General features: G+C 43.5%; 6 protein-coding genes, 1 long non-coding RNA gene and 1 other non-coding gene across 21 annotated transcripts in view; 3 read left to right on the plus strand and 5 right to left on the minus strand.

Moving 5' to 3' along the window:
• Positions 1 to 2,229: 2,229 nt before the first annotated feature.
• Positions 2,230 to 76,274, minus strand: IKZF3 (IKAROS family zinc finger 3). 11 transcript variants are annotated; one of them, XM_006100789.3, is made up of 8 exons: positions 76,212 to 76,274; positions 54,608 to 54,661; positions 53,110 to 53,211; positions 27,075 to 27,335; positions 26,052 to 26,219; positions 23,892 to 24,008; positions 14,056 to 14,172; positions 2,230 to 3,274 (listed from the first exon to the last, which is right to left on the minus strand). In XM_006100789.3, the coding sequence occupies exons 1-8, from the start codon at positions 76,216 to 76,218 to the stop codon at positions 2,571 to 2,573; spliced, it is 1,530 nt and encodes a 509-aa protein (XP_006100851.1). In that variant the 5' UTR covers positions 76,219 to 76,274; the 3' UTR covers positions 2,230 to 2,570. The 11 variants fall into 11 exon arrangements, with proteins under 11 accessions (XP_006100851.1, XP_023620117.1, XP_023620123.1 ...); XM_023764349.1 differs by lacking the exon at positions 27,075 to 27,335; XM_023764355.1 differs by lacking the exons at positions 26,052 to 26,219; positions 27,075 to 27,335.
• Positions 63,318 to 63,424, minus strand: LOC111828311. Its single transcript, XR_002832153.1, has one exon. It is a non-coding gene; the product is annotated as a U6 spliceosomal RNA (small nuclear RNA).
• A 3,736-nt stretch (positions 76,275 to 80,010) lies between the features above and the next one.
• On the plus strand, positions 80,011 to 88,420 carry ZPBP2 (zona pellucida binding protein 2). Its single transcript, XM_014466197.2, has 8 exons — positions 80,011 to 80,059; positions 80,197 to 80,262; positions 81,668 to 81,793; positions 82,670 to 82,831; positions 85,040 to 85,258; positions 85,800 to 85,882; positions 87,111 to 87,291; positions 87,969 to 88,420. Exons 1-8 carry the CDS (start codon positions 80,011 to 80,013, stop codon positions 88,061 to 88,063), a joined length of 981 nt encoding a protein of 326 aa, XP_014321683.1. The 3' UTR covers positions 88,064 to 88,420.
• A 2,822-nt stretch (positions 88,421 to 91,242) lies between these two features.
• GSDMB (gasdermin B) lies at positions 91,243 to 102,749 on the minus strand. The gene is made up of 8 exons (XM_023764375.1): positions 102,394 to 102,749; positions 100,572 to 100,825; positions 98,075 to 98,245; positions 93,605 to 93,631; positions 92,502 to 92,659; positions 92,241 to 92,379; positions 91,810 to 91,880; positions 91,243 to 91,394 (listed from the first exon to the last, which is right to left on the minus strand). The coding sequence occupies exons 3-8, from the start codon at positions 98,121 to 98,123 to the stop codon at positions 91,293 to 91,295; spliced, it is 546 nt and encodes a 181-aa protein (XP_023620143.1). The 5' UTR covers positions 98,124 to 98,245; positions 100,572 to 100,825; positions 102,394 to 102,749; the 3' UTR covers positions 91,243 to 91,292.
• A 2,262-nt stretch (positions 102,750 to 105,011) lies between these two features.
• Positions 105,012 to 111,457, minus strand: ORMDL3 (ORMDL sphingolipid biosynthesis regulator 3). Of its 3 annotated transcripts, none has more exons than XM_006100797.3 (4): positions 111,307 to 111,457; positions 107,895 to 108,088; positions 107,048 to 107,199; positions 105,012 to 106,654 (listed from the first exon to the last, which is right to left on the minus strand). In XM_006100797.3, the coding sequence occupies exons 2-4, from the start codon at positions 108,066 to 108,068 to the stop codon at positions 106,519 to 106,521; spliced, it is 462 nt and encodes a 153-aa protein (XP_006100859.1). In that variant the 5' UTR covers positions 108,069 to 108,088; positions 111,307 to 111,457; the 3' UTR covers positions 105,012 to 106,518. The 3 variants fall into 3 exon arrangements, with proteins under 3 accessions (XP_006100859.1, XP_014321711.1, XP_006100858.1); XM_014466225.2 differs by having other exon boundaries at positions 107,895 to 108,093; positions 111,307 to 111,456; XM_006100796.3 differs by lacking the exon at positions 111,307 to 111,457 and adding an exon at positions 110,760 to 110,981 and having other exon boundaries at positions 107,895 to 108,093.
• LRRC3C (leucine rich repeat containing 3C) lies at positions 110,362 to 122,860 on the plus strand. Of its 2 annotated transcripts, XM_023764345.1 has the most exons (4): positions 110,362 to 110,584; positions 116,212 to 116,304; positions 121,413 to 121,461; positions 121,827 to 122,860. In XM_023764345.1, exons 2-4 carry the CDS (start codon positions 116,241 to 116,243, stop codon positions 122,623 to 122,625), a joined length of 912 nt encoding a protein of 303 aa, XP_023620113.1. In that variant the 5' UTR covers positions 110,362 to 110,584; positions 116,212 to 116,240; the 3' UTR covers positions 122,626 to 122,860. The 2 variants fall into 2 exon arrangements, with proteins under 2 accessions (XP_023620113.1, XP_006100872.3); XM_006100810.3 differs by lacking the exons at positions 110,362 to 110,584; positions 116,212 to 116,304 and adding an exon at positions 120,706 to 121,218.
• Positions 122,861 to 132,723: 9,863 nt separating this feature from the next.
• Positions 132,724 to 142,467, plus strand: part of GSDMA (gasdermin A) — a 12,092-nt gene continuing 2,348 nt past the window's right edge. Inside the window, 11 exon segments of the mRNA XM_023764339.1 lie at positions 132,724 to 132,837; positions 134,240 to 134,458; positions 134,641 to 134,821; positions 138,048 to 138,213; positions 139,019 to 139,115; positions 139,633 to 139,685; positions 140,337 to 140,358; positions 140,919 to 140,935; positions 141,020 to 141,022; positions 141,602 to 141,757; positions 142,206 to 142,320. Coding sequence (XP_023620107.1) covers positions 134,245 to 134,458; positions 134,641 to 134,821; positions 138,048 to 138,213; positions 139,019 to 139,115; positions 139,633 to 139,685; positions 140,337 to 140,358; positions 140,919 to 140,935; positions 141,020 to 141,022; positions 141,602 to 141,757; positions 142,206 to 142,320 — 1,024 coding nt within the window. The 5' untranslated portion in view covers positions 132,724 to 132,837; positions 134,240 to 134,244.
• LOC106699172 overlaps positions 142,191 to 142,467 on the minus strand; it is a 5,444-nt gene continuing 5,167 nt past the window's right edge. The window contains exon 3 of the long non-coding RNA XR_002832129.1: positions 142,191 to 142,313. This is a non-coding gene — a long non-coding RNA (uncharacterized LOC106699172). The remainder of the gene's footprint in view (positions 142,314 to 142,467) is intronic.

A 142,467-nucleotide genomic window follows, 5' to 3' on the forward strand; every position in this document is an offset into this window, starting at 1 on the left:
TTCTTTCCTACTAATCCTTGCTTCCAGATTCTTTCTTTTGTCCCCTGAAGAGTCAACAGGATGTGTGATATTTCAAGAATATAATAAGCAATGAGTATAAGGAACCTGGCACAGCTTGGAGTCTAGGATTATGGAAACACAGTGATATAGTGAAGACTACACACCAAAACACATCTAGTCTTTTAGCTGAAATCTCCAACATGTTGGGACTGTTGCCATGGAATTTCACAAAATCTTTTTTCCTGAGACAGACGCCATGCTACAAAGAGGGGATAAGCCATTTGTGCAGTCAGAGGTGGAGCATTTTAATTACATAAACGAGTCTGAGCCTAGTGCTTACACCCTTTAGAAATATCAAGGCAGATACATAAAACACAAATTTACCAGGAATTTGGGATTCTTGGCTCTGGTAGAAATGTTCATGAAGCTGACTCTTAATTTGTAAATAGGCTCGGTGAAATTGTCCCTGGAAGCAGAATTTATTTTCCCTAACACAAGCTCTTACAAAGGAAAAAATAAAAAAGGCTTTGGCAAGCAGCTGCAGGTGCCAGTTTGTGTGTACACTTTGGGGAAGATCAAAATACCTTCCTGTTTTTTGTTCCTCTCCACCATCCTCTTCACATTCACAACTTGGTGGTTAAAGGAAAAACTTAACAACACTACCATTTTCACATCAAAGATATGTGAAACAGATATTCATATACAGATTCTTCTGCTTAATACTTAATGCTGCATAAATGCTTACTTTTACAAACATTCATAGGTATTTAATACCCATACATTAAAAGCTTTGAAAAATAAGTGGTTAGGGCATAATCACATAAATTTAAAGTTGGAAGAGACCTTAGAGAATGTCTAAATCCAACTCTTATTCAAAAGTTGAGGCAACTTAGTTTTAAGAGTTTAAGTGATTTGCCCAAAGTCCTATAGCTAATTAGGGGCAAATGTGGAATTAGCAAACAGATTCTGTGACCCCTATTCCAGTGTTAATTTTACAATTATAACAGAGCTTTTTCTTGATAGCATGCTTCTCTTACGAGTAAAGATGACTAGAACCATCTGCAGAACTAAGATTAGACATTCAGGAATTTCTGCGGAATACAGTGGCTCCATGTAAAATGAGACAAAAAACAACCTGTCTGACGAAGAGCCTGCCAGTGGAGGTGCCCCCGCCTCACCCCACCATGAAGCTCAGCTCTGACCTAAAAACACTCATGGTGTCTATCCCTGAGTCCTCTCCTGTGGGGAGAGGGAGATGAAGTTATCCTTTTTGGATTCTTTGGTTTTTTTTTTGTTTTTAAATGGTTGGAAAGTTTGCTTTGGGTCTGTACACTAATACTCTATGAAGGAGACAAAGAACTTCAGGTAGGTGGTGGTGTTGCTTTTTCTCCCCTGATGCTGCTAAACCATTTTCCTCCTCAGAACCCAGCTCTATCCATCTTTTTTTTTTTTTTAATCCTCACCCGAGGATATTTTTTCCATTGATTTTTATAGAGAGTAGAAATGAGGGAGGGGACAGGAGAATGAGAGAGAGAGAGAGAGAGAGAGAGAGAGAGAGAGAGAGAGAGATATCAATGTGAAAGAGACACATTAATTGGTTGCCTCCTACACACGCCCCTGTTGGGGCTGGGAGTCGAACCTGTAACCCAGGTATGTGCCTTTGACCAGGAATTGAACCCAAGACCCTTTGATCCTTTGGTGTATGGGCTGCCCCTCTAACCACTGAGATACTGGCCAAGGCCCAGCTCTGCCCATCTTGATCACAGGAAATGGATGCCATAGCCCACAGTGGACAACTTCCTGGAGTTTCCATGACAGTCTATATTGAAAACCATCAGTTTTTCTGTGTAGGATTTCTCCTGTAGATGACTTCTTTAACCCAAAGCAGCTTTTAATTGGAGACGGAGGGTAAAGAGTAGAAGCAGATGTATTATCAGATGACTTCGGGTTGTTGTTTTTTGCTTATGTGATAAGAAAAGGATCTGATGTTCCAAGACTGAGTCTTCAGTTACTGATAACAGACAGTTATTTTGTGGATAGTCTTTTCCATACTATTAGACTCTAATTGGGATGGGGAGATTAGATGCTAACTCTCCGCCTTTTGTTCAATGCAGAAGGACAAGACTTCCCGTAAGGTCACTGGCCAGCTCTTCTTCTGTGTGGACCTGGGCTCATGGCCTTTTGGCACTCTTGGCTGACAAGAGCGTTTCATGCAGCACTATGGGGGGACTCTTCCAATTGGCAACAAACTCCATGGTATGCCTGTCCTATTGATGCAAAAGAAAGTGACCAAATACTTCTCTGGTTTTTAAATATCATAAAATTCAAGTCCCTGATGGGAAAACAAAGGTTTCACAAAAGTAGTAACATTGGCATTATCTGCAAACAACTTCTGAATGGAGACAGTGTTTCTCTGTTGCCCACGTGAGCATGACCCTCTGGATACTAAAAATGGTACGAAAAAGAGTTTGGAACTGAGTTTGTTTTGAGAGTGATTTGTTAGGTAGGGGTATCGGTTTTTAAAAACAATGTGGAATGCTCAGGCGTGAATCATCTCCGGGGCCAGATGTTCACTTCAGCATGGCTCTGTGTTCTCCTCGGGCTATATGAGACGAAAACTCATACCGATCATGGCTTCGATATCCACACATGTTACATTCAAAAGGATCACGGAAGCCGTGGCAACCCATGTGAATGGTGAACATCACATAATCCAGAAAGAGGACTCGACAGTGGTCACACCGATACACATCCATCATCTCCCCTTCTTTGTTGATCACTTTGATGGAGTCTCGTGGGCAGATGGGTGGGGGCTTGAGGAGTTCATAAGAGCGGGGTATCTCTTTCAGAAGTGGTATCCCATTGCGGGCCCGAGGAGGGACCAGGTGATTTTGCTGGTAGATGTGATTCTGGCGTTCTTCATGGTTGCTGTCAGTGTCTGTGGAGTCATGGCCACTATTGTTGGGGGAGAGGCCTCTTTCAGAAGGTAGGCTCTTCTCTGGCAGGTGGATCTGTTTCTTTTCCAGGTCCTGCACGGCACCATTCGGCATCTCTGCACGGGTAAGGGCTATGGGATATATGCTGCTGATAACTGGGACCATCTCCGAGGTGGGAGCAGGCGGCGTCTGGACTAAGGGGCGCAGTGCCTCGGCACCAAGATAGCTGATGGCATTATTGATGGCTTGGTCCATCATCCGGGTTTGTATTATCTCACTCTCTTTCTCATACATATAGCTGGGATTGTAGTTGACATCAAAGCAGTGGCGCTTCTCACCTAGAACAAGTAAAAAGAATGAATTACAAAAGGAAAAACACAAAGGCAGAGCAATTATAAAATGATTTTCCAGAGTCCTTGAAAAGAGAGAAAGGACATGTTGCCTGCAGGTACACCCAACCCATGCAGAGTGGTTCCATACGGTGCTGAAGTCTCAGGGGACAGGGGTTGACAGCACACGTTAGGGCAGTCCACATAAATTAGGTTAGCAGGCAAAAGGGGGAGTCAGAGATGTCATTACGTTGAAACTACAATGTGAGTTGTTTCCACTGCTCTTGTCAGAGGGAAACTCTGGAGGAAATGAAGCGAGAGAACACGAGGACAAGGTTTAGTGGGGGCTCCTTGTGCAGGGGCACCGGGGCGTCTGCACTTCTGTGCATGAACTACTAAGACACAGTCAATTCCCCAACTTTTATTTTGCTTGTTATTTTCTCCTGGTAACACTAAGGGAGCCAGGGGGATGGACGTATTGCCAAAAGCGGGGGTGATCTATGACTGGCCTGCAGCTTTTAAAATAGCTACAGAGGTAGAAATAATAGCTCCAGAAACTCCCCACTCCCTATACTTGCCACTCCCCAAACACATCAGTCACCAGACAGAGATTTAAGAGCTTCAAATGTAGAAAGTTTTAGAAAAGCTTTCTTGATGAAAGATCATGATCTTTGTCCCTTTCATAAAGTGTGTGATTCTTTTGCTTAAAAAAAGGTATCATTAATACATATGTGATCATTAGGACCTATCTCACACTTAACTGAAAAAATTATTTGTGGTCACCCTTTCCTACTTCTCATGTCAAACTGCTGAGAGATTTTGAAAACAGAGTTTAGCCACCTTTAGGGCGTGTGGGTGTTGTGTGTTAGAAAACCAAGGCTCTCTGGCCACAGGAAAGGCAGGAGCGGGGCCTACAGAGATGACAGATGTGCTCAGTGGTGAGTGGCAGGTCGAAGGGAGAAAAGCGGGAAAGATGTGTCAAGAGCTGGAAGTGGGCATAAATGTGATGCTTTTTCATTCTGTAGACATTGGGTTCTGGAGAGATTTGCTGAACCATATCCTCTCTTCTGTAACATTTCCTAGGCATGCTGTGGTTCCAAAATTTGTCACCACCAGACAGTAAAGGGTTCAACAATGAAAAGCCAATATAAGAAAACAAAAGGATTGGAAGAACAAGTTCCTTTTCTTGAGATCTTTCCAACCTAATAGGAGAGAAATAAGATCTGTATGTATGGAACTGGAGAAAAATGCTAAAAGTTGTGAAAGGGATGTGCCCTATGAAGGCCTTTGATTTTATTCTAAATGCCATGTTTGAAGCATTTAAGCAGGAGAGTAATGTGTCTTCTGTAAAAAGAATTATAAGGCAAGGTGGTTTGGTACAAATCATTTACTTAAGTGTTAAATTAATGCAAACATTTCAGGAATGCTTGAGGTAGGGAAATCATTCTTGGATAACCTAAATTTTGAGAAGAGTCTTGAAATGGTAGGATTTTAATTTTTTCATAGAGGTAGACGGGACATCCTAATTGAGGGAGAAGCATGAATGAAGGTAGAAAAGGGGGTCTACAGCAGGGAAGACTTAAAGTCTGGATATAGCTAATATCAGACGTATGAAATAAAGTATTTCTCAAGCTTCACTTAATCCTTCACATTCTGCAATATTCACACACTAGGGTGGTGTGGTGGTTGACAGCATGAACACTAGAGTCACATGGACTGGATTTGATGCTGGCTCATCAGTTACTAGTTGCATGACCTTGGGCAAGTTACTTAACCTCTATGGCTCCAAGTCCTCTTGTAAAACGGGGATAATAATCACATCTACCTCGAAGACTCCCTGGTAAGCATTTAGAACAGAACCTGGCACACAGAAAATACTTGGTAAACATCAGGGTTTTTTTTGTTTTGTTTGAATCAGTTTCCTTTCTTTCTTTTGTTAAAATAAATCAGTTTTTTAAGAAAACTATGTCACTAACATACATGGAAAACCAGAATCACTTGCCACAAAAAGAAGGTAACTATGAAAAATAAAGATGATGAAACAGAGTAATCAATTCAATTTTGATCAGACTCTACTGTGAGTACTTGAGACAAAGATCCACCCTGTCTTTGTTCAAAACAGAAATCACCAAGAGTGTTCAACGACTAGCATTAAAATAAGTTTCAATCTTTCTTCTTGATATAATCAGGGAGACTGAAAAAGAACTAAAAAGAAAATAAATTTCTTGCCACGTGGATCAAGGTTTTTAAAAGGCCTGTGGGCCTCCTGGCACTTTGTATCCCACATTTTGGGAGATACTGAAAAAAGACAACACATGGTGGGACCACATGATGGGCATTCTGAATGGTCAACCATAAGGTTTGGATTTGAATAAACAGCAAACCACGTCATGCCCTTGAGCAAGGGAGGCTTGTGGTTGAAATGTTGTTTTCAGGATATTAATGTAACAGCAATGTGTAAGATGAACCAGAACATAGAGAACTGGAGCCAGAAAGACCAGCTAAAAGATTTAATGTAATCAAATGGATTTGTCCCGCATCCCCACTACCTTAAGGCCAACCTGATAGACTTTAGACAAATACCTGAGAGAAAAAATATGCAAAGAAAAACATCCTGCCTTGGCAACTCAACAAAAAGCAACAGAAAAGCAGACATTTGCTTTCTTATTTTCAGCTTCCAGATCAGATGTATCTTTGATCAAGGCTGTTTGGAAGAATGAGACTGACAACAGGAAAGCCAGCTAAGGTCACAATTGTTCATTCCCCTAAGAGTGACACAGAAGTGATGAACTTTGGTTTCTTGGCTTTTTCAAGGTTATTGATGATTTTCCAGTGTGGCTAGCTCACTCAACTCCCCGTACCAGGGGTCCCTGAGAATCTTTTTATCTTTTCTCCAAACAAAGAGGCTCCATACATTTTCTAGGGTGGGGCAGGTACAACACAAACTCTGCTTCTATCCTTTCTCCCAAGAGTTGGTTATACTTCATCAGGCCTACAATTTCACAATCTATACCCCCTGCAGCACATGTCAGAGAACAGCTGAGTGCTAAAGTTGTAAGAGGCAAAACATTAAGAGGAAAATGAACCCCTGGATGAGTGGAAATAGGTGACTGTGTTCTGCGGTTAACGCAGACCATTGTTCATTGTGAAGAGGATGGGAGAGCCTCAGATCTTCACGTGCACGCACCCTGCAGTCATCAGATCCCCTCATCTCTGGGTTACGGTAACTTGAGTCGTGCAGATGATTATCAGTCACCTGTAGACTCGATGACTCAATGTGTATGAAACTCAGAAGGGGTAAGCTACAGTAATTGAAAAGCCAACAGCTCACGTTTCTTTAGTAACACACTCATAAAAAAGGTTAGTCAAACCACAACAGTGTAACTGCTCCCAAACCTGCACGGAGCCTCTAGTCCAGCTTCTAGTCAAAATCATACCACACCTTTGAATGACTAATGATAGCAGCTTTAGGCTGAATTAGAGGTTTTGCTTCCAATGAAAATACAAATGGCAACAACAAGTCCTAAGTTTAGAAACCAAGGCTGCTTGGTTGGGCCATTCCCTACCGTTGATTCTTTTTTAAAATATATTTTTATTGATTTCAGAGAGGAAGGGAGAAGGACAGAGAGATGGAAACATCAATGATGAGAATCATTGATTGGCTGCTCCTGCACACCCCCTAATGGGAATGGAGCCTGCCCTTGAATAGAATCGAACCCAGGACCCTTTAGTTTGCAGGCCAACGCTCTAGTCCAGGGCTGGGCAAACTTTTTGACTCGAGGGCCACAATGGGTTCTTAAACTGGACCGGAGGGCCGGAACAAAAGCATGGATGGAGTGTTTGTGTGAACTAATATAAATTCAAAGTAAACATCATTACATAAAAGGGTACGGTCTTTTTTTTTTTTTTTTTTTTAGTTTTATTCATTTCAAATGGGCCGGATCCGGCCCGCGGGCCGTAGTTTGCCCACGGCTGCTCTAGTCACTGAGCCAAACCAGCTAGGGCAGTGGTTCTCAACCTCCTGGCCCTTTAAATACAGTTCTTCATGTTGTGACCCAACCATAAAATTATTTTCGTTGCTACTTCATAACTGTAATGTTGCTATTGTTATAAATCGTAATGTAAATATTTGATATGCAGGATGGTCTTAGGCGACCCCTGTGAAAGGGTCGTTCGACCGCCAAATGGGTCGCGACCCACAGGTTGAGAACCGCTGAGCTGGGGCCTGTAATTATTTTTAAAGGTGTTGATCCCTAATATTTAGGCTTTGGTAACACTACTAAGCAACCACCTGTCCTGAATTGCTGCAATGTGGCCAGGGTATGATTGTTGGCTTCTAAGTGCCAACTTCAAAGTATAGAATCACAGCCTAAAGCTAAAAGGGACCTTCACTGAGCATGTGGATTCCATCCTCTGCCTTTAGGGTCAAGGTTACAAGACCTACCACCCTAATCTGTTTACTTCTGGTCTTTATAATGCACAGTACCCAGCATTGTGCCTTACATTGTAATACTAATAAGAATAGTTACTATTGCCGAAACCGGTTTGGCTCAGTGGATAGAGCGTCGGCCTGCGGACTGAAAGGTCCCAGGTTCGATTCCGGTCAAGGGCATGTACCTGGTTGCGGGCACATCCCCAGTAGGAGATGTGCAGGAGGCAGCTGATCGATGTTTCTCTCTCATCGATGTTTCTAACTCTCTATCTCTCTCCTTTCCTCTCTGTAAAAAATCAATAAAATATATTTAAAAAAAAAAAAGAATAGTTACTATTTATTGAGCCTCTACTATATATCCAGTGCTGTCCTAGGTACTTTACATATTGCCTCATTTTACCTAAGATGAATTATCATCTCTTAGACATATGAAGAACCTAAAGTGCAAACAGGTTGATTAACTTGTCGAGGTTGCTCAGTTGGTAAAATGGAGAACCAGGATGCAATCCCAGTATGTGTTTCAGCATTAACTGCTGTTTCCTGGTCGCTACCTTGCCCAAGGTGGCACAATCCCAGCACTGCTTTGTTCTGTAAGGACCAGCACCATGCATTCAAGAAATATCTATGATGCAGAATTGTGATGTCTGCAAGGTGTTCAATGGAGTGTCTGGCATATGTAAGAACTCAATAAATGATAGATCTATCATCATCATCACCATCACACCATTTTAGGAGCTTTGAGGAATACACACATAATTGCAATCCATAGGAGATGCAGCATTTACACAGTTTCTTACAAATCAATATCCTTAATACTATGTGGTGAAACCAAGTATAGAGTAGCCAAGAGAGTGAAGAGAGAAAAGTACAGACCACTTCTCAAATATGCCACACATAACACGGCACAAATATCAATCTATTCTTTAATATCAATCTATTCTTTTCTTTAAAGTTTTCTTGTAATGGGAGGTGGTGGTAGGGAGGTAGTGGAGACAGACATATATATAACATAAAGCAGACGGTTAACCTTGCCTTGAGTGCAGAGGGAGAGAGCTCAGGAGAGTAGGGGAATGTAGACCATGTGTATCTTTAAGGGCAGATGTGAGGGTGGGCACTTCAGACAGAGCATGGGAAGAACATTACATGGAAGTAGAACAGCATAGAAGTGCGAGTACATTGTGGCTGAATGAAGGGAGTAGTTGGCTGAAGTAATAATATTAGAAAAGGTAAATTGGAGACAAAGTGTGGAAGGCTCAGACTGCCTGCATTGTTTGGATTTTATTCCAATGGGGAGCCATTGGAAGTTTTTTTTTTGAAGAGGGGGAAATGATTTAAACATTATAAAAATAACACAATTGCCGAAACCGGTTTGGCTCAGTGGATAGAGCGTCGGCCTGCGGACTGAAAGGTCCCAGGTTCGATTCCGGTCAAGGGCATGTACCTGGGTTGCGGGCACATCCCCAGTAGGAGATGTGCAGGAGACAGCTGATCGATGTTCCTCTCTCATCGATGTTTCTAATTCTCTCTCTCTCTCTCCCTTCCTCTCTGTAAAAAATCAATAAAATATATTTTAAAAAAATAACACAATTCCAATATTACCATCATCATGATGGGTAATGTGAAATATTCAGATTTGCTTTGTTTTTAAGTTTCTTCAAGTCACTTGAATGTATTGCTGCTACCTTCATACAATTTTCCATGTGTATTATCACTTACTGCAAGCATATGTCCAAAAAGAAGAAAGGCAGGTTAAGTAGGGTAAATGGAATATCTGATGATGGTTATGGCTCTAATCTCAATCTAAATAAGACTAAAGTGACTAACACTTCTTCCAGGAGGAGGAAAGCAGAGGGGAGCCACAGAATAAGAAGCAGGAAGGAGAGAGAACAGAGAGCTGTGGGGGTGGCAGTGAGGAAAACTGAGCTGTAGACCACAATTTTTTTTTTAATGCTGCAGAAGTCTTGTCCTCTGTGAAGTGCTACTTGGATGTTGTCTGTCCTGATGGAGTCACCAGCGGGAGATAACTTCTTTTCTCAAGAAAACACACCATGGGGGGAGGATGAAGAGGGTAAAAGGGCCACATATACGGTGATGGAAGGAGAGGAGACTTTGGGTGGTGAGCACACAATGAAATATGAAATGATGTATCACAGTACTATAAACTGGGAACGCATATAATGTATTAACCAATGTCACCCCAATAAATTTAGTGATAAAAAATGAAAACACACCCTTGAAGGAGAACGACTGCCCTTTTTCAGAGCTTTTCTTCCACGAGCTTCAATGTCTAAACTCGTCCCTGTCCACAGCCCCCGTGTCCCACACATGACACACACGGCTCTGGGTGCCCCTTAGACTGCAGTACTTTTCAGCTCTAGGTCTGGCCCTGCTCTGTCACCTATCTCTCTGACCCCCTTTCCCTCCTTGGTAAAAGAACTTCACTGGGTGGTTCCTAATGTCCCTTCAAGATCTAAAATGCTATGACTTAATACACATAGGAGCATGGATTCCAGCCTTTTGGGACAGGGTGGAAGAAGTTACTTTGTGCTTTTAGAAACAGGTATTAAAACTGCTGCTGTCACTCTGTTAACCAAAGCGGACCATTTCTCTTCAGTTACTTCACAGGGAGAATTGATGGTGTTTGTTGAAGTGTCAAAACCTCACATATGTTTACCGCAGGTGAGTGAGATATTTTTTCATGTTCATTTAGACATGAAAACTTCCTTTAATAAAGTAATGTATAAAATAAAATAAGGAGATGCTATGGTCTGAATACCACATCTGTTTTTGGAAAAAGAATGAAAATCAGAAAAAGCAATATGCAGAAATGTCATCATTTCCCTCCTCCCCTCAGGAAAGAAATCTGGCCTCTATTTTGAGCCAAGTATTTGAAGATGGCCTAGTTAGAAGTATAGTCCAACAAGTTTATAATAGGAGAAAAAGATTCAGAGAAAGGACAACCCCTAAAAGGGTTGGGCACTAAAAGTAAAGTCTTCTTGTCCTTTGAAAAGAACAACTAAGAATAATTATTTTGATGATGGAAGATGCTGATTTCTAATGAATGTGTGTCAATTTATTTCCCATTTTAGAGAAAGTGATACAAATTTATTGGAGAATTAGGGGAAAATGATTTTATTTTTCTCCTATTGATGTAATTGCACTCTTACTCTTCAATAGAGTCATAGTTTTTGTGTTTCTAAATGCATTTAAACTTAATCCAATAGATCCCTCTTCCTCAGTTCGATTCTAATGGATGAGAAATGTTACCTACTGGTAATTAACTCTAACCTGCTGGAAAAGTATCAGGCTGACCTGATTATATAATTTCACCCTCACCCTCATAGTTCAAGAGGGCAGGGAAGCCAAGATATGTCTGAGTGCTGTGCAACTGTCAGCAAGGATTAAAGGGAGTGACTCATTCTTCCTTCACACTTTACCCACTGCCATTTCCCTGGCAGCTAATCTTTTCAGAAAACGGAGAGGAAATATAGGAGAGAGAAGAGAGGAGAGAAGAGGGGAGGAGGGAAACATTAGCCCCATATATTTTACATCACTTCATATCACATTGTCATAATGTTCCTTTTCCTGCCCCCCTTGATATTTTCTATCAAAAAGATTGATTCAGTTAAATGACTAAAAAGCTTATAAAAATATCTCTAAAAGGTTCAGGATATAAGCTAATGCTAGAAGATTAGAACAATGTTTAGACACAGGAATATCACGTGTGTGGCAGGAGCTTTATAACCATCTCATGATGAATGAATGGACAAAAAAGTGAATGAACAAGCAGTGATTTCTAAGTCAGATATATGACTGTTGAGCTAACACAGCTGTTTTATAGAATCTCAGATTCATCTTATTAAAAATACCCCTAAAATATATGATATGGTTACTAACATAAACACATTACCTATACAACCTTGAGAAAAGAGTTATCTAAAGTCATTCATAAGGGCTTGATAAACACAAAGGGTATTCATAATTGCTACCTTTTCTAACTCATCTCACAGACTTGTAGAATGATAGAGCTGGGAGGGACCTTTCTGATCACTTCATCACCTATTCGGTCTCCTCATTTCACAGATGAGTAAATAGAGGCCCAGAAAGGTTACATGATTTGTCTAAACACACAAACAGTTAAGAAATGACTGAGCTAGAATCAGAACCTGGGTCTTTTGGCTTCTAATCCAGGGTTCTTCCTACTGCACTATACCACAATTTACCAAAAAAACTTCCCCCAATTATTTGGGTGCCCTGAAGCTCTGCAGTTACTACACCTTACTGCAAATTAAGAGCTAACTCTACTGGGTTTCCTGATTCCACAAAGAGAGAATGTGATGGGTTCAGAAGATGAAAGAAATCAACCTACAAGATCAGCATCTCTCATGAGTCTGGAAATGGAGGCATGAAAATCCTCTAGTCACAATGGTAACAAACAAATGGAACATCAGTCCCTGATGCAACGAGTAAAATGGCATGGACCTGGACATATGAAGCATGTGGGTTTTTGTTGGTTTGTTTATGTTAATCCTCACCCAAAGGTATTTTTCCATTGATTTCAAGAGAGAGTGGAAATGAGGGGGACAGAGAAACATTGATGTGAGAGAGACACATCGATTGGTTGTCTCCCACATATGCCCCGACCAGGGCCAGGGATTGAAACTGCAACCGAGGTACATGCCCTTGACTGGAACTGAACCTGTGACTCTTCAGTCCAAGGGCTGACACTCTATCCACTGAGCAAAACTGACCAGGGTAAAATATGTGTTTTTAAATCCATGAAAATACCAAAGCAACTTTTATTATATTAGGTAGGGCTGTGGCTCAACAATAGGTGTGGGGTAGCTATAAGAACTAGGTACTTTCTCTCATATTTTAGTTCTCTTAGACAAAAATGCATTGACCATAACTGAATTTAAATTAAGGCACTTTACATTTTTTTCTTGCCCATTTCCCCCCATGAACCTCCCCACATCAGCTAGAGTTAAAACTTCCCCGAATTAAATTATGCTCATGGCATAGAATAACAACCAAAGCTTTCTTCTGTACTCCAGTCACAACTTCTTCATATAAGCAAAGCTCAAAAGAGATATGAGCAACATCTTAAAATAATATCTTGGCATCACAATTGGTCCACTGTGCCTAACTCCATATGGAAGTCACTACATACCCCCTGACATCTTTCACCAAGGAGAGGAAAGATGGTAAAGAGGAAGGGGGTCTCTCTGAACTAAAATGCAACAACTATAGTCTGACAAAATTTATTCTTAAAGTGACTGAAAGGGTACAAACACTTTTCAGCTAATCAAAATAAGTAAGCATAAATATCAAGTTAGGTAATTTTGAAATATATGGGTTCTTTCCTTATATCTCTATAATTCACATAAAATGTCAGCCTGTAAGAAATTATCTAGACCAGAATAAATTAACAAGATTTAAAAAGCAGATAGGCACTTAATATCTGTAAAAGCTATTGAAAAGAATAAACACAAAAGGTCTGGAATAAGACATCAACAGCAACAGCAGCTTTGGAAAAACAGACTGACAGATTTCTAAAATATCATTGGTGTCGAGCGAGGTCTATTTTCATGTGATAACTATTTTTGTTCAATAACACTTTCAATTTATAGCAAAACTGATACATTTAATTCAGCTGCCTACTTCACAAATACAAATCTATTTTAAATATCATGGTCATGTTTATGTAAGCATCTGGGACTGTTCAGCAAAATATCTCTGCCCTTCAGCAGTCCTAATACTTTAATGGACATAATTATTTCTTAGTCATCTCCTTATGTTGTATTTTTTGACAATGTGAAAACCAATGGCATAAAAATTAACTCCAGTAAGATAAATGACTAAATCAAATCTTATTATTTAAATCTATGTTTTCCCAAACACTTTCTCTTAAAGCCAATTATGAATCAAATTCAAGAAAATATGGCAATACGTTTTAGAGCATGAAAAAAGTTTTGAGCATGATAACGGAACCAACTTGTAAAATATAATTACAAAAGATTACAAAAATGTTATCTTGAACATCTTACTTGCACAAACTCATGCAACATATGTCACTCAGAATAAAGAGGAAGGAATAGCATTTTAAACACCAACTCCATTTAGGAAATTGGATACCAAATACTCCCATCTTCAGTTGTGAAGATTCTTTAGTTAAAATATTTTATTCTATTTGCTCTAGTTCTCAAAATGAATCACAAAAAATAAACGTGAGCAATGGAAAACCAATAAGCTTATTTTAACAGAAATTAAGTTAGGAAGGGCCTGTGTAATAAGCATCCTATGTTATCTCATTCAAACTATCTGCTAACAACAGCAGGAAAAAGGGTTTTATTCTTACCAATGAATTTCTGAGGCATTGAGCTTTTTCGTTTTGCCACATTGCTTGCTAATCTGTCCAGAACCAGAGCTCTTTCACTTCCCATCTCTGCTTTGATGTGTCTTGCCTCCGCACTTGCTGGTTTGGGAAAATGTAAAAAGAAGAGGGGGGAAAATTGGTAAATGGGGAGGAAGAACAAATAAACTGGAAGAAAAAATGTCAGATATCTGGTACATAATCTTTTGTTACCGGTTATTATTGCTCAGATTCTTGCCTGGGGGACCTGCTGTGGTCAGTGAAGACAGCAACAGGGCACATTCAAATCTTGCAGTCCTTATGCTGAGATGGAAAAGCCCAACCCATCCCCAAACAGTACCTTCATTAGCAAGAGGAAGTATTAAATAAACAGAATGGACGTGGTTGGTTGCAAAAAGATAGAGAGATCTTCTAACCTCCGATCAGCCTTCTTTCTGATTCTGAGTAACTGCGTGTGACACCTGCAGACTGATATAATTCTTCTTAACAACTTTGGAAAAAAAAAGTATGGTGCCCCAGATTTACTGCTCTGTTTATGTTAATAGCACTTTTGAAAATAGATACTCTTACCCAGACAGCAAGAAATCTACTCAGTGATTTGTGTATTGAAATTGTGAGTGGTTTTTTTCTTTCTTTCTTTTTTTCCCCCCAGCATGCTTCTTTCAGTTCCTATCTTTTAAAATTCTATTTCTCTGGGCTCTGCATTATCTGTTTCATATGCTCTTCACATTTAAAAATGGTCTCAGTTAAAATTTCCCTGAGCAACACGTCTGTCTTGAAATTAAAGAGCAATTTGTATAATGCATCTTTATTACATTTCTAATGAAAAAATGTGAATAAAAATTGCCTAAGAAAGTGATCTAATTGTTAATCCACGAACAGACCTTCCAGTGGTGTAGGCCTGTGGTTCCCAGATGCCACCGGTTATGAGCATGTAAGACACACCTATGTGCAGGCCCCACTTTCTGATCAATTAAATCAGGATCTCTGGTGTAGGGGCCTAGGCAACAGATTTGTAAAGGTGTCCAAATTATTTTAAAATGCAGCCAGAATTGAGAACCACTAGAAGAATATCTAATCAACTAAACAGTTAGTGGGAATAAATATAGTAAAATTTACTCTTGTACAGCAAGCAGTCCCATATAAGAGTTCATGCTTAAAATTCAGAGATACAAGCTGCTCTAAATATAGGGCTTCAAACTTTAACACATGATGCTAAACACAAGCTAGAGACCAGCAAACTTTTTTTGTAAAGGGCCAGATAGTAAATATTTTAAACTTTAATGGGACACATATTGTCTGTGTTCCATAGTCTCTTTGGTTTTTTAAACTCAACCCACCACCCTTTAAAAATGTAAAAACCTCTGTACACAATCAGGCTGCAGGCTACATTTGGTCTGAGGGTCACAGTTTGCTCACTCCTGCCCTAAGCAAATATATTGTGATACTACAAACAGTTCTCTCTGTTTCATTGTGAGCATTTCAGGAGGTCCTAATTAAAATGAAGGATCCATACATTTCTAATGTCTTTAAGGAAAAAGAAATTGGTTTTAGTTACATGATGAGAGTAAAAGGCAAGTGATAATTGCAGAATAGATCCACCCCACTCCCCCCCCCCCGCTCCCGCAACTATATACATAGACTTAGGAATTGTCAGTGCTTGTTCTGAAGTTGAAGAGTTTGTTGAGTGAAGAGTCTTTAATATATGGAAATAATGTCACCAATTCTATGATCTCTCAGTGAGAGAACACTGGTCACCTATGCAGTAAATGAGACAGAGAAAGACTTCCAGGGCAAGACTATTAAGTATGGTCAGGGCAAAAGAGCGAAGCCAAATTAGAAAAAGAGAAGTCAAAGTATTAAATATTTTTTCATTGGCATGTTTTTGATTTTTTTAAAAAACACTACACCAATCATTACACAATAAGTTATAAACTCAGGATTTTTAAAAATCAGAAATAAAATTAAATCTGGCTCCAGAAATGATTAAGAAGATGATAATAATGGTCATACTTACTATACTTTGTGAGTTTCTTATAAAAAATATAATTCTATGTTCTAAAGAAATAAATCCCACCCTCCGGTTTAAGCTATTAACAACACTATTTGTGTAATGAAAACAGTAAGGGCAGAGGAAGAGGCTGGCAGCTTTGGGGCTAGTGGGGAGGTACTGCAACTTTGACTGACAGCCATTGTAAACAACTGGCACTTCAGTGACAGGACACTGCTATTGAGTGAAGTGTATCAAATTCTGTCCAGCACAGGAATAAGTTTAAATGACCAAACAGGAAACTATTATATATATATTATTTCCTTTCACACAAACCACCACCAGATGTGGTAGTACCCAGAGCAGAGAGATGAAAGACAAAGGCCTGGGATTTGAAATAAGTTCCTGAGGCTGTTAGAAGGAGGCTTTTTCTCAGAAGCATCAGAGAGGCAAAACTTGTGCTTTGACTGGGAACATTCATTCTGGTTTGAGAGGATTAAATCCAGGTAAGGCTCCCCCCACACCCTGTATTTATTATATAAAAGATTTAAAGTGAAATTAGAATGAAGAACAGTACTTTGGGAATTTTTAACTTTATCCCCATTTTACCACTATTCTTATTAGTCTCTTCAGTCACTACTCTAATGGCCCTGTCCTTACCCAGAGGTAAGGACTTTAGTCCCAGGACTTTCCCCAAGCATTCTGCTGCCAGTCTAGTTTCCCCTCTTGTCTCTCAGTAGACACTGTCTACATTTTACCAAGGTCACTATCAATTACCACAGCAGTTGTCTGAGGACACATACTCAATATCCTCTATATTTGGGAGGATACCAAAGCGGGGATACATTGACCTAAATAACGTAATTAGGGCATGTCACTAAATGGCAACGCTCTGAGATAACATCACCTTTTTATCCCTGGTTACTCACCAAGCTTGTCTTGACAGTTATTTCTAGATAAATCATACCCTGTAAATCAGTGACCAAATGACTCACGTTTTTAAAACATGAAATTCTGGAGGTTATGGATAGACAGATAATTTGAGGCATAGGTGGAGACTTTCCCATTTCCATAATTCTGGTTAGATTGAAAGAAATCCTCTGGAACTAAACCAGAGGGCTTCTTCCACCCATACCCTCACTCAAAATATCAACTCCATGAGTCCAACTCTCATTGTATGTATGAATACACTCTAAAGCAGTGGTTCCCAACCTTCCTAATGCCACGATCCTTTAATTCAGTTCCTCATGCTGTGGTGACCCCCAACCATAAAATTATTTTCATTGCTACTTCATAACTGTAATTTTGCTACTGTTATGAATCGTAATGTAAATATCTGATATGCAGGATGGTCTTAGGTGATCCCTGTGAAAGGGTCGTTCGACCCCCAAAGGGGTCGAGACCCACAGGTTGAGAACCGCTGCAAAGATTAAGTTAATCTCTATTGAGTTAACTACTTTCTAATTGGCAAGTTAGGCAAAGGCTTAACTTTCAATTGAATATGCTGCACTCTCATTTTCTTTCCCAAACTGCTAGTCTTTGCCTTGCAATTCTTGGCCAGCTGCTGTGCAATACCACTAAATGAGTGACCTTTAAAACACAAATAAATGCTTTTGACTTAGACCATTTTTTGTGCATTACAAAGAGTTTAGATAATACACAAACAAGGAAGAAAAAGGAGACTATTGGCTTTTGGTCCTCTGTTTCAACTTTAGGACCCAACTGTCTATTTATACAAACAGTCTAGACTTGTTATCTTGCTGCATCATGTCTCAGAAATGTAAGTGGAGGGAAACCAGTTTGGCAAGATAGTAAGGGAACAAGATAATGGGTTTAAATGATGAAATAGGAAATCCGTTCCTGGGTGGTGTTTGGCAGTTTAATGTTGCAAAGGGGTGGGTGTGGGGATATGGGATTGTGGCAAGGAACTACTTGCACTCTTGGTTCATGCTGGGACCCTTCAGTCCGCAGGCCGACGCTCTATCCACTGAGCCAAACCGGTTTCGGCAGAAATACACAAATTTTCATTAGAAAAATGATTTTAAAGACATGCTAAAAAAATAAATAATGAAATGAATATGAAGTCTTAATTACAGAATAGATTACTACTTTTATTTCTGTGCAAGTCTGAAATAGTTTGTCTGGTTTTTGTTAACTGTTCCCATGATGCCATTTCTCTCTCAAAGTGACTGCAGATTTAAGTATGTAATTTGTTGTATTTTTGTTTTTGTTCAAAATCCTTCATTAGATCTTGAAGTGTTAAATAGAGCTCAATAAGAGGCATGCTTCCTGCCTCTTCTATGGTGTCAGTAGCTAATGGAGAGTGGAACAAAGGGGTGTTATTGTGCAATCAGAATTGTCTAACAAGAGATTGCTATCAAAGACCAAGGAAGATTCTAACAAAAAAGTTACATAAAATTACTGCCTTTTTTAGCAAGTAGAATGAATATTACCTGTAAGATAGTATCAATTTTTAAAAATATTTTTTTATTGATTTAGAGATAAAAGGACAGAGAGAGAGATACATCAATGATAAGAGAGAATCTTTGGCTGCCTCCTACACACTCCCCATTGGGGATCAGGCCCGCAACCCGGGCATGTGTCCTGACCAGAATCGAACCGTGATCTCCTAGTTCATAGGTGGATGCTCAACACTGAGCCACGCCAGCCAGGAGATAATATCAATTTTTAAGCAAAATAATCAGTTGGGAAAATAGACTTTTAAAACCTTTTAAACTTTTTCTTTGGTCTGCTACTTGATAAGTTTATTCAGAAACTCTCATGCTTCTATTTGCACAATTGAAACAATAAAAATGAAGATAAAAGGTTTTGACTCCTACATTCTAAAATAAATTATCCAATTACTTAAAAAAATATTCTAATTGCTAGAACTTGTCAAACAAAAATATGTCCTGGTCCAAGTATGCATAATTTGTGTGAAATGAGGCTAAATGAATCTCTATATAAACTGTTAGTCCCTCTCTGGAATAAGGATCAAACTAATGAGAAAATGAAATCTGTGGGCTTCTCTATTCATTCTTCTTTTCATATATACTGCATTAAGACAGCAGAATTGGAGTATCTTCATCATGTCACTTGTGACATCTCGTGAAGAAATGTGGCCTGAAGTAACAATATCACACATATCTCTATTAGACCTCTGTACTATGTCAAGAGATCAAGTGCCCATTCCCTTGTTGGATTATCTTGACAAACAGCTCTGACACAGAGCCTGACACATAGAGAATACAACAAATGCTACCTAAATAAGAGAAAAATGATTAGTAAGGTCAGAAGTTCTATTGCTCAATGTGACTTTTTTTTTGCAGTAATTTATTTTTATTTCATTTTTTATTGATTTTTTACAGAGAGGAAGGGAGAGGGATAGACAGAAATATCAGTCAGCTGCCTCCTGCACACCTCCCACTGGGGATGTGCCTGCAACCAAGGTACATGCCCTTGACCGGAATCGAACCCGGGACCCTTCAGTCTGTAGGCCGATGCTCTATTCACTAATCCAAACTGGTTAGGGCTCAATGTGGCTTTCTTTTGCAGACTAGACTCCAGCCCAAAGCCTTTTTATCTGCTCTGCTTCCCTAAGGGTCTACTTCCTGATGGGGGCAGGTTGGTGCCAAGGCTTGGCTCTCACACTAGGCACTTCAATTTACAACAAGTACTTGATGAATAAGTGCTGCATCCACAGTAGCTATGGAGCATCATCACTTTAAAAGCTAGAGATGAAGGGGTAAGGTATACCACTGGTGATACTCTAACCATCAGGCTCAGAATGGAACACTATATCTAGACTGGGATTCCCAAATTTTAAGAAGGAAACCATATAGAAAGCAGTGGCAATCATTAAAGTATTGGCTTGTGTTGGATTAAATATTCTTTACATTTTGGACTTCAGGAAAAATCATGGGAACTATTTGAAATAGAAGAGAGAATAATATATTAACTGACATGAAGTATTTATTATACTTTATTAAACTGTGACTTTATACACTCTGTAACCTGAAACCACCAGGCTTCTAGTTCATTACAACATATTTGTTTTATTTAAATCAAAACTTGCTGACTTAGTTAACCCTTTATTTTTTTTTTTTTGCTGAGACTTAAGGTATGCTGCACGCATCCATCAAACCACCCTATGAAATGCAAATTAACTTCTGTATTTCAGCATTTCCTGAATCACCTTCTACCACTGAAGATAACTAAAATACTTCTCTTGATAATTCCTAATTTGAAATTCCTAAAAAAGATTATGGGTGGGAAGTAAGGTGGTAACCTAATTTCAAACTCAATAATTTTGAGCTTACTGTTCATAGAGGGTAGGGTACTGATTTTTCCCCTACTTCCAGGAGAATCAAGATACACATATATACATATGTATGTGTGTTACTATATTTCTTTTGCTAATCAGTTAATATATAACCTTCTAAAAATATAGCCATATTTTCCAAAAGTAAAAAAAGTAGAAAAAAACTAAATGTCCATTAACTGATGAATGGATAAATAAAACATGGTAAATCCATAGAATGGAATACTATCCTATATAATAAAAGGGTAATATGCAAATGGACCCTAACAGCGGAATGACCGGTCGCTATGACACACACTGACCACTAGGAGGCAGACGCTCAATGCAGGAGCTGCCCCCTGGTAGTTAGTGCACTTCCATAGGGGGAACACTGCTCAGCCAGAAGCTGGCTCATGGCTGGCCAGCACAGCGGTGGTGGCAGGAGCCTCTCCTGCCTCTGTGGCAGTACTAAGGATGTCTAACTAATGGCTTAGGCCTGCTCCCACAGGGAGCCAGCAGGTAAACATCCCCCGAGGGCTCCCGGACTGCGAGAGGGATGTCTGACTGCCAGCTTAGGCCCGATCCCCCAGGGAGAGGGCCTAAGCCAGCAGGTGGACATACCCTGAGGGCTCCTGGACTGTGAGAGGGTGCAGGCTGGGCTGAGGGTCACCCCAAGTGCACTAACTTTTGTGCACCGGGCCTCTAGTTCAGCCATAAAAAGGAATGAAATGCTGACACATGCTAAACATGGATGAATCCTGAAAATGTGCTCAGGGAAAGAAGCCAGACATCAAAGGTCAAATATTATATGATTGCATTTATGTGAAATGTTCAGAATAAACAAGTCCATAGAAGGCAGATTAGTGGTTTCCAGTGGCTGGAGAGAGGGGAGAGGGAGAGTGATTGCTAATAGGGGCAGGGTTTTTAAAAATATATATATTTTTATTGATTTCAGCGAGGAAGGGAGAGGAAGAGAGAAATAGAAACATCAATGATGAGAGAGAATCATTGATTGGCTGCCTCCTGCACGCCCCCCACTGGGGATTAAGCCCACAACCCAGACATGTGCTCTTGACCAGAATCGAACCCGGAACCCTTTAGTCCACAGGCCAACTCTCTATCCACTGAGCCAAACCAGCCAAGGCTGAGACAGGGTTTCTTTTGAGGATGATGAAAATGTTATGGAATTAGTGGTGATGGTTGTATAATTTTGTGAATATATTAAAAACTACTAAATTGTGCACTTAAAATATGAATTTTATGGTATGTCAATTCTCTCTTCCATAAGTTTAAAAACTGTTTTATTTATTGTTTTTAGAGCAAGAGAGGTAGGGGAGAAAGAAATATTCATTTGTTGTTCCACTTATTTATGTAGTCATTGGTTGTTTCTTGTATGTGCCCTGACCAGGGATTGAACCCAAAACCTTGGCTTACCGGATGACACTCTAACCAACTGAGCTGCCCAGCTAGGGCTCTTCCATAAATTAAATATATATTTATGTAGCTAATCATGAAAACAATGACAGTTCTAGTGATTTTTAAGCCAGTCACTGAATTTTTGATAAATCTCTATTTCTTTACCTCTAAATGAAGACGTAGGATTAGATGCTCTTTTTAATTTTTCTAGCTTTAAATATTATGCTCTATTTGGAATATAATAGATTTTCATAATTTGGGGATTTCTCAAAGAGCTTTGTCTATAGTATGAAATATGGAACTACAAGTGAAGATGCCTAGGTATTGCCTGACTAACCTTAAGAATGTTGCTCAAGATATCAAAACCCACGTTTTGGATGGGTTTCTTTTAAAGAGAGTAAATATTTCTTTTTAGAAATAAAGAGGAAATCCAACTCCTTGATAAAGCCAAAGATGCCATCAGGATAAAAAGCAGAAGCAGTATAAACCAACAGAATTCAGTTGGCCAGCTCCTAACACCGTAAAATAGGCTTTATCTATACCAAAAGTTTCCTCTCACTCAAAACGGGTACAGTTAAACTCATGATTTCCATTCCATTTTCCCTGAGTTTCACATTATTTCTATCATCTTTTTGTAATCTTTCTGCTTTAGTATGTTTAAACTATTCAACTGCAACTACTACTGTCAAACACCAAATCTCATGAGGATTTGTATATAAGCAAGTACTTCAAGTGACCAAAAAAAGTGCCAGACAACCCAAGCTACAGAACCAGGATGATGGTCAGTGGGATAGGACAAAGGACAGCTGCAGAGATGCAACACAAAATAGTTTCAGGCTATTTCGACTGAAGAGTGAAAATAAAATAAAAGCACAATTTATACATGGAAAGAATTTAGTGTTTCAACCAATCACCACAGGGCATATAATTCAAAACACTGAATAAAATATGACTAGAGAAGTATTTGATTTTGGAGCCTTATGCAAAGAAAATCCTTGCAGTTTTAATCAACTCTGTCCTAGCCACCCTTCAGGCTGTTCTACCCTCAGTCTTTGCTATTTCAGTCCATGGCAACTGCATTCTTCATCACATCCCACATCAATCTGTTAGGAAATCCTGTTGGTGCTACCTTTAAATATATATAGAATTAGAACACTTCTCACTGCTCCTACCACAATCAAGACACAATTTTCTCTTTCTTGAATGATTGCAATGGCCTCCTAACCAGACTCTCCAAATTCCAATCTTGCTCCAAATACAATCTATTCTTAATAGCAAGGAGAGTGATTATTTTCAAAGGAGAAGCCCAATCATGTCACCTCTGTTCAAAACCCTCTAAAGATTTTCTATTTCACTTAGAGTAAAAGTTGAAGTTTTTACAATGGCCTACAAGGTCTGATAAGATCTGGTTTCCCATTTCCTCTCTGGCCTTCTGTCCTTTTATTCCAACTACACAGGACTATTTATACTTCTTCAAACTCAAGCCCCAGGGCCTTTGCACTTGCTATTCCCTAGTTATCAGCAAGGCAGGACTCTCTCCACATCTCTTTAAGTTTGTTAAATGTCATCTGGTTGAAGCCTTCACTAACTTCCCTCAGTCCCCATTTTTTCTTTTATTTCTTATTAAATCTGTTAACATTGGTTAATAACATTCTTTTTTTATTGGTTAATAACATTCTATAAATTTCAGGTGTACAACTTTATAATGTGAAGAGGAAATCCAACTCCTTGATAAAGCCGAAGATGCCATCAGGATAAAAAGCAGAAGCAGTATAAACCAACAGAATTCAGTTGGCCAGCTAACACCGTAAAATAGGCTTTATCTATAACATATACTCTATTGTGTGCTCACCACCCTAAGCCTAGTCTCCTTCCATCACCATATATTTGATCCTCTTTACCCTCTTTGTCTTCTCCCCACCCACCATTTTTCTTGATAGTATTTACCATCTCCTAATATACTGTATACATTACATATTTACTTTGGTCTGTCTTTCCCCATGAAAATATAAACTCCACAAGTGCATGATTTTTTTTTTCGTCTTTTTATTTACTATTGTATCCCACCACCCAGCACAGTAGATGCTGTGCAGAATGAGTGCTGCATGAACTCACCGGTTTCACCAAGGTCACTGCTCTGAAGAAACGTACGGCAGCGCTCCTTGTGCTCCTCGAGGGAACTTCTCTGCTTGTAACTCCTTCCGCAAAACTCACATTTATAGGGTTTCTCAACTATAAGGAGAGCACAGGGGGCACTCAGAGACCCTCAGGGTTACGGAACAAATGGTGCATTGGAGTCCCATGAAAACTGCTCACTAGGAATGAGACTTCTGAGGGCAGCCAGAGAATTTGGATACTTCTGCAATTGCATTACTTTTAAATTTAATAAACTGAAGTTTGGTTATGGTCTATGATGAATTATGATGTATTCTTTGAAAGGACAGTCTCCTTTCACAAATAACAGGATTTGGATTTAATGATTATCATTGAACATAGTGGTTTGGCTCCAGATCCAATCTTGGTTCTTCAGAGAATAATATGGGGCCTTTTTATTCTTCAAGGAGGTTAGTGTGGTTTAAGAGAGAAACAGGAAGGGATCACTTATTTTGTGATGTCCATCTGGTTGGAAGTAAAAAATGCTCTATGTTGTGGGAGTTAGCCATTCAGCTAGAAACTGATGGCCTTAGAATGTTGACATATTTGGAAAATTTAGCTCATTCTTGCTAGGTGGATATAAATATAAAGTCTGTGCTAAATTGATAAAAACTGAGCAATAAACTAAGGATAATTTTGAATAACAGAAATAAGGATGAATTGCAAAAATGACTTCATCTTGATTTCTAAGATGAAATAAAGGTTTCCTCAAAAGTTCATCCATACAATTCAGGCCATTTATCATCCCAACTCTTCCAAATGCTCTATTGCTTAAAATATCTAAAAAATAACTTCAACTCTGTGTGCAGGGCTGGCCTTTCTGATTTGTTGATAAAACGTACCCTATAAATTTGTCAGAGTTTTAGAAACTGAGATTTTTATTTTCTAATCCTCTTGCTCTGTTTAAAACAGAGCCTTTGGGATTTAAAGCACTAAAAGATCTTTATGGAATCCCAAATTAAAATAAATGTAGGTTTGCTAGGGCTAAAAATGTTAAGTTTCTGCATAAATTGGTGTCTTCTAAAATCTGTCTTAAAAACGACTACTACTGTTAGATCTTAGTTGAAAAAAAGCAACAGAAGAGAACTATTCTAATTTTTTGGACCAAACTCAGCCTTAATTCATTTCTTTGAACACTAAGTTGTAAATAAAACCCTTCTTTTGCTACTTATGATGTCTCACGGTGGATTTTGTTGGGGCTGATTTGATTATTCCTTAGTCTCTGAATTGTGATCATTTGAGGATTTGGGGTGAGTTTTAGTCAAAGCAGTGTGTGGATTGACATAAAAACAAACCTTTCTTTTTCTTCTTCAATTAAAATCTTGTCAGATAACATCAAGAACATGAGGTCCCAAATTTGAAAAATAAAGTCAGTTTTATTTTTCTAGGAGGGAAGTTCTAAATGTTGAAAACAAATTTATCATCTTGCTTGGTTAAAATAAGAAGTGAAAAACAAGACAGAATATTGTTTTTTATGAATTCTTATTGCTGCTCCTCTTTTAGAGATTAAAAATAATAAGGTTGATCAAGAAGAAAGCTGAGTTTAAGAAATTTAGCCCATGTATACCTAAAACTAATACAATGATATATTATGTCAATTATATTTCAATTAAAAAGAAATTTAGCCAAGAATGGCCAAAAAAAACTTCAAGTTTAGCCCAGAATAGCCAAAAGTAACCACCTACTAATGATTTATACCGTCTACAGTTTTACATAATTTACAAACTATACAACAATGGCTTGTTCAAACTTTGAATGAAAAGTGTGTGTGTGTTTTCAAGGAAAATAATATTTTAATAAAGTTTACCATAAGAAAATACTGATGGCTCTAATTATTTTGGCAAAAAAGAAAGTTAAAAAGGCATTTTTATAAGGCAGGCTCTTCCTGTCTGTGTTGTTCTCTAGGGGAGCAAGGATGGTAAGGAGATGATCATCCCCATTGAGCCAGACGGAGAGCAATTAATGCCTTAATGGAAGTGTAATTAGCCCTAAAGGTCTCTGCTGTTGTAACCCTTCAACAGTAGTGACAGATGAAAATCTCCATACTTAACTCTTTCTAGTTTCCACAATGGGCACTGAGAAACATTTACTAGATATGGAATGCTCCTCGCTCTCACTTACCAGAATGTGTTCTAAGATGACCTGTGAGTGCATCTCTTCTCTGGCATGCGTAGTTGCAGAGGTGACACTTAAAAGGTTTTTCCCCTGTGTGCAGTTTAATGTGGCGGAGGAGGTTACCTTTCTGAGTAAAAGATGCCCCACACTGATTACACTGGAATGGGCGTTCACCTTTAAAAAGGACAAAAAGGAGATTTCTGATCACTGGCAAATGGTGAAGCCTATGCACAGATTAGTTGCTTATGCAAAAACTCACTTTTTAGACAGTCTGTTTTTATTGGGGTCAGCTCAGAGCTGTATTTCCAGGCGAACATAAGACTTCCTTATGAAAACTTCCCTCCAGAAGAGAAAAAGCACTCACCTTGCAAGGCTATTTTAGGTATTACCTTGTCTTGAATCAGAGCAAAAAAACAAAAATAAGAGTAGCTCTAGAAGAGCTTACTAGATGTAAATTTTTACATTACTCAGCATTCCTTTAAAATATAATCTCAATTTGAAAAAAGAGCCACAGACTAGCTACTAAGGGAGAGAAATACTTCTTTTAAAAGTATTCATAACAGATGGAATCTATTGGGCTCAATGGGTGTTATATTTGTATGCATTTCCATAGACTATTGTCTGAAGATAAATTTTTTAAAACTGGTAATAAAAACTATATCCTTTCATCTACCAAATTTGAACCCAATATAATGAGATCTGCTTTCCATAGAAGTTATGCAAAAACATAAGAAAGATGCTTAAGAAGTATATTACACAATTCAATTCCTACTTATTAACTGAAGAAAAAATATTTGGCTAACCTAGAACACTGCTCTCTACGCTCCTGTTATTCATAGCATTTGCAATGTCTGCCAAATGCATTGTGAAGCAGAAATAAAAATTACTGGGTAAATGGAAATGCAGAGAGGGAGAGATACATCAGAATTATAGCAAAAATCAATGAAAGTAATCAAAAGTTGTCCCACATTCATTTCTCACATGGTTGCATGAGGACAGTTTTCAGAACGGATAAAGGAGACTATTTACCAGTATGGCTCCGCTTATGAACCATTAAGACATTGAAGCTAATGCAGGATAATCCACACACATCACAGTTCATCTTGCCACTGGTCGGCCTGCTACTATCATATGAGACAACATGTCTCTCCAACTTAATATTTTCATATTCATTATACTCTCTGGAATAGCTGTAAGGAATTTCAGGCTCTTCTGCATTTCCCATGGGCTCTGGCTTCAAAACATTCTCATCCCTTTCACTATATTCATCTTTCACTTTCGTTGAATCGTCTACAGGGAGGAAAATGCAAGAAATAAACAATGATTATATTTGGATCTATCAAAGCAGCTCAGAGAGCAGACTCACAACTGACAATTAAATACCAAATGAAGCTAACATCTTATTGTACATATACAAAACAAGGAAATACCATTAAGATGATCACTCATCATTGGAATTCAGAACCATAGTCAGGGAAAACACACACACACACACACACACACACACACACACGACAGTATTTTAGGCCATTCCGAAAATAAGATATAATAGATTTTAGCTATGACTTCTCAAGCAACTATAAAAAAATCATTTTGAGCAACTCTTCTCCAGCACTGGGGAGAAGAAAAGTTTTCAGATCTAGTACCTTTTTTGGTGGCTTCAGTTAAAAGCCAAGATGATAAGCTCTTTGGTTTCAAGAAGAAAGTACTGTTTTAATTCTTCTAATGCATCCATTTTAAACCACTAAGATTGAAAGTTGAAAAATAACTACAGCTTTTCTAATTTTAAGCCATGCTTTGCCTCTTCCCTTTCCATGCAGATGAACTGCTAAAATGAGTCTTATCTATCTTGGAACTGATAAAGAGACAACACTGAAAGTAGAGGAAGCTGGCAGGACTAGTGAAATACTGTTGAGAAAGATAAAAGGAGAAGTAATTCTTTAACATACCCTTCTGAGCAGTCACTTTCATTGACATAACTAAATGGAGCTCAACCTGAGCAAGGGGAAAGGGACCTATACCAGCTAAACTCAAGATCCAAGAATTGTAGGTCTAGATAGGAAAGAGGGTCTGGTCTAAGTTGGCTGACCAGGTACTATCTTTAAAAGAGTTGCAACATAAGAACATAAGAAATGAACAAGGCAAATCTATGTACTGACACTAACCAAACCTAATATTTGCCTGATGTGATAATAATAAACATTTGTAAGGGATTTTCATATCTAAAACATGCTGCAGAAATGCTTACTTTCTAAAATATTTGTACTTAGAAACTGGAAGTTATACTTCCTCGTGAGGAATCATAAATCAATGGAATTTTAAGGCTGGAAGGGAATTTGGAGATTATCTAAATTCCTTGTTTTTCAGATAAGAAAATCTGGGAACAGAGATGTTCTTGGTGATTTGTTTACGATTACAGGGCCAGTTAACAGATAGGATTAGAATGCTGAAGTTGGATTTGACCTCACACATTCGGCACATAAAGTCTAAGTAGCTCATTACTGACATATTCCACACTCCACACTCTCTCACCAATGGTGTAGATGTTAAAAACCAAAACACTCTGAAGAAAAGATATTTTAAAAAACTACATCCCTTCAAAAACACCAGTGAGTGCAGCTCCTGTTGCCACATAGGAGGAAGTACAACTGCAGCTGTGCCTGGCTTACTACCTTCAACCAAGTTTCAATTTTCACTTCTATCAAGCTTACCTTTCATCTATATTAACTGTGTTTGCTTAATAGAGCAAGACAGGGCCTAACCACCAACAGAGGAGCCATTGCTGCAACACTGTTCCACCACTTCTCACCACGGTTCATGGTTCACAACCTCTCACTCTTTGATTAAAAGAGATGTAGGACTGCAGGACAGTGCCAACATCTTTCAAATTTGCTCATCCTGTGCATCTGGGTTATATATGAATTGATATCCATTTCCTAGATGGAAAGAGGTTCATTCCTTTCTTTCTCTAGACAGGTCTTGCCTGCTTTCAGATGGAATTTGTTTGCTTAAGTGTTTGGGTTTTTTTTTTTTTTTAAGAGAAGGATGCACCTGAGGTGTGTACTCTCCTCCCTTCCTCCATCACTCCAGCTGTGGGTGATATCCCACCAAAGCTTGAGTGCTCTTCAGTTTGCATGTAGGCGTTAAAAAGAACCTCAACGGAAAACTTCAGCTACAGAAAACCAAAAACAGCAGATAGAAAAAAGCCAGCAGAAAATAATCCTTTTAATTTGGGTTATAAATGTTAATATGAACAGACTAGGCCATTCCATGGTCAGTGACAATTTAAAACGAGTAAGATCAACATGTTGGGTCTTTCTAAAAACACAGAACATAAGAGAATTAGTTGCTCCTTCCCTCAGGATTTTGGCTTCAATGAACTTGACTTAAAACTCAAGACTACACTGACAAGGCTCAAGATAAAATCTCAATGCTTGTCCTGTGGGACTTAGCTGTAGAACAAGGAAGACAGTATTTGAGAACAAGGCCCCTAAGGGAAAATGGATAGGCATTAGAGAAGTTCCTTGGACTTACTGGACCAAAAGAGTTCTCAGTATAGATGTTGGTTTGCCTTTAGGGCCTTACCAGTTACAATTAAGCCATACTGGCCAGGGCTAGGGTCTTACCAGTTTTAGATTAAAAATCTGGATGGCTTCTCTGTATGGTTATAGGAGATCAACAATTCATTATGGTTTACCATGTGAAGGTAAACAGAGTCAAATATTAGAATATATTAGTATCTAAGATACAGCTGGCATTCCTGAGAGATTATTGGGTTTAGCACCCAGCCTCCAAATATAGTTCATCAAAACCACCAGAAAGACACTAGCCTGCTCTAAGGATGAGATTCCATCCCCTAGGACAGCGGTTCTCAACCTGTGGGTCGCGACCATCGGAAAACACATATAGCATATCAGATATTTACATTACGATTCATAACAGTAGCAAAATTACAGTTATGAAGTAGCAACGAAAATAATTTTATGGTTGGGGGTCACCACAACATGAGGAACTGTATTAAAGGGTCACGGCATTAGGAAGGTTGAAAACCACTGCCCTAGGAGGTAGATTTATTGGAACAGAGAAAAAGAGGGCATTTTACTTATTAACTCTTAAAAATATTAATACACTAGTGGCCTGGGGCACGAATTTGTGCACATTGAAAGGAAATTAGAAGAAATATTTTAATATCGCTATTCGTTCTTTCTCTATAATTGAAGTGTCAACCAAATTTACGATCGACAATGACAGATGGAAACACGCGTACGAATGGTGTCAGCGAGAGCTTTATATGTATCGTGCATGTGTAAGTCAACTTAGCCTTTTATATATATAGAATAAACTTGCTTAATTAGACCTGCTTTCTGATTTAGCTAAACTTTTTCCAGCCCAGTGAAGCACCCCAACTTCTCTTTCAGGTAATCGTCAGCAACACAGCAGTAAATATTAACACAAAGCAGATTATTATTGTAGATCACGCAGGGAGAACAAAGGGTAAAATATTTAACTGTAGCAGTGTTTGACTATATTCTGCACAGTGAGAAAACCTGAAGTCATTTTCAAGGTCCACCATTTCTTACTTCTTTTCAGTTGGGTCAAGTTTCTAAGCTTTCTAAATCTCCGTTTTCTGGCTAATGAAAAGAAAACAGGATTCCACCGAGTCTCCTATCTACTTACTCTAGGACTTCCGTGAGGATCAAATGAGATGAGGCACAGGAAAACACTTCGGAGACACTTGGTTAGTGTAAAATGTTTGCACCTGTCTATAAAGCAAGTCGTGTTCCTGGGCTGAAGAAACTACAAGGAGGCTAGTCACTAGGGAGAGGAAGCTGGGCGTTGCTATGTGACATCATTACCCAGAGCCCACAGTGACCGTTTCAAGCTGGGCTGGGTGTGGGCCACATTTTGCGCCATGGTGTCTCGGCAGAGTTGGCTGCAATTTGGTGGGCTGTCACTCCAGGGTGGTGGTGGGGCCTGTGTCCCACTTGGGGGAAGCCAAGTGTTTTGTGGGCACCAGGTCTGCGGTGCCATTTCTCTGTAAATGGCCAGTGCACATCACGGCAGCTCCTGCATTGAGTGTCTGCCCTTTGGTGGTCAGTGCGCGTCATAGCGACCGGTCAGACAGTTGGACACTTAGCATATTAGCTATATATATATAAAATGAAACTTGCCATCTTTGAACCCAAACCTGCTTCTAATGTATGGCTTTTTTAAAAAAAATATATTTTTATTGATTTCAGAGAGGAAGGGAAAGGGAGAGATAGATACATCAATGATAAGAGAGAACCATTGATCGGCTGCCTTCCCACACTGGGGATCGAGCCCACAACCTGGGCATGTGCCCTTGATCGGAATCGAACCCGGGACCCTTCAGTCTGCAGGCTGGTGCTCTATTCACTCAGCCAAACCGATAGAGCTAATGTATGGCTTCTTTATATTTACAAATGGCATTCCTTCTTTTGGTCTCCAAGCCTTGAAACTGGAATTCTTTTCCTTTCAATCTTACATCAAGTCAGTCTCCAGGATCTATAGATTCTATGTTCTCAGGCTCTCTAAAATGCCAAGTCCTCTCTTCCATTCCATTTGCAATTCAGTTTAACCTCTCATTTCATCATATCTATACTATACTCATTCTCCCTCAAAATTATTTTCTAGATGATGTACTACAAAAGTAATCTATGCTTACTGTTCCTATAGCCTCAAAACTGGTGTAAAATTCCCTGTAATCTGGCTTCAGCCTGCATAATTCACTGATTCTGCGCCCCTGAAAATCAATAATTTCCTGATTCCTAAATCCAATGGCCTTCTGTGTACTATTCTCCCCAATTATTCTGGAGCCCAACACTATAGATCACTATTCCTGTTCTCCTCTACTTATACTTTTCCAATGAAACTATCTTCTTTCCTTGACTTTCAGATTGCTTCTTTATAGCTCCTTTTCCTCCCTCTGCCTCCTACTGTCCTTAACTCTCTCTCCCCTACCCCTTACACCCTCTCTCCTATGGCAATTTCATCTACTCTTAAGGCTTTAACTAGCATTTTATATGAATAATCCCCAAACATATATCCCCAGGTATAATCTCCCCTTCTTCAGACTTCTATTTCCAAAGGCCTCCTATTTATCTTCTCAGTTATTCAGGCTAGAATCTTTACAGTCATCTTTCCTTCCTCTTGTTTGTGCCCCACATTTAATCACTTATTGGTTCTGTTTTTGTACCCTCTGTCCAATCTGCATGCCCATTATCCTAAATCTCAGACCCTCTCCATGATCTATTGTGGTGGCCTCCACATTGTTCTCCCTGCCTCTCTCTCTCCTTTCCAGCTCATCCTATGCATTACCACCATATTGTGCTTCCTAAATGATAGCTCTGGCATATCACCGCCCTGTTAAAATTCTTCAATGTTCTACATTGTCAACAAGATAAAATACAAACTCAGAAACAAAGACTTTAAAGGGCCTTTCAATATCTGGCTCCAACCTATCTTTTGTAATATTTATTGATTTTTTAAAAATATATTTTTATTGATTTCAGAGAGGAAGGGAGAGGGAGAGAGATAGAAACATCAACGACGAGAATCATTGATTGGCTGCCTCCTGCAGCCCCCCCTACAGGGGATTGAGCCAGCAACCCGGGTATGTGCCCTTGACTGGAATTAAACCTGGGACCTTTCAGTCCTCAGGCCAAGATTCTATTCATTGAGCCAAACCAGCTAGGACTGTAACATTCATTTTGATTACTCAGATGTCATGAACCAAACTAAACAACTAAGTATTCTTGATGTCATTATTTCTACTGCCTAAAAGGTCTTTCCCCACATTGCCACAGGTCTAAATCCTACACATCTTTTAAGGCCAAACTAATATGTAATTTCCCCCCAATATGCCGTCCCTGGTTCCCTCAGCTACAAAACAATCTATCCTTTTTTTAGTTACTAATAAACTCGCCTCATCTCCTGTATGAACATGGAAACTATCTGAGGTCAGAAGATACACAGGTTTGGTTTGGTTTTTTAACTTAGTATCCCCTGTAACATTGCTTAACCTGTTTATGTAAGACCAGAGGTTGTGTAGTTTTAAAATAGAAAATTTGGGGGTCTCACCATAGATCTACTAATTGGGAAATTTGCGTTAAAAACATGCTCTCTGGGTAAATCTTAGGCACAGTGAAATTTGAGAACCACTGCTGTAGAGTTTAACACAGTATTCTGCATCAAGTATATACAGAATACTTAGTACGTGAATATACCACTGCATTAGCCTCCTAACTGGCCCACAGAGTATGTGACCTCTATTTATACTATATCCTATTGTCAGATTAACCATCCTGTTGCACTAAAACCGTTGTTCAGAAACTTGCAATAATTTCATTTTGCTTACAGAATAAGGTCCAAACTCCTTAGTGAGATATTCAAAAGGGCCTCTCCAGAACCTGCCCTGACGATACCTGATCATCCCATTTCTCACTACTCTCCTTGAATCATCCTTTTTCCTAGACTAGAACCTTGCTACTCAAAGTGAGGTCCAAGGAGGAGCTTGTTAGACATGCAGACTCTCAGGGCCCATCCCAGACCCACTGAATCAGTTAGCATTTTATCAAGATCCTCAATGATTGTTATGCACATTAACGTTTGAGAAGCACAGTAGCAATATGACTAATCACAGTTTTCCAAGCCTCTTCTCCAGTCTTTCCCCCACATCAACATTCTATCCAAACTTCCAGATGCTGTTTAAATGCTTTTGCTTCCAGTCTTCCTTGATATCCTAAATTAGAAAAAAATTTTCCAATTCCTGTGCTTTCTCATATACCTACTTTGTTCTACTTTATATTAAATGTTATTAACCTCTACAGATTCACCTTGTATAGTTGATGTGTTCATAAAAGGTTATATGTATAACCAATAATATTGTTCCACAGACTTACCTTATACATTCAGAGATATGTTTATCTGGCAACATCTAAACGCAAAAAAATCTTTAAAATCTAGCAAGAAATACTTGAGTATACTTGAGGAACTGCCCTACAGTATCCCGAAATCTTTTGTAAAGTGAATAAAGCTTTTGTAATGTGAATAATTTTGATTTTGTAAATTCCAGTCTCTTGTTATATATATCAGGTTTCTTAGACACACAGCTAAAATTGCCCCTTGAAAGATTGTCAAGAATCTTCATAGGCCCTAGCAATATTTTGCTTCTTATGGATGTTTATTTTGTTATTCTTTAAACTATACATATATTTATATTTGCCATTTTGTATGTATGCTACATACCACAATAAAGAATGTTAAAGGTTTCCTGAATAAATCTTTTATAATTGAACTTGTGGAGAAAGGGATATACCAAACCACAAATTGCTGATAAAGGTAATTGTTAAACATTCCCAGAGGGGAGCAAAATATGTCTAAATTGAATCTAACCTATAGAAAATTAACTTCTTTCTAAAGGAGCTACTCTAGGGTACAATTGCTTCCATCTTTGTCTATGTTCTGAAGGCCTCTTAGGAAGATCACTCACACACACACACACACACACACACACACCCCAGAGAATTTTGAGAATTTTGTAGCTGAAGAGAACAAAGGCTTGGCTCACTGGGGCTGATGCACATGGTTTCATTTCCTGGGGTGATGGTTATCACATGAAAGGCTTGCACTCCAGAGTAGACATTTTTGGTTTCACCTGAGACATTGCAAAAACAATGGGTCTTGGAAAGGATCCAACATCTAAATCCTTCAGGGGCAATAGCAGTCTCAGCCAACTGTGCCTCAGTTTGTTTTTACAGGCACATAAAATGCTCAGTTGGAGGGAAGAACCTCTCAAAGATGGCAAAGAGAACAGGCAAGTTGGGTGTTTTAGCATGTTGTAAGTAGGAATTTCCCAGTGTAAAAAGAGGGCTCTGAATTTCCACTCTGAACTATGAGATGTAACTGAAAGAAGGACAAAGTTTGGAGTCACAGCCTTATATTTGCCAGAGATATTGTGAGAAGGGACCCCCCCCCTCCCCCCGCCAAAATAAATAAATAAATAAAGGCTGTTAGACAGGGAAGACACAAAAGGGTGATGTTGTTTAGTGTTTTACAAGGATTGGGGGTCATAACCATGAAATCCTCAGCACATGCAAAAGTCAACTGGATAACAAAGAAGCTTAATCATCTTAATGTGGCATTTTAATGATGCCACTGATTTGCTATGCCAATTCAGAGATAATGAGGCCCTAATGCTACAGATGTTCAGCCAGGCTAAAAGAAAGGGGGGTGGGCTTTTCTAGCATGCCATTTTCTAACTATCCAATTAAACAAATTGTGGAAGCATCTAAATAGTTTACCAGGTTTTGACAGCTGTTAATAGGATTTAGAAGCTCGAAGCACTAAAGAGCAAAATGGGAGATATATGGATTGTAGACATTTAGTCTACAGAGTTTGTTGCTATGACCCAATATAGCACAAATACATGAACTAGAACAGTTTTCCTTATAAAATTTTGTTCTCTTTTCCCACAATGGCCTCTTTGTATTATGAACAAGAATAGTGAAATTATGGGTCATTTTCATTTTCTAATTTACATTTTTATGTGTGAAGTGAGGAGGGGGAAAAACAATGATATTGTGAGAACTAAAGAATAAGAAGTTTTAATATCTGCTAACCAGTAAAATTATAAAGCTTCAATTAAAATGAAAGTTTTGGTCATTGATTTATACAATCCACTGTTTTCTTTTTTCTCTTCTTTAAAATTTAAAGATATCTAGTAATTTTTAAAACACCTATTTTAAAGTTAGGGAAAAACTATCAAAGATGAATCAGACCAATAAGTGATAAAATATTAGTATCTTATATACTAAGAGATAGCAGTATAATATTTGGTTTGGTTTAAATTCTCATTAAAACACAAACTTTTAAATTTGCCCTTAAAGATCTAATTTGCCCTTAAAGAGTACTAGCATTAAAACATGAAGACAGTTTCAGTTGCTAAGGAATCAAGGAATCACCCTCAATTTTACTAATGACATTAGTCTTTGTCTTTTTTTTTTTTTTAAATCTTCACCAGACGACATGCTTACAGAGAGGAAAGGAGAGAGAGAGAGAGAGAGAGAGAGAGAGAGAGAGAGAGAGAGAGAGAGAGAGAGACATCAATCAGTTGCCTTATGTACACGCCCCGAGATCAGGGATCAAACCCACAACCCAGGTATGTGCCCTGACAAGGAATCAAACGGGCAACCTTTCAGTGCACGGGATGATGCTCCAACTAACTCACTCACTCCAGCCAGGCTAATCTTCGTCTTTTTATCCAACTATCGAATAGCTCATGCATTGCCATAAAAAAATAATTTTGCTTAATAATTTCAATGCAATTCCTTGCTTTCCCATTAGAACGAGAAGATTTGTTACTTTTTAAAAAAATATTTTTTTATTGATTTCAGAGAGGAAGAGAGAAGAAGAGATAGAAACTTGAATGACGAGAGAGAAACATTGATGGGCTGCCTCCTGCATGCACCCTACTGGGGATCGAGCCTGCAACCTGAGCATGTGCCCTTGACTGGAATTGAACCTGGGACCCTTCAGTCCACAGGCCGACACTCTAGCCATTGAGCCAAACCGGCTCGGTGACTTATTACTTTTAACAATAGGAATACACTACACATGAGCAGTAGGTAAGGTATGAGCTGCTCAGTTGGGCTAAGCTCTTCAGATATGGGACCAGGTGAATTTTTTATTTGAGTTGTATGGATTGAAAACCATGATGTGTGAAAGTTTTTTCTAAACTATAAAGAAATGCCCTAGCTGGTTTGGCTCAGTGGATAGAGTGTTGGTCTGCGGACTGAAGGGTACCGGGTTCAATTCTGGTCAAGATATATGCCTGGGTTGCGGGCTCAATCCCCAGTAGGAGGCGTGCAGGAGGCGGCCAATCGATGATTCTCTCTCATCATTGTTGTTTCTATCTCTCTCCTTCTCACTTCCTCTCTGAAATCAATTATATATATATATATATATATATTCTTTTTTTTAAGTACACGGATATAAAGTAGTTTTTCATTTCTGTCCATTATAACTATAAAGTTTTTCTATTGCTCATTTAACCTATGTATTATAATATTCTAAAAAATAACTGTTATCCAATGAAAGTTAATGAATGAAAATGCATTTAATGAGGTTAAGGCTTTAGTCGTTGCTTAACATAATAGAGGATAGACTAAAGTATGTACCTAGTACACATTTCAATTATAAATCTAGATGAAATTTTATTTTCATTCATAATACCCTTGTATAAAATATTCACTCTTTCTTTGAACAGAATAAAAAAATTTTAAAGCATATTAAAACATGATTCTTAGAAAAATCCAAAAATTGTCATCCAAATACAATTAAATTGACTGAAAATATTCTGATTGTCACAACACCAAACTCAGGATCATGAGTAAGGGAAGGAATGAATTGTCTTCTACATCCAGAGCATTAAGAAGTTCTTGGTATACATAATATGTGTCGTGTTATATGACAGCATATTTATTTCCCATAAAGATGAGAAAGACCTTCAAGGCAGGGGCCAGTTTTTAATAATATTTGTGACCCCAGAACCTTTCAGAGGGCCCAGCTATTATAGATATTGAAAGAATAAATGAATGAATGAACTATTTGGGCAACCTAAACCAATTTAATGATAATAAGACCTGGCAGGGAAGAAAAGTAAGTCAATCTGGCGTACCTCTCCCTAACTTGTCTATAACATTTTATTTTTATTACTTATTTATTTTAATCCTTACCCAAGGACATTTTTTTTCATTGATTTTTACAGAGAATGGAAGGGAGGGAGAGAGAGAAACATCAACGTGAGAGAGACACACTGAGCGGTTGCCTCCCACACATGCCGACAAGAGCCAGGGCTCGAACCTGCAACCCAGGTACATGCTCTTGACCAGGAATCGAACCCCAGACCCTTCAGTCTGCAAGATGACACTCTAACCACTGAGCAGTACCTCTCTATAACATTTTAAAGGTGAATTGTAGTATGCAGAGTTTCTCCTCATGATACATCAGAATCAACCAGTTCTCCAGTTGACTTCTTTGCCCACAGTGGTCTGGCTTCTGCCCCTCCTACTCCACCACTTTGGAATAGGATGCCCTGACCAGTCCCTGCTTCTTGAACCTCTTCTTTGAGCTCTATTCATGCCTGGTCCTATTCCTACCTCATCTATTTATTCCCTGTGTTTATTCCTCTTTCTCTGTCTCAGGTGTGAATGATTTCCAGGGTCCTGTTTCTTGAACCTTATGTTTTTTTTCACTCTACATATTCTCCTGATCCAACTTTTTGTTGCTGATGACTCTCAAATCTGTATTTCCAGCCAAGTCTTTCCTGCTGAGCCCAACAGATACTTCCAATCACTTCTTGGATTTCTTACACTTGTTTCACACTTAACAATCTGCAACCTATTTCATTATTTCTCTCCTTTTTACTTCCTTTTAAACCTGCTCCTCCTATAGTATTCCTCATTTCTCCCTCTACACCAGCGGTTCTCAACCTGTGAGTCGCGACCCCTTTGGCGGTCGAACGGCCCTTTCACAGGGGTCGCCTAAGACCATCCTGCATATCAGATATTTACATTACGATTCATAACAGTAGCAACATTACAGTTATGAAGTAGCAACGAAAATAATTGTATGGTTGGGTCACAACATGAGGAACTGTATTTAAAGGGCCAGAAGGTTGAGAACCACTGCTCTACACAATGGTTGCTTGATGCCATTATTATTCCATTTATATTCTTAAGCTTTAGCACTGTGGTTGGCATACATTTCAGTGACTGCTTACCAAATTAATGGAAGGAAGGAAAGCAAGCAAGAAGGCAGGAAGGAGCAGATAATTATTCTGTTCTTTACTTCAAGTACAACATTAAGGTAGAGATGTTAAAAAAAATTGCACAGGTTATGATTTTGCCTAAGGCTAGTATATTAGGCCAAAGCAGAGAAACACAATAAATAGCATTTCTTACTTAAGGTATGCCAACCAGACCCAAAGGCTATAGGATTTTTGGAAGAGAAGGAAATGATATAAGAATTAAGTATTAAAAAATTCTTGCTCTCCACGCCCCCCCCCCCCAAAAAAAAAAATTATTGCTCTTTTTTGCCCTGACCAGTGTGGCTCAGTTGGTTGGGCATCATCCCATGCAGCAAAAAATTGCCAGCTCCATCCCTGGTAGGGGGCATGCAGAAGGTTTGCTCTCACATCAGTATTTCTCTCTCCCTCTCCCTTCCCCTCTCTCTAAAAATCAATAAACTAAACACACACAAAAAAGATTAATTGATTAAAACAAAATATGTACAAGAGACTGTTGGTCAGGCAGCTGAGAAAGGAGCTAAAAAAAAAAAGGACTCTTATCAACAAAGTGAATAATGTTTTTTATGAAATTTGCAAGGAGCTAGTGCCTCCAGGAAGAAATGGATTACTCGTTCAAAACTATAAAAACGGACATTCATACTAAATATGAGAGCATGTCAGAAGACTACATTTTGTCAGAGAAACTGCCCTTTAAAAAGCAGCAGCAATACACCCACTGGTTGCTCTCTAGTGACAGATGACATTAACAATTAGTGTTCTCAGGCTGCAACCACTTGGACAAATCTAAGATTCTTCAGTGGTCACAATAGAGCCAGTGGATGCCCAAGGACTTTGACTACCATCTATAGCAAGTCTTTTTTACTTGGAGCATGGCTTAACCTCTTTTCTAATAAAGAGAGTGGTTTAGGTTCTGGGGGGAAAATATGTACAAAATATATTATTCGGACTTTTCTTCCTCTCTGCTTTCTCTCTCTCTCTCTCTCTCTCTCTCTCTCTCTCTCTCTCTCTCTCTCTCTCTCTCTCTCTCTCTCCCCCCCCTCTCTCTCTCTCATAATGGAATAGAGCACGAAGAAACATGAAAAGAAACTCAGCACTCACTTGTCCTAGGTGAATGTACAACGGTAAAAGCACATAAGGGAATAAGCTATCTTGTCACTGGAACATGTTCATCCCTGGGGGTAAAGTATAACAACTGTTTAACAGCTGCCCAGCAACACTTAAAGGCTTCAAGCAAAGATGCATCCTAGCTCCACCAGAAACTGTGGAAGAAATACTGTCTGGCAGTATAATACTAGAATGAAATCTAACCAACAAACTAGAATACACACCCCTTTTTATTTCAAAAGGCAACTTTTAAGATCCTGGATAGACCTGGGGTGTGTGTAGGGACTGGGAGGAGGGAAGTAAAGGGGGGGGGATGGGAGATATCTGTAATACTATCAACAATAAAAAATATATTTTGAGAGAAAAATCACGGATAGAGAGGTTTCTACTAACAGTATTCAAATAGCATCAGAATGAGTATTGGTAATGATAAGAAAGGAACAATATGTTATTTCCCTCTTATTTTGCCCACTGAAAATATATTTGAATGTTTTTTGTTTTTAAGTTCTGATGAAAGAGCATGGGCTTTGGAGTAAGAATGTCAGTCCAACTTGTATTAACTAGCAGTGTGATCTCAGCAAGTCTCTTGACTTCTGTGAATTTTTTCATTTCTTCAATGATGATAATATGTACACCTAACAGGGTTGTTACAGTAATTAAAGTAGGCAAAGTAATGTATATACAAGCCTAGGATAGTAGCTGACACATATCTTCGTGACCTTGGGCTACACAAAGATTTCTTAGATTTGATACCAAAGCATGATTCATAAATGAAAATATCTTACAACTCAATAAGACAAATAACCAAATTAAAACTGTGAAAATGATTTGAATTGACATTTCACCAAAGACATTATACAAATGAACAATAGGCAAATGAAAAGATGTTCAACATCAATAGTTATTAGAGAAATGCAAATTAAAACCACAATGAGACATCACTTCACACCCACTAGAATGGCTATCATCAAAAAGACAGGCAACAATTATTGTTGGTGAGGATGTGGAGAAAATGGAACTTTAATGTGTTGCTGGTGGGAATGTAAAGCGGTGCAGCCATTTAGAAAAAAGTTTGGTACTAGAGTAGGCAGCCTTCTAAAATGGTTCCCAATGATTCCTGACTCCTAGAATTCATATCCTTGTATAATTTCTCCCCTTGAATGTGGGCTGGACCTAGTGATTTGCTTCTAATTAATAGGACATGGCAAAAGTGATGGTAAATAACTTCTGTTATTAGTTTATAAAAGATGTGACTTCTGCTTGTTCTTATTTTCTCTCTCTGGTGCTTCTCTGATGAAGTAAACTAGAGAGCCCACATGGCAAAAACCCAAGGCAGTTACTAGTCAACGCCCAGGGAGGAAATGAGGCCCTAAGTCCAACACCCTCAAGGAACTGAATCTTGACAATCACAGGAGTGAGTCTGGAAATGGATCCTTTCCTCATCAAGCCTTCAGGTGAGACCAGACCACAGTCCAGGTCAATACCCTGTGAGAGACTGTGAAGCAGAGGACCCAGAGAAGCTGTGCCTGTATTTCTGAGATAATAAATTTCTATTGTTTTAGGCTCTAAGGTTTGGGGTAATTTGTTATATAGCAATTGATAACTAATATAGACAGTTTCTTTTTATTAAAAATTTTATTGATTTTTTTAGAGAGAAAAATACATCATTAATGCATTCATTGGTTGCTCCTCATACATGCCCTGACCAGGGATTGAACCTACAACCTTGGATTATCAGGATGATGCTCTAACCAACTGATCTACCCAGCCAGGGCACTAATATAGACAAGTTTCGTACAAAAGTAAACATAAATTGACCATACAACCCAGTAGTTCCACTGCTAGCTATCTACTCAAAAGAAATGAAAACATATGTCCACACAAAGACTTGTACACAAATGTTCACAGCAGGATTATTCATAAGAACCAAAAAATGGAAACAATCAGAATGCTGGTGAACTGATAAACAAAATCTATGCCAATATGATGAAATACTATTCAGAAGTAAAGAGAAAAAAATACTGATACATGCAACAACCTGATAAACGTAAAAAAACATGCTAAATGAAAAGAAGTCAGAAGCAAAAGACTACACATTGTTATTATTCCTTTTACAAGAGATAGCCAGAAATGGTAAATCTATAGAGACATAAATCAGAGTAGTGGGTGCCTGGGGCAGAGGGGCAAGAATAGGGATTGACTGCAAACAAGTGAAAGAAATGTTTTAAAACATAGCACTAGTTGCACAATTCTATAAATTTACTGAACATCACTGAATTGAACACTTAAAGGTATGCAAGTTATAACCACACTAGAGGCCCAGCGCACGACATTCGTGAACTGGGGGGAGGGGGTTTCCTCAGCCTGACCTGTGCCGCTCAGGGGATGTCCGCCTGCCAGCTTAGGCCCACTCCCTGTGGGTCCTTAGCACTGCTGCGGAGGCAAGAGAGTTCCTGCCACTGCCACTGTGCTCGCCAGCCATGAGCCCGGCTTCAGGCCGAGCGGCGCTCCCCTTGTGGGAGCGCACTGACCACCAGGGGGCAGTTCCTGCATTGAGCGTCCAGTCGTTCCACAGTTTGGTCGATTTGCATGTTAGCCTTTTATTATATAGGATTAAAGCTGTTTTTTTTAAAAAAGACCCCTAAAAGGATTTAGAAAACCTAACTGATAGCTAGTTATACTGATACTGACTCTGTCTTGAGAGTTCTGCTACTCATTCACCACTACTACAAGAAACATCATAATAAGTGTAGCCTTTTGAGCTACTTCCATATGATAAATCCTCATAAGACTATCTTTAACTCCTTTCGGTCCTATACAACTGATTTCATGCCCTTTTCAAAGAGTGTTATGTTAAAAAACACAAAGTGCAGCCCTGATCAGTGTTGTTCAGTGGTTAGAGCATTGGGAACCTGGTTAAGGTCATATAACTGGGTTGCAGGATCAATCCAAAAGCAACCAATCACCCATCAATGTGTCTCTCTCATATAAATACTAGAGGCCCGGTGCACGAAATTCTTGCACAGGTAGGGTCCCTAGGCCTGGCCAGTGATCAGGGTTGATCAGGTTCCCTGTCTCCTCCTTCCCTCGCTCCCTCAGTGCCCTGCCGCTGCTGCTGGTCATCCGTCATGTTCCGCACCACCCCTTGGTGGTCAGCGCACGTCATAGTGAGAGATCGAACTCGAACTCCTGGTTTCCCAGTTGAACTCCCACGGGGACAATTTGCATATTAGCCTTTTATTATATAGGATTTCTCTCCTCCCTTCCATTCTCTCTAAAAATCAATGGAAAAAATATCCTCATTCCTTGGATGAAGATTAAAAAACAACAACACAAGGTGCAGGCTGAAATAATCAACTGTAAAAGAGCTGGCCTCAGGACATCTCCCACATTTAATTACTTTATTATCAACTTCAGAGAACACCTAAGTAATTACTGATTTTTGCTCTTTCTAAATTGTTCTAAAATCTATAAATATCCATAGTTTTCTAATTATATTACTCCTTTGTAATATTTTGTGCTTTATATGTCTTTTTATGTGCTTTTAGGCCTCACTTTCTATTGTTAATAATTTAGTATGCTTTACTAGGCTTTACTATTTAATTAATGAGCACTATCCTGGACCTATGAGTCAACAGTAGTATAAAGTTCATGGGGAAGTTCTCTGAGGGTTCACTGAGACTCTGATAAGAAAATAAAAAATTATATTTTCTATACAGTATCAGAGAGAGAACCCTGTATAACCTGAAGGACTAGAATCATAAATTCAAGGTGATAATGAGCAAGGAACAGTTCATATAAAAATGCCAGAGCCCTGGCCAGTGTTGCTACATGGTTAGAGAGTCGGCCCATGCACCAAAAGGGTTGTGGATTTGATTCCCAGTCAAGGGCACATGCCTGGGTTGCAGATTTGATCCCCATTTTTGGTTGGGGTGCATGGAGGAGGCAATCAATTGATGTGTCTCTCTCATATCAATGTTTCTCTCTGTGTGTCTCTCCCCCCACCTTCCACTCTCTAAAAAAATCAATGGAGAAAATATTCTCCAGTGAGGATTAACAAAACAAAAAAATCAATGGGAAAAAAATGTCCTCAGGTGAGGATTAACAAAAAAGCCAGAAATAGTTCTGGGCTCCAAGCAATGAAGAGAGGTAACAAAGGTACATTAAGTTGTGTCCAAAGTTTGGTGACAGAATCATGGCCACAAGCCTAGACTGACTTAAGAGAAGCTAATTAAGAGCCTTTCCTATTGCTCTGGGGCTGCCATGAACTTCCTTGAGGTTAACAAAGGGTAACAAAGGCATGACTGGGATTTCTGCTTTTGTAGATGCATGTGCAGAAAAGGTTGGTTCTAACAAATCTTGTCAATGTCTTTAATGCCATCAAGACTGACTAATACAGTGAAATATCTACCATGAGCTTACAAATTATTTTTAATTATTAAATCATGGGTCTCCCTAGGTTACTGTTTAGACAGCATCACTCACTGCAGAATCTAGTTTTTAAGACCGTCATTCCTGAAATTTCAAATCTAGATCCAATTGCAATTGTTGGTTAAAAAGCAGATTTCAACCAGGCAGCTGAATGCGAAAACATCTGGACCTACCAGTCAGAATGAGAAAGGTCACATGTTAAATCCAGATAATCTTGTTTATTGGTATTTGAAGGTTATACACCAAGGGGTGGATTACCAGGGCCCTCCTTTAGGCCTGGCACTGACATCTTCATTAATCTGCTATGTGTGTGACACTTTAAAATCCAAAGCTTTAATACTACTGTGTTGTCATTTGAATTTTATTAAAGGAATTGTAATTTCCAAATGTAATTTTCCTATTTCTAAGCCTGAACACTATGCCAACCTATTACTAGACTATTGAGTATTAGATGCTGCTGGAAGGAACCACATAACAGAATTGTCAAGGGCAGATGATGTCTATTCTTTTCAAAACTTTTCCAAATTTCCATCCAGCATTTTACTATGGATGAAGCATTTGCAACTTTTTCCATCAAAATTAAGAAAAGAAAAGGCTTTGAATCAGCAAGGAACAAAATAAAAAGATTGCTCTAAGACAGGTTTCAGGTCGGTGTTGAAGAAAGGGGGATTGTACCCTACCACATGACTTTTTCATAATTAGTATATATTATTTTATATCCATACAAAACTGAACCATAATTGGTTATGTTGGCAGCAATTCTATAGTCCATTACATATGAAACTATTATAAAAATAGCAAAGTTAAGACGCCTTAAGACCTTACACACTTTGGTCAGGGCTTTTTCATCTTTTCTGAGTTTTAGACCTCATTTAAGAACTATACTCTTTGCCCAAAAAATGTACACATGCCCATAGACACAAAATTTCCCATAGTTTTAATAGGTTTCTCAAATCTTGAAATCTCAGGGTGAGAATCTTTGTATTATGCCTTTAAACAGGCTCAGGTTTAAATCAAAGGTGCCTCTGTGCTATACTTTATATGACAATGGTTAGCCTTTAAATTTTTTGTGGATTATAATAAAAATTTTAGATGTCAATTTAATATCTACTTTGTATAAGAAACAAAATTTTTCAAAAATCTTTCAAGGGTACCCAAATAAAACATTTAAAGGCCTAAAACAATTTTTGTTTATTGTAAATAATGATGGTTTAAATTGTTATTGCACCCTTTCAAATGTATCTAATGGAATATACATTTTAGTGATTTGATCTACTCCATCACAAATTAAAATACATAAGTTTTTTTAATCATAAATTTTCTCCTTAAATTTTTATTTCAATTTCACTTTCCTCATAGAATTTTATCCATATCTACTATTCTTTTAGGCTTGCATCTTCTATTGTTAATCCTGTCACATGTCTCTGCAACAACAATATATATAAATTAAAAATATTTTTGTTACCATGACATTCTGTTAGAAAATTTCTTCTGGATTGAGTTATTATTATAATTATTAGCATACAATTGATAAAATATAGGTATATTACAAATCTTGATCAATAATTATTAAATATAAAAAGTAAAAATTTGGGGAATGTATCTCTTGAATGAGATGGATGAAAGGAGATGCATTTATGAAAGTTTTTTATTAAAGGAATTATCCAATCGACCCTTTTTTTGGCATCCTGGAAGTATGTATACTAGTATTTCATGGCAAATAAGTAAGAGATACGCCTTTCTTTATAGAGTGGAGAAGGATCATTGTGAAACGGGAGGAGAGAAAGGAGAACCTTAACTACACCAGCCTTATTGGGCAGAGAGTTTTAGGAAAGAACACATAATGAAATTGAAGACCTGGCAATTAATTCTCTTAAAATTATCCACATTCATGTAATCCTTGGAAAGTCTTCCATTTATCCCAGGTTGAAGAACACTGCTAAAAAAAGACCACATTGTCAAGATGTATGCACTATGCTCTTCTTCACTTTATGTAACCGACAATGATTTAGTGAGCAATAGGAACTATGCAGGAGATGAATGGATAAATGGCTGGGTAGAAAGGCAGAGAGAAGAAGAAATAATGAGCTTTTACTGTGTACCCCAAACTATAGCATAAAGGAATAAGACTAAAAAAGACTCTATCCTTGCCACCTCGTCAACTCTTTGGTAAACAATAAAGTACAGTGAGACCCTGCCACAACGCCATATGTATGGATTTGGATCCAACAGGAATGGTGATTGCCTCCAGTTGTTCTCTGCTCCTCCCGTCTCTGACAGGAGCAAGCTAAAATTCTTATGCCATGGGATTCGGTAGGAAGTGACTGCCTCATGATCACTTGGGACTTTTTAAATTTAATGTATGGTCAATTGTGTCTAGTCTAAACTTCACTGCTGTTGCTTTATGCTTTTTCTAACAGTATCTAGCCCAAACTCCTATATTTAATTAAATTTACAATAATGTGACCTCCATATTTAAAGATGAAATTTTTGAATCCTATCTACCTTTTTGTGGAGAGAACTCATATACTCATCTGATCTCCAAAACTATTCTCCTTCGTGCAAATTACAAGAAAAAGAAAAGCCCCTCTGACAAATTATGAAAAACGATGACCTAGTGAACCAGAACAGGATTTCATTCCTCAGTCCAATGGTGTGCTGGTAAATGCTTACAAATCAAAGAGTGGAGGACGGGCTTTTTTTTCTGTAGCATTTGCTGATGTCAGTGGTATAAACACCATGGCCTATTTCAAGCTACCAACATGAAGTCAGCCAGCTCACAAAAAATTCCTGAAAATTTAACAATGGATTATGAGCTGACTGTGGCACATCACTGGGACTCCTCACTTATCTCTTAGCAGAGTGCCTTCATGTGGTTACCAAATTGCACCAGGGTCTACAATGGCCCAGGACATCATGACTGGTGTCAAACTTTGAGCAGATGAACTCACTTGGCAAGAACTGATGCTAGGCAAGTTAGCAGGCACATATAGGTATTTCATATACCACTAACCAACTGGACTGGAATCCATTTTATTTCATACTCATCTTGTTTCACTGCAAGGAGGCACCAGTACTACTGCTCCACAGTTAAAGAAAAGCAAAAGGAGGGGAAGAGTCTCAGAAGACCCACTAAGGACAGCGGATAGGCCCATTTTTCTGTCAACCTTGATAGCAATCCCTTTCTCTTTGGCAGATGCCAAATATCTTCCTATAAGTTCCTTGCAGTTCACTGTGCTATACAGCTTGGTTAAAAAAAATTCTAATATGATGTTTTTGTTTAAAAGATTCAAGGAGAAGTGTCTGGGTTTTATCACCAACAGAACTTACCCGTTGACACAGTAGAAGCCATAACGCCTCTCTGTCATTGTACTTACAGAAATCCCCTGTGAGTGAACTGCTGCAGCAAAGTACTGCTGATTTTGTAAGATAACCCCTGCATCCCATGAGCGACAGGTCTTGATCTGGGCTTGAGAGATGTAATATTTTGATAAAAAACGGCACTTCCTTTTGAAGCATATATTTGCGTGTATGAGCAGTACCGCTGGAACCTCAGTGAGCGCCTAGGCGAGGCTTACTTGGTCTCTCCCAGCTCGCTCCAGCCATAGGCCCCTCCTTCACACATCTGAATGTAGCAGTAATTAGCATCCATAAACCGCAAATGTGGCTTGTTTTTTTCTCTCCCCTTTCAGAAGCATCAAAGTAATTTGTATTTCTCATGAGTGCAAAAAAGTTGTACACCTAAAAAAAGATTGAGACTCTGACATGGAAAGCTACTGAAGATGGGAACTTTATCTCCTAAGAGGGAAAAATTTTTTGAGCACACTTTCTAATGAAAGTTCTTATCTTTGATTTAAGCTTCACATAAGGTATTGCAAGAGAGAAAATGCAAGGCCTTTCAAAAAATTATCAAGTTCAACTTTTCTCATGGAATTAGGTACTATCCTAACTCTTACACAGCAAAAGTACTTAAACAAATACACTAATTGATCACCACTGTACAATTAATTAAAAAGAAATCTATTTCATGAGGACCAGGTATATTTTATATTCAGTTGTAAAAATTTGGGAGATGAAGGATGTAGTACTAGCATTGAATATCCCCCCAAATTAATGTCTGTCAGGAACCTCTGAATGGGGCCTTATTTGGAAATAAGGTCAATGTTAACATGAAGTCACATTGGATTAGGACAGGCCCTTAATCCAATGACAGGTGTCCCTACAAGAAGAGAAGACAGGGAAGAAGACCATGTGCTGACAGAAGCAGGGACTGGAGTTATGCTGCCACAAGCCAAGGAACACCAAGGATAGCTAGAAGCTACCAGAAGCTAGGAAAAGACAAGGATTCTTCCCTAGAGCCTGTAAAGGGCGAGCCTTTAGAGCAGCAGTTGCCAACCTTTCGGACCTCACGGACCACCAGTGGGCCACGGACCACCGGTTGGCGACTGCTGCTTTAGAGGAAAATGACTGTGCTTACACCTTGCTTGGGACTCCTGGTTTCCAGAACTGTAAGAGAATAAAGTTTTGTTGTTTTCAGCCACTGCGGTCATTTGTAGTAGAAGCCCTATGAAACTAAACAAAGGGTAAATGTACAACTTAGGGTAAATAGCTGATGCTGATGGATAGTGAGGTACATTGTGTACTTTTTGCCCCGTAGCATCTTCAGAACAAACTGCTAGTGTAAGTAGAAAGGAATGGTGGTTGGCAGGGGGCTGCTGAAAATGGGGCCAGTAGAGTGTGTTCAATGCAGGGAGTTAGTAGCCAAATAAATATTCCCTAATTATTCAAAGACAGAAAAGTAATGCCACCAGCATATGCATGTAGAATCACAACTTCAAAACATACATGCCAGGACAGAATCTTTCCTTCCATATTCTAAGTGGGAAATGGCAAAGATGAGGATCCAATTTCAGAGGAAGAAGGACTAAAATAAAAAGCTGAGGTTCTACCTTAGTTATGCAGCCCTTAACTGCATTTCTCTCTCTCTTTTTCAAATGGTTTTTATTGATTTCAGAGAGAGGAAGGGAGAGGGAAAGAGAGAGAGAAACATTAATGATGAGAGAGAAACATCAATGATGAGAATCATTGATCAACTGCCTCCTGCACGCCCCCTACTGGGGATCAAGCCCGAAACCCGGGCATGTGCCCTGACAGGGAATTGAACTGTGACCTCCTGGTTGATAGGTTGACGCTAAGCCAGTGAGCCACACCACCTACTTTTCAATTCTATTTTATAATTTAGCATGTATAATTTAAATATACTGTTCATATTATAGTTTTTTTAAAAGGCAGGGGCCTGTTGATGGTTCTGTCTCTCTCCCCCTCTCCCTTCCTCTCTGAAATCAATCTATAATAATAAAAGTGTAATATGCTAATTAGACCAGATGTCCTTCCGGACTGCAAGGGAAGCCCGGGTCCCGGGTGCCAGAGGGAAGCTGGTGCCAGCAGCCAGGCAAAGGAAGGCCTACTCTTGCACGAATTTCGTGCATCGGGCCTCTAGTAAAAATATATTTAAAAAATAAATAAAATAAAAGGCAGAGGCCTGGTTATAACCTGTTGCAAATGTATGTGACCCAGATTAAATGCCAACATTAATAATACAGTAATCAATTTGGAGCTTAATCATGAAATAATGGATTACTTTTTCAACACTAAAGTTAACCTATTCATTTCTTTCTAAATCAGGCTTAGAAAGAAGAACCATTTCTTCTCTCCCAAATTATTTAGAATGGTTGATTATACCTTCTAGTTTATACCAAGTACTGTATGACACTCCCAGAGGCCTAATAACTGAGAAAAACTCACAGATATTCCATCAATCCATTGACATGTATTAAAGGTAAGGTGATAGAAATAGCAAAGGCAGCTACAGCAGTTGAAAGTGACCCAAAACAAGTAGATCACATGGGCTGAATCTCTCTCTTTTCTTCTTGGAAGCATTTCTGGAACAGGTCTAATTCAGAGGCCGCAAACTATTGTATGGATTCCTAGAACCACATGGGTTTTTACAATATTTGTTTTAAATTCCTATTGTTGAATAGAAATTATATGGTTTCTTTTTTATTTGGGGTATTTAATCTGTCCTCCTCGCCCCCGCCCCAACTACTTGAGAATATAAAACTCATAGCTATCTCTGAACCCATAGCAAATTCTAACATAAATTATAAATTTTCAGACCAAATGTTGTATAGGGACTATCATTTCAAACATATACTTAATGGCATTACCTACCAGAACTAAGAAACCCTAACAGAAAAATGCAAGCTGATGGTAGTTATTTGCCTCATTCTGAGTGTGGCTCCATGGATGTCACCTTCAAGAAATTGCATAAAGCTGGTACAACACCATATGCCTTTCCTCAGCACAAATGACCACATCCTGTGCCAGGCAGCATTTTTCAGTCTCTGTGGTTAAGAACTAGTACAAATTAAAGTATAGCTAGGCAGAGCTGGAATGTTAGTTGAAGCTGTGATTTGAATCTCAGAAGTTTTAGACGTAGAACTCTATTACTTGATTCCTTAAGTATCTAAGACAAAAGATCCCAAGAAACATTTTTTCCTTTTAGAAACACATATATAGCCCGACTGATGTGGCTCAGTGGTTGAGCATCAACCTATGAACCAGGAGAATTCATGGGTCAAGGCCAATAGCCTGGCCAATAGTCTGGCTATATGGCTATGCGGAAGGACAATGAAAACTTGGTCTATTAAAGGATGCCCATATGAGGCACTGCCTTATGGAAATCACTGTGGGAATATGATGGGTGCATTAAAGTAGGGCATGTCAATACCCATCAGAAGAACCCCCTTCCAGGTTTGAAAAGGTGAATAGAACCAATGAGTAAATATTGCAATGTACTTGCTTAAGGTGGCCACTTGGGTTCATGAAATAAGTAGACATTTGAGGACCACAGAAATGAAGAGAGGTGAATCTGGACATATTCCTTTTTTACCCTCTGAGGCTCAGAATGCCAACCAAACTGTTCTATTAACAAGTGATACAGAGGCTGCAGATGACTATGGGTAAGATTCCTCAGGAAGAAGGCCCGGCACATAGCTGACAAGTGGATTATACGGAACCAATGGAAGTAGCCCCAAAAGGACTACAAATGGTTTTTTGACAAAATAAGCATTGACTCTGGATTAGACTTCGCTTACCTGGTGGTAGATGCAAATGGTCAGAGTACTAAAAAAGAACTGAAACAGGAGCCATTGCACCAATTTGGACTGCCAAGTCATATTTCTTCAGACCAAGGCATACACTTTATAGCCCATAATGTCAACCAATGGGCAGAGAGGTAGCCTGCTCATAATAATATTTTCATAGAGAATTGGAACTAATAATTGAAACATTGATTGTTTAAGATCCCCTGAAGTCCTGAGGTATCTTACCTCAACCTTAGCTCAGAATGTCATATATACCTCATTTTCCCTTTTTGTCTCTGAACCTCTCAATGTGGGATCTTTGACTTTCTCATGTATGTAGGGTCCCCATACAGATGAACGTGATTAGATTTGGTTATTTTCTCTGGTTAACCTGCATCCTATAGGTTTAATTATTAGAACAGCTGAAAGAACCCTGAAGGCAAGAGGCAAGTTCTTCCTCCCCTATTCCAGGATCTCTTGACCTTTATGATCCTTTTGCTATAAGAGATTCATGGTCAAAGACCAGAGGGTGTCCTGTGGTGTAATACAAAAATATATTTGGTCTTAGTCTCAGATTCCTAGCACAGAGTTACTAAAACCCTTGCAATTTCCTGAGTGATAGTATGTTTTATTATTCATAACAAGCCCCTTTCACTCACACCTGAGTTTATGCTACTAAGGTGACTTAGGGTGGGGGCCCTAAATTGCCTCAGTATGGGGTGGTCACTAGAAAGACCAAATGACTAGGGGATTGGAACTTTCAGCCCCATCCACCAACCACCAGGAAGAGTAGAAGGGACTATAGATTGAGCACTATAAAAACTTTTGAACAATGAGATTCAGAGAGCTTCTGGGTTGGTGAACACATCAAAGTTGTGGGAGTGTTATGCCCAGAGGGCATGGAAACTCTCCCACACCATACCCTGCTCCATTTGCCTGTTCCTGAGTTGTATCCTTTATAATTAACTGGCTATAGTAAGAAAGGTGCTTTCTTAAATTCTGTGAATCATTCTAGCAACTTATCAAACCTGAGGGAGGTTTGTGGAAAACCCTGAATTGGTAGCCAAGCTAGAATTAGTGTGCAGGTAACCAGGGGATCTCGTACTTACAACTTGTGTCTGAAGTGAGAGCAGTCTGTGAAACTGATCCCTTAACCTGTGGGTTCAGCATTAACTCCAGGAGTTAGTATGATAATTGAATTTTTAGATTCCCAGCTGGTGTCTAAATTTGAAGAATTGGTTGTTGGTGTTGGAAAACACCCCAGACAAATCTTTCTATAATGAACATGTATTGTTTTTATAGTGAAAAGGAGTAAAAATAACACTTTAAAAAGTTACTATAACTTGAATACTGAATAAATACCTTAAATTCTCAAAATTTGCTGATAACCTATATAGCAAATTATTAAACGCAAATACTTGTAAACTGAATAAAACTGAATTACTCCCAAATCAATCCACAAATACAAGTTTTCCTTGGAGAATTCCTCATTTCTTCTTCATATTAAGTCTTAACCATATCTATAACCATTAGTTGTCTGTACACTATGGCTCACCTTCCATATCTTCATCTTCATTGGTTGGGCATTCTGCACTGTCCACATTTTCTGTCTCATGAGGTTTGGTTAAATTGTAGTCATTTAAAATCACTGGACCTTCTAGGAGATAAAAAGAATTTTAACTATGCAGTCAACTTAAACTATTTTTTATAAACATGTATAAAGTAGATTCCCATCTCAGCTTCACACAAATTCTTAGTGATAGTATTCCTTTCACATATACTCTAAGTGCAATATATGTGAAAACTCTTGAGGTTTAGAAATATATCCAGGGTTCATACACTTTTCCATTAAACATGATTTTCTTGAATATTTCTTTCACCTGAGTTAAAATGAGCTCAGGTTCTTTCTGTACAGAAATTCTCTCTCCTTTGGGATATCTCACAGTATCTGGTAGAATGTTATTGCTATTTATGACCAAGAAGTATTGATATGTAGTGATGAGAAATACTTAGCCTGAAAATACTAATATAACCCAATTTTGGAAAGATGCTTTCCTTAGAGTAAGCTTCCTATTTTCCTTTTCTGTTCACATTATAAATGTAATTATGTGGAGCCAGAACAGTGTGGCTCAGTGGTTGAGCATCAACCTATGAACTGGAGGTCAATTCCAGGTCAGGGCAAATGCCTGGGTTGCAGGCTTAATCCCCAGTAGGGGGCGTACAGGAGGCAGCCAATCAATGATTCACTCTCATCATTGATGTTTCTCTCTCTCCCCCTCTCTCTTCCTCTCTGAAATCAATAAAAATATATTAAAAAGAATCAGCCCAGCAAATAACAAAATTCCTACATGAAAACAAATGTAATAAACAGGATCAAAACTCACCCCAAAAAGAACACTCACAAGAAAAATGGTACCAACTCACAGTAACACAAAACAGCATTTAAGTGATAAATTTTTTAGTACAACATAAGTTTGATTTAAAAAGTGAGTTAATCAACAGAGAAAACATAGGAGTTATTTGGGGGAAATAAATTATTTTAAATGTTTATAGTTCATTGTGAAGCAGGGGTCAGCAAACTATAGCCCAAGGGCCAAATCTAACCATGGCCTGTCTTTGCATGGGCCCAGGAGGTAGAATGGCTTTTACATTTTTAAAGGCCTGTAAAAAATATAAAGAGGTTTCTGCAATAGAGGCCATATGTGGCCCAGAAAATCTAAAATATTTATTATCTGGCCCTTTACAAAAAAAGTTTGCTGATCAGTGTTCTAGAGTGAAAAGCTCAAGTTGTTCAAATAGAAGCTACTATATTACTCAACAAAAACTGTCTTTCTTCAAACGAATCAGTAGGTGGGGTATGGTTTGGTCCTAAAATACCAAAGAACTTATATGATCTAAATTGATGAGTTATTTTTGTAACAGGAAGAGACAACCATATTTTTCTTCCCCAACCCATTTCCATAGCATTTTTACTGCAATCAGAATGTTCCTCTTTCTTTGGTAATTTCAGTAAAGTTCTATTTCTAGACAGGAAAGAACTGATGCTACTTTACCTGTAGGCACAGACTGCTCCTGACTGCTTTTCAGTTCCACATTTGGTTTTATATCTGAAAAAGTATATATAATAAATATTAGCTGCTTAGAGAAAAATTTTTTCAGATTTGAGAATCCTAAAATTAATAAGGATACCATTTTGGAAGCTTTAGCAGCAGATTTCCTCTTCAGAGCAAGACTATTCTTTATATCCTCCTTAAAAAGTGCCTCAAGGAGTATAAAAGGTATTAGCTACACAAGCAATTGTATTTTAAAGAGATTAAGAAGAGCCCTGGCTGGTGTGGCTCAGTTGATTGGAGGCAGTGGGCGTGATTCCCCGTCAGGGCACACATCTAGCTTGCAGGTTGGGCACATGAGGGAGGCAATCCATTGATGTTTGTCTCTTTCTCTCTCCCTTCCTTCCCTAAAATAATTTTTTTTAAAAGAAGGAAAAAACTTGCTACATTGTCTTTTTAAAAAAAGAGAGAGATTAAGAAGAAAAATTAGTGCTTTGTATTTACCCACATACTTAATATGTCTGGTGCTTTTGATTTTTTTTTTTTTCATGAAAACCTGAGCTCCCATCTGTGGAACTCCGTCTAAAGAACTTCCTTTAGCCCTCGCCAGTTTGGCTCAGTAGATAGAGCACCAGCCTATGGACTAAAGCAGTGGTTCTCAACCTTCTGGCCCTTTAAATACAGTTCCTTATGTTGTGACCCAACCATAAAATTATTTTCGTTGCTACTTCATAACTGTAATGTTGCTACTGTTATGAATCGTAATGTAAATATCTGATATGCAGGATGGTCTTAGGTGACCCCTGTGAAAGGGTCATTTGACCGCCAAAGGGGTCGCGACCCACAGGTTGAGAACCGCTGGACTAAAGGGTTGGATTCCAGTCAAGGGCACATGCCCAGGTTGCAGGCTCGATCCCCAGTAGGGGGTGTGCAGGAGACAGCGGATCAATGATTCTCTCTCATTGATGTTTCTGTCTCTTTCCCCCTCTCCCTTCTCTGAGATCAATAAAAATATATTTTTAAAAATAATAAAAAAATAAAAAACTTCCTTTCACATTTTTAGTGGTGCCACTGTGTGAATGACAACTTAGTTTTAATTTATTTGGAAATATCTTTATTTTGCCTTCAATTCTAAAGAATATTTTTACTTGATATAGAATTCTGGGTTGACAGTTTTCATCTAGCACTTTAAAAATGGCATTCTACTGTCTTCTAGCCTCTACTGTTTCTGATAAGTTAGTGATAATATTTATATATTATTCTTTTTCTCAAATACTTTTAAGATTTTCTCTTTACCTTTGGTTTTCTCTTTACTTTTGGCTTGATATACCTAGGTAGATTTTATGTGAATTTATCCCACTTGGGTTCATTGAACTTATCTGTAAAATTATGTTTTTCACCAAAGTTGAGAAATTTTTGGACATTATTTTTTAAAATTTTCCTCCTCCATTCTCTTGCTCCTTTCCTTTTAGGATTTCAATTGCATATATACGTTACAGTTTTTCATATTTCCCCACAGTTCCCTCAGACTCCGTTCTTTTTCCCCCTCAACATTTTTTCTCTCTTTTGTTCAGACTGAATACTTTCATTGATATACTAGAGGCCAGGTGCACGAATTCGTGCATGGGTGGGGTCCCTCGGCCTGGCCAGCGATCGAGGCCATCTCGCCCAGTCCTGATCGGACTGATCAGGGCTGTCTGGCTAGCCAGGAGGAGGGACTGTGGGAGGTTGGCCAGCCAGGGGAGGTTGGCTGTGGGAGCGAACTGACCACCAGGGGGCAGCTCCTGCATTGAGAGCCTGCCCCCTGGTGGTCAGTGTGCATCATAGCGTCCGGTCGTTCAGTTTAGGCCAGTGGTTGGCAAACTCATTAGTCAACAGAGCCAAATATCAACAGTACAACGATTGAAATTTCTTTTGAGAGCCAAAATTTTTAAACTTAAATTATATAGGTAGGTACATTGTTATTAACTTAATTAGGGTACTCCTAAGGCTTAGGAAGAGCTGCACTCAAGGGTGCCAAAGAGCTGCATGTGGCTTGTGAGCTGCAGTTTGCCGACCACGGGTTTAGGCTTTTATATATACATATAGATCTTCAAATCCACTTACTTGTGTCTATCATCTTAATTTGCTGTTAAGCCTGTCCAATGAACTATTTCATATATTATAATTTTTAGTTCTAGAACTTTACATTTTGTTCTTTTTAAATAGTTTCTTTCCTGAGATTTGTTAATTCATTACAAGCATATATTCCTTTACATCTTTGAGTATAATTATTATAGCTGTTTAGGATCCTTGTCTTCCAATTCCAATATCTATGTCATCTTGAGTTCAGTAACCACTGATTTCCTTTTCTCTTAAGTACAGGTAACACTTTCCTTCTTCACATGACCTAAAAATTTTGGATAATACACTGGACATTGTAAATGGTGTTATAGATTTTACGGGTCCTGTTATGTTCCTTTCAACAGTATGGGAATTTTTCTTTATTTTACTTTTTAAAAATAAAGCATATAGTTAACTTGCCTGGATTTAAACTCAAATTCTGTCTCATTTGTGGTGGGAAGTAGCTAGGGTAACCAGATGTCACACTATGCCTGGGATTGAGTGTTTCCCAGACCACCCATTTATTTTTTTATTTTTATTTTTTTTAAATATACTTTATTGATTTTTTACAGAGAGGAAGGGAGAAGGATAGAGAGCCAGAAACATCGATGAGAGAGAAACACCGATCAGCTGCCTCCCACACACCCCCCACTGGGGATGTGCCCGCAACCAAGGTACATGCCCTTGACCAGAATCGAACCTGGGAACCCTCAGTCCGCAGGCCGGTGCTCTATCCACTGGGCCAAACTGGTTAGGGCCCAGACCATCCTTTTAGAAGCACAAATTTCTGTTCAGATGGGCTGCTCAGAGTGTGACTCATATAAGTGTAGTTCAAGGATCAGCTACAGATTTGAATCAGCCAAAGAATTTATACACAAAAAAAGCCCTCCCTGCCTTCTCCATTCTAGAACTTCTCCTCCTTGCTTCCCAGCTGCTGTGCTTGCTATGGTTTAAAAAATATACTGGTCCTCGGGTTACGTTGGAGCGTAATTCGATTTTCGCCGTAAGTCGGAACTCACCTACATAAGTATCTACCTCACTCACATGGAGCACATACACAGCAGTAATGAAGTGAAACAGCAAAAAAAAAAAATTAAAAGATAACAGTTCCTGACCTTTACTTGTGGTAAATAAATAAAAAACATAAAGCACATATGTACATACGTCAAAATGACGGAACTTTTTTTTTTATAAATAAATGGGAGATAGCGATGTAACCACGAAACGACGTACGTAGAGTCTGACGTAACCCGAGGACTGCCTGTATATCATTTTCTATTGATTTTAGAGAGAGTAGAAGGGAGAGGGGGAGAGAGAAACGCTGATGAGAAACATGGATGAGAAAGAAAACATCACTCAGCTGCCTCCTGCATGTCCCCTACTGGGGATCGAGTCCACAATCCGGGCATGTGCCCTGACCAGGAATCAAACCAGTGACCTCTCAGAGCATGGGATGATGCTCAACCAACTGAGCCACACTGGCCAGGGCCTTGACATGGGTCTTTTGTTTTGTTTTTTTTAGGACTCATCCTATCTCATTCTTTAAAATATTTATTGTTGAAAGTGTTACAGATATCCTTCCCGCCCCCACTGACTCCCTCTATCCCGCTCCCACTCACCCCACCCCAGGCCTTCACCACATGTGATATTCCTGCCAAATATGCATAACATGAATCTAACCATGGGAAAACAAACTAAACTCTAATTGGGGGACAGTTTACAAAATAACTGGCTTGTAATCCTCAAAAGTGTCAAGGTCATGAAAAACTGAGGAACTGTTTCAGACTGAAAGAGAGTGACGAGTTATGACAACTAAATACAATGTGTGATTCTTAGTTGAATACTCTTAGAGAAACAATTGGAGAAATCTGAATGGGGTCCAAGGATTAAATGGGAGTAATGTATCTATGTTAATTTCCTGATTTTGATAGTTGTTTTGTAGAAGGTGGAACATAAATACTAAAGTATTCAAGGGTATCATATCAGCAACTTAATCTCAAAATTTCCAGAAAAAACAGGGTTTTTTTGTACAGTATTGCAACTTTTCTGTAAGTTTGATAGTGTTGTGAGCTTTGGGGGGGTTTTTTTAGTTTAAAAAAAAACTACCTGTGAAACTTTTAATTGCATACTAAAGGGATTCTTAACAGAAAAAAAAAAAGGAAAAAAACCTAGCTCAAGGTTTCACATGAGCAACCTTCATGTGAAAACATCTTCTAGTTACTTCAGAGAAAGATGGCTTTTGATTTGGTGACCTAAAGGGAAAAGGTCCTGGTCCCCTGAACCTTTTAAATCCTCTGACAATGACATTTAAATAACTCTCAACATTTTTTCAAGAGGCCTTTGTGTGCTGTAAATAACACTAGAAATAACTGAGTAGTTTCTAAGAGAATTTCTGACTCTTAGTATTCAGAATTTTAAGAAGACATTAAACCATGTATAATCAGGCAAGATGGATGTTCTTCTTAGGTGCTAAAAAAATACTTAAAACACAAGGACAAAATAGATTGAAGTACACTTTCTCTCCCTGAAATTAAGGTCTTTATAAAAACATGAAGTCGTAGGTAGATGGTAAAGGAATTCCCAACTGTTAAATATTTCTAAAACTTTTCAGTTTTTAATGGACCATTTTGTAATTTCTTATACTTCAGTTAAAAAAAAAAAACCTCAAAAAATTTCCATTTAATGGGACATACTAGGTTAGCAGTCAACATAGCTTTACAATATTAAAAAGAACGCTCTAGAAAACTAAGAAAGAAGGGTCCGTATATTGCTTTTGACGGAAATACAGTTTTCTTTACTGATGTTTATACATATCCGGTACAGATGATGGAAGAATTTCAAAGTAGGTTAATTTCATTGAAAAACAAATATTGTCTATCTCTCTCCTGTTACCTGAATAGGCAAAGCATGCTCCTGCCTCAGGACCTTTGTATTTACCTTCCCCTCTCAACAGAATGCTCTTCCCCCACCTAGCTACCTGGCCACTTCCTAGCTTCATTCAGGTGTTGTATGCTCAAAAGTCACCTTACCAAATAAGCTTTACATAACTGCCCCATATAAACTGTCATCCTTCATGGTCACTTTGTTTTCTCTTACCTTGCTTTATTTTTCTTCATAAAATTTCTTTATTGTCACCACCTGACATATTTTTGGTCATTTTTGTTTTTATCTGCCTCCCCACACCAGAATGTAAGGTCCATGAGAACAGGGATGTTATGTACATTTGTCTTACTATTTTGCTGTGTCTTTAACTCCCAAAATAGTGCCCACTCATAATGGACATGAATTTTTACATCTCTACCATGAATTTTTACATCTCTTGATCCTTATGAACACTCTAGATTAAAGTTCCGCAAACTACGACTTACCACTTGTCTTTGTGTGGCCCGTGAATTAAGAATGTTTTTTTTTTTTATATTTTAAGTGGTTAGAGAAATAATCAGAAGACTATTGTTTTGTGCCACTTGAAAACTATGTAAAGTTCGATTTCAGTGCCCATAAAGTTCTATTGTAAATACAGACAAACCTAATCACTTACATGTTGTCCATTGCTGCTTTCATAGTCCAACAGCAAAGCTGAGTAGTTGCGACAGAGACTATATGACTTACAAAGCTTAAAACATTCACTATCTGGTCCTTTACAGAAAAAGTTTGCCAGGAAACAGCTTAACGACGACTATCTCCTAACAATATTTCTATTTTTATAATTGGAATTCTAGGAAACAGTTGTGATTTCCATTAATGCAGTTATCAAAGTTATAAGTCATCTAGACAGCACCTTTCATACAAAGTATTTTACAAATGTGACCGATTGAAAAATTAATGTGACTTTTCAGAGCGTAAAAAACAACCCACCACATGATGCCAAACATTCAGATAAAATATTTTTAAATGTACTTATATGTATGTGTACAAATATATATGTGGCATCATGCTTCCATTAGGATTTTTTGGTATCATTAGATAAAGCAATTTCTTATCTCATTTAAAAGCCAAAATTATAAACCAGCAGAAAACCCTAGTTAACACTCATTCATATCAGGTGCCTTCTTTCTTTCCTGCAACTTAATACTCAATCTAATATTTCTTAAGTTTAATTAAATCATTAGTGCTTTCCACTGATACCTTACCTTTTAATAACAAATCTTATAAAAGGCATAGCTATTCTGTTACTGAGATGGCTGACAGATATACTGGACTGTAAAAATTAAAGGCTATTTCTTTTGTAGCTTTCTAAAGCACTTCACCAATTCAAAGCTTTTCTAGCAGTATCAAGTTGTTTTCTACCAGTACTGAAAACAAGCCTTCCTCACATGCTTACTGAAAGATGACAATTTCAAGTTTGTTTTTATTCCTTCAGATTCTCTTTTCATTGACAAAGATGCCATTTTTAAAAAATTCACTAGCTAGAATTTTTGTTATAATATCAATATTTTTCTCAGACATTCCAGCATTTTTATGTGCTGCAAAATTAAAGGGAGTAGATTACAACTAAAATTTAAACTTGGAAATGGCAGGAGTCTGGTTAATTAAGATTTCATCAAAGTTCACAGGGGAATCTTTTTACCTCTTTGCTCTAATATAAACCAACTATTAACAAAACCAAATATTTACATTAGCAACAAAATTTGTAACCATATTTTTAACTTGAATAGTTATGAACTTGCCTTCATTGTGAGACTATTAAGTAATTATTATTCAATTGAGAATATCAGCTAACAAAATTATACTTTAAGTCTCAGAGATCAGATTTTCACTGGCTGTTCTGTTTTCCCAGTAGGAAGTTGTAGGTGCTAAAGGAGAGCAAAATGTCAAATCTCAGAAAGATTGCTGCATTGACTTTGCCAGCTGCCAGCAGTTCTGGTGCCTGACGGCTGCCAGAAAGCTGTACCTGAACGCTGACATTCCTTTTTATCTTCATAACAGTAAACTGACTCTTATCCCCATGTCTCTTAAAAAAATAGTTTTTTAAAATCTAAAATGTTCACTTTTACTTTTTAACCAAAATCTTTGGAAACTGAGTCACTATAAAAATGTACTCATATTTGCAACATTAACATTAGGGACAGAAGTGTTAGCTATTATTTCTGAAAGGTCCTTCACCATTTCTTTTTATTACTACCACATATAATCAATTCCTGGAATCTTGGCATCACAAGAACAATTCTGCATAATGAAAAATGATACCTAAGACTAATGAAATCAGAATATTAGAAATGGAGTGGATATTTTAACTAGCTTAAGTGACCTTCCTCTGACACCTGGTGCTTGAATTTCCTCCAATATCTCCCTATTTGGGTTGTATGTTTCCTCCCCTTAGACACTTCCAATAATATAGAAGTTATTCCTTTCCATTTCAGGAAAAAAGTTTTAAAAGTTCCTCCTTAAATGTAGCTGAACTCAAATTTCCTGAAATGTCCATTTCAGGTCCTTGTTCAGCTTCTTGGGAACATACAAGATAAGTTATTACTCAGATGCTATTACTCAGTTCCCTAACCGCGGTGAGAGCTTTCTTCTGAACCTGGTTTTGTTTGCTTGTGGTCCTCCAAAAAGGTATCATGAAGCACTTAATCCAGTAAGTGCAAATGAAATTTCATATTATCTCACAGCATTTCTGGAAAATGAAAAGGTATAATTGCATTTACTATTCTCCCCATTTTACCGACAAAGTTCATGACACAAAGAATAACAAAATATAGTCACCTAATTGACCAATGGTACAATGTCAGTGACACATTAAGGAGAGAAGCAGGACTAATTTCTTAAGTTTTACCTTTGTTTCAAAGAATTTAACTAATGTTTTAATTAAAGTGCTTTCCTATAGATCAGTGATGGCGAACCTGTGACACGAGAACTCATTTTTTTGGTTGATTTTTCTTTGTTAAATGGCATTTAAATATATAAAATAAATATCAAAAATATAAGTCTTTGTTTTACTATGGTTGCAAAGATCAAAAAATTTCTATATGTGACAAAGCACCAGAGTTAAGTTAGGGTTTTTCAAAATGCTGACACGCTGAGCTCAAAAGGTTCGCCATCACTGCTATAGATTACAGATCTTAGAAGAATAGAAATAGAACAGATTTTAGACTCAATTAATTTCAAATAATTATGATTGAAGGGAAAGGAAGACATAAAAACAAGGAGCATGCCTTAAAATGAGAGTAATCCCTCCAACCATGAAATACTTCCTTTCTTTCTTCCTTGGATTAAGGTAAAAGTTAAGAAATATCAAGACTACTTTCTGAGGGCACCAGATCAAATACAGTCCATGTTACCATTCCAATTCTTTCTACCTTACCTCTTTTTAAAATTAAGGATTCCATTTTCCCCCTATATTAAATGTTTAATGAAGAAATTATAGAGTGTGGAGCACAGGTTTAAAACAACAAATTTAACATCTAGTGCTATTTTCCCTTGTTACTCTGAATTTATAGACAGATATATTTCAATTTTACCATGGCTATCACATGCCATAAATGAACATGTAGAGAGAAAAGGAAGAATGCACATTTCATGTCATTGCTACTTTTTAAAAAATTTATGCTAATATAAGTGAATCCCACATATTCCTAGTAAAATTTTCTTTCTGTTTTTCTTTTTTTTAAATAAAAATATGGAACACTTCACGAATTTGCGTGTCATCCTTGCGCAGGGGCCATGCTAATCTTCTCTGTATCATTCCAATTTTAGTATATGTGCTGCTGAAGAGAGCACAAAATTTTCATTTTATAACTGTAAAATGCCTAGATTTTTTTTTAAAGGGGAGAATGATGATTTTTATTTTATTTTTATTTTTATTTTTAGTATATTTCATTGATTTTTTTTACAGAGAGGAAGGGAGAGGAATAGAGAGTTAGAAACATCAATGAGAGAGAAACATCGATCAGCTGCCTCCTGCACATCTCCTACTAGGGATGTGCCCGCAACCAAGGTACATGCCCTTGACCGGAATCGAACCTGGGACCCTTCAGTCCGCAGGCCGACGCTCTATCCACTGAGCCAAACCGGTTAGGGCAAAATGCCTAGATTTTTAAAAGTAAAATAACTGGGGTAAAAAACAGAATCATTAAAGTGGGTGATATATCTAAATGTGAAAGTTTAAAAAAGTCAAATTTCTACACAAGAGAATATTTTCATGGCCTTGGAAGAGGCAAATATTTCTTCAACAGGACATAAAATGCACTTAATCCCAAAGAAGAAAATTTGATAAATTAGCCTTTATTAAAATTAAAAATTCTAGTCATTACGTAGATTAAGAAAATAAATAAGCAAGGTGTAGACTGGGAGAAAATATTTACAATACACTTTTGACAAAGTATACATTTCCAAAATATTTTTGAAATACCTACAAAACTATTAAAAATATAAAGAACCCAACTTTTAAAAAAATGCACTTCAGGCACTTTAGGAAAAAGGATAGACAAATGGCCAATAAAAATATGAAAAGGTAGCCAATCAATATTCCTCAGGAAAATACAAATTAAAGCCACAAAAAATACCATTACATACCCACCAAAATGGCTAAAATTAAAAAAAGACTGACAATAGCAAATGTCAGCAAGACGTGGAACTGGAACTCTCAGACACTGTTAGTGGGAGGGTGAACTGGCCTAACCACTTTGGAAACTGTTTGGCAATATGTATTAAAGCTAAATATACACCTACCCTATGACCCAGAAATGCTAGTCCTAAATCTATATCCAAGAGAAATGAGTATATGTCCACTAAAAGACATGCATAAGAATTTTCATAACACCGACAAAGACTGGAAATAATCAAATGTCCATCAAGAGTAGAATGAATAAACAAATTGTAGTATATTCATACTATTCAACAACAAATGAGAATGAACTAATAAATGTTACAATATGAATGGATCTCAAGTATATTCAGCAAAAAAAAAAAGCAAAAAAGCCAGACATATGGAATTCAAGAACAGGAAAACTGATATATGCTTTATATAAGTCCAAATAGTAGTTAACTTTGGGTGAGGAGGGTATATTAATTATAAATTGGCACAAGGGAACCTTCTGGGGTGATGCAACTGTTCCATATCTTGATCTGGAACATGTGTATATAGGTAAAAATGAATCAAGCTACATACATTAAGACATGTGTACTTATTGTATAAGTTATTCCTTAATTTTTAAAAATTTCTGTTGGCCTGGCCAGTGTGGCTCAGGGATTGAGCATTGACCTATGAACCAGGAGGTCACAGTTAGATTCCCGGTCAGGACACATGCCTGGGTTGTGGGCTTATTCCCCAGTGTCAGGACACATGCCTGGGTTGTGGGCTTATTCCCCAGTGTGGGGTGTGCATCAATAAAAATATATTTAATATATTTTTTAAGAGAGAGGGAGAGAGAGAGAGAGAGAAACATCAAAGATGAAAGAATCATTGATTGGTTGCCTCCTGCAGGCTCCACACTGGGAGATCGAGCCTGCAACTCTGGCATGTGCCCTGACAGGAAATTGAACTGTGACCTCCATGTGCCCTGACAGGAAATTGAACTGTGACCTCCTAGTTCATAGGTCAATGCTCAACCACTAAGCCACACTGGCTGGGTAATCAGAGAGGAAGGCAGAGGGATAGAGAGTTAGAAACATCGATGAGAGAGAAACATCGATCAGCTGCCTCCTGCATACTCCCTACTGGAGATGTGCCCGCAACCAAGGTACATGCGTTTGACCAGAATCGAACCTGGGACCCTTCAGTCGGCAGGCCGACGCTCTATCCACTGAGCCAAACCAGTTAGAGCCAAAATATATATATTTTAAAAATCTGTTGATCACTCAAACATTCTCACATATCTAAAATCCAAACCTTACAAGTGCAATTAGAGCAGTATGTTCCAACTTTTGCAAAAAGTTTGAATTCCAAGGGTTTTAATGATTCTTCTAATAGTCTTTATAGATTATATCTACACTAACCATCCACTGAAAAGACACCATATATCTTAAAATTTTTCATGGTTAGGAAATTTATTTACATATCATGTGACAATTAAATATGAAGATAGTTTCAGTGATAGCTAATTCCCCAAACTTCCCTGAGAATTGAGATTTCAAAATGTTCTGTCATGTGATTTTTTTTTTTTGGTCTTTTTTTTTTTTTTTCAATAAACTTAGGATACAGGTTGTTTGCCATTCATCTTTGGAAAACAAACAAACAAACAAAATTTTTTTGATTCACATTTGTCTCCAGCATCAGCCCCACTTATTTATCTGATTCTCACCTTTTAGCTAAACTTCTGGAAAAAAATGGTCTGATCAGTGTTTCCACTTCCTCTATTCCAGCGGTTATCAACCTGTGGGTCGCAACTACTTTGGCGGTCAAACGACCCTTTCACAGGGGTCGCCTAAGACCATCCTGCATATCAGATATTTACATTACGATTCATAACAGTAGCAACATTACAGTTATGAAGTAGCAACGAAAATAATTTTATGGTTGGGTCATCACATGAGGAACTGTATTTAAAGGGCCAGAAGGTTGAGAACCACTGCGAGTCTATTCCCATTCCCGCTCTAACCACTTCAATTTGGTTTCCATCCCCACTACTCCACAAAAAAGTTTTGTTAAGGTCAATAGCAGGTTTTATGTCATCAAAATTAACCCACACTTTTTGTCCTCACCTTACTTGATTTTTCAGCAACATTCAACATAGCTGACCACCCACTCCTTCTTGGAACACTCCTTTCATGAATTCCGTTACACCACACTCTGCTGATTTTCCTCCTGTCTTGCCCTGCTGCTCTTTCTCTTTTGCTGTCTCCAGCCTCCTCCACATGACTACCTAAGTAAGATGTTTCTCAGGCCTCAATTCTGAGTCCTCTTCTCACTACATGCTCTCTTTAGGTGATACAATTCATTACCATGGCGTTAAAAATCATTTATGTGCTAAGGATAACCATACTTCTTTCTAGCTCGACCTCTTATTTAGAGGAGAGGTTCACCAACCCTGCCCCCACTACTATTCTCCACATTAGCACTCTTTTTATTTCCTTAATAACACATAGCATAGTTTTAATTATTTCTTTTGCTATTTACTTGTTTGGGGGCCTGTTTTTCTTACTTGACTATAAATTCCATGAGGGCAAAAGCATTGTCTGTTTTCTTTACCACAGTATTGCCCATATTTTGCATACATGGCACATAACAAGCATTCAATAAATATTTTTGAATAAAAAAATGAAGACACAATTTATATTGTTATAAATGTATACAACATCAAAATGAAATGTTATAAAGCTTTTGTTGTTCAACTATCTTTTAAAGTCAGCATTTAAACAATAAAAATATAGTCTAAATATATATATAAAGATAATCCACTGCTAATCCATAATGCACTGTAAGAGTGATGATAAATTTCATGGATACTTTTCAAATAGTGGTTAATATTTCTCAGGCTATAATGTGCATAAGAATTCCTTAGGAACCTTGTTAAAATGCAGACTCTGAATCAACAAGTCTGGCCTAAGAGTCTGCATTTGTAATAATTCCCAGATGTTGCCTGCTGCTGGTCTAGAGACCACACTTAGATTAGCAAGAAAGGATTCTTGTACATAATTTGTGAACCAAACTGAAATACTTAAATATATGCTGGACCCTAATTTTGTGGCTAGTATAAATGCAAGGTGATTTTCATACACATTATCTTATTTAGGCTGTAGCTGGTCTCTTGCAGTATAGTAAACATAGAGTGGTTCTCAATCTTACCAAGTGTCCCCTGTTTAGCAAAAGTATTTTATAACTAGAGGCCCGGTGCACGAAAATCATACACTGGGGGTGGGGGGTGTCCCTCAGCCTGGCCTGTGCCCTCTCACAGTCCAGGAACCCTCAGGGGATGTCCACCTCCCGCCTTAGGCCTGCTCCCTGCGGGGATCAGGCCTAAGCTGGCAGTCAGACATCCCTCTCACAGTCCAGGGCTCTCGCAGTCCAGGACCCCTTCTCCTTACTGCCTGCCTGCAGTGGAGGTGAGAAAGGCTCCTGCCACTGCCGCTGAGCTCACCAACCGTGAGCCCGGCTCCCCCTGTGGGAGCACACTGACCACCAGGGGGCAGCTCCTGCGTTGAGCATCTGCTGCCCTGGTGGTCAGTGTGCGACATAACGACCAGTCGTTCCACCGTTTGGTCAATTTGCATATTAGGGTTTTATTATATAGGATACCTCTTTTACCATCATGAATTAAACATAACCTATCCTCCCATACAAGTTGTTTGTAAAATAAAGCCCTAACTGTAATATAATGGTGAAACTGATGATGAGATAACTTGTATTTCAATATGCAAATGTACCAGAATAATTATTCTAGAAGATATAATAATAAAGTAGTCAGATATATTTGTAGAATCACCATGAATGCAAGAGCTAAAAATGCAGGAGAATGCAGGTTGCATCAATAAGGGCCAAAGTCTTGGCTCTGAACTAAAGAATCATCTCTTAATTTATATAGTAGTTGCATTCTTAGACAATTTGGATTATATTAAAACCATGCAAAAATACTTCATCTTTATATATAAAATGGAGTTCGGTTCTAGCAGTCATTAGACATACGTAAAATGTTACCAAGTATCAGAAAAGAGAGGAGATTCCAACTTAGAATGAAGGACAACTTCCTTTAAGAGATGGCATTTGGGATAAACCATAATGGATGAGTGAGGATTTCAACTGGCACAATGGTGATCATATTAACAGTGCTGAAAAGTCAGAAGTTAGTTTGGGTTGGAGAGACCATGAGTTTATTTTTGGATTGTTGAGTTTGAACAGCATTAGAAAAATGGGGAGTTAGACAAAGTAGGAAAAACTAAGCAGCCCAGAATAACATGAGGGGACAAAGGATACCATTGGCAAGGAATATTGAAGCTACATTGTGGGTTATCTGAAATGCCCAACTAAGAAATACTTAAAATGGCCCAGCTGGCCAGTGGTTGAGCATCAACCTATGAACCAGGAGGTCATGGTTCGATTCCCGGTCAGGGCACATGCCTGGGTTGTGGGCTCGATCCCTGGTGTGGGGTGTGCAGGAGGCAGCCGATCAGTGATTCTCTCATCACTGATGTTTCTCTCTCCCCATCTCCCATCCTCTCTGAAATCAATAAAAATATTTTTTTAAAAGAAATACTTAAAATGGTTTTTGAGTAGGGGAGTAACTTGAGATTTTAGGAAGATCATTTTGGCAGCAATCCTCAAATTGGATCGAAAGAGGCAAGTTTAGATACAGGGTTACCAAGATAAAAAAAACATGCAGCCATCTGAATCAGTAATTTTCAAAATGTGTTCAATGGGACTCCAGGGTTCCAGAGGGCTGCCACAGGTGTTGATCTGTGGCTGGGGAAGGAAAGGGCCAATAGCTTAGGTAGGCCTAGCAATAGTCACTTGCCCTCTTTCCCCATCTCAAGTGGAATATCACACTTGCATCTGTCCCACATAAGATTTTTTAAAATATATGTTTGTTATTGATTTTAAAGAGGAAGGGAGAGGGAGACATAGAAACATAAATGATGAGAGAGAATCACTGATCGGCTGCCTCCTGCACGTCCCACACTGGGGACCGAGCCCACAACCCATGCATGTGCCCTGACCAGGAATTGAACTGTGACCTCCTGGTTCATAGGTTAACACTCCACCAGAGCCATGCCGGCTGGGCTATTTCTCAAATTCTGAGTGGTACAGCTTAAGCCTTTGTACAGGGAATAGGAAAGTTACTGATACTCTTACTTAAATAATTTTACATGAACAAATATGCACAGGAAAAAATACTTTGGAAATTGCAACGCTTCACTGAAATAAAGAATGCAGCAGCCCTAGCCGGTTTGGCTCAGTGGATAGAGCGTCGGCCTGCGGACTGAAGGGTCCCAGGTTTGATTCTGGTCAGGGGCACATCCCGGGTTGCAGCCTTGATCTCCAGTAGAGGGCGTGCAGGAGGCAGCCAATCAATGATTCTCTGTCATCATTGATGTTTCAATCTCTCTCTCCCTCTCCCTTCCTCTCTGAAATCATTTTTTTTAAAGAGAAAAAAAAGAGAATGTAGCAAATCCAAAAGTTAGAAGGAACTATATTATTTTTCCCAGAGCAGAGCCAATATTGGATTAGAAAGATGGTAGTATTCATCCTATTGGATTTAGCCAATATTTCAAACTCTTCTACCAAACCTCTCAATGTCACTATTTACCTTACTCTCTCTACCATAAAAGCCAAACCAATGGTCAAATGACCAAACATACAGGCAACGCATTCATTAATTCATTCAATAAATATGACTGCACTCTTACTATGTGCTGGGGACTGGGCTGTGATTTAAAAAATCCCAACATTTTGGAATGTGACAGTCTAGAAGGGGTTACAGGTGTATTAATGTCCAAAATATGTAAGTAATCTAGTTAAATAATCTTTAGATAATTAAGAGTTAAGAATAAAAAATATAGTTTTGTATTATGATGCCATTGAAATGTTTACTATTTCTCCTATAAAAAAGTTTTCTTTATAAACGAATAACCTGATGTTTTCATTTTTAAAAACACTCAATTATAACATTTTTTAAATAATTCTTTATTGTTGAAGTATTACATATGTCCCCTTCCCCCCCTCCCCCCAATAAGTATAATTTGTGATAGGTGTATGTGTTGCCAATTTCATTGATATAAAATGTTAGGAGGTGAGCTGATTTTGAATTACTGATAATGAGTAAAGAATATTGTTCTAGCCCTAGCTGGTTTGGCTCAGTGGATAGAGCGTTGGCCTGCGGACTGAAGGGTCCCGAGTTTGATTCCGGTCAAGGGCACATGCCCATGTTGCGAGCTTGATCCCCAGTAGGGGGCATGCAGGAGGCAGCTGATCAATGGTTCTCTCTCATCATTGATGTTTCTATCTATCTCTCCCTCTCCCTACCTCTCTGAAATCAATAAAAAAATATATTAAAAAGAATATTGTTCTATAAATGCTTTTATTCTGTTTCATATCCATTAGTAAACACAACTTTTTTATCTCTCTTAAATGGGACACATCCTATATAATAAAAGGCTAATATGCAAATTGACCAAACAGTGGAATGACTGGTTGCTATGACGTGCACTGACCATGAGGAGGCAGATGCTCAATGCAGGAGCTGCCCCCTGGTGGTCAGTACGCTCCCACAGGGGGAGCACTGCTTAGCCAGAAGCCAGGCTCACAGGCTGGCGAGTGCAGTGGTGGTGGCAGGAGCCTTTCCCACTTCCGCAGCAGCGCTAAGGATGTCCGACTGAGGGCTCCCGGACTGCGAGAGGGCGCAGGCCAGGCTGAGTGACCCCTCCCCCCGGCAAGTGCACGAATTTTGTGCACCAGGCCTCTAATATCCAATATATGGTATCAACTCCATATTATTTTGATTTACTGTACACAACTTTGGACTCTAAAAACTGGATGCAAAAAGCAGGTTCAATTAAGACTGAAAAATTTATCATTCATAATCACTGGGGATTACAGTATTTTGAGATATTACATTATAGTAATAGTTATACATAGATCATATTTACATATAATAGAAATATACTATAATTACTTTTATATTATTTCACCTTTTTGTAGTGATTTAAAAGGCCCTAGGGTCACCCTTATGATTTTTAATTATTATAAATACTAGAGGCCCAGTGCATGAAATTCATGCGGGGGGGGGGGGTGTCCCTCAGCCCAGCCTGCACCCTCTCTAATCTGGGACCCCTCGGGGGATGTCCGACTGCCGGTGTAGGCCCGGCAGCCGGACATCCCTCTCACAATCCGGGACTGCTGGCTCCTAACCACTTGCCTGCCTGCCTGCCTGATTACCCTTAACCGCTTCTGCCTGCCAGTCTGATCACCCCCTAACTGCTCCCCTGTCAGCCTGATTGACACCTAACTGCTCCCCTGCTGGCCCGATCACCCACAACTGCCCTCCCCTGCCAGCCTGATTGCCCACAACTGCCCTCCCCTGCTGTGACTGCCTCCTCCAATAGGACCTGCCTCCTCTGCACGAGGTGGCGGAGACACCGGCACCGGCCTCCTCTGTGCCACGCGGAGCCCAGGACCCCCAGGCCTCACCGTGTGGAGCGGCCGCTGGGACCCCCTCCACTGTGCGTGCGGCCATCTTATGGTGGCCATCTTGTGACAATGTCCTGCGCGAGGGTGTGAGGACCACCTAGGCTTTTATTAGTGGAGAATTTTATTTTTAAAAGGCCAGGTAGCAGAGTGCACTATATGTCCTTGTGATGTTTAGGGTCTCTTTTCACAATAATTAATGAATCTTAGCACAAAAAAAGATTTATTGTGCACTTACTGCATGCAGGTTTCTGTGTTAATCACTCGGTTCTCATACATGATCTAAGAACTATAGCTTGAGTTAGGAGCCAATTAACAGTGGCTGGCCAATAAAATATCTACCAATGATATTTTAGTCCCAAATAAGTGTAAGTATATACTAGTATACATATATATATTAATGACAAATTTATAAGAAGATATTTAAAAGGTATCACTGAAAATTTTTATGCTAATTTTAATCATCTATATCTTGCCGATTGAGAAAACAAATTTCTGCTTATATCTGATCTGTATTTCAGTGGACTAATATGTGATCCTAAAATCTGCTGATATAAAGTTAATAGATAAGATCTGGCTTTAAGTGATAGGCTAGCCAAAAAACACACACAAAACCCAAAATTTTTGTTTTCTAAGCTTCCTTCTTCTATTATACCATTTAATTAAGTACTTTAAGAATTTTCTGAGTTTTATCAAAGAATTGCTAATACCAATCCCCTAGCCCTAACTGGTTTGGCTTGGTGGATAGAGCATTTGCCCGTGGACTGAAGGGTCCCAGGTTCGATTCCAGTCAAGGGCATGTACCTTGTTGCGGGCACATCCCCAGTAGGGGGTGTGCAAGAGGCAGCTGATCGATGTTTCTCTCTCATGGATGTTTCTAACTCTCTATCCCTCTGCCTTCCTCTCTGTAAAAAATCAATAAAATATATTTTTTAAAAAAACCCAATCCCCTACTCACAAAAACTAATAAAATAAAAGCATCATAATAAACATAATGAAAATTACTCCTCAGCACTAGTTTCTTAACTGAATGCAACAAACTCTGAGGGTCTTTTATGAACCAGGAACTATTTCTGGCACTGAACGTAGAAAAATAAGAAGCTTAAAGACTAGTGGGGAAATAAACACTTAAATCAATAAGTAATTTCAGTACAATTGGCAAAAGTATGCACAGAAAGGAAAGGTCTCTAGCCTAGCTAAGGGAGGTGAGGAACTGGGTAGAATAAGTACCAGAAGGTAACAGGGAAGGTCATCAGACGGAGATTATGCCTGAGTCTTGAAAGATGAGCAGACAGGCACAATCAGGTAACAAATGGGGTGAAAATTTTAGCAGACATAGAAGAAGTGTGAAAGAGTCTATTTCATTGGATTATAGGAAATTTTCTAAAATTATGTCCTACTAGGACCCCATGACCTTTCTGTGGCTTTTGTTTCTTTAACCTTTACCATTTCATCCTTCATCAGCTCATAATGGAGGGCTATTACACTCCACCATTAGAAGGATATATCTCTGTAAATCTCAACCATCCAGAGCATGGAAAGGGACCTTGAAATGTTAGATGGCTTCCACAAAAACAATGTGGTAAGAAGTAGAAGAAAAGACGTCTTCTTTGTCTTCTCATCAAGAAGGAGACAAAAAGTGCACAATAACCAGGGAATATTTAGTGTAGGGGTATTCAGTTCTGCACAGTTCAAAACCCCTGTGAGAATATACTATAGAACAATATGTTACCTAATGGTCAAAATAGTGACCCAAGGTCACCAAAATAAAGTTATCTCTTGTGTACCTGTTTATAAAGCAGAGGGCTATAAACAAATACACTTAGAAAAATCTCTATCCAATATTGTTTAAATAGAAAGATTTTATATTAAATGAGAAACATGCCAATACTTGTGAAATTCATATTTATGAACCACCTCATTTCTCAATCATACCAGATAGATGGAATTATTATAGTACAAATAACAAAATTTAGCAACATAAATAGTCTTTGGATAGAAAATATGTAGGATTATCAGAACAAATAAGCAGCATATAATGCTATATAAACTGGATTACAAACCATTATTCGTGCTCACCTTTCACTATTCTATATAAGTAAAATATGTACTTTGGAAAACAAACAAAAAAAATATTTAGGATCACAGATTGTGAGAAAAAATTTATAGCTTCTGATTTATTATGTACATTGACTATATTTATATGACAAGATTTCTATTTCAAATGCATATTTTATCTGATATTTGCACACATAAAGTCTCAATAAATGTCTATTGAATAAAAATATGAATGAATTTAAAAAGATTTTGTATGCTAAAGAAATGTCTAACTATATAGCTTCACAGTAAACTCTAGCATATCAATTTGGCCAACAAATTGGGCAAAAAATAAAGGCATTCCATAAAGTACTCGACTTTCTTACATTGTCAAAAAATGAGAAGTATACAATATAGATCAAATCTCTATGCTAGATTGAGACCAAAATATCAAAATAATATAAATATACTTTAAATATCACACACATGAGCCATATTAGTCAATCTTGGGTGGCTATCAATGAACAAGATATTTTACTATATTACTCTGTCCTCAAGGACTTGATGTTAGAATAGCCTAAGTCACATCTTTAACCATTTTTAAATTTTTATGTTTTGATTAAGTGTTGAAATTTTGCACTAAGCTTACTATATACTATCCATCTCCATGGCCTTATGAATTTAGTCATTTAAACTCACAACTGATCACTGATCTATATTCTACATTGTATCTCTTTCCATATATAGTACATTCTGAATTCTATACAAGTTTTCATTCCTTCCTTATCCAGAGAGTCTTCATCCAGGCTTACCTGAAAGTCTTTGTTAGGGCATTAATATCCTAATTTATGCTATTTAGTTAATAATTTCTTTACTTCACATTAAATGAACTTGGTAGTAGTAACATTTACAGAGAAACACTCTAATTTCCATGAATTTACACTATTCTGTACATTATTCTTGAGAAGTGAAATGGCTAAGACTAGGAAAAAATAGTGTTGGCGTCCTGATTTATAATTTCATAAAAACAAATTCAGCAATTCATTTATAATAAAAGCATGAGAGTTCTTAAAAGTATTTTTTCATAGTGTACAGTAATCTAATTTTTTCCTGTCCTTGGCCAGAACTTTTACATGTTAAAAATTACATTTCATAAACCATTTTTAAAATATTCAAAGTGCCAATTTTTAAGAGTTATTTTAAAAACCCTAATAATTAAAAAATTTAAAAGCATAAAGAATTTTTCATAAGAGAAAACACTTGAACATTATTCAATAATGGCCATTTTAAAGTTTCTATGAATACACTAAATACATACTGTTCATTGACTTATTTGGCATTCCACTTAGAGAAAAAAAAAATGTGTATATGGGCCAAGGTAGTTTAAAAAAATTGTTAGCATACCCAGGTACAAACTGAGGATTTAGGACCACACCATTGCACTCAATTATATTGTGAAATAAAAGCTTCATCATATTTATTTTCATATCCCAAATTAATCTAACTTTAATAACTTCATATGCTCTAGACCTAAGATGAAGGTTCATTGGCAATAAGAGATCCTTTGATTTTTATGAAGAAAAATCCATGCTATTCATGATATTTATAAAATTAACATTTCAATTAGGTGTCATTCTCTCATTTATTAATTGAACGAATACATTTCTCATAAATTCTGATTTTCTAAGTAGGACCACCTCCCCCAACTTGAGATACATCTGCCATTTTCAAGTAACACTTGTTGAAAAGACTATTGAAACGTTTATAATAGTGAGAAATTTTGGTTATCCCAAATTTTTGGTTGAAATTTTTTGGAGAAGCAAAGATAATTTTATGGCTTTCAAAATTAATTCAAATGAAACTCAATGTGAGCCTGATTTTGGCTATGGGTAAAAAAAGGATCATTGGAAGATCGAGTTCCAAGGGACCAGCAGGTGCCAACCACTTTAAAATTTACCTTTCCTATATGACAGCATTTATTCTTAGAAGAAAAAAGTCACCTTTCTTTCTAAACATGCCACTCAGATCAGCCTAAATCCAATAGACACTGAGGCCATAGGTGAAAAAAGAAACATCCAAAGGGATTATTTATTCCAAGCCATGTTTGCTGCCATTTCAGGGTCGCCCGTAAGCACTCTTCCTCTGGAGACTTAAGAGTTGACCCCTCATGTTTGACACCCCCTAAAAAAAACATTTCGGACAAGTTACCACTTTCCAAAGTTGGCAAGAAGGGAAGCAAATGAGAGATGTATGAGAACCGACGCGCTTTTCCCTCTGAAATGCCTCATGTTTACTTTTGACAAAAGAAACAAATAGAAGCAAAACCGAGAATTCAGAAGGAACTCTCTCTGCTGCGTGCCCTGGCCGAGCTTTTCAAAGACCCTTTACCAAAGAAGCAGGCTGGAGGCTCACCTTCCATCTCGCCGCCTGGCTGGGCTGGAGCAGCAGCTCTGGCTACCCGGCCACTCCACGTGCTCCTGCCGTCGCCAGGACGCAGCTCGCAGCTGGCGGGAGATTCCTGGCTCGGGGAGTCCCCAGGATCCGCTGCCGAGTCGGCGCAGACCGAAAAGGGCAGGAGCCCGCGACCTGCTGGTGCGCGGGGTTACAGCGGCGCTGGCTGGCGGCGGCTTTAAAAGACGCTCACGGAGGAGCGCAGGAGGTTCCGCGCCTCCATCCCCTTTTTGAATGTCAAACTGGAGAACCCCTATAGGATGGAAATGGCGCATCAGCAACTTGTCTCAAAATGTCTGTTTTAGAAGGATATGGATGGGAGAGTATTATCACATTGGGTGAAGGGCAGGGGAGTCCAGATGGCTTTCTTGCAAGGTTAAGGTAAAAGAGGTTTGTCTTAAATTGAGCAAGATCTGGAACTTTTGGTCTAGATTCCGAGATCATAGCCATGAATAACAATGAGAACTTCATTCGAAGTATTATGTTTTTCTTCCTCAGTTTTTCATTTCACATGATAAAAGTTCTTGGTCCAAATTTGCAGAAATTTCTAAGTTCAATAGGATTTGGACATTTTTTATCAACTTTTTCATGTTTGGAAGCAATTCTCTCACTTGGGTTTTCCTTTCTGGGAACTGCTTAGTTTATCTGCCACCACTCACAAAATACTACACACACTATGTCTGTGAATTTTTTACTACCCTGCCTTCTTTCAAATAGGACCCCAGACAGCTTACAAAAATACATATATAATGTATCAGAAAAGTAAGTTTTTAAAAAGTGGAGTTAAGGGTCAGGAGATAAGATAGTAAAATTAACTCAAAGATGTTAGTACACAAAGATGTACTTTAAGCATCTTTTCCCAACATCCTTCCCACTTTATAGAAGTAAAGCACACATTTGACTATAGGGAGAGGAAAGGGGAAGTGACCACATAATAGTTTTTCAAAAGCAGAGCTTTTCTTCACACTTAAGTCTAAAGGACATGTTTAGGTGAGCCTTATAAAGATACCCAGTGTACTGAATTGGACAATATGTGAATGATTCTCAAAAAGATCACTATCACCTTTGGTATAAATTTATATTATTAGTGTATATAAATATATCTGAGACTTAAGATTGGGAGTTTGTGCATCAGCAGACCATATTGGAAGAAACCCACTCTTACAAGTTAAAGTACGCTTGCAATTTTATGAATTTTAGTTTATTTTAAATATGCCTTGGTACAGAAGGTCAACATATATACATATCTATGTATGTGTGTGTGTGATTTTTTTTTTGAACGAGTGAATGCATTAGATAGGCTTTGTTTTAAGGACAGGCATCTCTATAGCTTGTATGGGTTGGAGTTCTACAGGATAATATCAATTTCAGAGAAATACTCTAAACACCAGGTCTAATTTTAGTACTGAAAGGGGAAATTTGTTGTTTGTTAGTTTCTAAAAGCAAAAAATAGCACATCAAAGTAACAGAAGAGGAACTGTAAAATTACACAGGGATGGTGTAAGGATGAATATTAAAAAGTTATAAAAAACTTTTATCTTCCATGGCAATGTTCTTTATAGTTAACATTGGAACGTGTTACTACTCCCTAAATAATTCAAAATTGTGTATTTCGGACTCCAGAGAGTGATACCTAAGAAGATAGGTAAAAAGTAAGTGGGTAAAATAATTTATGTAGCTACTCTACACACCTTAAGTGTGGGCTTCACATAGTGATTCCTTCCAAAAAAGTACAGGAACTTTATAGTAGAGACACCTGATAAACACTACTTCAGCAGGTTATCAAGGTAACATTAACAGTGTAAGGCATGTTGACAGAATGTTCACTTGATATGACGTGAGGAGAATGGCATTTTACCTCTGTAGTCTTCCACACCAAAAACCCACAACCCCAGACGACTAGTGAGGAAAACATCAGGCAAATTCCAAGAGAGACATTTTTCAAAGTGCCTACCAGTTAAGGTCAAAGGTCAGATCGATGTCATCAGAACTATAACTAACTGTCAAAGTCATCAAAATTAAGAAATGTCAGAGAAGCTGTTTCAGCCAAGAGGAACCTAAGGACACACGATAACTAAATGTAATGTGGGATCCAGGATGGGATCCTTGAGCAGAAAAAGGACATTAGCTAAAAAATAAGGAAATCTGGCCCTAGCTGGTTTGGCTCAGTTGTTAGAGCGTCAGCCTGCGGACTGAAGGGTCCCGGGTTCGATTCCAGTGAAGGGCACATGCCCAGGGTTCAGGCTTAATCCCCAGCAGGGGGTATGCAGGAGGCAGCCAGTCAATGATTCTTTCTCATCATTGATGTTTCTATCTCTCTCTCCCTCTCCCTTCCTCTCTGAAATCTCTCTGAAAATAAAAATATACCATTCATTTGGTTAAGTCTCTTCTGATAGTATTCAAATTTATCCTACAGGATTTACAAGGATCAATTACTTATAACTGGGAAGCTAATAAAACGCTGGGTTTATAACGCACTTTGACTAAAAACAGGAATAAACTCTGATAAACTTCTAGGGAATCAAAGCTCATTGGTCTTCGTTTTCATCACCTTAAGAAGGAACAGTTGAGGCTAAACTGAATCTAGACAGGGTAACTGACAGGGGTGGATCTGACTCAGTGAATCACATATCACGGCTTATGCTATGTAAGTAAAATTAACAGTGACTAAAAATGAAATCACTGACAAAGGCTGCTCCTGGACCATCAGAGACAGTCCAAGTACTGACTCGGCTGGAAGGAAATAAAACTGAAAAAAGAAAGAAAAAAAAAAATACACCACCTCTTGATCTCACCCAAAATAATCCTTCTGCACCCTGTCTGAACCTTGGGCTCTCTCCCCACCAGCCTACTCAAAACCACGACCGAGGGTGTCCCGCTGCTAAGAAACAGTCAACACAGGCGGCTTTCGGGCCCCGAGTGAACGGCCAGGAAGGAAGCACGAAGACCCGGGCGCGGGCCGGGCCTCCCTCTGATCTCGCCTTCTCCATCCCCACAGGGAAAGCAGCTTGGGGCTCTGGCCTGGCAATAGCGCCCATGTCTCAGAGCAAGGTGACTGCACAGATCTGCATGGCCGGTCTCGCCTGTCATCTGGGGAAGTTGAAAACGAAGAGTAAACGTTCCTCTGGAGTGGGAACGCATGGAAACACCTTCTTCGTCTCGTGGGTAGAAAAATGCAGTTGGGTACAAAATGAGTCTAAGAGCTTGAAAAAGGTTGGGGCACGGTTTCAGACACTGTTCACGAGAAAAACGACATAGGAAATGCTCTCCGTTCCCTGTGAGGAGGAAGTTCTCGCAAGCTTCTTTCTCCCTTCCCCGGGGCCTAATATAATCGCATACCCAGCCCGCCCTACCCCACCGCCATATTGAGGACCTGCGGTGTTCTTCTCATCGAACTCTTCGGCCCCTAACCTAAGGAAGTGGCCCACACTCCAAGCCTGGGGTTCTTTTCCTGTCCTCTTTTCCTTCCGGCAAGGGCTGCTCAGAGAAGTAGGACGCGCAGCACGCGGGGGAAAATGGCGCCAGGCGGGAGGCACGAAGCTTCCACACGATGCAGGCCGCGTGCGCACGCGCACGAGGGGGCGGGGCGCTGGCCTCCAGTGCGCGTGCCCAGAGCCCTCTCGCCCCGCCCCCGGGCGTGACCCCGGCGGTTTGCTCCGCCCAGTGGAGGGGGGGATGGGGAGGCGTTGGGCGGGGCCGAGATAGGAAGTTGCAGGCCCCTCGGCGCCCACCCCTGGGGGACGCTAGCCCCTGCGAGGCGATGCGAGCGTGGGTCTTAGTCTCCGCGGTGCTCTGGTACCTCACCAGCGGTGGGCATCCTCCTGCCCGGCCTCCAAGACTCTCCCCTCTTGCCTGTCCTACCCCCTTCGCTTCGCCCTGCCCTGTCCCACTCGGAGCCCCTGGCCCCTCTTCGACCTAAAATGTCAGTGGTTTCTTTCCTCCGCAGTTGGATGGCAGCGTTTTTCCGAATTCACTGAGAAAGGCTTCGTGTATGGCAAGCTAGTGCACACAGGTAATAAAGACCTCGTCACCTGCACAGTCTAGCAGAAGAGCCGGGTGCCGTGGACCTGCTACAGTTGTTCCCATGGAGGGAAAGGCAGCGAAGGCTTGGTGACCGTCTCGCGTGGGCTTTGCTGCACCGGCTGAAGGTTGCCTCGCGTCGTCCTGACAGCTACCCTACTGCGCCTTAGTCGTGTCACCTGGCCTCCAGCCCCACATCTCGTAAGGATAAGGAACTAGGATTCGGTCCCGATCGCTTTCGCTGATGCCACCTCACTTCCAGGTGTCTCTGCACCAGGCCCACTCAGAGAGTCCTTTCCAGGACTGGAAGTCTCTCTCTTTGGAACACTCTTCTCTCTCCGCCTTCTTATCTAGAACTCCTCCTACAACATCTTTTCCGGTTCAGCTCAAATGCCCTTTATCGCTGTGTTGGAACTTTCCCACATTCCCCCAGGAACACTAGTCAAATGGCTAACTTTAGATAACTTTGGGCCGGTTCATAGCATTTCTCATGTTTGGAATCTCTCAGTGTTTGGAGCTCTGCCCGTCCCTGACACCACCAAATTGTAGGACAGTGTCTTCTTTATATGTTCAGAACCCGGCGTTCAATAGGCTTTAAAATTAATATCTTGGGCCACATTGGTTCCAAGCAGATTATTGTTGCTTCCACCAAGTCTGAAACAGAATAGGTTAATTGCAGAAAATCAACTTAGTATGCCCCATATAGGCTTAATTATTGTTCCCAATTAGAGGACATTTATAGTTAAAAATCAAGTTTCCTTTAGGGGTGACAATGATCATCTAAAATAGTTTCACAACCAAGCCCAAGTCCTTTTCTGATCTTTAAATTGATTCCACTAACCCCTTCAAATAATTGTGATTGCAGTGAGTTCTGAATTTGTACATTTTATTGTGTACATTTTTATAAGCAAAACTATAATATTACAGAAAAAGAAAAGTATTGACTAGTAGTCTAGAGTTTTAAAACCTATGAGAAAGAGCCCTAGCCGGCTTGGCTCAGTGGATAGAAGGTCTGCGCAGGCGGAAGGATCCGTAGTTTGATTCCCGGAAAGGGCACCTACCTCGATTGCAGGCTCCTCCCTTGCCTGGGCCCTGGTTAGAGATGTGCAGGAGACAACCAATCCATGTGTTTCTTCACATCGATATATTTCTCTCTTCCAGTCTATCTAAAAATCAATGGGAAAATATCCTCGGGTGAGGATTTAAAAAAAAAAACTATGAAAAACACAAAGGGCTTTAGCATTCTAAATGTTATTATGAGTGATACGCTGATTTTAAAAATAGTGAAATCTGAAAAGAACTAATCAGAGTATCTTTGGGACAAAATGGTAGGTATTGCATTTATTAAGTTAATTTTGCTATATAATGTAGTTATATATTATTTTATCTTGTCACAGTGAAGATATATGTAGAATTACACCAAAATAGCCCATTCCTTGTCTGTATGGATATACAACTTGCTAAGAAAGAAACAGTGGACCCTACCTACTTATGGATTGGGCCTGATGAAAAGCCATTAACAGGTAAATTTTTTGATTTTAATACCTTCCTTTTTAATGATGTGAACATTTTTTTAAGAAAAGCATTATCACTTATTAGAATGAACAAATTGAAATTTAATTTTTTTAAATATATATTTTATTGGTTTCAGAGAGGAAGGGAGAGGGAGAGAGAGATAGAAACATCAATGATGAGAGAGAATCATTGATTGGCTGCCTCCTGCATGCCCCACACTAGGGATTGAGCCCTCAACCTGGGCATGTGCCCTGACCAGGAATCAAACCGTGACCTCCTGGTTGATAGGTCAATGCTCAACCACTGAGCTACAATAGCTGGGCTGAATTTTAATTGCAATTCCACTTGCTCCATACTTAGATAAATCATATATCTTGGTCTGTGCCTTATTTTCTCCTTATGTAAAAACTGAAGCAGTAATTTTTGCACCCCACTTCCCAGAGTTGTATTAGTTCAAAAATTTTATAAAACCTAAAATTTATCCTCATAGCACCTGTAAAAGGAGATGAGGTATCTAATATGTAATTTTCGTGATATTAGAAGAGTGCCATGGATTATAAATATTAATTTATGTCTTATGTGAAGAAATTGTATAGCATTACAGGGCAGTGTAATTTTATTTACTGAATTATTGGTATAAACCAATTGAAATTAGATGCATCAAGAAATGAATTAAAGAAAACCAAAACCTATTTCAAAGCTGTACTTATCTCATATGGTTCTCCAAAGAGTAATATGACAGAATTAAGATTTTGTTGAATTCTTAAAGTTAAAACTGTCCATTAAATTTTACATTTTTGTATTTATTTGTAACCCTAAACTTATTAAATAATGTTTGAATTGTTATATATTAAATAACCAAGTAATTTACTATTTCTGTTTAGGAAATTACCGAATAAATATAACTAAAACAGGAAAGCTGATGGTGAAAGATTTTCTGGAGTCTTTATCTGGACTTTATACATGTACTCTTTCTTATAAGATTATCAAAGTACAAACCCAAAAAGAAAAGATGGTAAAGAATAGATATGACTTTATGATGTTTGGTAAGAATACAGGCACATTTTAACTTAATATACTTAGCTTGGATCAGAATTAAGTGTATGGTTTCTTTAGTGAAAATGATTCTGTCATATCCAGGGTATCCCCAAAAAATGCACATGCACTTTAACAGCTGATAGCTCAATTTTGAAAATGAAATGTATTTTAATAAACGCTGCCTTTATAATTATTCTAAGTGTGTGTATACATTTTTTGGGACACCCTCTATAATCATTATGATTTACAGAGTATTCTGGGTGTATTTGACCAGGCAAACTCTTAAATTAATGTCAAGATAGTGTATACTAAATTATCCCCTTTCGGCCTCCCACTTCCCACTGTTTAGGTATGCAATCTACTTTGTCATAAATTTGACAGGTATCTTAAAAACTGATGTTTAATCCTATAAAAGCAAATTAATGATCCCTTTCATTGGCTATTCTGACAACAATGACACTCTGCCAATGAAGACCCTCCTCCAATCTTATTTTTTCTTTGATACTGTTAACGTATATATATACTAGAGGCCCGGTGCACAAAAATTTGTGCACTTGGGGCAGGGAGGTCTCTCAGCCCAGCCTGTGCCCTCTTGCAGTCTGGGACCCCTCGGGGGATGACAACTTGCTGGCTTAGGCCTGCTCCCTGGGGGATTGGGCCTAAGATGGCAATCAGACATCCCTCTGGCAGCCCGGCAGCCCTTGGGGGATGTCCACTTGCCAGCGGGAAGCAGGCCTAAACTGCAGTCAGACATCCTTAGCCTTGCTGAGGAGGCAGGAGAGGCTCCTACCGCCACCGCTGTACTGGCAGCCATCAGCCTTGCTTGTGGCTGAGCAGAGTTCCTCCCATGTGAGAGCGCCCTGACCACCAGAGGGCAGCTCCTGCATTGAGCGTCTGCCCCATGGTGGTCTGTGTGTGTCATAGTGACCAGTCATTCCCAGTCTTTCTGCTGTTAGGGTCAGTTTGCATATTACCCTTTTACTGGTGCACGGGTGGGGCCGGCTGGTTTGCCCTGAAGGGTGTCCCGGATCAGGGTGGGGGTCCCGCTTGGGTGCCTGGCCAGCCTGGATGAGGGGCTGAGGGCTGTTTTCAGGCTGCCTGTACCCCCTTCAGGGTGGGGGTCCCCACTGGGGTGCCTAGCCAGCCTGGATGAGGGGCTGATGGCTGTTTTCAGGCTGCCTGCACCCCCTTCAGGGGGGTCCCCACTGGGATGCCTGACCAGCCTGGATGAGGGACTGAGGGCCGTTTTCAGGCTGCCCGCATCCCCTTCAGGGTGGGGTCCCCGCTGGGGTGCCTGGCCAGCCTGGATGAGGGGCTGATGGCTGTTTTCAGGCTGCCTGCACCCCCTTCAGGGGGGGGTCCCCACTGGGGTGCCTGGCCAGCCTGGATGAGGGGCTGATGGCTGTTTTCAGGCTGCCTGCACCCCCTTCAGGGGGGGTCCCCACTGGGGTGCCTGGCCAGCCTGGATGAGGGGCTGATGGCTGTTTTCAGGCGGGCCAAGCCTGCAACGGAAGCTCCCAGTCTCCTTTTTTTCTTTTTTCTTTTTTTCTCGGATTTTTTTACCTTCTATAGCTGTCACTGGAGCTGAGAGCTGGCTCCAGCTCTGAGGCCGTTGCCGGCTGAAAGAAAGTATCTGGGTTTGTTTAGCTTCTATAATTGAAACTCTGTTGCCATCACTGGCGGTCTAAGATCTGAGCCCACTGGCGGCTGAAAGCAGGTATCTGGAGTTTGTTTAGCTTCTATAATTGCAACTTTGTTGCATCTGGAGCTCAGAGCTGGACCGCAGCAGGCGGGGAACCTTGGCTTCCTCCATCACTGGAGCAAGCAAGCCTCCTGTTCGCTTCAGCTGCCTGGCTGCCGGCCGCCATCTTGGTTGGCAGTTAATTTGCATATCTCGCTGATTAGCCAATGGGAAGGGTAGCGAAATTACGGTTAATTACCATGTTTGTCTATTATTAGATAGGATAGCCAGCCCACCAAAGCCATTTCTTTATGTGTACTGAGTAGATAATATATCAGATGAAAATAACATTTTTTTCATTTAGTTATTAGTTTTGTATAGTTTTATGAGAGCAAACTGATAAAACATTTTATTGGCTAAGTTAAGTGTGTATGCTGATTTGTAAGATTGATGAATTTACTATTACATGTTATTTGAAAATTGTTACAGATAATTAATGCTGGCACAATTGTTTTTATTCTCATCTTCCTTTAAGCCTATCGGGAACCTGATTATTCATATCAGATGGCTGTACGTTTTACCACAAAATCTTGTGTAGGAAGAAATAATGAACTGTTTTTTACAGTGCTGAAGAAAATCTTGAATAATTTAATTTCTGATTTGTCTTGCCATATCAAACAACCATCATATAAATGCCATTTTGTCAAACTTCCAAAACATGGCCTCATACCTGAATTATTTATAGCCTTTCAAGGTAAAAAAAAATTTTTTTTCTTTAATTTTATGAGTTTAATCTTGAACCATGACAGATTATAAAACTAATTACCATATTAATGTGAGCTATCTTACAAATAGTAGGCCTTAAATGTTTATTAAGCACTAAAGTATATAGTTAGTCTTTAATGGTTAAAAAATTAACACATTATAGTATTTACCTTCAATTGTGATATATGGTTCCTTATTTTTATAAATATGGCTTTTAACTATGCAGCTAAAATTTACCATAGCTTTTTACAGAATTTTATATTGGATTTTGGAGAACTTAATAAAAGGGAGGAACCAAAATAACTTTATTTTTATTTATTTTATTTCTATTTATTTTAAAGCCTTGTAGTTACTTCCATTAGCCCCCAGATGGAGTAAAATCATAATGCATAAATTATTTAGTTTGTGCAACTTTATTACTGGGATCAGATAGATTCAACCCATGCACCCATTCATACTGAGTTCAGTATTTAGAACTTTATTGGAATTTTTTAGAATCCTTTTGTGAAGATGTCATTTTTCCTTTCCAGTTCATGCTTTTGTACCACAGTGGAAAAGTGCATGCAATGAAGCTGTAGACTGTGAAGATATCACTAATTATAATATCCTCCAGGTGAGAATTTCATTGTAAGGGGAACGTATTTGAATAGTCAATAAAGCTATTCAAAATTTTTCTAACTAATTCAAAAATCTATTTCTCCATGTTGTGAATATTTATCAATAATAAAGACATTCTACAGAAGTAGACTTAAATTATTCTTTAATTTTAAAAGCCTAAATATAAAGTATTATTGACTTTTGATTTTGGCTATTTATACTGAGATTGTGAGTCTTGGCTATTTCAAGATGCTTTGTTTTGGAATAGTACATATGGAATATTATATAGCTCCCTAAGTTAATATATATTTTTCAATGACAGAAAAATGGTTTTTGTTCCCCAAATGTTAACTAAGCAGTAGCTTGATGAACAATCTCACAATCAGGTCATCCTAGGTTAAACCAGTGGTTCTTTCAAAACTGTATCTATGATCTATATATATAAAAGCCTAAGTGACCATTAGGACCGGATGACCAGACGACCAGATGACCGGCCAGTAGCTATAATGCACACTGACCACCAGGGAGCAGACACTCAATGCAGGAGCTGCCCCCTGGTAGTCAGTGCACTCCCACAGCCAACCTCCCATGGCTGGCCAACGTCTTGTGGTCCCTTCCCCCAGCCGGCCGGCCCGATTGGCCCTGATCTGGCCAGGCTGAGCGACCTCACCTGTGCACGAATTCATGCACCGGGCCTCTAGTGATCATAATAGTAGCTGTCTCCTCGGCCATTCTCAGAGGTTAAAGACATAGTCTAAAAAAATTCCTTCACACTCCTGGTCTAGTTCCTGAGCCCATAACCTTTATATTGTGCATGGGTTATGGGAAGCACTGAGTTTATATTAGTCTTTATTAAACTCTATGCTTAAAAAAATAAAATAAAATTTATTCATTAGTTTATAATGCTGATTAGAGAAAACGTTTAGTTTCCATTTTATTTGTTTCTTTGGAATTAGAAATAATAAATATTATCTAAAAATGGAATAGACATGCTGCAAATAATCCAAAACAAGTGTTTATTGATCTCAAGTTAATTTTTCTTAACCAGTTTACATATGAATTGATAATAGTTGATAAGGTCAAGGCTAATTTTAGTATTAACATAACTTTTCAGGAATTCATCTTTTGTGTAAAACATGGATGGCGTGAGTGTGCTGATAGTACGTTTCATTGCCTCTGATGCAGGAGGAGAAATTGCTTCACAGTTTAGTCATTGTACTTCTCACTGCTATTTTAAAATATAGGCAAGAGATCGAATAGCAGAATTTTTCCGAAGCCAAGCATTTATTTTCTACCATGACTATAATAAAACTCGACCAGCTATGCATTTTATGGACCACAGTTTTCAAATGGCACGTATGGATAGCTGTCGTCCAGGCTTTGGGAAAAATGAAGGTCTACACAGTAATTGTGCTACCTGTTGCGGTAATTATAAAATATAAATATCTACAGATGATGTATTATAGAATTGTATACCTGAAACCTATATAATTTTATTAACCAACTCCAATAAATGCAATAAAAATTAAATATACATATATATTAATATTTAGGGTACTTAGAAGAACAAATTAATAATTCACTTAGGATAATTGAATTGAATCTTTATAGCAATCCTCTTACAAAAAAAGTTATATTTAACCAAAGAAAAGTAAAAATTCAAAGACCAAATTTCTAAATATAATTATCTTCATCTGTATTCATTCTTCCTAATATGCTCTTTCATATTACAGAACATTTCTATAGTGTTCTGACTTAAGCTACTATACTGTGAAGGAAAACAGAATGGTCCTACCTAGAAAACAGAATTGGAATTAGGAACTAGAGAATCAGGCATAGGAACTCATAAATGGGGCACTGCAGAAGATACTATAAAATGCTGATACTAATGGGAAAGATGGGATTCTAACTTTCTCCTGCCTTTAAAATCATTAAATTACGTTTGAAATTCGTAAATATTCTCTATAACTTACTTGACAGAACACTACTCAATATATCATAGGTTTAGAAATGATATGTTATTAAAGGCAGCTTTATACTATTGGTATAAAATACCTCTACTTGAAATTATAATAATCTACTCCATGTGTTTTCCTCTGCAGTGGTTTGTAGTCCTGGGACTTTTAGTCCTGCTGCTGATGTTACTTGTCACACCTGCATTTCCGTCCTTGCCTATGGAGCTAAATTTTGCCCATAAACTTCAAACGAAAATTGCAATATGAAGACTAGAGGTGAAAGCGTTGCTACTTGCTGGTGGAAGTGGGGGACACAAGATTTGTTCACATCCCAGAGCATCGTAGTTCCATTAAGAAAGTTCAATGAGACCAAAACGTTGGAAAACATACATTTTAGAAACTAAAAAAGAAAAAAAAGATAATTGACATGGCATTTCTAAGAAGGCATTTAATCTAATATCTCCATTGTACAAAGGAACGTGTATTTAGTGGATGATTTTTAATGAAATGTTTTGTTTACAAACTGAATCTGTTGCTCTGTGCCTAAGACTATATTAAGGTCAAGAAGAGTAGCAAAGTATAATACAATAAAAACTTTGTACTTTCCATATATTAATTTGCTTGAAATCACTTATACAATATAAAGGCATATATATTACTTTTGTATTTAGAAGCAAAAAGTTCTCTTTTTTTTTTGTCCGCAGGCTGATGCTCTATCCACTAAGTGAAACCAGCTAGGGCACTTCTTTATATCTTTGATTGAACAAAAGTCTTTAATGTTAATATAGTTATAATTTTGCCTTTCAAATTTAGGTCTGAAATATACCTGGAATTTTTAGAGATGCTGGGTGGTAGGAATCAAATTTCATTTTTTATCCACGTGGTTACCCAATTGTCCTGGACCATTTATTGAAAAGTCTAGCCTTGACATATGTTCCTCTCTCTCTCAATTTCTTCTTCTTCTTAAAGCACTCCCTTTAACATTTCCTGCAATGCTAGTAAAAAAAAATAAAGGAAAAGTCTAGCCTTTCCCCACTAATCTGTAATGATACTTCTCCCATATATCAAGTGTCTGTTTATGCATGAGAATCTATGTCTGAGCTGTTTGTTGTTTCTGCTTATTCTTGCTCATAGTGTCATTTCCTTGTATGCTTTGTTATTTTTTACTGGGAACCACTCTTGTCCTTTAAATGTTTTTGTGGAAATGAAAATAACTTCCTCCAGAAAAGATTTGTGTTTAGTTCTGACAGGTATCTGGGTACACAACCAATCCTGTTCCCTCATAAACTAAGTCTGCAATTTGAGATACTCTGAAACACCCAGATGATGAAAATGCAGGCTAAGTTCTGTGAAAAGACTAGCCTACGGCCACAATATTTCAGAACTTTTGTCCTTTTTATAAACCTCTTCTTCACTCAATCCCAAAAGTCTTCCCCACAGTTTCCTGCAGGTGAGGCCAGGGCTGTGGGTTTACTGATGGTTCACCCTTACCTTAATGAGATTCCAGTTTAGTATGGAGAATGTCTCCTTTTATTAGACTCCCCATCTTGGATGGGTCCTTGGCCTTGACTTCTGGACCACAAGGCTGGCCAAACTGAAGCCCCAACTTATTCAGATTTGCAGATCTCAACCCCCTTTACCTGGGGTAAAACTGTATTAGTGTTCTGATACTTCATTTATCTCCTAGGTCTCCTTTTCACTTATATTTTGGCTTGAGCTTCTTTATCTTGTCAGTAAGTAGATGCTTTTTATGAGTGTTTTGCCCTGGCCTAGCTCAGTTGGTTAAAGCATTGTCCTGATAAGCCAAGGTTGTGGGTTCAATCCCAGGTCAGAGCACATACAAGAAACAACCAATGAATGCATAAATAAGTGGAACTACAAATCTCTCTCTCTCTCTCTCTCTCTCTCTCTCTCTCTCTCTCCTCTTTCTCTCTCTAAAATCAATAAATTTAAAAAACCAATGTTCTTTCATTTGCTCAGCATTATGTCTGTGAGAGTCATCCATGTTGTTATGTATAGTAATTTGTTCTCTTTTATTGTATAAATATAGCACAATATATGTATCCATCCTAATGTTATTGGACATTTGAAGAGTTTTCAGCTTGCCTCTTATATTAACGTTTTTGTATATGCGTGTCTTTTGGTGAATATGTCACTCATTCCTCTTGGGTATATGCCTTGGAAGTGGAGTTCCTGGGTCATAGGGATATGTTTAGTTTTGGTAGATACTGTTAGTCTTCCAAAGTGGTTGACCAATATGTACTCCCAACAGCACTTATGAGAATTCCTGTTGCATATAATATTTTTACAAGCTTAAAAGAAAAAATAACTCTAGTTCAAAAGATACAAAATAAATCTGTTATATCACCCTAGCTTCATGTTTATTTTTTTAATTTATATTTTAAATATATTTTTATTGATTTCAGAGAGGAAGGGAGAGGGAGAGATAGAAACATCAATGATGAGAGAGAATCATTGATCGGCTGCCTCCTGCATGCCCCCTGCTGGGGATCAAGACCGCAACCTAGGCATGTGCCCTTGACCGGAATCGAACCCGAGACCTTTCAGTCTGCAGGCTGACGCTGTATCCACTGAGCCAAACCGGCTAGGGCTAGCTTCATGTTTAAATTACCATTTTAAAAGCTGTTGCACAGGAAAAATGTTAACATGCCCCAAAATGTGAATAGTGGTTGTATATTAGATAGAAAAGAGGATCAACTTTGACTTTGAGAAATATTTGAAATCCTTTATAGCAAGCATATGTCTTTTACTTTTAATTACATTGTCTTAAAAAATATTAAATAGAACCAAAAGGCACCCCTCAGCCCTGCACCTCCCGGCTTGCACTCCTTTAATGACTTTCTAGCTTCCAAAGATGTGTTGAAATCCCTTACCTGCTGCCTCATTCCTTTTATTCTTGTGGGTTTAGTTCCTTTCTCTTGCTTTACTGTCATTAAGTGAAGTTTCAAGAAGGAGAGGAAATAAATATGATCAATCTTCCACTTTTAATCAGAATTCTATGCATACAATCCAGTCTGGTTTTGTACATTATCATGTGGGGAATGGGATGTATCGAAGAGCCAGGTGCTTGTTCTAAAGACCTCATTCTGGTGACTTGGGGAAGGTGGGGGGGGGGTGAGGATGGACTGGGAGGGGAGCACCCAGAGGTGTGTGGGGAGAATGGTTAAAAAGCTAAGTTCACTCAATGGTTAGAGCATCAGCCTGCAGACTGAAGGGTCTCGGGTTCGATTCCTGATCAAGGGCATATACATTGGTTGCAGGTTCCCCAGCTCCCTTAGGGGCACATGCGGGAGGCAACCAATCAATGTGTCTCTCACGTTGATGTTTCTCTCTCTCTCCTCACCTCCTCCCTCCCTTCCACTCTCTCTAGAAATCAATGAAAAAATATTCTCGGGTGAGGATTGGAAAAAAAAAAGAGCTAACAGGAAGGCACAGAGGCAGGCTTCTCACTCAGCTGCAGCAGGATGAAGACAGCAACAAAGAGGGCATAGAGAGTCTCAAGGGCACATCACAGGGCTGCTCACCCCAGTTCTGCTCCAGGATAGACTCCACCTGGAAGGAAACCCACCAGACTGTAAAAGCTAGAAACATAGAAATATACCAGCAATGGCTAACACTTGGCCACACTCCTGAACCCTGAGCCCATGGCAGACACAGTCATCCAGCAGAGCCCTCTTTCCTGCGGGCCTAGAGAGCCTGATGCTCTCAGCATAGTGACAGGTACTGCTAACCAATCAGTTTGGCACTTAAGATGGTACCAACTGCCTCCTGGGACTAACAGTTACACTCCCGCCCCTTGCATATTCCTAATTGTCCCAGAAACTATATGCCACAAACCAGCTTAATGGACATGAGCTGACAAAGAACTACAAAGTCAGGAGGGACAGAATCCTGGGATTTCTGGGTCCCTTGAAAGCATGGGCATTCACTTCTACTAAGGCCTGGCCCTCAGCCCAGACTCTCTTACCTGGTCCTTCATCAGGGGCAGGGTCCCCTTCTTTAGGGTCTCAGCCATAAGCTCCTTCTCCTCAGACAGCTCTGAGGATAAAAAAGAGGGAGAGGCACACAGTGGAACAGGGCTTCAGTGTCTGATCAGACCCAAGACAAGCATGAGAAGAGGTTCCAGAGAGCTCCTGGGAGTGCGAGATGGGAGTATTTCCAAATGGGCTCCTGCTTCCCTCTTAGCCTCCAGGAGGTCGGAGACTGTGCCAAGGGGGGAAGAGGGGGCAGTCCCTCAACCCCTGGTCTGGGGGAGATGGCCAGTTTCTGAAATGTGATGGTTTATTCCTCACAAGAGGTAAAGGCAGTGTGTAACACCCTCCTGCCAAGATTTGGTCCCCACAGACCCCTCTGCTCAGCATGTCCTCCACATCAGCATCCATCCAGACTCCTCCTCACCCTTCAAGGCTTCCAGGAACTCCAGAATGGCTTCTACACATGCCTCAACCAAGATGCCAGCAGCATTAAAAAGGCTACTCAGGAGAGGACCTGCTGGGCCCTCCATCTGCAGCTCACCGGAGGTCAGGACTTTAGACACCTATGGCCAGGAGATGGGAGATGAGCACAAGTCCCACTAAAGCAGATTGTCTGCAGTGTGTCCGCTGCCCTCCACCTAGCCTTCTCCCTCTCGCTGCCCAAGTTCTTTCTTGGGTCTCTTACTTTTTCATCTAGATCCTTCAGCCCCTCGTCTGTGGTGAGGCACTTAGTGAGGTAGCTTAGCACATCTCGCTCCTCTTCAGGCAGATCCTGGAGACCACTCACTGTGTCCTGCACCTTCTCCTTCATGTTTCTTAAATCCTCCAAGTTCAAAGACTTTCCTATAGAGGCAGCAGTTAAGAACCCAACCTACCCAGCCCAACAAGCTCCATTACCAAGACCCTACTCTTCGTCTATGTTTCTTCTGGAGAACACTTCTGTATCTTCCCTTCCTCTAATCTTTTCCTGTTAAAATGAAGCACCTTTCTTCCCAAACACCCACCATCATTGCTGCCCGCTGACCCCACTTCCCTCTCCCTAGCTCACCCCCAGTCTAGTACCAACCCCAAATTCTTCTCCACCTCCCGGAAATCAAAGCTTATTGAGTCCTTACCTTTCAAAGTGAAGCCTTTAGATCACACTAAGAGTAGTGAGGATTTAGAAGAAGTTAGAGCAGTGGTTCTTAGCCTTGACTGTACATGAGAATCACCTGCGAAGTGATTTTAAAAATCATGATGCCCAGGCCACACCCCCAGATCAATTAAATCAGAATTTCTGGCCAAAACCGGTTTGGCTCAGTGGACTTTTAAAGTTCCCCTAGGTCAGTGGTCAGCAAACTGTGGCTCGCGAGCCACATGTGGCTCTTTGGCCCCTTGAGTGTGGCTCTTCCTAAGCCTTAGGAATACCCTAATTAAGTTAATAACAATGTACCTACCTGTATAGTTTAAGTTTAAAAAATTGGGCTCTCAAAAGAAATTTCAGTCGTCGTACTGTTGATATTTGGCTCTGTTGACTAATGAGTTTGCTCTGTTGACTAATGAGTTTGCAGACCGCTGCCCTAGGTGATGTCTATGCACAACCAATGTGTTTAGAGGAGACAGATGCAACCCCCAGACTAATGCTAAAACCTGCTTTGGGCCCTGACCTACCTTTCTCCCCTCAAGCCTTCCCCCCCAACCCACACACATACATACTCAGCCACCCCACCTGAGCTCCAGTCCTTGAGGCCAGAGGGCTCAAGGGTAAAGGGTGCAGCCACCCTGAACATAGCTGGCTCCCATCCTTACCTAAACAAGAAGCACCACCATCTTCCTCTGCAAAGAAAGGAAAAGTTATCTCAGAGAGTATTTAGGTCACCTCCAGCCCCCTGTTGATATTCTCTTCCCAGTGATGAAAGTTTTCATTCCTGGACTCTGGGCCCTCACTGCCCATGCCAGGGAGCCTGTGTCCTCCTCCCTGTGTGTAAATGACAAGCACTATATTTGCAGACCCATCCCCACATCCTCAGAGATAGGCAGCCAGAGGACTATGCATAGATGATTGAAAAAGAAACAAGCCCAGAGAAGGTGTACCACGCTGTCAGAACTCAGCAGACATGTGTCAGAGCAGGGCCTGGGATCTGTCTCCCGACTCTCTGTTCCGGCACATAGAACGACAGAGGTTCACTCCTCCGAGCTAGCAAGGCCTTGCCAGGACTGAACCTGTAACTTCTACAACTTCTGGAAGTTTTTTGAATTTTCAACCACATCTAGACCTCACTATCCCTTCCCAAGGTCTGTCAGGCAGTACAATTCTTCTTCTGGGATCCAGGAAAGACTGAAATTCCAGAGGAAGCCACATTCTGAATCACAGGGATCTTCTGGTCTAACCCATTCATTTTAAAGTCAGGATAACCATGGCTCAGGAGGCTCTAGAGCTAATGAGTGAGAGAGCCAGGACTAGACCCTAAGGCCATCTGACTCCCGAGTCCAGTGCTATCATGTGAGAACTGGCCATGTAATTCAAAAGTGCTTCCCAGGGCTGTGACCCCGGGGCCCAGCACACTGACCCACACGGAGCAAGCCGGCGTTGCCAGATCTGGAAACTCTGCGCTAACATGCAATCCAACCTACTTCTCCAACAGGCACGTTTTTTCTCCTGCCCTTACCACAGTCCCCATCTCTGGTGCATCCTATTGCATTCTTAGTCTTAATAACTATATTTCCAGGCCATTTGTTATTTGTTATCCTGTTTTTAAAAATAGTATCCTTGCCCAATGTAGAATAAAGAACAGGAGGCCCAGAAGCTCACTCACCTTCTGGAAAGGAACAAATATCTAAAGTAATGAGAGAGAGAGAGAGAGAGAGAGGTTCCAGTATCAGAAAGACCAGTTTTCTCTAAGTTCCTCTTTCTAGTCACTCCCTCTTTCTAGTCACTCCCCAATCCTCCCCCCAAAATAAACAGCCCTGGCCGGTTTTTCTCAGTGGTTAAGTGTTAGCCCTAGGACCAAAGGGTCTCGGGTTTCATTCCCAGTTAAGGGCATATACCTTGGTTGCAGGTTCGATCCCACATGCAGAGGCAACCAATTGATGTGTCTCTCACACATGAATGTTTCTCTCTCTCTCTCTCTCTCTCTCTCTCTCTCTCTCTCTCTCTCTCTCTCCCTCCTCCCTCCTCCCCCCTTTCACTCTCTCCAAAAATCAATGGAAAAAATATCCTTGGGTGAGGATTAACAACAACAAAAAAAACAAAAAACAAATACTGGGAGAGAGATGGGAGTTAAAGCCTCTAGGGAAGGATTAGTGCAGCAATTCTCAACCTGTGGGTCGCGACCCCTTTGGGGGTCGAACGATCCTTTCACAGGGGTCGCCTAAGACCATTGGAAAACACATATATAATTACATATTGTTTTTGTGATTAATCACTATGCTTTAATTATGTTCAATTTGTAACAATGAAATTGGGGGTCACCACAACATGAGGAACTGTATTAAAGGGCTGTGGCATTAGGAAGGTTGAGAACCACTGGATTAGTGTCATGATGGAGCAGATCCTTGGTTCAGTGGTGTCTGAGCAAGGAGCTTCAGTCCTTCTCCCCAGCCCTGAACCTGCCCTCCTCCTTCCTGGTGAGCACCCTCAAGCTCACCAGGGCCCCTCCAGGCTGAATCAACCCCCCTTCCACTCATGTGTGAAGCTCCCCACCCACCTGCCCCCAGCAGACCTTGCTTACTCATCCTTTCCATGTTGGGGAAGACAAGCTGCTTTACTCTATAGCCCAGGACCAGCTTTGGGGGGATGGTCACTGCCTTTGGTGCTAGGAAAAAGGAGCTCATGTTAATTGATCCCTAGGTGCTTTACATAGTTATCTTGCCTGATCTCCCAAACAATCCTGGGGGGAGGTAGAGATCTCGTGCCCCATTTACAGACAAGAGAACTGAGGCTCAGTGAGGGTCAGTAGGTGTGTCAGTTTCACAGCTAAAAACTAACAGAGCTGAAATTTGAACCTACATCTGACCTCAAAACTCATGTGGTTTCCACTGTACATTCGACAAATGTTCATTGAGGACCTGTTTTGTTCCAGGCACTGTGGCTCCCGCCCTCCTATGTCTTAGAAAGGGAGGCAGACAATGAATTAGCAAAAAACCCCATGCAATGGTGACCCATGCGAAGTGCTACGAAGCAGATGAACACAGGGCATCACTAGAGATACCAGGGGAGGAACTTAGTGATGCCACACACACCTTCTTGGGCAAGGAGGGAAGTCCTAAGAAGGCTACGGAGCAGGCACGTCTACTAGGGAGGCCTGGAGGAAGAACTGAAGAGCCTGGAGTCTGGGCTGGCATTTCTCCACCCGCAGTGGGTGGGCCCAGGCTGGCTCTCCCCCCATGCCCTGTTCCCCGGACCCTAACCTTGCATTCATATTTGAGGTTGAAAAACTTCAGCAGGCTCCAAAATTTAAATTGCCGTTCACTTGTCAGGGTTTCCTTCTTTGTTGTCCCCAGAGTTTCTGTCACCAGATACGGGTCTTCTCCCCTTGTCCGCATGGATAGAAACGAAGTGGGTAGTTTTTTCTTCAGCTTCCTGGACAGAGTGTTGCGGGGTGAGAGTTCAGGATCTCAGGAGCCTCACCTCTCAGGGACATTTTCCCCTCTCCATCAGCCGTTCCTATTTGAGATTAAAGTGCACTTCGCCCACTGTGGGGGCAAGAGGGGGCAAAGTGGGAAGGGAGCTCAACTAGCACTTATGGAAGAATGTGCCAGCACCGCAAGCTCCTTCACACGCTATTCATTTCACCCTCATCACAACCCTATGATGTGGGCAGAAATGTACCCATTTTCACATGAGGAAATTGAGGCTCAGAGACAGGTTATGAATTGTCCATGGTCACACAGCTAATAAGTACAGAGCTGGGATTCAAATCCTCCTCTGTATGAGTCAAGCATGTGTCTTTCCCATGGCACCGAGATAGGCATCTACCCAGCCCACAACACTCCCTCCTCTGAGAAGGGGCTCCAGCTCCTCAGACTGATTCCTGGGGCCTGGACGCACTGTCCACCCTTAGGCTCCAGGAGGCATCTCTGATTCCATAAGGAAATTCATTCTGTGACAAAAAACATCCTGATGGAACTTCTGGTATTTATAACCCAAAACCCTCAAGGAAGACCTCCATCCTTGCCTCTTCTGACCTTCCTCTGTCTAATACCCTGTCCCCCAACGTTATATGCACAGACAACTTTGCCTCACCCTAGAAACAATAGGCCTTCCAGCCTGGCTGGCTGGCCTGCTGGCTTGACTCAGTGGTTGAGCGTCAACTTTTAAACCAGGAAGTCATGGTTCAATTCCCGGTCAGGGCACATGCCTGAATTGCAGGTTTGATCCCCCAGTGTGGGGCATTCAGGAGGCAGACAATCAATGATTCTCTCTCATCATTAATGTTTTTATCTCTCTCTCCTTCTCCTTTCCTCTCTGAAATCAATAAAAAATATATTTTTTAAAAACAGGCCTTCTAGAAAAAAATTGAAAAACTGAGCTCCCTTAGAAAAATTCCAGACTCCTCCTTAACAGTACTATGGTAAGGAGAGGTAGTTCCAAGGATCAGCCTTTCACTTTTTAATTAAAAAGGAAAAACAAAGGCATCCATCCATTCAGGGAGGGCTCACCCAGGAGAGCCATGGGGCCCCCTTTCCTGAGCTGCTCCAGTTTCCAACAAGCCCAGCAGAGGAAGGAAACTCCACCACCAGCAACAAAACAACTGCTGAGGGGAAGGCTGGTGATGTCCCTGAAGTCCCTTGGAAGCACCTCAGCTATCAGAACCTCTGTGGCACTTGGAGCCACCCAGGTGGGGTGGGGTGGTGGCACTTTCTGTGCAGAAAATGTCCTACAGGGGTGCTTTATTTGGTTTCACCTCTATCCTCTTACCGAGTGCTGGCGATAAACCCAGAGACTGAAATAAGCACAAAATACAGATTTGGGCAACTCAGTATAAGAAAACAGAGGAGAGCGGCCTCTTGAAACCAGTACGTTTTGGTTCAAGCCAGAGAAATCAGTCACCCTGGAGGACAGCAGGGATGTGAGTGAATTGAGGGCATCAGAAGAAGATTTCCTGATCCTGGGAGAACGAGACAGCTTCCTGAAGGTGGAGAAGAAGAGTACGGCAAGCTTGAGGAAAGGAGTGGGTGAGAGGAGTACTCGGAGTAGGGAGTGAGGCTGCCCCCACTCAGATGCCCTTGGGGCTTCTCCTTTTCCTTCTCCCCACGGCTGCCTACCTCCAGCCTTACCTGTCCTGGAGGGAATCCAGATGTGGCTGGATGTCCTGGACCACAACATCGTGATGTCATGCCTGTGGGACTCTTGGAAGGCCCCTTCAACTGTAATTCCCCTGGGCAATTTCACTGTCGACTCCCCTGTTGAGTCTACCACATCCACAGCTTGGAGCGCAGCCTTTGAACCTGGAAAGAGAAGGATAGAGGTCACACTGATCTCTGAATTTCCAGAGAAAAATGCATTTTGGAACTGGTGAGACATGACAGAAGTGGAAATAGTGCCTGGAATCAGTCCTGTAGGTGCGACACCAATGTCTCAGGACCCGTTTGTTTCTTGAGCAATGTAACAGTTTGCATGTACTTTATCAGAGAGATAAGAAAAAGCAAGCCTTATGCACACAAAGAGTGCAGCATAGAAAGGGGGATAAAAGACTAATTTTATAGGGGAGACATGATGAACACTACCTCAGCCAGGTGACCAAGGCAAACATCAATAGTGAAAGTCAATTTGATAGTCCATACCCTTGATATAGTGTAAGGAGAATAGCTCTACCTCTATGGTCTTCCTTCCCAAAACCCATTATTATCTCAGTCTAACCACAAGAAAAAGGCATCAGACAAATTCCAATAGAGAGGGATCCTACAATAGGCCCTTAAAACTGTCAAGATCATCAAAAACAAGGAAAGTCTGAGACACTGTCACAGCCAAAAGGAGCCTAAGGAGATGTGACAACTAAAGGTAATGTGGTATCTTGTTTGGGGTCCTGGAACAGGAAAGGGATATTAGGTAAATTAAGATAATCTCAATGAAGTATGGACTTTAGATAATAAAAACAAACAAACAAACAAACCCTATGCATGCTTTAACAACACCATGGGCACCATGTAGTTAAAAAAATAAAATAACCCACCTGAAAAGGGAGCAGGCCAAGTTGCTAAAAATCAATTCAAATGACCAATTGAATTCATTCCTATGGATTTTTTTAAAAGTTTGGTTTCACCTCTGCCTCTGAAAGTTTTATGCAAATAGATAGACTTTCCCTTTAAGGAAGTTAAACTGACTTAGTCAAATTTTTATGATCGTGGCAAAACACCTTGGTTGCTTTAGTAAACTTCTATATGAAAACAGCCGCCACCTCCCAGTAATCTGGACACTGTTCTGGGTCACGTGACAGCAGTGCCTGGCATGGCAGGTGCTCTAAAACTGTACAGTGCGACGGTCAGAATTGTCTTCCATCTCAGGATGACACCCAGATGGGCGACATTCGAGTCGTCTGAGCTGTAAAACTCCTCTCCATGAGGTGTGAGACACTGTCATGTCTTCAAGTGAGGGTTCAACAACACTTACCCTGGGGCTTCTCAAATCCAGAAAACCCCAAGAAGAGCTAAGTGTGGAGGCAGGGGGCGGAACATACTCCTCTAGGAGCCCCCTCCAGCCCTTGGTGAGTTCTGCTCACCAGCTACTTAGTCATGATCTCCGGGGAACACGAAGGGAGAATCATAACTGCCACAGCAGAATGACTTGGTGAACTTTGAGTGTTCCTCTGTGCAGGCACTGTGATAAATGATTTACGTAATTTATCTCATTGGATTTTTGCAACAGTCTTGCTCAAGTTGACAGATGAGAAAACAAACTTGTTCAGAGGTCACCCAGCTGGTAAGTGGTGGAGCCAGGCTTAGAAACCACATGTCCCCAGCTCTGAAGCCTGCGTGTTTTCTTAACCACTAAGCAAATGACCTCCATTTATGTACCCACTTAAGTGATAAACATATAAGGACATGAGAAGACATCAGCTAATTTTAAAACAAATTATTTACAAAGGGGAAATTGGGAAAGAAAGACTATTTAGGACTGGTTTCCAAGAAAAATAACTTTCCGCCCGGCTGGTATGACTCAGTGGTTGAGCGTCAACCTATGCACTAGGTGGTCAAGGTTCAATTCCCAGTCAGGGTACATGCCCGGGTTGTGGGCTTGATCCCCAGTGTGGGGTGCACAGGAGGCAGCCAATCAATGATTCTCTCTCATCGTTGATGTTTCTCTCTCTCTCCCTCTCCCTTCCTCTCTGAAATCAATAAAAATATTTTTTTAAAGAAAAATAAATTTCCACTTCCCCATTCCCATCTCCCATGCAGCTCTTCTGTGCATTTCTTAAATTGAGGTGTGTGGATGTGTTCATACAAATTCTAGTGTTTCTGCCCTAACCGGTTTGGCTCAGTGGATAGAACATCGGCCTGCAGACTCAAGGGTCCCAGGTTCGATTCCAGTCAAGGGCATGTACCTTGGTTGCGGGCACATCCCCAGTGGGGAGTGTGCAGGAGGCAGCTGATCGATGTTTCTAATTCTCTATCCCTCTCCCTTCCTCTCTGTAAAAAATCAATAAAATATATTTTAAAAAAAACAAACAAATTCTAGTGTTTCTGTTGACTGGTTCACTTGGTTGCTGGCAGTGTGAAGTTGAGGGTCGGGCGCAGTAGGAGGGGGCAAAGTTTCCTGGCTGGCCATCTCCTGTACCTCATAATGACCGGGAAGCCCAGAATCCAGCTCATCACACTGCCCTTCACCCTTGTCACTCTCCAGTATGTCCTCCAGGGTGAGGTCTGTTCTGTAGCAAAGGCGTGTGTTCATCTCCATCACCAGACAGAAACAATGAAACTTGTCAGCATCAAGGACGCTTCTGACTTCAATCATATCGCCTCCAGCATCCAACTCCTGGACCACAGCTCTTGTGATTGTCTTAAATACGCTGGGCATTGTGCCTGGACCAACTGGGAAAAGGAAGCCAAATTCAGTTTGGGAGATATTAGCTCAGGTTTTTTAATCTACCTTAGGCAGGTTGGGGTCAAGGAAGATCCAAAGGTTCTAGGACAACCAGGACTTGGGATTATTTGCCTTCCCTGTTTCTGCCCCTCATGGAAACCTTCTGGAGGAAGGATGGAGCAGTGATTGCCCCAAATGGAAACTAGGACCTGTTTTCTGCATCTCTCAGCATAGCTGTCCCCTTGCCCAGAGGGACCTTGAGGGGTGGGAAGGCAGGCCCTCCATCCCCTAGACCAGGGGTGGGCAAACTTTTTGACTCGAGGGCCACAATGGGTTCTTAAACTGGACCGGAGGGCCGGAACAAAAGCATGGATGGAGTGTTTGTGTGAACTAATATAAATTCAAAGTAAACATCATTACATAAAAGGGTACGGTCTTTTTTTTTTTTTTTTAGTTTTATTCATTTCAAACGGGCCGGATCCGGCCCGCGGGCCGTAGTTTGCCCACGGCTGCCCTAGACTCTCCCCAGTGCTGATAAGCAGAGGACCCAGAAAGGAATGAGGGGCAAATGATTACTTCTTCCTTTGGTTCTGACTCCTGGGCCTCCCTCCCTTACTATGCTCTGCAAGGTAGTTGCATGGGTGCCCCTACCAACCATTTCCCAACAAGTCGGCCTCAGAAGGAAATAAAAGAGAGGGGATTGAGTGCAAGAGTGGCTTGGAGCTGGGCGCCCTGGCCAGCCCACCTTCAGGTCCTCTCTCCTCAGTTTCAGGTCACCTTCTGAAGGGTCCCCTTACACTGGATAAACTAAAATGAATTCCACAATTCCATCTGGGGCATCTCCCCCCACCCACTCTCCCCTTCATCCTCTCCTGGTCTAAAGTTGGCCCCTGTACCGCTCTATCTCCCCTGCTCCGTGGGACCCCCCACAGGCTTGTTGCCAGTCCAGTCTGACACAGCTGCTCCCTCCCCGTTTCTCTTCAGCAGCAGCTCTTTGCCCCCACCACATCAGGGCTCTCTTACCTCTAAATCCTTCTTACTCTCTCCCCTTCCATCAATCACTCAACAACTCCTTTCTTTTAAGACAGTGGTTCTCAACCTTCTGGCCCTTTAAATACAGTCCTCATGTTGTGACCCAACCATAAAAATATTTTCGTTGCTACTTCATAACTGTAATGTTGCTACTGTTATGAATAGTTATGTAAATATCTGATATGCAGGATGGTCTTAGGCGACCCCTGTGAAAGGTCGTTCGACCGCCAAAGAGGTCGCGACCCACAGGTTGAGAACCGCTGTTTTAAGATCTTTCCCTTTCCTCAGGCTCCTTGGCTTCCCTCCTGGGGCCAGGGCTCCACTTCCCCATCTTTCCTCTGACCACCTTCCCTTAAGTCCCTCTGGCTGGCCAGGCACCTGCTCACCCAGGCTTTCTTTCCTGTCCCTGCCCCCATCATGGTGTCCAACTCTCAACTCACTCCCAACCTAGGAATTCTTCTGGGTGTCTGGAAAGGCAGTGTGCCCAGGGCCCACAGGCCCATGTCAGGTGCCACCCACCTCTCCTCTGTCCTCAACTACTCACCAGAAATGGAGGTTGTGAGAATCCCCTTTGTAAGATCTCTGTGCAATTCCTGGCCACTGTGTCTGAGGAAGCTATAACAAGGGAATTGAAAGGAGCTGGAAAGCTGGGTAGAGCTAGGTGCCCCACCTATCAGACCTTTAGATAAGCCACATTATGGCTGAGCTGGAGGCCGGGAAGGCCAAAGGTAAGAAACCCTTTTCTCCTTTTGAACACAGGGACCAGCTGGCGTATGTATAGCTTTATCTCTAACTGATATATATTCTAGTTGATTAGGTGAGTTTGGGCCAGGGAATGGTGCAGAACAAGGCACACTAGGCCATGCAATTCAGTGAGTTTGGAATAAACAGAATATGGGTGGTACCAATCAAGTGCCAGCAGGCAATGGCTATGGCTGTGTTAGGGCTACGAGAGTGATCTAACCAGAACCAGTTACCCAGATGCCAGGCAATGGTAGGTAACACTGATGACTCAAAGAGCAACAGTAACTAACACCTGTAGAGACAGGCAGGGTCAAAAAGGAGGACTCAGGGTAAGGGGGAGAGATCAACCAAAGGACTTGTATGAATGCATAGAAGCCTAACCAATGGACACAGACAACAGGGGGATGAGGGCATGAGTGGGGAGGTGGGGGGGCAACGGGGGGATAAGGACACATATGGAATACCTTGATCAATAAAGAAAAAATAAATTAATAAATAAAATAATAAAAAAAAGAAGAACTCAGCCCTAGCCAGTTTGGCTCAGTGGATAGAGCATCGGTCCCCGGACTGAAGGGTCTCAGGTTCGATTCTAGTCAAGAGCATGTACCTCGGTTGCAGGCTCGGTCTCCAGCCCCAGTTGGGGTGTGCGCGGGAGGCAGGCAATCGAAGTATCTCTGTCACATCGATGTTTCTCTCTGTCTCTCCTCCTCTCTTCCACTCTCTCTAAAAATCAATGGGAAAATATCCTCAGGTGAGGATTAACAAAAAACAAAACAAAAAGGAGGACTCCGCCTCGCTGCCCCCCTCACACACGCTCCCATGTGGCCCTCCCGGGCAGATGCCACCTGTCTCCTTCACCCCTCCTTTCCCGGGGAGGGACCTCGGGCTCCACTCCCGGGTCAGAGACAATTCCTTGGTCAGAGATACTCCCCAGCGTGAGCCTGCCTGTCTTCTGGCCCCTGCCTCCCTCAGGTCCGAAAGAACATTTCAGGAGATGATGATGGTAGTAATTCATAATAATACTAATATGTCTACCACATATTTAGTGTTTACTACATGCCAGGCATTGTGCTAATCCTCACAATAGCATTAAGAGGTATTATCTTTTTTATTTTATTTTAGAGATATTTTCACATTTACCAGTCATAGCATCACTATTTTTGTTGTTGATGTTAATCCTCACCCGCGGATATTTTTCCATTGATTTTTAGAGAAAGTGGGAGAGGTAAAGACAGAGAGAAACACGATGTGAGAGAAACACATCGATTGGTTGCCTCCTGCATGTGCCCCGACCAGGACCCAGGCCAGGGAGGAGCTTGCAACCAAGGTACACGCGTGCCCTTGATCGAAATCGAACCCAGGACCCTTTGGTCTGCAGGCCACTGTTCTATCCACTGAGCCAAACTGGCTAGGGCAAGAAGTATTATCTTTATACAGCAGAGGAAGAATCTGAAGCCCAGAGAAGTAACTTGACAAGGACATAAAGCCAGTCAGCAGCAGAGCTGGGATTTGAACCAAATTATTGCTGATGTGTCCCAAGCCCTCACCTGACTGCACTCTTGCAGGTCCACAGAAGCTCCCAGGGCACCCCACCTCTAGGACTGAGCCCAAGTGGCTGCATTTCTCCTCCCAGTGCTGTGAGCCTCACTCTGGGGCAGCAGGGGGGGTGGTAGGTGGACTTCGGTAAAGATCCTGTACTCTTCCCGACACCCACTCCACGGACTGTGATGCTGGACCAGGGCCAGAGAGGAGCCCAGGCTGCGGGGGCAGCTCCTCCCTTCCGCCCAGGACTTTGTACCTGTCCGGGGAATAGCAGACGGCTGCTGCTCAGAATAAACTGAAAAGCGAGGAGCCTTGGAGATAAGAATTCAGAGATAAGTTCCCTGCTGAAGGACTCCCTCTCTGGCCACGTGAGCCTAACTACAAGTCCTGGGGGTTACCTCTGCCCCTCCCACTCATCTTACCCGTGGGGGGAAAGCAGCATGAAGATCCTCTAAGACACCAAGGCCAGGAGGAGGTGCAGCCCTCCCAGAGAGGGAGGACTCGGGGGAGAGTCGGAACGAGGGAGGCGTTCAGAGGAAAAGATGGGGCACCCCTCGGACTCTGACTTCATTCCTGAAGCCACTGCTGGACTGACCTCCCTGGCCATGGCGTAAGCCATCTCTCTGCCAGCCCAGCCTGTGGAGTGTGGAGGTGGAAGTTCTGTCCCGAGGTTCGAACAGCCAGGCAAAGTCACAGAACAGAGTTCTGCGCTCCGCCTGTGGCTGCTTTGTTCCCTCACAACGTGCTCTGCTGGGGACCGACCACAGGGAGAGCAGCGGTCCCAGGGCCCCTTCCACCATCCAGGCCAACTGCCCAACGGAGGCTCCCACTCCCCTGCCCCCTCCCCCAGGGCCCTCTAGGAAGCCGAGGCCAGACTCAGGAACACATTGTCCTTTATTTGCGTTTCTCAGAATACTGTACAAAGGGAGTAAAAATCCTATTCACACTTTGCTTAGAAAGATTTTGAGGTGAAAGTCCCTATGATACATGGGTGGGGGGTGGGGGACCAAGAGGCAGGAAACAGAGCCAATGACCTCCCCTCGTCCCTCAGGGCCCTGGGAGGGGGAACAGGCGCCCACACCTTTTCAAAAGTAACACAGACCCTAGTGAGATTGGGGGGGAGAAGGCGGCTCCTCCCAGCCACGCTCAGGCTCCTGCCCACCTCTCTTCCCCTCAGGGTGAGGAGACAGCGCCTGCCACTCCTCGCTCCTTCCCTGCCCTGCGCCAGCAGGGCCCAGGCAGGACTCGGCAGCCCACTGACCCCTCCGGGTTGGCCTCAATAGCCCCACATGTGCCTGTCACACGAGAGGCCCTGCCCCAGCGCACGTCTACACAGAGAGGCTGTGAGGTGAAGGACCGCACATTCATCATTTCTGTCCGTTTCCCCACGCCCCTCACAATACTGCAGAAGGCAGTGTCAAACCAGACCTGTGCTTATAACGACTTATAAGCCTCCTACACTCATCTCCACCCCATCACACCAACCCAGGAGCTTCAAACCCACAGCAGTCTCCCTTCCTACTACCACCCTCATGCCCTGGGTACATTGACTCTCCGAGCTTGCCCCCCTCTGACCACTTCCCAAATGACGTTGTCTAGCTTCTGTCCCCACCCTCCTTCCCTCCCACCAATCTCTGCTGCTATGTGACCCCCTTTTTCTGAATCTCAACTCAGCATGCCCACCCCTTCTCCTACCCCTCCCCGCCTCCACCAGGGCAGGATGGCAGCAGCCCTGGCCCCCTCACCTCTGGGACCAGGCTGTCCGTGCCCAGCCCCACCATCCCTCTCCTTACCCTCCCCACTCCCACCCACTACCCAGGGTGGGTTGCAGGGGAGCTGACAGAAGCATGAGGCTTTGATTAGACGCACTCGACCAGAGGGATTAGGCACCATCACCCACTGGCTTTCATAAATACAAGCACACACTGCGAGTCATCCTAAAAACTTGAGAACTAAAGTGAAACAATCTAGAAGCTGTACCGTACCCTCATGGGGGTTAAAGTGCTTCAGCGGTCTGAGAATGAGCAAGTGAGCAGGGGGTTTCCCTGGCCTCTTGTTCCAAGCTCACAGGTCTGTGCTCAGCCTGGAGCCCAGCTCATGCCATGACCACCCCCTCGGAGTCTCTATCCAAAAGGCAAAAGAAAAAGATTTTTTAAAAATCAGAAGGGTCAGAGTCTGGGGGATGAGAAGTGGGGGGGGAGGTCCCACCCCAACCCCGCTACAAGCTACTTCAAGTCGGCTACTGGGGGAAGTGAGGGGGGAAATTAGGGCCCAGAGGCTCAACCCCCATCTCTGGCCGTATCCAGAGGCTCCTCTGTCTTCAGCAACACCGCACAGACTCTACTCCGCTCCTGCCACCTGGACAGGGAAAGAGGCTGTGTCCTCAGTACTTATTGATTCCAAAAATCCGGACTCCATGGAGCTGGGGCAGCTTGGGGATGAGCACGCTCATCAAAGACACAGTGTTGAGGATGAAATGGATCTGGTCGTACTTGGTATAGAAGCTGGTGAGAAAGTACCTGGTGGAAAAGGTTAAGGAGAGGATAAGACTTTGCTGGGAGGACCCCTTCCTCCCTCACTCCCTGGTGGGGAGAGGCACATTCCTGACAGCTCAGATGTTATGGGAAAGGCCCCCAGGACAGAAGTAAGATGGCAAGATCTCCCCAAATAAAGACACCCCTCCCAGCTCAGTCCCCTCACTTTACCCCAGGCCTGTGGGCCTACCTCAATTGGAAAAAGGGCCAGGGAGGCACAAGGCCTGAGCCCAGCATATGGCCAGGGATGCTGTGACTTACCTTCCTCATTCCTATGCTAAGAGTCAAACTGGGGAGGGGTTTAGACCTGGTGGGGCCCCAGGGACCCCCAGGGCCTTGGCCTGCCTACTAGCACCCTCCTCTACCCAGGGCACTCACAGCACAATGGGTGTGATGGTCAAGAACTTCCGAGACGCTGTGAACTGAACCCCGTAGTCCATCTGCTCCCAGTGGGTTAGCAATCTTGCCTTGCCCTGGTCCGGGGTCTCGAAGGGTGTCCCCTTCACCGTGTGTAGAAAGATGTACATGCCCTGGAGGGAGTGGCTTTCATTAGAGGACACAAAAGGCAAAAGGCCCTCCAGCTCAGCTCCTCCACCCTAGTCACAGAAGTGGGCTCTGGGTGACCCGAGCCCCCCTCTGGTGGGCAGGGGCACGTGGGCTGGAAGTCAGGATGAAGCAGCTGGGAGTCTGTCAGGAGAATAAGGGTGAGAGGGCAGGCCTGACATGAGGAGACACATGGAAGGGGGTAGCTCCCTGCGCCAGCTGGAAGGGGACAAGCTGATGGGAAGGAACTAGGCCCCTGCCTCGCCACGAAAAGAGTAAAAGGTAGCAGGGCAGGTGGCGAGGGAGCAGAGAGAGGCAAGAGGCAAGATGGTGTGAGATCCTAATTTGGGAAAGGGGCATTTCTGCTCCAGGCTGGGCACCTGGGTCCCGGGGACTATTTGGGACCCGTAGTTCCGCTCTCGATGGCCCATCTTCCAGGTCCACAAGCTATTCCATCGTGGAGATGGGACAAATCTGCAGATTTTAGTCCTCCTGTTGGAGTGCACAGGGCTGGAACCAGACGGGGGAGTGGGTCAGAGATGAGAGCTTGGTCTGGACTGTGGTGACAGATGTTATCAGATGTGACCCTGACTTCTGGCCCAGGTCTGGGGGCTCCTTCTACTCCTCAGTCCCGCCAAAGAGCAGCTCACACGGTCAGGGTGGGCAGCAGGCAGGCCCTCACCATGTTGTGGATGAGGTTGGTGAGGGTCCAGACGACAGGGACGCTCACGAAGGGGATGCTGAGCAGCACGACGTGGAGAAGGCCGATGGCCAGCACGTAGGAGAGCCAGATGCCGCGGCTGTTCATCACCCGTGTGTTAGGGTTCACCTCGCTGTGTGCCGTGCCCACGTTCATCCTGCTGCCCCCTCCTGCCGCTGCTCTGCAAACAAGCAGCACAGGTGAGACAGGTCACACCACTTTCTCTGCCCCCTCACACCCTCCAAATCCTGCTCTCCCCAAGAATTCCAGGCAGTTCTACTGTTTTGACTCATAAACAAGGAGGCCAGAGAAAGTCCACGTGGACTTAACTCTATACATTTCCCAGATGCTGGGCTGGGATAAGCACCATCCAACATCCATCAGGACAGTCCCCTTCCAGGCAGACTGCCTGGGTGGACAGGTCAGGGAGCATCCAGTCCCAGAGCAAAGAAACCACTGCCCCTCCCCCAGTCTCATCCTCCAGAGCATTCTCACCAGGGCCCTCTCCCCACAACGCCTGTACCCTAAGAATCATTCCGCATAAACCCTGCTGGGCTCTCACTGAGGGCTGATATGGGACATCTACCCCTTTCCCACCTTCCTCATCAGATGGAATAAAAAGAGGTAGGGCCTGCAAGGAGATCACTGGATGAAATATTTGGGGGAGGGGGGTCACTGCTTCTACCCATCTCCCCTAATTCTCCAGTACTGGGTCTACAATCCAGACCCAGGAGGACTGACAGGATAAAAAGAGGGTGGGAGAGAAAAAAGGAGAAAACGACAGACTAGGGACAACCTTTGCCCAGACCTGGAAGCCTCCTTCTTGGTGACACAAAACAACCCAATCAGATGTTTTCTCCATTTGGCAGCAACTCAGGCTAACCCTCGTGATGCCACCCCCTCTGCTGCCAAACCACCAGGGCCCTTTTCCCCACCAGAGAGGCGAGGACAGAGAACACAGCCAACATCTCCAGCCCCACAGCAGCTGGAACCCACACCAACATACCCCTCCCAATGTCACAAAACCATACCTGCGGCCTCTCTCCTGCCCCCTCTCCTCTCACCCCACCCGTCCTCACTTCAGCTTCCGTTCCCAGCACCTATTCAGGTGTTAGCAGCACCGGGCCTCTCCTTGCCCAGCTCTGATGGCAGAAGCATGCAGCACGAGGAACCAGGAGGACTGCCTTGGTGTCCAGGTAACAATGCAACTCGGTTGCATTCCTAGATGCAGGTAAGGAAGGGAATGAGCAGCCCCTTGTCCAGAGCTCCGCTGTCCCCAGATCCCTGAGGGCCCTGTGACCAGCAGGAGGTGGGAACAGATGGTGCCTTTGTACTGGCTCACCTCCTGAGCTGAGGGAAGGTCCTGCCTGATAAAGACCCTAAGGTCATCACCATGGTTACAGCCCCATCTTTCCTGGGGGCACAGAAAGGGGTCCCAGGTGGGGCTTCCTAGAAGTGCCCAGAAGGCCACATCCTAACCCTGCTGCAACGAACCCCCTCAGACTCAGTTGCAATCTATCTCTGACTGGATCACGGCCAAGCCTGTATAGTCGCCAGAATTCTCAAGGATCGGTTCCTCAGTTCCAGGATAACGGGAACAAGTTTCCTCTCTCAGACAGCTCACAGTTCAGACACCTCAGGGGAAATGTGACACACAACACACTTCTCCAATATGCAAACATACGTGAGATGACCCAGGGTGCATCCTAGAAGATGGATGCTCCTGGGGCCCATCACCTCAGCATTAGGCTGGCTAATTGGGCCCAACAGAAGCCCAGGGAACTAGAAAACCTGGACTGGCTCAGTTGTTTACCTTCCCAGGGGCTTGGGGCTTCAGTTACCCTAACACAGCTCCTGGGAACCAACTATGCAAAAGCCTCCACCTTGGGGGGTAGGTAGAGAGAGATTGGGGCTGGCTAGGAAGTGAGGGCTCTGAAGGGCTTACCACTGACTAAGGAGAGAGAAACAGTTCCCAAGTCTACCACTACGCCCTCACCTAGACCTCCAAGGTGTAGAAGTAGAGACCCCCAGCCCTCTCTGGTATTTTGTCCAGGAGGAGTGCCAAGAGTCTTACTGAATCCCAGGTCATTCTACACGCCTCTCTGGCTGAAACCGGGCATCCAATGAAGCCTGGTGAGTTTAGGAGGGGCCTGCACTTAGGGCCTAACGGACACTCTGGAAAGCTTCTTCCTGAACCTGAACACTATGTGCCCTGAGAGCAGGAATCCCAGGAGATCCACAACCTCCAAAAAAGACAGCCCAGATCAATAAACTAAGACAGCGATTGGCAGCCAGGAAGCACTCTTGAGCCTGGTGTGTGACTAAGGGTAGATTTCACTTCCGTTTGTAAAATAACCAGTTGCCCCCAGCCCAGAAGGAGAGATGCGGGGAGAAGAAGCTGGCAGAGGTGAAGCAAGTCTACAGCAGCGGAGGCTGAAAAGTTCCGAGGCCAGAGCTGGCAGGTGGCCGCCTGTGCCGGCCCCTGAAGTGGTTTCATAACCTGCCTCAAACCAGAGCCTCCAGCAACTCTGTTCTGTTAACTACTTTCTTGCTGGTGCTTCTTTCCGACTACTTCCCTCCCCTCCCCCTGACTCCACACACAAATAGGCCTGCCCGGCGTGTCTGTCAAACACCTAAGCCAAGACCACAGCGCGTCCCAGGGCAGCTGCCAGGTGAGCCATTCCCATTCTCTCCCTCAAGTAGGGCAGCCCTTTAAGCAACGAACCTTTTCCCTTCTGGGGGAGGAGCACAAAACGTCTAAGCCTGCAAATGGACCCCGACGGGGAGTCCCTGGCAGCACGCCACAATGCCATGTTCATTCTGCCGCCCCTCCCCACAGCGGCTTACCTCTTAGCTCGGGCCCTGCTCCGGGACGGACTCCGGAGGGCGGTGGAAACGGAAAGAAGGCGAATACTAGGGCGAACCCCTACTCTCCCGGGGACAAGGTGAAGCACAGAGGCGGGGTCCTCACTATTGTTTGGGTTTTCTGAGTGGGACCTCAAACCGAACGGGGGACCTCCCGCTCCGCTCCCCGGCCTGGGACCTCGCACTCGGCGCCTGGCCGGGTCCGGAGCCTCACCCCCACCTCCACGCGTCCACCCAGCCCTGGAAGCGGCCAAACCTTCATCCCCGAAGCCCAGCCGCTCCGGGCCCCTCACCCCGAGCCGGAGCTCGAGCGCTCCTCCCCACGCCCCACCCCCGGCCCCGGCCCCCGCCCCCACTTTCGCCTTTGGGTATCCCTAGGGCTGATGCACGCCCCCACCTCCGCTCACCCGGCCCCGGTCCCCTCCAGCTCGGGGCGCCTCCCCTGCAGCTCCCACCTCCTTTCCCGCCCCACCTCTAGCGCCAGGAGCCTCCCGGTTCGGCCACCCGCAGGCCGCCCATTCGGACTCACCGTGCGGAGCCGGGGGTCCAGGGCCCTCGAGGGCCCGCGAGAGGTGCCCGGGGGCGGGGGCCGCTGCTTTAGTAACAACCCGCGGCGGTAGCCACCCCGCTGGCCCTTCGGCCGAATCAGCGCCCCGCGCCGGCCCTCGCGGCGTCACCGCCCAGCGCCGACCTGCCCGATGCCTCCTGGGAGTTGTAGTTTCTTCCCCTGCCCTAGTACCGGCCCTCCCGACGCCACCTGGGACTTGTAGTCCCCCTCCCGGCGCCCACCTTTTCCAAGCGAGGCCCCGCTGGGCCCCTCGGACGTTTCCATAAGACGTGATACAAAGATGAGATGGTATTGCTTTGGGGCATAACAACTGCTTTTGCGTCCGCGCCCGCTTCAAGTGCAGTTTACACATCCCCCATTTTGCAGATGAGGAAACTCGGAGTTTTAAGTGACTTGCCCTAGGTCCCTGCTGGGTCCCAACCCGGACCAGAGCCCAGAATTTGATCTCAGGTCAGAGTTTTTTCAATCACACCTCGCTGCCTCCACCCTGGCCCCTGAGTGGCTCCTCCAGACTCGGACTAGCCCAGCCCTTTGTCCTGCTCGGCCTTCCTGGAAGCGGGCTTAGAATGAGAGTTTGGAGAGCAGAGAACGCGGCCTGTGGGCAGCATTTGTCCAGAGCCTGGCTCCTCAGTTACAGGTGGCTCAGGCCAGGCCACATCCTTGACCTCCCACATTACACGTCAGAAGAGGATGCCTGTCCTGGGAAGATTCCTTGAAGAATAGTTAGGGCCCTTAATTCCAGTCCCAGGTTGGCACATGTGGCTTTGGGTGGGAGGCTCCACCTCTGGCCTGCGGTGTTCACATCTGCTTGCAAGGGCGCAGCTTTTACTGCCATGTAGACTTACCAGGCACCCCTTTCTAGCAAATAACTTGTCTCAGTCTCTAACTCCACACTTGTGAAACCCTCCCTCCCAGGTTGTGCAAATTCAAAAGAATGTATGCAAAGCATCTGTTGCATTGTAGAAAGCTATTTCTGTAGGAGGTTGGACTAAATGGCTCTTGAGGTCTCCTGAGTCACCAAGAGGGCCTTGTTTGAGTCATTTCCACTAGCCCTGCCCAGCTTCTTTCTAAGTCCACTGTGCATGGCAGGCTGGACTAGCAGGATCAGATGACGTCATGACATGCCAGCCTGACTGGCTATGAACACACACTGAGGTGAATGTGAGGGGACAGAAGGAGAAGGCTGGCCCGGGCAGTCTGGGGAGTAGTCCTTTCAGACCTCACCCACCCCTCTCCAGAGGGCTGCCAGGAAACAGATGTCACGAACCTGGAGTGGGGCCCCGGGAGCACCTAGTGGGCACTGAGCAGGTGGCTAGCTGAGTCACTCGGAGCAGGAGAACAGGCAGCTTCTCAAGTATTTCCAGGGCCAGTGGCCCAAGAGCACTCCTCCCAAGGCTAAATAATCACCCCCGAGACTGAAAAAGTTCTTCCTTGTGTCCTACAGAAGTTTCTCCTGGTTCATGGAGGCCCCTTTCCTTATAGTCAGCCTTCTGAAGACATAAGCAAACAACTGAGCGTTGCCTTTCCCACAGAAACCTCCAAAACATTGAGGAGATATATATATATATATATATATATATATATATATATATATATATATATATATATATATATAATTTTTTTCCCCAAAGTGGAGCCTACTTGAGTACTTTGACTTCTCTCTGGGGTTCTTCCAACCTCCATCAAGTTGATGGAGCTGTCTGGGTCTTTCTCAGTGAAGTTCACTGACCTAGCCTGGACCCATATCTCAAATAAGGTTCTGACTAATGCATAGTCTAACGGAAAGATAACTGGACGTGCCATGCCCTATTAATAACTCCTATTATCAAGGTTTTTTTTCACAATAGAAATAAATAGAGCTCTGACTCACTCTAGGTTTGTGGTAAATTGTGTATCACTTTCTGCTTAATGTAGCCTGAGTCCCTGTCATCATCCTTCTCCTTCTGTAGTTCTCTGCCCTCATAATTACCATGTCTTCCCCAAACATCCTTGAGCGATGAATAGGCCTAAGTACTGTTCAGGATGAGTGACAGCACTCTTATGTGGTGCTTGGGAATGCACAACCCCTTGGACAGACAATTGGTGATATGGGCCAAGAGGCTGAAAAATCGTTCAGGCCTCAGAATCGTAATTGCACTTCTGGTAGCATCCCATGTACTTACTATATGTGAGGAGGTTCATTCCAGCATTATTTATTTTATTGATTGATTTTTAGAGAAAAAGAGGAAGGAAGAGAGAGAGGGGGAGAGAGAGAGAGATCAATTTGTTGTCCCACTTATTTATACATTCATTGGTTGATTCTTGTATGTGCTCTGACTAGGGATCGAACCCGCAACCTTGGCATATCCAGACAATGCTCTAACCAACTGAACTACCCCCTCCAGCATTATGTATAATAGTGGAAAACCAAAAGCAACCTACATGCCCAAGAAAAATACTATAGTATATCTATTGGATGGAATAGTATGAAGCCATATAGTAAGTGGTTGTGAAAACGATGCGGCAGTGTGGGAAAATGCTAGGTTATATGAAAAGATTGGGGAAAAAATAGCATGAGCATTCCCCAGGGCTGTAGTCAGCAAAATCTAGAAAAAGAAAGACTTGGGAAAACACCCAATTCCCTTAACAAATAAGTTGGAAGAAAAAAAGGAGAGGGAGAGACTTAGATAAAAATAAAGTAAGCAATATATTTGGATCCTGATTTAAGCAAACTAACATTATTTTAAAAAATATTAAATTGTCAAGGAAATTTGAACACTGACTATTCAAATTGATATTAAGGAATTAAAAATTTTTAAATTTACTGTTGACAGTATTATAGATGTCTCCCATTTTTCCCCCTTTTGCCCCCCTCCACCCAGCCCCCACCGCAGGCCTTCACCATACTATTGTCTGTGTCCATGGGCATGATATGGTATTGTGGTAATTTTTTAAATAAAAAATTCCCCTTATCCTCTGGAGATATATATAAAATATATGTGGATGAAATGATATGATGACTGAAATTGCTTCAAAATACTCTGGGCTAGGGATGTGGAGGAATAAAAGAAACAAGATGGGCCATGAGGTGATTCTGATACAAACTGGATGATGGGGATATGAGATTGCTTATATCATTTTACCTACTTTTTTATGTTTGAAATTGACCGTAAGAAGTCTTAGTAAGCCTGCACACGCATTAACAACTGTGATTTTGAAAAATAAAGTGTTTGGTGAGATCCTGGCACCGGACTGCCTGAGTTCAACTTCCAGCTCCTGTAGTTACCAGCTGTGTGCCCTTAGGCAGGTCACCGAGCCTCTCTGTGCTTCAGTTACCTCATTTCCAAACGGAGATGGTGACAATCATGATATTGTCACCCTCATGTTGTTGTGAAGATGAAATGGGTCAACGAATGTAAGCACCCAGAACAATTCCTGGCGCACAGTAAGTGCTCTGTATGTGTTGCCTCGTATTAACCCATTCCACATTTAAATGATATTTGAGCATCTGCTTTACTGGCCTGTGGAAATTCAACAAAATAAACACAGCTCTTGTGTTAGGATGGAGAGATTTGGGGCGATCTTTTTCATTCTCTAGTTTCAAACTTTGTGTAATGTGAGATTGTCTGCTTTAAATTTTTTATGAAATGTATTTGTGTTTTGAAAACAGAGCGAGCTGCCTTCACGGGCTCCCCTTGTCCTCTGCAAGGGCCTTAGACCGCTGAGGCAGCTGCACTTCCCAGCCTTGGGGTGTTTCCATCTGGCGGGGTGGCATGGCCTCTGCTTGCCATAGATACACCCATGTGGGCAGAGATAGCAAACATGGGCGGGAGATAAACTGGGAACACATTCCAGGGTGATGGCAGTGGTGGGAAGTGAGGAGGTGGGTGTAAGAAACAGAGCTCTTTCCCCCACACACACCTCTGGGGGAAGGAATGGTACCCCTCCACTCTTACTACCCCTACTCCCCTTCAATTCATTTCTGCTCCCCCTCCGCCCCCTGCCTTCCTTGCAAATGCAGGGAAGAAAAAAACTTTATTTTGTTGGCAGTTGTGTTTTTGTTTGGGTGGGGGCACCCCAGTCACGTGGTGGCAGAGGGGCAGAGGGGGCAGATAAGCACTGAGTGAGAGCTACCGAGCTGGTGGGAAATGGGGGAGGTGCAGGGATGGTTCCATTGCCAGTGGGCACTCCGTCTCCTCCCTTCGCCCAGCCCTGTGGGTGGCTATTTTGGGCTGCAGAGGAAAGGGGCTGAGCCAGACAGGGCCTCCAGGGCCAGAGCCAAGGCCTGGGAACCAGAACCTCCCTCTGGAACCAAGAGCAGGGCTGTTCCTAATGACCCCTTCAATCTGCATTTTCTTGGATGTGGGTAATTGATATTTTCTCCTTTAGGGGCAAAAACAGTTTAGAAAACTTAATAGCACCGAGCAGAAGGGCAATGCCTATGAAAACAGGAGCTTTCAGAAAAGATTCCCCTGGTGCCCTTCCAATGGCATTACTACCCGGCCCTTCTGCCCCTGCCCGACGCCAGCTCCTTCCCGTAGCCATCGCAGCTCATGTCACTAGCACTTGCTGTGTTCCAGGTACGGCCCAAAAGGCTTTGCATGTGCAACCTTTAAATCAGCCCTGTGACGTAGGTATTTTTACTATCCCCACTTTACAAATGAGAAAATTGCAGCACAGAGAGTTGAAATATTTTGCCCAGGGTCACACAGCTGGGAAGTGGCATTTCTTCCAAAAGGTCATTCCTTGTTTCCGTAGGTGCCTTGTAAAGACTTCTCTCCTGCCCTGAGGGTGCTATATTTAAGTCATCTATTCGGCATCCACTTCCCTTGAGAGGGTGCTTGCTCCATGTCTTACTCACAGTTGCATTTCCTATGCACCCCACAGGTCGTGGCAAAGAATGGAACACCCAGTTCATGGCTCCTTCAGTCCCACACCATGGCTTCCACGCAGGCACTTGCATCTCCCTCCAGGACTGTTGTAATAACTGGTCTTTCTTCTATCAATACATTCTCAGTTCGGGTATAGGGCACTTTGGTGTTGGGATTTTTTTGTTAAATATATTTTTATTGATTTGAGAGAGAGAGAGAGAGAGAGAGAGAAACATCAATGAGAGAGAATCATTGACCGGCTGCCTCCTGCATAACCCCCACTGGGGATGGAGCCCACAACCCAGGTATGTGCCCTGACCAGGAATCAAACCGTGACTCCTGGTTCATAGGTCAACATTCAACCACTGAGCCATGCCAGTCAGGCTGTGTGGGGAATGTATTGATAACTCAGCCAATCAATGATTCTCATCATTAATGTTTCTATCTCCCTTTCTCTCTGAAATCAATAAAAATATTTTTAAATTATTTTATACACACACACACACACACACACACACACATTCTCCACACAGCCAGCAAAGTGACCCAAATATCAAACCTAATTTTAAAACCCACCCATCAGCTCCTAAACCAAGTTCCAATTCTTACATGGTCTACAAGGCCACAAGGACCTGGTCCATTTCCAGTTTAACCATAGCCTTTACCACGCCCACCGCTCCCTCTACAATCTAGAAGACAGGCCTTCTCATGCTCCCTCGCTCTTGCACATGTTCCAGCTGATGAACTCGACCTGAACCACCCAACTCAAATGTCACTCCTGGTGGAGCCTTCCCTGTTAGCCTGGAAAAGTCAGTCGTATCAGATAAGAACGATGTCATCTGAAAGCACAGCAAATGCCAAGCAAAGGGATGAGTCTGACCCGAGTGCCATTCGTCACCTAGCGAGGTTTAAAAGCCCACCCCCAGAAGCACGCAAGATTAATTTCATCAAAATACCACATGATCTCACTCATTCATGGATAATAAAGACCATTACAAACTTTTGAACAATAATAGATACAGAGGCAGACCTGCCTCAAACTGATTGCCAAACTGCAGTGGGAAGGCCAGAGAGAGTTGGGGGGCAGGAGGGAGGGGAGTAAGAGATCAACCGAAGGACTTGTATACATGCATATAAGCATAACTAATGGACATAAGACACTGGGGGGTAAGGGAGGGTAGGGGTTTGTCAAGGGCGGGGGGGAAAAAAAGGACACTTATGTAATACCCTTTGTAATACTTTAAGCGAAAAATAAAATAAAAAATAAAAAAAATAAAAAATAAAAAGATTAATTTCATCAGAATCTCTGTGGTGGACCCCTACATCAGTGTTTTTCAAAACCTCACATACCCTAATGTGCAGCCAAGTTTAGAAGCACTGAAGCAGGGGATTACTTTTAATGAGTCCAGGGGTAGAGTGGTTCAGTGATATCCAGGCCAGTATCTCCATGATGCTCCTGACCTTTCCTTTCTGTTTTATTGCCCCACGGTCACAGATGGCCATAGCTGACCCTGCGTGTCCAAAGCAGGGAGAAAGCTGTAGGGAGAAGGGGAGGGCTCAGCCCATGCTCTTTTTTAAAAAAAATAATATATATTTTTATTTATTTCAGAGAGGAAGGGAGAGGGAGAGAGAGATAGAAAGAAACATCAATAATAAGAGAGAATCACTGATTGGCTGCTTCCTACACACCCTCTACTGGGGACCAAGCCGGCAACCCAGGCATGTGCCCTGACCAAGGAATTGAACTGTGACCTCCTGGTTCATAGGTTGACACTCAACCACTGAGCCACACCAGCCAGGCCAGCCCATCCTCTTTTTTTTATATATATATATTTTATTGATCTTTTACAGAGAGGAAGGGAGAGGGATAGAGAGTTAGAAACATTGATGAGAGAGAAACATCAATCAGCTGCCTCTTGCATACCCCCTACTGGGGATGTGCCCGCAACCAAGGTACATGCCCTTGACCTGAATCGATCATAGGTCGACACTCAACCACTGAGCCACACCAGCCAGGCCAGCCCATCCTCTCTTATGAGTGAATCGAAGACAGTCTCAGACACCTCTTGAGCAGGCTTCCACTTAGATATTATTGATCAGAATTGGGCCTCCCCAGCTGCAATGGTGACTGGGGAAAGTGGGCAACAGGATTTCTAATAAACTGAAAGGACCAACCAGGCTCTCTCATGACAGACTGAGTACATTGCTACCCAAAAATCAGTACATGTCATCAAAGGAGGAGGTAAGGAATGGGTACTGAAGGGTGACAGAATAGGCCACCCCAAAATATGCCACTTAGGCATAAGGATTATTTTGAGCTAAAGGCACATAAAAAAAAAACAGACACCAGAAGGGCATTCCTATCTCCTATTTTCTTCCAGAAAACAGGAGACAGAAACTGCCATGTGAGAGACACTCTCCCTGTACTGGGAGAAAGGACACATTCTGCAAAGGGGAGTCAAAGCCCAGAGAACTCTGCACAAACAGACCTTGTTAAAATAACTCTAATCTTCCTCCAGCCTCGTCTGTTTTAGTTACTTTTCTACAATTGCCTCTCTGTATCCAACGTGGGACAAAAGTATTTATGTTTTTCCACTTCTTTGGGATTTCACTGTCTTACGAGGGCTCTCATGTCATGGACAACGTATGTAAATGTGCATGCTTTTCACCTGTCAATCTGTCTCAGGTCAGGTGAAGTCTCAGGCCTGGCTGAAAAGCCCTAAGAGGGCAGAGGTAGAGTGTTGCCTCCCCTACAATACCAAGTGGAGAGCCAGCAGATTCTGCCACAGAGATTTATTCTCTCTGAGCTTCAGAGCTTCCGCACACACGTCAGTTCCGCAGCCATCACAGGAAGGCTTTTGTGGAGACAAGTGTCCACATGTCCATGTCTTCCTTAGACCAGCAATTCTCATCTCAGGCTGCACATTAGAGATACCCAGGGAGCTTTTGAAAAATACCAGTGCCTAGGCCCCCTTCACAGAAACTTTAATTTAATGGGTCCACGTGAAGCCCAGGCAGAACTCATTTTTGAAAGCTCCCTCCCTAGGGATCCTAATGTGCAGGCTGGGTTAACCACAGCTACAGATCTGGGACCTTAAGAACAGCGTCTGCATATCCTTCGACAAGCACAGCGCTTGAAACATGGGGCTCACAGGAAATCCTCACTGAATGAAAGGCAGAGAAGAATTTCTCTTCCAACCTTGTCACCCCTTGTGTACTATCATAGGTGTGGCTCCTCCTTCCTCTCAGGTCTCCCCTTCACACCGAGCACGGCACTTCGCCGCCCTCCGTGAACCACATCCATGCTCCGATGGCCTCTCCTGTGTGCACAGACCGCTGCCCCTACAGCTGCTGTGCTGGGCACCCCAGTCCCAACCTTTCCTGGCAGCCGCCTTAGTCTGAAAAGGAGACAGCTCTCTCCATCAGCAGCCAGACTCAACTCTTGTGCCGGAGCTAACTGCCCTGCCCAGTGTGAGGGAAGAGCCGTGGGAGGGGTAGTGTCCCACCCGCTTTCTCTCCCACATGCAGCCAGAATTCCGAAATGGACACTGAAGTATTTATTCAATGGCACAGCGCCTGGGCCAACTGACAAGCAGCCCACAGACAAAGGTTTCGCTTCTCCTGCCCAAGCGTAGGAAAACGCATCTTACCTGATTCCTTGGACAAATGTGTGAGAAGTGCCCTGTCGATGTCACAAGAATGAGTCAGTGCTCAGTACATCCCCAGAGATGACATCATCCGGTACCCTTCCATCTGATTCTGTCCCCTGTTACGCTTCTGAATGGCTTGGTCAAAGGGCACCTACACGGGGCCAGCTTTGTGGGCATGTGACCTGTGCAGCTGCCCAGGGCGCCACACCTTGTGCTCAGAAGGGCCCTGTGCTTGGTTTTGCCATCTGCTGTTGCTATTGTGACATATGGAACAGACTCTGAACGGGGCCCCACATTTTCGTTTTGCACTGGGTCCTGCGTTGTGTCCGATCCTGGTCACCCATAGTCTCTTACAAAATCCAGCAAGGTTTTCCTTCTCAGGGAGTTCTCCACAGCATATGACCGCAGCCTCTTCTGTGCCAATGTCTATGACAGCCCACTCTTCCACTACCCAGTGAGCATCAGGAGACGGTGGTATAACGTGGTGGCTTGGGCTGCAAATGATGGGTGGGATCAAGAGGCCCTGGGGAATACTGTCCCAGCCCTCCTTGGCTCGTGGGCATGACAGAGAGTTAAAAGTACCAACTTTGGAACCTAGTGTCACAGCAAAGTGAGGGGACCGGAGTCAGCTCCAACCCAGAACATAAAATCAGCAGGAAAACTTGTAGACAACCGTATCTGACATCAGGCACCTTGAAGAACCCCTTCCAACTCCCAGAGGGGCCATCTGCCCACAGTGCAGAGAACAAACTAAAATCGAACCACGGTGCTCCTTGCCAGGTAAGAGGGCTGGGCACCCTGTGAGGAGCAGAAAATGAAGTCCTCCAGGGTGAGACAAGTTTTCCAAGGAAAAGGCTGAGACAAGTTTGCTACAGGGTGCAGTAGCAGGGCAGAGACGGAGAGTGGGGGGAGGGATGGATTTGGGGGGAGCTGGAGGCAATGGATGTGAGATTGAGCCCACCCAGTTCTGCCCACAGGTCTGTCAAGCAAGGATCCGGACAGGCTCTGGGCAACGGAAGGGTCTCCTCCCCGGCTGAGAGAGGAGGGATGGAAGATGACAGCAGCAGGCCTTGGGAGGGGAGCCCGAGGCAGGGAATGGAAATGGCGCCTGGTCTCCCCAGGCAGAGTTCATCAGGGTCCAGGATCTGCCCTCTCTTGGCATCGTCTAGCCAGGCCATGGCTCAGGTATCTGATACCTGGGGCCCGGAGTCACATGCCAGGAAACCCAATACGCTTGGGTCCCAGCCCCCAACTTCCAGCAGCGATGAGCAAGCAGGACTTCTGGAGAAGGAAGCGGGTCTCCAGAGCGGAGCAGCAGGGAGGCTACTTCCGGGAGGGGGGCAGCCCAGGAGAAGGCTCTCCCCCCAACAGAGGTGAGAGGCTTAGAGGAGAGAGGGGACAGGGCAGAAAGGGGTGGGGTAGAGGAGACAAAGCTGGAGCAGTCAGAGGGGTGGATGCTCCAGGAAAAAGGGTAGATGGGCACTGAGGTGGGCCCTTGGTCACCTCGCCTAGGTGGGTGCCCTGAAGTCCTATTACTGACCTGTCCTATTTGTATCCTTCGCTCTAGTGCCAACTGGCCTTCTGGTGCCTACCTGGCCCGCCTGGCAGCCACCCAGGTAAATTGGTGGAAAAAGACTTTATTCCACTGAGGAAAATCCACAAATGGGCAGAAGCAGAAACTTAGAAGCCCCCAGACCCAGAATGACAACAGGGCCTTGGCCCAAGAGACTTCATAGATTAGCCCTCCAGAACCAAAGAGACTCTAGAAGAGTCTCAGGCCCAGGGGATTTCCTACCCAAAGGGCCTGAATGAGGAGCCCTAAACCCCAAAGAGAAAGCAAAACGTCGCCAGGCCTGCGAGATCCCCCAAAGGAAGGCCCCCAGTTCAAAGAGACTCCACAGGGGGCCCCAGGAAGAGAGCTGGCCGTGGGAAATGGAATTCCCTTGACTCACTTTCCTTTACGGGACTTTCTCTTCCCCAGATCCTACTCCGTTCCAGGACTATGCCAATCGGCGGCCATGCTCGCACCAGCCAGTCACCTCCTGTCCCTGTTGCTGGTGATGGGCACAGGGGGTACCATGCCCAGCCCCCAGGGACCTCCCCAGGGCTGCTACATGGCAGAGGAAGCTGGTGAGCGGACATTCCGCTGCAGCCAGGCAGGCCTGACTGCCGTGCCCACTGGCATTCCCAACGACACCCGCAAGCTCTACCTGGATGCCAACCGGCTAGCATCGGTGCCAGCTGGTGCCTTCCAGCACCTGCCTGTTCTGGAGGAGCTGGATCTGTCCCATAACGTCCTTGCCCACCTCTCAGGGGCTGCTTTCCAAGGCCTGGGCACGCTGCGGCACCTCGACCTCTCTGCCAACCAGCTGGCTTCAGTGCCCGCGGAGGCCTTTGTGGGGCTGCAGATCCAAGTGAACCTGTCTGCCAACCCGTGGCGCTGCGACTGTGCCCTCCAGGAGGTTCTCAGACAGGTGAGGCTGGCGCCGGGCACTGGGACAGGCATCGTGTGTGGCCCTGGAGCCCGACCAGACCTGGTGGGGCAGGAGTTCCTGCTGCTGGCAGGGGAGGAAGAGCTGTGTGGGCCGGGGCGGGGCGGGGCCCGGCGGAGCACCGATGTGGCCCTGCTGGTCACCATGGGGGGCTGGCTGGCGCTGGTGGTGGCTTACCTGGCCCACTATGTGTGGCAGAATCGGGACGAGACCCGACGTCCCCTCAAGAGGGCCCCCGTGCTGCCGGTGCGCTCGGAGGACTCCTCCACCCTCAGCACAATGGTCTGAGGACCAGGTCCACTCCTCTGGCCCTCACCCCACGCTCTTTCCCCTGGGCTCTCTCTTGTCCTCTGACCCCTGTGCCTCCTCTGCAGCGCCATCCCATCCCCCAAATTCCACCCCCTCCCTCCTCTGTCTCTCATACACGCCTCATTGCTCTTTTTCAGCCAACACCATTATTGGTGCCTGGAGTTTTGGGTGCCGACTCTGAGCCCAGATTGTGCAAGACTCAAAGCTCCCGAGTGCACCGTTGGCGGGGGCGGGGAGGGGGGGGGGAAACAGAACAGAGAATGTAGGTGGCATGTGTGCCCACTCGGAGGTAGGGGCAGACAGCTGTGTGCGCACGGAGGAGGGAGCCTCTGCCTGATGAGCTGATCTCAAAGGCTTCACTGTCTGAAGGTCTGAACTGACGCTTCCAGAAAGCTAAGGGCTTTGGGCAGAAGAGGGAGGACCCTTCTGAGAGGGGGTGGACAGAGGCAAAGAAGATGTAAAACAACGTGGAATGTCTGGGCAGCACCAAGACCTACCTTGGAGCTGAAATAGAGATTGCAAAGGAGGGCAAGGAGATGGAGGGACCAAGCTGGAGGTGAGGCCAGAAAGTTGGGGTGCAGTCAGATTGAGAAGGACCCCGTGGGCTCCTCCTCTCTCTCACCTCTACTGAGAAGCTCCCCCCTCACTTCTGCCTCTCTCTTGGCCCCAGGCTCCTCTCCCTAGGTCCTCTTTGGGGGAGCCCCTGGCTTAGGGCCCCCTGCTTCCTTTTCCAGAGACTCCCCATCTTTCTGCTCTCTCCTTCATATATTGAAGGGTTTCCTGAACTCTTTCCCTTGGGGGTGTAGTGGTCTCCTCTATGCCTGAGCTGGGGATGGGTCCCTCACTGGAGAGCTGGGGGCAGGGTGGGGAGGATTGGAAGGTTTCCCACACCCAGAACATCACCCCAAGACAACTCAATAAAGTCACTTTTATTAATGCCCGTGGTCTTTTTCTTATTGTTCATTTCCTGGAACATTATGGCCTAGCATTGAGGAGGGGGGAGGTGTTGAGAGCTTCACCATCACCGCTATCACCCCTTAGGTGGTGGGTGCTCCTGCTGGGTTGGATGCCAACTCCTTTCTCCCTTCCTACCTGGCACTAGACACTCAGCTCCTGGCACTAGAGTCTCTCTGCTAGAAATGCCAGGGCCTATGAATTAATGATGACAAACGGGAAGGATGGGGAATGGAGGGGCCTGGAGGGAGGACGGGAAGAGGGCAATGTGTGGACATCGGTCATCGGCTAGCAGTCTCCAGCTTGCTGGAGGGGGCATAGGAAGCAAAGGGAGAGGAAGCTATTTCCCTCTTGCAATCTTTTCTCTCAGCGGGAGTCTGAGCAGGGGGCAGGAGAAACCAGATGTGCTCAAAGTTAGTGAAAGAATTCCTGGTGGGGAGGGAAGAGGGTGAAGACCAAGTTGGCTGAAGCAGGGGGCTGTATGAGATCCTATCACCCAACAGGCTTCGCAAGGGGCCCAACGGGATCAGCACACCCTGTCCCTTGCCCCCGTGCAGAGTGATCTGCCCACGTGGCCTCCAAGGAGGAAACAGCTGCTTTGGGAAAGCTTGTAGGAGCCCCAGTAGAAACTGAAGATAAGACCCACTGAACCAGGGTCCCCCAGCTTGGGGCAGAGCCTGGGGCAGACTGGGTGGCCACTCAAGGAGAAATCCATCCCCTCCCCTGGTCCCTCTGACCCATCCTGAACCCCTTGTCTCCTTTGCAGCCCCCCTCGCCACTCCTCCTCTCTCCACCCCTGAGGCTCCTCCCACCAACCCAAGGCTGAGCTCTGCTATCACCCAGGAAGCCTCAATTTGATTCGTGTCAGGAAAACCTGGGGCACCCCACCCATCCTCTTTTCTCAGGAGACACGGGCCTCCCCACTTCAGGGGTGGGGGAAGGAATAGGGTGTGGGGAGGTTCAGGCTGCAGCCTTGACCGTCCACCCCAGCCACACCCTGGCCTGGGCCTTGGAATCCTGGCCCCTCCCTATCAAACCCTCCATCAGTCCCTCCCCGGCCACTCACAGAGTCTGCCCCACTCGGCTCACCCACCCCCTCCTGGAATCAGGCTGGACCGTGTCTCGCTGGGTTCTGGGAAACAGACTGCATAGATCTGTGGAGGTGGAAGGGTGGGGAACAGGTGGGGCCCTGTGCCTCTACCATTGGTGCCCATTCCTAGAGGCTCACTAGACTCCCTGTCATCCTGAGCAGCAGAGACCAAACCTTTAAGGTCTGCAGAGCGTTAGTTCCCCCACCCTGACACTTATCCCCAAATCTCAGCGGTGAGCTCAGGATGGGACAGGGGCACTGGGTAATAAACATCCCACCAGTTACCCGCTTGGGTCCCCTCTGGCTCAAATTCCTTCCCCTCTGTGGAGCAAGGACGGGAGGAAAGCAGGAGGGAGAGCAAGTAGGAACTTGGGGAGGTGGCAGGAGAGATGCTTCATTGGCTCCCACCCCAGGGAAAGACCCCTTCATCCCAGCCAGTTGGGGTCCCTGAGTCAGAACTTGGTGGGAGGGGGGCTTCAGAGGCTGCAGCTCCAACTCAGCCCATCACAGGAGACTGGACAGAGCAAGGCCTTCACAGACTCAGAGATGCACCCACCTGGAACAACAGTCACTGAACCCCTAAGCCCTTTCCTCAGTGCCCTGACCTGCGGGTTGTACTTGCCCACTGGGCAAGCTGTCAGGTGCCAAGAGAGCCCAGCCACAAGCCTGGCCCAGCTCTGAGCAAGAACCCGGGAGGCCTGAGGCAGACCCCGGCTTGTCTTCCCCACGCGGCATCCTGGAGCCAGCAGACTGTGTGTAAAGGTGGGAAGAAAGAAGTCCCTCGCCCTAGCTGGTTTGGTTCAGTGAATAGAGCATCGGCCTATGGGCTGAAGGGTCCTGGGTTCGGTTCCGTGCAAGGGCACATGCCTGGGTCGTGGGCTTGATCCCCAGGAGGGGGTGTGCAGGAGGCAGGTGATCAATGATTCTCTCTCATCATTGATGTTTCTACCTCTCCCTCTCTCCCCCTCTCTCTCTCTGTGAAATCAATAAAAAAAAAATATTTTTGAAAAAAGAAAGAAGTCCCTCAGTCAGCCCTTCTACCACCAGCGTCTTCCTGCCCTATGAAGTAGTGGAAAAAGCAGCAGACACTGCCCTCAGGGAGCCCAGCCCCTAAGTCGGAGTGGCAGCGACCTGAACTAACTCTCAGGGAACTCCCACGCTAATGGAGTAAACAGCTTTCTTTCTCTTTGGAGCTTTGAACCTAATGAGACCCAGACATACCCCAGACACAGAGACTAAAGCACCTACAAAGTCGTTCTCCACAAGAGGAAGTGAACAGAGAGCAAACCGAGTACCAGGGAGCTGAGGAGGCAGCTCAGCCTCCCCACCTGGCTGCTCCACCCTTCCTGCCTTGGGTTCAACACGCAGACATTTCGGGTGCAGCGCTGAGCTCTCCTACAGCGTGAGGGATGTCAGCATCAAAACCGGCAGCAACTCGGGCAGCTTATCCCACGGGGAGGGACAGTGCCTCCCCGTTAGACTACGGGGAGTTCCAACTAGAAACGGGTTTACTTCGTCTCCCTGGGACTCTCTCCTGCCTAGGAGGAGCGTTGCCCCCAGTCAGGACTGCAGCAAACAAAGCAGAGCAAGGCGTCCACGCTGCCAAAAGAGCCGCCGCCACAGGTCCACTCATTCCTTCGAAAAACAATGAGTTCCTACTATGTGTCAGACACTGCAGACACAAAGATGAGAAAGTCATGGTGCCCATCCTCGGGGACCTGCAGGTGAGTGCATCAGGGATGACAGCCAGGGTGACAAGCTGTGCACAGGGGCCACCTGAGCCCAGAAAGGTCGTCTGAAGCAAACACCGACTAAGGCCCATGTACTTTGTTCACAGGAACACTTACTCAGAACCTATTTATTTTACCAATTTTTAAAAATCTTACTTTACATAGAGTTCTAATAACTTTGAAACTATGGTTTCCTGCCTACAGCAAGTTAGAAGCAATACATCTGAAGCAGCAAAAAGTAGATTAAAGACAGTCAGAATAACAGCAGTGAGAAACCACAACCTGACAGCAGGCAGGGACGTTATTAAAAGTATTTACAAAAAGCATTGCAGCCTTGGCCAGTTTGGTGCAGCAGATAGGGCGTCGGCTTGCGGACTGCAGGGTCCTGGGTTCGATTCTGGTCAAGGGCATACGCCTGGGTTGCAGACTCGATCCCCTGGGGAGGGGTACGTGAGGGAGGGCACAGGACCCCAAGCCCCAGAAGGGGTCTCTGTGCGGGGCTCACTGGGTGCAGTCACGTCGAGCCGGTGGAGTGAGGAGGGTCCTGGTCACCACTGTCCTGTCCTGAGCCGGCCCCCACCCCCCGGGAGCACATGAAGTGTCTGGCGCTGCAGGCTGAGGTGGAGGAGCTGCTGGCGCTGAAGGGCCTGACCTGGGAATGGTGCACCTCTAAGGAAAGGACTGGACGCTGCGGGGCTGGAGGACACAGTGGGGGCGGGGCCCTGGCGGAGTGATGAGAGTTCAGGAGAAGGCTGTCCGGTTGACCTTAGGGCTGTGGAGGCCAGAGGAGGGACTTAGGCGGCTGCGGGACAGACCGGGATTGCATGGGGTGAACTTGGGGAGGTCGGGGGCGGGGCTAAAGTGATGGGGGACAGACAGTGAGCGCTGGAGGCGGGGCGCGGGTGGTGATGACAGGACTAAGGGAGCTAGGGGCGGGGCTTAAGACGGCTGGGGGCGGGGCTGGGGCGGGTGTGGCTGGATGGGGCGTGGCCGACCTCCTAGTCCGCTCCAAGGAGTCTTCTTTAGGCTCAGGGAGAGACTGGACCTCTTCCCTAAGGGAGTCCCCACTCCGAACGGGGAGACCTGCTCCCCCTCTGCCAGGGAGCCCCTTTTCTCTAACTGCAGGAGTAGCTAGCTGATCACTCCTCATCTCTCTGCCAAGTGGGTTAGGCCCTAGATCTAGTGGTTCATGGAGTCCGAGGGGTGCGGCCGGGGACTCAGTCCTCCAATGGCTGCGGGAGTTCCAGGAAACTCAATCTCGTACTGGCTGGATACGTCCGCTACCTGCCGGGGGCTCTCCGTGGTGGGGTGAGGAGTGGGCATGGGGTCGGTCCCTGATGGGACTAATGGGTTAGGCCCAATGGTAACAAGCAGGACCTGCAACATAATCTACGGGTTCCCAGCGCCAGATGAAAATACAGGGCTCCTTGTTTAAAAAGTACTAAGAATTATTCAACATTAAACCAAGCATGGGGCCATGTGCAACTTGACAGGTTGCAGGCCCGTGAAGCTGGCTCTCATACCAAGCTACAGGCAGAGTGAATCAGCGTCCAAACCCCGTCGTCCCCTCCTCCAAGGAAAAGGCAAGAGGGGCAAGCCCACCTCTTCCACATCTATTTTTCCTAAAAGAAAGAGGAGACATCTTTCAAGGAATCTTCTCTCATTCTCTCCCAGAGTATTAAGAGTGAATCTGCTGCCCCCTCCCACACACACACATGCACACATACGTGTTAGTTCCAGCTCCCAGAGCTGCATTACAATCCCCTGCCCACCAGAGGGAGAGTATGCCCTTGCCCCTCCTGCTGTCTCCTTCTCTTTACCCACCGCAGAGCTGAACGAGGAGCAACAGCAGTTGCTTGCCATGTCCATGAGAAAGGGTTCCTTCCCCAACCGACAGAGCGGGTGAGGCGTCTGAGGGTCGAAGGATGACAACGATGGTAAAACTGAGTGCGACCACTAGAGGGGGTGCGGGAGCTCACCCAGCTCCGCTTCCTCCAGATGAGCACTCTGGCCAGAGACAGAAGGTACTTCTCCAGGGCCACGCTGCAGGCTCCTAGCAGAGCTCTCTCCAGAGACTCGGGTCTCCAGATTCTTAATCCGTGCTCATTTCTGCTCGACTCTAGAACTAATGGGCAGAGAGGTCAAGGATGGGGGGCAGGGGCTGAAATTTACATTTTTACTGCAGAACACCTCTGAAGTTGGCGGCTCCCCCCGCAGATGCAAAGCATCCTGTGACATTTATTCTCTGCTGTCCAGATGGAGGCCATCCTGGATGAGAATTTCTTCCAGGGGAGGCAGTGCGCTTCTGTCTTCACTTCAAGCTGGTCAGAGGCTTCTGGGGCGAGAAGCTGAAGGTGACCCAGGCCCTGGAGGGACTCTGCAGCCTTGACACACAAGGGGATGGACCCCTCTCTATGGGGGTGCTGATGCCTTGTGATCACTCTGGGACTGCTGTGCCACCCTCTCCTTCCTTCAGGGACTAGGCAACAGCACCTGGCTATCCCCAACCAGGGCTAGGGGAAGCAGAGTGGAGCTTGGCACCGGCCTGGGGGAGATGGCGAAATGGGGAGGCACTTCAGCTCCAAGAGCTGTTGGAGGCAGAGCTTCAAAAGCTCCATCTGGGACCCCGTCTCTCTAACAAGGATCGGGGGGGGGGGGCTTTGTCCTAGCAGAAGAGCCTCGCAATCACAGCCCAGGAGCAAAGCCATGGAGTGGACAGGAGCGCCAACCCCTGCTCCAGCCGCATCTGCAGGAGGATAGCAGTGGAGGGCTGGGCGCTGACATCGTGGGGGTTGATGCTGAGTTTGACATGCTTCGAGCTGAACAGGTATGTTTATCACTTCAGTTCTTCAGCACAACTTCGAGCTGAGTCAGTGTCACAGACACTGAACAGTGTCTGCTCAGCAAGGAGTCTGGAGATATCATGGGCTCCAATTTAGGGAGAAATCTCAACGTTTTTTAAGGGATAAGAAAGGAGTCTGAGGGTTTTACTCTGCTCAGAAAAGAAGTTCATTCATGGAAGGAGAGCTCACAATATGCAGTCTGCACCCCAAAACTTCCAGCCTCCCATGGGAAATGTAAAATTCAACGACCTTGGGAGTATTCTTCCTGCCTCTCCACCAGACAGTCACCCCTCCATTCCAGCCTGTTTTCCTTTCTCGCTATTTCACCTTCTTCTACTCAGAGAAGATACAGAAGTATGTCTGTGCTAAGGGTAACTCCCCCCCCAAATACTCCAGCCATCCCACATCCTGCAAGTGGGCTCCATATCTTACAGGCACGTTCCTGAACCTTCTCCCCATCACTGCCAGCTTCTTCTTGTTCTTGCCAGGATTAGTTCCTTCCACCCTCCTGAACTCCAGTAGACTACCCCCCTCTCTTTCCTCTTTGGCTCCTTGCTGAGCAGAAAATCAACAGTAATAAAAAGGAAAAAGGGTAAGGAAGTAATGTCGTCCCAATATCGATGTCTGTCTGCGGCGTCTGCAGAGCACTCTGTGGGTCACTCTGGGAGACATTCAGGTTCCCAGAGAACGGCTGGCTGGGGCGTCCTCCCCTAAGTCAATTCCCTGACTGGATCCCCATCGCCTAGCAACCACACCCAAACCAAAAGCTTCGAGTGCACTTCAGGGGTGATTATCGACCATTACCTCCCTTGATTGACCACCAGAGGGAGAAAGAGAGCAAGCCTGCCACCTGATCAGCACCTTGCACCACCACCTCAGTAAGTCACTTTTAATGGACTTGAAGAGTTCTTACGTATTAGTCAAACTTAAACATCTTCCAGCACAATTTAAAATATGTCCCAGCCCTGGCGGTGTGGCTCAGTTGCTGGAGTGACGTCCCATGCACCAAAAGGTCACTGGTTCAATTTTCCGTCAGGGCACATGCCTGGGTTGAGGGCTTGATTCCCAGTGGGGGATGTGCAGGAGGTAGCCGATCAATGCTTCTCTCCTTCTCTCTCTTTTCTCCCTTCATTTCTCTCCCTCTCTTTTCTTCTCTCTCTAAAATCAATAAAACATATTTTTAAAAAATATGTCCCCAGATTCCCTGGAACATAAACCAGCATCTTAAGAACCCTAAAGGGATTCTGTGGACTTGCCCTAAGACTATGGGCGGGGTGGGAGGTGGGGGGCGGAGGGGGGGTGTTATAAAAAGACAGGGCAACCCGGATGGGTGGGAGAAGCAGCACAGGGGCAGACCTGACATGGATACTTTTATCCCAAAAGCACAAGACCTTTAACCTGGCTGACCCCACAAGCCCATATTTTTTTCTCTCTGCCTTGAACCCTTCAAGCCTCCTGCTTGGAACACCATTAGGCAATTTGAGGAATGGTTCAATGTGTCAGAGGTGGGGTGGGGACAGGACGAAGAGAATGAGGACAAGCCTGGTAGAGTTCAGCATGAATGAAGGCAAGAGAAAGAAAAGGAGCAAAACTTCTGGGGCAGAGGAAAGAGAGCTGGGGTCTACCTCAGAGAGAGCAGATACATGTGTGGCTTCTTGAAACCACTGTTCTCTAGCCCTTTGGAAGTAGAGCTGGACTGGAAATCTTGGCCTGCAGCCAGCGGGAGGAGAGTGGACACTGGGGGAAAAAATTCCCAAAAGTCTGACTGAGGCAATGGTGGGCTGGTGAGAGGGTTGAGAGTGGGCTGCCTACTCTGGAGCTGACTAAGGGATGGGAAACTGCACAGCCCAGGACTATATACATCAATGCACTGATCAGGAGATATAGCCCTGGCCGGTGTGGCTCAGTTGCTTGAGCGCCATTCCATGCACTGAGAGGTCACTGGTTCAATTCCCGGCCAGGGCACTTGTCTGGATTGAGGGCTCGATCCCCAATAGGGGGAGTGCCGGAGGCAGCCCATCGATGTTTTTCTCTTTATTCCTCTCTTTCTCTAAAATAAAAACATAATTTTTTAAAAAGAGAGATACAGAGAGGAAGAAGCGAAAATCCAGGAAAACACAGAGATGGGTAGGATATTATACACACAACACATTTCTACATACATGTGCAGGTGTGAAAGGGGCCGAATGACAGCCTTCCTACATGTCCAAACTCCTACCTGCCTCTCCTCGGGGGGAGGGATGTGAGGTTAAGGTCATGGTTAGGGCTACGGAAGGAGGAAGTATTAGAGAAGGGCCTGAGAGGAGGGGGAGCAAAATGACCGGGGTCAGGGACCAGAGACCCAGCAGGGGCCCGTGCTTGTTCGGTGTAAGATACAGAGAAAAGAGATTTGGGAGGAGCTGCCATACTGAAGGAGTCTTTGGGACAGAGGTGGATAAGTACGTTTTTAGGGAGTTTTATGGAGTGTGATGTGGTCTAATCTCCCCATTCACCACCATCCCCTCAAGAAAACCTCCAGGAAAGACCTAACTTACTCCTCGTGGCTTTCAAGGTTGCATTTCATTTTTGGTGAGTGATGCTGAGGAGAGCCTCCAGCTGAGCGCACAGATGCTCAGTTGTAGTCAGGTGACCCGCTCACAGACATGGACACACAGCCCAGTGCGCCAGGAGCCTGGCCCGTAGGCGTCATCTAGAGACCTCCCCAGGTGTGTAAGTTCCCCTTTAAAATTCCTTCCTGGCGGGGATTCAAGGTAAGAGCAAGACTTGAGTGACCGATGGTGAGACATCTAAATTCTCACAGCAGACACCACGTTTTGGGTTTTCCGCTAACTCCATATGCCTCTGCCTATAAGTGTGTGTGTATGTGTATATACAGTGTTGCATGAGGAGCAGAGATGCTGAACACAGAAAAACAGAAAACCAACTCTGCCTACACAGACATATGCTTCTAGCAGCGCCGTAGATACGCGTATGTAACTAAAACAAATGGAGTTAGGGAGCAATAGGCGGGCTGACTGGCAGGAAGATGGAGGCCGCTTACAGCTGCTCCGCTTACGCTGGAATCTGTAAACACAGGATTTCGTATCCACTTATCAGACCCCAAGGGCTCATCATAAATCCTGGATGCTTCCTGATGACCGTGATGATGACAGAACAGAGATGCCCTCCCTCATCTCTCTCTCTCTCTCTCTCTCTCTCTCTCTCACACACACACACACACACACACACACACACACACACCAACTTCCACTGCTTTTCTCCCAAAGGTGCCGTCTTTCCTCTCCTCTCAGCCCATTAAGCTGACCTTCAGTTGCCACCTCTCCCCCCACCCACGCTGGCACCTGCCTGGGGCCTGGGGCAGGACACATGTGGAACAGGTTGATGCTGTTCTCCCAGAAGTGGAGCGGGAGAGGGGTGGGGTCACTGGGGCAGGCCTACATCCTTCCCTCCACAGACACATAAAGCAGCAGCCTGTCCTGGTGAGGGACAGTCACTCTCTTGACCCACAGACCAAGTGAGCCCCGGGCCCTCACCCCGGACCCAGCTGCCCGACAGGACCTAGCACCACTCGCTGGTAAGAGCTTGATGACAGTGGAGAAGGCAGGGGCTGTTCGAGGGATGGACAAGGACAGGGGTGGGTCAAGAAGGGCCGAGGAGTCCCCGAGAGCCCAATAGGGTTGGTATCCTGATTGGCCTTGGGGAGCGAAGGGAGCCTGTGAGCACCTCTCTGGTGAGGAGACTGCAGCCGTCCGAGCCCCTCCCAGGGAAGTCTGGCTGGCCCGGGAGTTTGCCCTGCCCCATCCTGGCCCTCCTAGGAGTGAGGAGAGCTCATGGGGCTGGCAGAACAGCCCATACATCTGTGCACTGCCTCCTGCTTCCATGATTCTCCGAAGTGCCTACAGGGGAGGTGAAGCAATTCCCGGCCAGCTGGTATAGCCTCTTCCACCCACGGGGATAATTTGGCTCTGCCAGCTGGCTGCCCAGCCAGTGCACCTGGACTTGAACCTCAAAGACAGACACCTAAGAGTAGGAACCTCAGGCTCTTGCAGGCCCCCCATTCTTTAGGGCCCTTTCACCTCAGCTTGTGTCTCCCAGGGCCACATTCATCCATTAGTTCATTCACTCTTTCTGCACACATACGCCAAGCTCCAAGTCTGTGCCAGGCACTGTGCCTGGTGCTGATGCTGCTGAGATGACTAACAGCCATTTCCTTCCCTCTGGGAGGTCACAGTAGAGTAGGTCAGAGAGTCCGGTGAACAGATCATAACAACATGAGGTTGCAGGTGTTTCAGAAGGACACCTGCTTTGGGGACATGGGGTGGAGTCACTAGCTGTCTGAAAGGATGAGGGGAGAGATCACAGAGGAGGTGACCCAAATTAACTCTTAAAGGCTGGCTAGTGACTCTAGGTTAGAAGGGAGGGATTGTAAGCAGAAGGAGAACCAAGGCAAAGAGCAGTGAGATGCCTGGATCTGCTGGGCAGGCCCCGGAGGGCAGTGGCTCCCACACCCAGGAGCCAGGAGGAGGGCATCGGGAGGTAAGGGTACAGGGAAGTGACTCCAACCCCCCAAACAGGACACCTGCCTCCCCAGGCTCTCAGCGCCAGTGGTGGCTGCCTCCATCCCCTGGCATCCCTGGTCCTGGCTGTCACTCTTCTCTGAGAAGATGGGGTAGGCACAGCTTTGTGAGAAGAGCTTGACTGCCATCACTGATGAAACGCTCCGGCCAGGCTGCAAGTTTGTGAATAAAATGTGTGTGGGTTGAGATGAGTCCTGGACAGAGAAAGGGCAGGGCTGGCTTCTCTAGCCAGACAGTGGCTCTGGGCAAGCTGCCTCAGCTCTCGAGGGCTCCCTTCCTCGTCATAAAATGAAGAATCCTTTGACATTCCAAGAATCCAGGCATCTCTCTGCAGGGGCCTTCCCATGGCCTGGTCTCCCAACTTGTCACTCTCTGTCTCCCCCCCCTCCCACTCCCCAGAGACAATGACCATGTTTGAAAATGTCACCCGGGCCCTGACCAGACAGCTAAACCCTCGAGGGGATCTGACACCCCTGGACAGCCTCATAGACTTCAAGCGCTTCCACCCCTTCTGCCTGGTGCTGAGGAAACGGAAGAGCACGCTCTTCTGGGGCGCCCGGTACCTGCGCACCGACTACACCCTCCTGGACGTGCTGGAACCCGGCAGCTGCCCCTCAAGTAAGCCTCGGGCGTGGGGTTGGGGACTGAGGGAGGGGGCTCAGGCATGAGCCCACGAGGACCCGAAGCTCCCTCTACCCAGATGTGGTTAGGTGTCATCTAGCCCAAAGTGCTCACGGGAGGTGGGGGACGGCGGGTCGATGCCTCTCGGCCCAGCCCCTTTCATCTTCTCCCTCCTGCAGATCCAACAGACTCGGGGAACTTTGCCTTTAAGAATATGCTGGATGCCCGAGTGGAGGGACAGGTGGACGTGCCAAGGACAGTCAAGGTGACGGGGACTGCGGGGCTGTCTCGGAGCAGCACCTTGGAGGTCCAGACACTCAGTGTGGCTCCCAAGGCCCTGGAGGCCTTGCACCAGGAGAGGTGAGAGCTGGCAGGGAGGGGGCTACCAGGATGGGGTAGGGTGTTGCATGGAAAGGGTGCCTTGGTCCCAGAGTTAAAGGGGAACTCTTAAAGATGATGCTCTGGCCGATGGGTGCCTCCAGGCCACTTTCGAACCACTCCCCTGTCCTTCCACTGCCTCTGGTACCACCTCCCCCCACCCCCACCCCCATCACACACATAGGAGGATGAGTGTATTCACATGAACTTGCTCTATGACCTTGGAAAAATCATTTCTGCTCTTGGGACCTCGGTTTTGTTTCCTGAAAAATGATGGGGTTGGATGGAAATCTCAAGGGTCCCTTCCTACCCTAAGACTATGAAATACACTTTAAAAGAAAAGGGCCTTAACTGCTCCGCACTGCAGCTTGAGCCAGCAGTCTGCTCTCATAAATTACCTCAAGCCTGGCCCCCACACACTCAGGGCAGCCCTTGGGATTGCTACCTCAGCAGCACAAGGGGTGTGGCAGATGCCATACTGATGCTGGGCACCTCAGATGTTTGCTTTGACAGGGGAACTGACTTTTAAGTAGTTAAGTAGTGGTTGAAAGAAGCAGGTGAAGGCTTGGGAGGCAGGAAGGAAGGACTGGGGCGCTTGAGAAATCATCCAGTAAAATGTATAAAGCTTCACTAAGTGCAAAGCACCCTACTAGGTGCTGGGGTGCACTAGAACATCTTGGTCCAAGAACCTGAGATCTAGGAGTGTGAGAAGAGTGTGTAACAGTAACTAGACTTCAAGGCAAGAAGTGGTGAGTGCCATAGGAGGGGTTTGTCTGAGTTTTGTGGCAGGTCAGGGGGACTTCTAGCTGGGGAAATGAGGACAGAGTTCACAGGGGACGCAGTCCATGATCTAGGCCTTGAAAGACAAGTAGAAATTGGACATCCAGGGCCGAGAGAAGGGCATTGGTAAGGCACGTGGGTGAGAAATCGCAAAACTTATAGGGACCACAAAGAGGTATGAGTGGAGCAAAGGGAGGTTAGGGTGGGCCCGGAACATGCAGGAACCCGGTGTCTGCTCAAGGAGATGCAACTATCCCATAGGCACCAGAGAGACCCTGGCGATGCTCTCATGTATGTCATGATCAGTCCAACCAGATGGAGGAAGAGTGTTAGTTAGTGCACAAGAGGCAGGGGTTTGAAGCAGCTGAAGCAGGCAGACCAGGCAAGGCGCTGTCCCACTGTCCATCAGGGATGTAACGTGAGGACCTGAGCTGGGAGACGCAGTCAGAACAAGAGGGAGGAATGGCTGCCAGGCCCCTGGGGCAGCAGAACGGACTAGACCTGCCGACTGACTCCAGGGGAAGGGAGTGGGCTTGTCAAAGACGACGCTGATCTAGATCTAACGTACAGTGTGAGGACTATAGTTAATAATCCTATACTGTTTCCTGGAAATTTGTAAAAGTAGATTGCAGGTGCTCTCACCACACACACACACAAAAGGTAACCGTGAGATGGGTATGTTAATTAGACTACAATAATCATTTCTCTATGTATAACAAAACGTGTTGTACACCTTAAATATATACATGATTTTTATTGAAATAAATAAATATATAAGAATAAAAACCCCAAGATGACTTTGATATTTGACCCAAGTAATGACATTAATAAAGACAGGAAGACCAAGCTTAGAAGTGTATTTGGAGAGAAAGATTGTGGATGTTTTGAGTTCGTGTCTCCACTGAGACAACAGGTGAGAGTGGTCAACAGGTACTTGGAGTGACTATAGTTAACCACACTGTACAGTGGGGCCTTGACTTACGAGTGTCCCGACTAACAAGTTTTTCGAGATACGAGCCGTCTCTCGGCCGATTTTTTGCTTTGAGTTGCGAGCTAAAATTCGGGTTATGAGCCAGCTTCAGATACCCCACCGCTAGTTGGCGCAGCGAACGTCACAGTGAACGCCACAACATCAGCCCAGCACCACGTGTCTCACTCGTTCACTTTAAGATTTGACATAGGAGTAATTTGAGTTACGAGCTCCGTCACGGAACGAATTAAACTCGTAAGTCAAGGCCTCACTGTATTCTATATTTGAAAGTTGCTAGAGAGAGTAGATCGTAAAAGAGTTCTCATCACAAGAAAAAAATATTTGTAATTACGTGTGGTGATGGATGTTAACTAAACTCATCGTGGTAATCACTTCTCAATATATACATATATAAAATCATGATGTTATGCAGCTAAAACTAGTACAGTGTTATATGTCAGCAAGACCTCAATTTTTATAAATGTTAATGGTATTTGAAAATGAGGGTCTGGAGTTCAGGAGAGAAGTCAAGAGATAAATACATACGTGGTGATCAGCCACACAAAGGTTACAACTATAGGAATGGGGTGGGAGTTCAGAGAGCAGAGAACTGAGAACAGAATCTTAGGCAACATAACATTTTAGGGCAAATGTGATGCAGACAGAATGGATAGGATTTAGAAGCAGAAAGACAGGAGCAGAACCGGGGCGGCACCAGGTGATCAGAAGCCAGAAGACAGCATCTCGAGGGGTGTGAGGGGTGGGGGGTTGGGGGGGTTGGACAGCAGGGCCCAATGTTGCTCCAAGTTAGGAAAGGTCTTTGAGTTTGTTAAGTGGGAAGTCGTTGTGACTTCAGTTGAGGAGTAGAAACAGAAGCCAAAGCATAAAGAATTTTGGCGAAGGCGGGGAGGAAGTAAAGACAGTGGGTATAGGCATACCTTTTGATATATTTGCCAATGAAGTGAAGGAAAGAAACAATGGCAATGGGAGGGAGTAGCAAGATCAAAGGACATGTTTCTATGTGTAAGCAAGTAGAGAGGGAAACTGGTGTTAACAGCAGGAGAGGGGATAAGAGATGGAGAGAAAGGACCCTGGAGGAGATGGACAGAGCTAGGAACAGGGAGGAAAGGGAAGGGAGTCCACCCCAGGGCCAAGGAATAAAGGAGAAAGAAGCAACCATGAGGCCCTGTCCCGGGCCAGATGACTGCCAGTCTCTCTCAGCACCTGGAGGCAGGTGTCATTATCCTCACTTTATAGATGAGGCCACTGAGACTCAGAGGAGCTGCCCTGCTATAAGCGGGGATCTGGGTTTCAACCTCGGGCTTTCCTCCAAGTCCTCACTCTCTCCCTGACATGACACTGCTATGCCTAGCACCTGGGAACGACAGAAGAAAAGGGAAGCCAGGGCCCGGGCAGGGAGAAGCTCCGGACGATTCCCTTATGTCTCTCCTGCCACAGGAAGCTGGAAGCGGAGCACCCGTTCCTGAAAGAGATGCGAGATCGAGGGGAGAACCTGTATGTGGTGATGGAGGTGGTGGAGACTGTGCAGGAGGTCACTCTAGAGAGAGCCGGCAAGGCAGAGGGCGTCTTCTCCCTCCCTTTCTTCGCCCCATTGGGGCTACAGGTTTGGTTCATACACACACACACACACACACACACACACACACATACACACACACACACACACTCTCTTAGATTGACTTTGCCCCATCAGTGCCCAACCAGGACACTATCAAGGACCCATTCTTTCTCCCTGCTCTTCAAGATCCAGTCCCCTGCTGGCCCGACACGAATCCTGCCTCTGGTCAATAGCACCCAGTGTGGCGGGTCCCTGTGCCACATGCCACAGGGATCTGTCAGAGAAGGGGAAACTCACAGTCATGGTATATCCTCATGGTGCTCCCCATCTACACAGAGACATCCTTGTTCTCAGTCTCATGGAGGAGACACATAGGTTGGAAAATTCCATGTAAAGAAGTAATGTTCTGGATACCTCTGTCTATTTTGTATAAATATTCAAGGGATGAGTTGGAACTGGGAGTAGGAGTTAGTCATGGAAGGTTTCTTGAAGGAGGTGAGCAAGGGACAGATTGCAAAGAGGAAGAAGGAACCAAGGCCTGGATGGAAGTCCCAAGGTGGGACAGGGATGCACAGGCAGGTGATGGAGCAGGTCTGCCCAGTTCCTTCCTGTGTCTGAGCCAGGAAGGGAGACGCAGATCATGAGTGGGGTGACCTGTGGAAATGAGCAGAGGAGCTGTGAAGCCCACTCCAGGTAGAAAGGCAACCAGGGACACCAGTGAAGGGTTCCCAACTTCTTGTCTCCCCAGAGGCCCTCAAACTGGCCCTTCACTTGCACCCTCACCCCCCACTTCCAATGTCTCATACTCAGGATCTCTGCAGATTCACAAATCCTCACTGTCCAATCCTAGGGATCCATCAACCACAAGGAGGCGGTAACCATCCCCAAGGGCTGCATCCTGGCCTTTCGAGTGAGACAGCTGATGGTCAAAGGGGAGAATGAGTGGGGTGAGTAGACACCAGCGTGTTCTCCCCTCAAGACAAGAATGACCTGCACTGATACTAAGACGTCCTGGCCCCCTCTTGTGGCAATGTCAGGGAATTAGTGAACGAGAGTGTTGTGTGGTGGTCCAACGTCAAGGAACAGAACAGCAGGGGCTGCCCTGGAGAGAGACAGTGAAGGGACTCCTGGTTCTGAGCATCTCCTGTGTGCTAGGCACTGCGTCAGCTTCGGGGGAGAGGGCACAGAGAGCAATCAGCCTCAAGGAGCCTGTGGCCAGTGGAGGAAACAGACCCAGACACCAGTACTCGAATGCAAGAGAGAGAATACTGTTATCACCACAGGGAAGGACTGACAGAGGGGAAAGGATTCCTTCTAGCAAGAGGGGGAGGAGCCGAAGATGCAGCGAGGCATTTGAGGGCAGGCTCCCAGCCCTCCGTAGAGCCCATAGACGTGAGACTAGAGAAAGAAGGGGGGGCGGGGCAGCTGTCTAAGGTCCCTGCTCTCCTCTCTTGCTCCTTACAGAGATCCCACATATCTGCAATGATAACATGCAGACCCTTCCCTCCTGGAGGTAAGTGAGATTGCTTTTTTGGCTCCCCACCCTTCTGCCCGGCCCCTGACATTACCTGCTAAAGACTGTGCCCTTGAATAGCACACACACACCAAAACCCCCCTGGTTTTGTTTCCCCTAAAAATATCTATTCTGAACTCTAGGAAAGACAGACAAAGGCCTATGAGTACCACCCAAGAGGGATAGAGAAACAGAGACTGGAAGGCACACTTGGAAGCAGAAATAAGACGGAGACAGTGTGTGTTCTCAGAGTGTGGGCAGACTGAGCTAACATAGTCTCAGTGTGGGGTGGGGTGTGTGTGTGTGTGTGTGTGATTTTTTAAAATATATTTTTATTGATTTCAGAGAGGAAGGGAGAGGGAGAGAGAGAGGGATATAGAAACATCAATGATGAGAACCATTGATGGGCTGCCTCCTGCACACCCCCAACTGGGGATCTAGCCCACAACCCAGGCTATGCCCTGACCGGGAACTGAACTGTGACCTCCTGGTTCATAGGTCGACACTCAACCATTGAGCCACGCTGGCCAGCTGGCATGGCTCTGTGTGTTTTTATAATGATCACTGATGAAGCTGCCTTGACAACTGCTCTAGATCAAAAGGCATGAGTAGGTTTTATGCTGACACATGTGCATTGTTTCTGTCTTCAGGAAAGCCAGAAGAGGAGAAGCTCATCCGTAAGTGTTCCCTGCCATTTCACTGTAATTTTTTTGACTCAGAATTTTAAAACTCCAGTTGTTGTTTTATTTCCTTCTCCGTGGGACTGACAGGGAGCATGGCAGGGCACATCTCAGCAAGCAACTGTCCCTGACACGTGGCAGAAATTCCAATAGCTTAGGGACAAGCAGTGGAAAGGGAAAGTCTGTACATGAGATGCCCAGGTGGTCTGATGCCTTGGACCGGACCGCTGTCCTCGAGGGCCTTGGTAGCTCTAACCTGTCACACACACACCTCTGCAACTCCACCCACCGCCCAGCACCTGGGGCGGAAGCAGCTGAGTCAGTGTTGACAGCTCAATCCAGCTGCCATTTTCCCATTGCATTAGCTTTTCTCCTGACCCGGCCCTGCCTCCCACGAATGGGGCAAGAGTCTCCTTAAACTGGCTGGTTATCCTAACCCCCTATCAAACCTCATCGCCTGGCTGGGTACCCTAACCCCCCATCAATGTTTCATCGCCTGGGTATGGCTATGTTTGGGAGGATTACATTCTTATCATTGTTTTTTGTTTCTCCTCCAGTCATCCAGGCATCCGATGTTGGTAAGGAATTTTCTGAGTTTCTCCCAAGACTTTGGTGTGGGAGAAGCACTGGGGTGGAGGGAGGGGGAGACAAGTCCCAGGTCGTGGGGATTGGCGCCACTGCCAGGAAGCCAATCTCTCCAAAGCGGGCTGGACATACTCCTAGGAGGCCAGGTCCCTACAGGGTCAGGCCAAGGTTCAAGCCAACCCTGATCCACTCACCTCCCTGGCTATAGACCCACCCACGGATCTCAGGAGCAGTCCCATCTCGGCCTTCACTCCGTCACCAATCATTCTTCTTTGCCAACTAACTCAGGAGAAGGGGGAATAGACCTTCCTTCTCAACTTTTAGCCAGTCTTAGAGAAAGGGAAGTCACTTGTCTGCTGCTCCCTGGTGGGGCCTGGGAGCTCAGGGGGAATGACTAAGGCTTAGATGGTACTGTGGGTCCTGGGCCCCTCCTCACCCCTAACAGCCTCCCCCCAACATACACACATACGCATCTCAAGTCAGGGCTAATGGATAACTTCATAATTTCGTTCCTTGGTCAAGAAAAACAAGAGGCCAGGCTAAGGCTGGGAGGAGAGCACGGGGACCTGCGAGGGGTGTGAAGGGAGAACGCTGACTGAGCGGGGAGGGTGCCAGGTGGAGAGCCGCCTGTTTGCCACGGTTACTGTCCCCACAGGGGGAGATGCATGAAGACTTCAAGACACTAAAAGAAGAGATTCAACGAGAGACCCAAGAAGTGGAGAAGCTGAGTCACGTGGGACAAAGCTCCTTGCTCACGGCCCTCAGCAAACTTTTAGGAAAGAAAAAGGAGCTACAAGACCTGGAGCTCACGGTGAGGTCCCAGTGGAAGTGTGTGGGGGGAGGGGGGTTGGGAGAAGGTGCAGCTGGGGGGGGGGCGGGGGCTGACACCTGGCAGAGGTGATCAGGGGCCAGGGGACGCGACAGCGGATGCCTTCCCCAAGCTGGCCAGGTGCCCCCGGCTGCCCTGGTGCCTCTGGAGAAGGACAGTGCTGTTTCCTCCAAGGCACATGCTCCTTCCTGATGGACAGGGGAGGCAGCAGGCCAGCAGGCCCTCTCTTGGAAGGGGCCGGAACTTTCCTTTCCAGGATGCAAGGCTCAGGAACCAAGGAACCTAAGTCAGTCCAATATTTTCAGGACTTGATACCTTGAAAAAGAAATCTGGAAATCGGACAAAGTTGACACATGTCCAGGGATTATGTGCCAGACACCGTGCTGGGCCCCTTCCTCGTGTTATCTTACTCACCCACCTTTCCTCACAGCTTGAAGGGGCTCTAGACAAAGGACATGAAGTGACGCTGGAGGCACTCCCAAAAGATGTCCTCATATCCAAGGAGGTGATGGGCGCCATCCTCTACTTCCTGGGAGCCCTAACAGGTAAGGAAGGAATAAGGCCTTCATTTATACACCCTTTTGGTGATAGGAATGAATCACTGAGTGAATTCCCAAATGTTTGAATGAATGAATCAGTAAATGAATGAATGCCAGGCAAATTATAGCAAATGAAGTAGCTTATATCTACAT

This window comes from Myotis lucifugus, unplaced genomic scaffold, assembly GCF_000147115.1.
Source record: "Myotis lucifugus unplaced genomic scaffold, Myoluc2.0 scaffold_329, whole genome shotgun sequence".
In the NCBI taxonomy this organism is placed as follows: Eukaryota; Metazoa; Chordata; class Mammalia; order Chiroptera; family Vespertilionidae; genus Myotis; species Myotis lucifugus.

What these genes read in the sequence shown, in the direction of transcription:
- IKZF3 (XM_006100789.3), bottom strand. An exon ending in GGAGCAGTCTGTGCCTACAG is followed by an intron (nt 53,212 to 54,607) that starts GTAAAGTAGCAT and finishes TTTATCTCCTAG; the next exon opens with AAGGTCCAGTGATTTTAAAT. An exon ending in AATGCCTCAGAAATTCATTG is followed by an intron (nt 3,275 to 14,055) that starts GTAAGAATAAAA and finishes TACTTGTTCTAG; the next exon opens with GTGAGAAGCGCCACTGCTTT.
- ZPBP2 (XM_014466197.2), top strand. Translation starts at nt 80,011, where the DNA reads ATGCGAGCGTGGGTCTTAGTCTCCGCGGTGCTCTGGTACCTCACCAGC. An exon ending in ATTATTTATAGCCTTTCAAG is followed by an intron (nt 85,259 to 85,799) that starts GTAAAAAAAAAT and finishes TTTCCTTTCCAG; the next exon opens with TTCATGCTTTTGTACCACAG. An exon ending in TAATTGTGCTACCTGTTGCG is followed by an intron (nt 87,292 to 87,968) that starts GTAATTATAAAA and finishes TTTCCTCTGCAG; the next exon opens with TGGTTTGTAGTCCTGGGACT.
- GSDMB (XM_023764375.1), bottom strand. Translation starts at nt 98,123, where the DNA reads ATGTTGTGGTCCAGGACATCCAGCCACATCTGGATTCCCTCCAGGACA. An exon ending in TGGTGGTGCTTCTTGTTTAG is followed by an intron (nt 92,660 to 93,604) that starts GTAAGGATGGGA and finishes CTGCCTCTATAG; the next exon opens with GAAAGTCTTTGAACTTGGAG. An exon ending in TGCCCCTGATGAAGGACCAG is followed by an intron (nt 91,395 to 91,809) that starts GTAAGAGAGTCT and finishes GTTTCCTTCCAG; the next exon opens with GTGGAGTCTATCCTGGAGCA.
- ORMDL3 (XM_006100797.3), bottom strand. Translation starts at nt 108,068, where the DNA reads ATGAACGTGGGCACGGCACACAGCGAGGTGAACCCTAACACACGGGTG. An exon ending in CCAACCTCATCCACAACATG is followed by an intron (nt 107,200 to 107,894) that starts GTGAGGGCCTGC and finishes CACTCCCTCCAG; the next exon opens with GGCATGTACATCTTTCTACA. An exon ending in ACCATCACACCCATTGTGCT is followed by an intron (nt 106,655 to 107,047) that starts GTGAGTGCCCTG and finishes CTTTTCCACCAG; the next exon opens with GTACTTTCTCACCAGCTTCT.
- LRRC3C (XM_006100810.3), top strand. Translation starts at nt 120,900, where the DNA reads ATGACAGCAGCAGGCCTTGGGAGGGGAGCCCGAGGCAGGGAATGGAAA. An exon ending in AGGCTCTCCCCCCAACAGAG is followed by an intron (nt 121,219 to 121,412) that starts GTGAGAGGCTTA and finishes CCTTCGCTCTAG; the next exon opens with TGCCAACTGGCCTTCTGGTG. An exon ending in CCCGCCTGGCAGCCACCCAG is followed by an intron (nt 121,462 to 121,826) that starts GTAAATTGGTGG and finishes TCTCTTCCCCAG; the next exon opens with ATCCTACTCCGTTCCAGGAC.